Source organism: Molothrus ater, chromosome 16, assembly GCF_012460135.2.
Source record: "Molothrus ater isolate BHLD 08-10-18 breed brown headed cowbird chromosome 16, BPBGC_Mater_1.1, whole genome shotgun sequence".
Classification (NCBI taxonomy): domain Eukaryota; kingdom Metazoa; phylum Chordata; class Aves; order Passeriformes; family Icteridae; genus Molothrus; species Molothrus ater.
Genome location: NC_050493.2, coordinates 2,644,034 through 2,768,570, shown reverse-complemented (window position 1 = coordinate 2,768,570; position 124,537 = coordinate 2,644,034). Strand labels below are relative to the sequence as shown.

The window sequence follows — 124,537 nt, the reverse complement described above, 5'->3', positions numbered from 1 at the left end:
AGCACAGCAAGGGCTGATGGCAGCAGCAGGCACTGATAACCCAGCTGTGGGTGTAATTAATCAATTTTAGGAGTAAGGTATGAACTCGCAGACATTTGGCATCTCTGGACAAGAGGAAATTTCTGCATGGTGGGACAGGATTTGTTGTGGCTTCTGGGACAAGCTCAAGCCTCTGCATGCATGTGCAGCTTGCTCTTGCTCTGGACCATTCTCATGGGCTTTCCCAGCCCCATGGAAGCTGCATCCTCCCCTCTGGACTGCATCAGCTGCAGCTGAGTGCTGTGGGTTTCCTCCAGTGCATCATTTGGGTTCTTTTAGTTTTCTAGTGGGAAAAACGGGATTGAATGGGGCTTGGAGCAACCTGGTTTAGTGGATGGTGTCCCTGCCTTGGGACAGGGGGTGGAACAAGATGGTCTTTAAGGTCTCTTGCAGCTTGAACCACTCTCTGTGGTTCAGGGGCACAGGGGCCTTTCTCTCCATCCAGGAAGGTGTTTCTCACCCCATGTGGATTTCCCCCCTGTGGGTCTCACCCCATAAGACACACGGTGGCTCGAGGGGCACCCAATCCTCCTTTGGTCAATGTTTCCTTTGCCAGACATTCCCCAGGCAGGGCTGTGGAAGGCTCTGGATCCCTGCAGATCCCCAGGGGCTGCATCCAGCATCCCACAGGATGGGATGCTCCCACTCCAGGTGGAGCAGGGCAGGAGGGGGGAGCGCTCTCAGCCCAACCCTGGGCCCAGTGTGGATCCCAGGGCTCGCCCGCTCCGAGCCGTGACTCCTGCCCTCTCCCCCGGGCATCCATCCGTCTGTCTGTCTGTCTGTCTGTCTGGCACCGCGGTAATGACGGCGGGCTGGCGGCACGGCGGCATTCAGGGACTTGCCCAAGGTCCCGTGGGGAGCGACGGCCACACGGGAGGAGCGCCCGGCTGTGCTGCTCCTGCCCGGCCCTGCGGAAAAATGTGAAATGTGCGGCACCAGGGCCGGGAAAACACGGCAGAGCCACGGGGCCGTGTCCCCGGAGCGGTGACATCCCGGCGGTGACATCCCGGCGGGCAGGGGCAGCGATGGAGCTGCCGGTGACAGGAGCAGGGGCTGCTCTCCTCTCTCCGGGGGGATTTGGAGCTGCCGAACCCTTTCCGGAAGGGTTTTCCCGGTGCCTCCCCAAGCTGGGGCAGGTGAGTAACAGCTCCTGCTCTGCAGCTTGTTTACCTGGCGCTGGGGCTTCTTTTTGGAAGGCTGACTCACCGCAGCACCTTCCCCCTCTGCCACTGCGGCTCCCTGACAAAAACTTTCCATTTTCCCATTGTTTTAATTGCCCTCATTTAAGAAAACTCCTCCGGAAAAAAAAAACCGGCTATGGGTTGGAGAGACACGGCAGCCCCAGCCGGGCATTGCCACAGCGATGGGATGGGAGGGGATGATGGGGTGGGACAGCCACCCCATGGCACACCTTGGGGACCTCAGCGCCAGCACCTGGGGCACACAGGGGATGTGGCAGCGAGGTTCCAGCAGGCAGCGAGCGTGGCACACGGGCGGCTCGGCACGGCTGAATGCGGCCCGACAGGTTTGTGCAGGAGCCCGTCCCGTTCCGCTGGATTTTTGGAGAGGCTGGAGCCAGCCCCAGCGTCCCGCGGGGAGCTGCGGGCTCCGAGCACGGCGCCAGGTCACGGCCCCGGCCCACGGGGCAGGCACAGCCTGCAGGGACTGCTCTGTGCCCTCTGCCAGCTCCCTGATCCTGGAAACAGGGAAGGAACAGCCCCTTCCCTCCTGGAGGCTTCCTGCAGTCTGGGGGTCCATGTCCTGAGGAGGTGGAGAAGGGCTGGGGACCAAGAGGACACGTGGAGGTGTCCATGGGGCTGCAGAGGGGCTTTTGGATGGAAAAGGAAATGTTGGGCATCTGTAGGAGCTGTGGGATGCCAGGTCCTCAGGAAGCAATGCTGGAATAAACCAACACTGGGGATGGAAGCAGGGAGGGAGCAGAGCTGGTTGAGAAGATCATCCACCCCTCTCCACAGAGCAGAATTTCCACAGTCGTGTGCCAGGTGAACCCTGGACCCACCGTGAGGGCAGCAGGGTCTGTACATTCCAGAGGGGAAAATCCTCTCTTCCTGGGGTAGGGTCATGCTGCTTTTATAACATTAGGATCAAGGAAAAGGTGGGGAAAATCCTCCAAAAACAGTGAGGTGTGGGGGTCTGGTGTCACCCCCAGCCTGGGATCACCACGTGGGCTCAGAGGCACTGGGGTCACTGGTGCTCTGCTGTCCCATCCCAATCCGTGGCACACGGTGTGTGCTGCGAGTGGCCCTGGCAGGAGGGAGAGGGATGATTAAAGCTGCCTTTGATGAAGCAAAAATTAATAAACACGCAGGCAATTGTGCTGGGCTCTATTTACTGGGGATGACAGCGCGGAGCCGGCGTGGCGAGGCCGCCCAGGCCAGGTCCCACATCAAACACCAGGACAGCGCCAGGCGTGAGGGGACCAAGCCATCACCTCCTCTCTGACGGGTTTTTCCTGGCCCCAAAAATCCAGGAAGATCCACGTGCCTGTTCCTCATAGCAGGGCCCCATCCCACACCAGTCGGGAGCCCTGGGATGAGCAGGAGATGCTCTGTGCCATGCTGAGGTTTGACTGGGGGAGGGTGTGCCACTCTTGGGTGCATTTTGGAGGTGACATTTGGCACCTCTGCCCCGTCCCTCTGCGCCAGGGTCAGCGTTCCCAGCTCTCTCCTGAGCCAGTGATGCTCCACAGGCACTGAGGTTCCTTCCTTGGTGCTTCTGTGCAGAACCCAGGGGCAGAGCTGGGAGGCCAAGCCTGTGGCCTCACACTGGGTCCTTATCAGCCGGTCAGGAATATTTACCTGCCGGTTTCCACCGGATAAAAATTCACTGGACAAACAGGAGCTCCCAGCTGGCCCCAGGGCGGTGGCACAGCAGAGACGTGGCTGAGCTGGGATGTGCACCCCTGTCCCTGCTTCATCCCCGCTCTGTCCCCAGTGCTGCAGGTCACCGAGTGCCACAGGAGAGTGAGGGACATTGTCCCCACCTAATCTGAGTGCCCAAGAGTTGGTGACCCTCGTGTGCCAGGGCTGGGGACAAGGCCATGGATTGTCACCTCATGTCACCATGTGTCTCATGGCTGAGGATGGGCTGTGTGGGGAGGTCACTGTGCTCTATGGGGGCCACAGGACAATGCTCCTGCACGGGTCTGAGCCAAGCTGAGCTGGTCCAGGACAAACTGAGCTGAGCAAAGCCTAGCTGAGCTGAGCTGAGTTGAGCCATACTACACTGGATTGAGCTGAGCCGTGCTGAGACAGGCTGAAGAGAGCTGAGCTGGGACAAGCAGAGCCAAACAAAGCAGTGCCAGGCTAAGCCGAGCCGAGTCTATCTGTGCCAGGCTGAGCCAAGTCATGTTGAACTGACTCGGGCTGAAGGAAGTTGGGCCGGGCTGAGCAGAGCCGAGCTGAGCTAAGACACGCCCCCAAATTGTGCTGGGCTGAGCTAAGCCAGTCTGTGCAAGGCTGAGCCAAACCGAGCTGGGCCGATCCGATTCGAACCAAGCTGGGCTGAGCCGAGCCGGGCCGAACGCAGCCGGGCCAGGCCGAACGGAGCCGGGCCAATCTGGGCCGAGCGGAGCCGAACGCAGCCGATAGGAGCCGAGCGGAGCCGATGGGGGCCGATCCTGCCCCAGCTGTCAGCGCACCGCCCCTCCCCCTTTCCTCTTTTCCCATTGGCCAGCACGGCCATCCGTTAGGGGCGGAGGCGCGTTTCCATTGGCGGGCGGGCACGTCTGTCCGCGCCGCGGCCCCGCCCCTTTTTCCGCCTGGCTCCGCGGCGCTGGAAACTTTGCGGGCGGCGCAGTCGGGAGCGGCTCCCGCAGCGCCCGCACGCCCGGCCCCGGCCCCGCTCCCGCGCCGCACCGACCCCCGCGCCGCCCCTCACCGTCCCGCCCGGCCCGGCCCCGCACGGCGCGGGCAGCGCCGCCCCTCCGCGCTCCGCCGCCGTCGCCCGGCCATGCGCGCCCGCTGAGCCGCAGCAGAGGCGGCCGCCCTGCGCTGCGCTCCCTCTTTTGATTTTTTCCTGCCGTGTTCCTCGGGGTTCTGTGTCGGTTTTTGCGTTCGCGTGACGCCCCCCGCGGGCGCGGGGCGGCGGCGATGGGCGCGGCGGCGGGCGGGCGCTCCGCGGGGCGCTGAGCGGGCGCGCAGCGGGCGCGGGCCGCGCCATGGCCGCCAAGGACAATCCCTGCAGGAAGTTCCAGGCCAACATCTTCAACAAAAGCAAGTGCCAGAACTGCTTCAAGCCCCGCGAGTCCCACCTGCTCAACGACGAGGATCTCAACCAGGTGGGATCTTACCCCAAAACCCACTGTTTTCCCCCCAAAATCTACCGCGGCGTCCCGCCCCTAGGGCGCTCTGGGTCTCCGTGGGGTGTCCGCTGGCACCGTGAGTAGCATGGGGTCCCACAGGTACCTTGGGAGCCCCCTGGGTAGGTAGGTTAGGGTCCCATGGGTGTCCCGATGGATAGCATAGGGTCCCATGGACATCCTAGGGTCGCACGGATAGAACGGGGTACGGGGCGTGCCTGCTGTCCCCGTGGTTGGCACAGAATCCCATGGGATCCCCAGAGGATCTGCTTGCTAGACACTGATTGTAGGGTCCTGTGGGATCAGGTAAGGAGGGATGCTGTGGGGTCCCATGGATAGCACAGGGACCTACAGGTATCCCTGTATTCCATGGGGTGTTGTGGAACTCCAAGGGTGCTCCCATGTCCCACAGGGTATCTAGGAACCCCATGGATGTTTGCTGATCATACAGATACCCCACGGACCCACAGGTATCCATGGGTTCTGTGGGGTGTTCTGGAGCACTCTGGTCCCATAAAGTGTCCAGGAGTCCCATGGGGTGCCTGCTGACCCCATGGGTGGTGCGTGGTCCTGTGGGGTGCCTGCTGATCCCACGGATAGCACAGGGACTCACATGTATTGGTGGATCCCATGGGGTATCCAGGAGCCCCGTGGTTGCTCTCTGGTGCCATAGGGTATCCAGTGATTCCAGCGAGTGCCTGCTGGTCCCATGTGGTCCCTTGGGGTGTCTGCTGACCTCACAGACAGCACAGGGACTCACAGGTATTTGCGAAGCCCATGGGATGTCCAAGAGCTCTTTGGGTGTTCTCTGGTCTCATAGGGTGTTCAGAGATCCCATGGGATGCCTGCTGGCCCCCCAGATTCCCATGTGTCCCACGGAGCACCCACAGTGCCCACTGGTCCCTGAGGCCATGGCTCACCCCAGTGCCACCTCCTCTGGGACCTCACCCCCTGAGGCCATTTGGGGTGATCCCGTCCCCTCCTGGGTGCACGGCAGCAGGTGAGGGGTGTCCTGTGAGCTCCATCAGGCGATCCAGAAAGTCCTGGGAAAAACTCGGTTGGAAACAAAACGTCCCCTCCTGGACGTGCCGGACATGATCCCCCTGCCCTACAGCCCCCTGCTCTCCCGGGGACATGGGAAGGGGACCCCAGCCCCTTTCCGGAGAGGGCTGGGGGGCTGCCAGGGCTGGGCCTTCCTCATCTTCCTCCTCTTCCTCCCAGGCCTCATGCAGGCCCAAGCCCGGCGCTCCCATGGCAGGGGGTGTTTGGGGCATGGGGGGCGTTTTTGGGGTGTGGGGGCCCGTCCGTGGTGTTGGGGTGAGGGGAACAGGGCCGCCCTCCCTCCTCCCACACCTTTCTGGGCCAGGGCTGCCATCCCCGCTCCCGATCCTATTATGGCAATGAGATCAGACATATTGCTGCGCTCGCTGGGGGGGCGGCGGAGGGGGGGGGGGCATCGTGAAATCTGAGGGCTAATATGGAAAAAATGTAACTGGAAAAAAATGCCGTGGTGTGTGCGGGAAAGGGGCGGGCGGCGCGGAGCGTCGCGGCCGTGCCCAGACAAAGGAGCCGTCCCGGAGGGGGCTCGGGAAGAGCCCCCCGCTCCCGGCCGGCCCCTTCCCGCTGCCCGGGGATTGCGCTGCCTCCTGGTGCAAAGCTTATTTACTTTTGTCGGGGGGCTCAAAGCATCGCACGCACCTCTCTGGGGCCACCCACCTCTCTGGGGACGTGTTTCGGGCAGCCCCCCGTTGGCTTTGTTCCCGTCGGGGTGGTGGGTGGCCCTGGGGGGCCGCCCCGCGTCCGGTTCCCATGGGGTCGGGGTCAGCGCCGTGGCCGGATCCTGGCCGTGCGCGGGGGGCTCCGGTTGGGAAAACGGCGCAATCCCGCTCGGCTTCTCCCTTGCAGCTGGGGTGAAGTAATCCCGCTTCCCAGATAAGATGGTGGCTGTGGTAGTGTGTGATGCACGCACGCACCTCCCGCCCTGCCCGCAGCTCCCCGTGCCCAGCAGCCCCCCGAGCGCGGCCACCCCGGCGCTTCCCCGCCTTCCCTCCCGGTTTGTGCCCCGTTTCGCAGCCTGGCTGGATGTGGGGGTGTGCTCGTTCCGAAGCACACCCAGGAATAACGGTTCATTTAACAGCTCTGAATGTTTCTGCCTTTTTCACTCAAACGTTTCGGGTTGAGGGGTCCCACTCTGCAGCGTGGGGGCTCAGTGCCCAGCATGTCCTGTTCGCCCCGTGGACAAGGGACAGTGTTGGTGATTACCTAGAGTCAGGCTAGGAAAGTCTTTTGGAGTCATCTGACCTTTGTACTTGGCTTGGAGGAAAGGTGAAGGTACTTCACACTTACGCACTCGTGTCCCTTTTGGATTTTTATTAGATAAAAATACCTGCGTGCGTGTCAGGAGCTGCCCCCGCTGCTTCCCGGGATGCTGCAGGGCGCTGGAGCCGCTCGGGGCAGAGACCCAGAGTGTGTTTGCAAAGAGTCACAAATATTTAGTGGTAGTAGTGGATTTCCGTCGTACTCGGGAACCGGCTTAGGAATGGGGCTGGGAGGGGGGAAATCCAGCCCCAAACATCAGGATTAATGAGCTGGAGCTCTCTAATAATAATCAGACTTAGCACTTCCAACTTCAAAGGGCTGTGCGGACGCTAAGTCCCTAATCCCGGGAGCGCTGCGTTCACGAGTTGTTTTCGTGCGTGGCTGTGCTGCCGGACGGGGCTCGGCGTGATTTGGGGCAGCTTCTTGTGGTCCCACCACCTGTTGGAGACGTGTTGGTCCCCTCCCAGGGCTGCAGGTGGGAGGTGATGTGCCCTTGCCCCCCACAGTCTGTGTTTGACCTTCTGGGGTGCCCACACAGCATGGGAAAAACTGGGTCAGTCGGCGCAGCTGTTCTCCCTTGGGGAAAATCTGTTGCTGTGGGTAGTGGGCTGTCAGATCCCTTGATCCTGTGTGGTGGCAGGATCTGGCTGCTGGCAGGCATGGTGCTGTTGGTGGCTGTGTCGTGGCTGTGCCACCCACCTGTTGCCAGCTTGTCTTATGCTGCTCCTTTCCCATCCAGGCAGAAATTCCCTTTTTGTGGGAATTTCCACTTTCCTGGCAAGACATGCCCATGCTGGCACTGCACGGTCCCTCTGTAACCACCTGCAAACCTCATATGGAGCTCGACTTTCCAGAACCTGCCCCGGGAGAATGGATGGTTCCCAGGGTCCCCCTCCTGTCTCCAAGAGAGAGCCTGTCCAGTGGGACCCTTTTCCCAAGCAGCCTTTTGTCATGGGGGTGTCCCCATGGGGTCCCTGCTCTCCACACTGGCTGTTCCAGGCCAATCCATGTCTGCACACACATTTCCTTGGTCTGTGAGATGAAGCTCCCAACAACATGGGACAGGCTGGGAATTAACCTAAAAATTTTGCCTGGCCTGAATTGGAAGAAGAGCAGAGTGTAAAACAGTTGCTTTTAATTTTCTCCATGCATTTGCTCTCTCGGGGAGTGGGGACTGGCACAGATAGAGGAATTTGAGGACGTCTTTCCAGCTACCAGTGTCTTTTTTTTTCCCCTCTTTTTTTCTTTTTATTAGACATCATGGCATAGATGCCCAGAGGACCACCCAGTTAGAAAATAAAGCTCACAGACTTTTCCCACTGCCTCTTCCTGTGACACCCCTGCCCAGTGACAGGGGGTGGTTATTTCCATCCCTTCTCCATTGGACATTATCACTTTCCTACTGTTCTGGATGCTGAGCAGCTGGTGGCCAGCAGCCTTGAGGCTGGAGCGTGTCAGCATTGGGTCACAGGCTTGGCTTTGCTCTGGGACATTGCATCCATAGGGCTGGGATGCCCTGTGCTCCAGGGGTCTTGTCCTGGCTCCTTGCATTGTCCAAAGGGTGACAGGGTGAGGGATCATGTCCCGGCCACACTTTTCCCTCCAGCTCTGCTCCTTTTTGGGAGGAAAAGCCCCCATTTTCCTGGAAAGCAGCCCCCGTGCTTGCATTCCCTGCTCCCCGCTGCTTGTATCATGCTGCAAAAATCTGCCTCTACTTGACTGATTATTAGCACTGAACAGGGGGAGATTTCTCTGCAAATGTCAAATTTGCCTCTCTGGGTGGCTGTGGAGGTCAGGGACTTGGAGGGCACAGCCAAGGGGGCTCGAGGGGGGCAGTGACGTGCAGGCAGGGAGGGCAGCGGGCACTTGTTGGGAAGTTGTGTTGGATGCTGGTGTTGATTTGGGCTGCACTTGAACCTCTGTCTGGCCCAAGGGAAGGGACGTGGTGGCGCCTTTGGGTGCTGGAGAACCGTCCCCTTTGCTCACACTCACTTGCTGCTGGGTTTTTGCATGGCGCCTCACCTTATCTGCGCCGGCAGCCGACGGAGTGATAAATCCCCTCTCCAGCACTGTGGAGAGATGTTGTGGCTTCTCCCAGGCGCTGAGGCAGGCCAGTGGTGGGAAGTGGTTAGATATGCCTGCTGGCTGCCAGGCACACCGCCTTGGGGCTGCTCGAGAAGGAGCTGGAATTGCAAAGTCCATTCTGTCCCGCTTTGTTTTGTTGCTGTTTGGCCAATTCCCCGTGTTCTGCAGCCGTGCTCGGCCAGTTCTTGCTCTGACTGCCCCAGGCGATGGCAACGCTCGGACCCAAGCACAGCCCTGGGACCAGGGGTGTTTGCAGAAAGGGGCTGGCTGTTTGCATGAAGGGTAAATTCAACCTTTCCTCTTCCTGTTCCTCTGGTTGGTCAGTCACTCCCACTGCCCACACAGCAAAATGTTGTGGCAGCTCTGTCCTTTGGGATTTGTCAACACCTGGGTCAGTGGTAGCGTTGTGCCAGGAGGGCTCTGCCATGCACAGTGCCCACCAGCTGGTCCGTGGCAGTGGCACTTGGTGCTCCTTGTGCCCCAGTTCTAGTCTGTCCAGTCTGGTTTGGCCTTGTGCTGCATGTGGAGATGTGTTGGTGATGAAATCCTGGGATTTGCAGCTCTGGCAGTGGCCGACTCATGCCTGCCTTGTGCAAATGTGTTTTGGCAGAAGAGCAGGATATGAATGGAGAGGGGACTCTCCCCATCATCCAGGGTGGCCTCCAGGAGCTGCCCAGGTCTCGTCGTGGAAAAAGCTCTGTCTGGGCTGGACCCAGGGGCAGTTAGCAGCCACTTGGATGAGGAGCTGGGGGATGGGAGAGTGTTTTTGCTTCAGGAATGGTTGTGGATGCTCAGAGGCAGCACTGCAGCCTCCGCGCTGGGGTTTGGCGTCACCAGGTGACAGACAGCAGAGGGGAAATGTTGTAGAAGCAGGAAAACAGGGATGTAAGCAGCTTAACTACTGAGGCTGGGATTCATCCTGGCTCTGGGGATTGCTGCTGGAGCATGGATTTGCACAGCAGTGTTTGCAGAGCCTCCCGACAGCCGTGGTCACGGGTCTCTGGTGGGTCTCCATCTGCCATCCCCTGGGAGCGCATAGAATATCAAGTGATGCCTGTCTCAGTTCCTAGAAGCCATGCTGTGGGCAGGAATGCCTGCTTGGCTGTTGCATCCCATTCCCTCCCTGAACACCGTGTCACCTTCCCCATTCCTGCCCAGTGACGGCTGCTCCGACTCATCCATCAGCGATGTTCTCTTGGCTCCAAGGTGTGCAAAACTGAGAGCAGAGCGGAGCTGGAACGGCCCAGATTTCCTATTTTGAGGTTGCAACCACAGTATTTGTGGTGACTTTCTCCTTGAACTGTGCCAGAAACGGGTCCCTGCCTCTGGAGAGCTCTGAGTGGATCAGGAGACAGCACACAGGCAACGATGACCTTACTGTCCCCCCTCTCTGAGAGCTGTCACCCTGTTGTGCTCCCCTGGGCGTGGGAAGCAGCAGGCACTGCTGTCAGAGAGGCTCCTTTGGTGAATATATTGGGGCTGACCCATAAAGGTGATGGAACAAGTTCCACCTTGGATCCACCCCCAGCCTAGGTGGGTTGGGTACATCATTTTTTTGTGGGGCTGCTGGAAGCCCTGGCATCACTTCCCTGGTGCACAGGGCTCCCTGCTCCCAGTGCTGGAGGCAGAGCCTAGAGCTCCGATGCAGCAATCCATTTTTCTTCCCCTTCGCGCTCAGTTGCCAAGCCTGAACAAAACAAGCCCTGCCTCCACCCGAGACAGGCTGATTACGTCTGCCGGCAGCCTAAACAGATTATCCCTCCCGCCACGCGCTCCGAGCCAGGAGTCTCTCCCGGCAATGGATTCGGGCTTCCCTCAGAACATGTGGGGTGGGTGGGCACTGGCTGTGGGGGCATCCCAGCCCACCCAGGTGTGCAGCACCCCAGCAGGGATGGGGCTGCTCTGCCATGGGGTTGAGTCTGTGCCCTAAGAGGGGATGTGGGTGTTGGTACAGCTCTCCTGTTCCACCCTGTGCAGTGAACTCCTGCAGCACTGTGAGTCTGGTGCTGTGTGGCTCTGCTGGGTCCTGTCATGCCTGGCTGGTTTGTGTGGGGAGGGAAGAGCTGAAGGTACCATCAAAAACACAGGAGGTGTGAAAGCCTGTCCGACAGGCAGCTGGTTGGTGTCACAGCCCACCTCCAGCCCTGTGACTTGGTGCTCCATGGGCTGCCACGCTCCTGTGACCCATCCTGCCCTCTGGAAGCGGGTGCCCTGTGGCCCTGGGGCTGTGCAGGGGTTCCTGTATCAGCCTGGGCTTTGGGAACTGATGAGTGGCTCTGCACGTCCTTCAAGCCCAGTTCCCCATCTGCTGGGAATTGTGTTCCCAGTGCTGGTGGAGCTGGTTGGGGTGGTTTGTCCATGCCTGGGCAGCATCAGCACAGCAGCCTGACAGCTTTGTGTAAACCCAGCTGGGGCCGCTTCCTTCTCCGCTTCCTCCCACCCGCCGTGCTGCCGGCGCTGGGCTGGAGGCAGCGTCCTCCCCCTGGATGCACTGTAGGGCTGTGGGCCGAGGGGATGGAAGCAGTGGCTGGAACAGCGACCTGAGAGGCAGGTGAGGTGCTGGTGTGCCCCACAGCCCAGCTCCAGTGCCAGATCAAAGGTGGGATCCGATACCTGGGCACTCCCAGAGGTGTGACAGGAAGCGGAGCGGTGACGTGGGGGCGTTTCTGCCTGAGTCAGCCTCCAGCAGTCCCAGGGATGGAACTGGGCACTGTGGGGCTGCAAACCGGCCACACCTCTCACCTGATGGTGGGGTGAGTGTCACCCCACCCCAGCTCCATCCGCTCTCCACTCTGCTCTCCCCCAGCATTTTGTGGCTCACCCTCCGGCCAGGTACCTTCTGGAGAAAAGCAAAGCCACCCACCCAGTGCCTGAGCACCCTGTGTGGCTGCTACCTGTGGAGAAACTACGTGAAGCTGCCCTTTGGATATCACCGGAGCTGCCAGGAGGCAAGCAGGGCCCTGCGTGGTCAAAGGCATCCTGGGAACCCTGGGGTTGTTTCTAACACCATCCCTAAATGTGAAGTTGGACAAATCTCCTTGGAAGAAGGAATTTTTGCTCGCATGTCTTGCTCAGTGCTGGTTGTTGCATTTTCTTCCTCTTGAGGAGCTTTCCAGAGGAAGCCAAGCCAGTGGAAAGGACGTGTGATTCCAGCTCCATCCTGGTGCTCCAGCACCTTCCAGGATCTACCTCCCACATCGGGTTTATTTTAAACCTTGCTTCAGCACGGCCATTCCAATGCAGGTGTGATGAGCTTATTTCAGACACTTCGTGTGCTAATTCATATCCCTTTCATTTAGGCTTGTATCTCTCTGGGCATTGCTTGGTTTTAGCAGGAGCTTGTTTTGGTTTGGCTTTAAAAAGCCCTGCTGCGTGTTCATTTGTTGATGGGTGGAACCAGGCTGCCCACGCTGCCTGGCTCTAATTCATACCTTTCAGCTATTTTGGTTTCAATATCTGGAATTGGATGCTCCTGCCAAAATAAGTGTAGCCCACTGGTGGTTTTTTTATGATGCTGGTACAGAAATGACCGTGCTCTGTGTTAAGGGTGTATATTTCAGGTGCTTGGTGTTTATTTACAGACAGTTTGAGCTAAAATTGGAATGGCTGAAGGCAAATTAATGTCTGCTGGGGGGTGTGAGCCAGGCTGAGGTAGGGCAGGACTTCATGCCTGTAATACTGCGTTAGGGCTGCTTGCTGCTGGCCCTGGTGATAATGTCCCCTGTTGGTTTCACAGTTATTTTGTCCCTGGTGTGTCACTGGGACCTGCCTGCTGCTTGTCACACAGGCTGGATGCTGTGGGGTGCTCAGAGTGGCTGGGGTGGCTGCAGTGCTGTGGCTTGTGTCAGGGAGAGTTTTTCTCATGGGGCTTTGCTGGGTTGAGCGCTTGGTCTTGGCTGGGAGCTGCGCTGGGGCATAGAGGGGAAAACTGGGGGATGGAGGAGAGCTGAGCCCTGTCCGCAGCTCAGCTGTCTGCAGCATTGCCAGGGTGTGCCTGGCGTCATGATGCCAAGCGTTGGGGACATCAAGTGCTGTTGTCACTGTCATCCTCTTGTTCCTGCATGGCGGAGACCACTCCTAAGATCTTCGCAAGCCCCAGGTGCTCAGCACTCACCCCAAGTTCTCTCCCGGGAATTCGGGGTCCCCATTTCTTGTCACAGTGACCCATTGAAGGGTCTCTGACGGGTCATCAGTAGCGATTTGCAATTCTGCTTTCCCCCTATAAAACACAAGAGACATTTGGGATGTCTGGCTCTTCCCAGGCCACACGGGCGGCCGTGGCCACATCCCAGCAAGGCAGGGAGCGTTGGGATCCCCCGCTCCCTCTGGAGCCTTCCCATGGTGTGGGCACGGATGCGTCACGGGCGGCTCTGGGTGGGGGCGCGGGGCGGGGTGTGCCGGGGGAGTGGCAGAGCCTGGCTCACCTGCGGGGCGCTGCCAGCGTGGGCGGCACGGAGCTGGGCACGGAGCCGGGCACGGAGCTGGGCACGGAGCTGGGCACGGAGTGGTGCCGAGCGGCTGGAGGTGGCATGGGGGCCACGGGCGAGCAGGGCACCGGCATCCAGGTGAGCTGGGCAGGGGTGACGGGAGGCTCCGGGCCCTTTGCCAAACCCAGGGAGGGTGGTGGTGCACACAGGTGCCTTTCTGTGCCCCCAGTGGGGTCATGGGAACAGGTGTAGGGGTGCCCTGGGCCCCCATAACTCCCCCAAATTGGATCCCAATCCGAGCGCTTTGTTTTCATTGGTTTAAATCTCATTTAAAGGGGAAAGGAAGGAAGGTCTTCTCAAATCATGTTTACCCAGCTGCTGGGAGAGCAACACCTCGAGCTGGTATGTCATATTGTGGAGGGGATAAGAGATTTTGTTATTTCTTTTCACTTTATAAACAGTAAAAGGTCTCCTCCGGCGTGTTTCCAGTTTGCTTACTCAGTGCTTCATGCATTTGACAGTTTCTGGTGCATAGGCAGTTTCTTCTATTGTTTGCAGGGATTTTTCCAGAGGGGAAACTTTTTTTTAACATTACAAAACCACACAAACTGGCAGGAGGAATCTAGGGGAGGTACTGAATTGGAAACAGTTTTAAACTTTAAGGAACAGAAAAGAATGAAAGCAACAAGATTAATTGAATCAGTTAGAGAAGAGCTGGGAGTGTGTGTGTCCTTGTGACTTTTTGGCTGGGCCAGGATGGACGTGCGTGGATGTTCCATGGTGGAAAGCAGTGTTCCCAGACCCAGGGTCTCCTGAAGCTGGCTCTGCTCTGGATTTCCTCCCTCCTGGTCTCTCTTGGTATCTGTGGAGTCGCCTTGCTGGTGTGGCAATGTCTTGCTACTCTTGCAGCAGGATTTGGCCCCAGCCCTTGCCAGGTGTTGGCTCATCGTTTACAGCTTGACAAGGCAGCGGGAGCGGTGCCCGCAGGAGTTTGCGTGGGAGGACATGCCCGGTGCCCATCCCCATCCCACCGCCTGCCATGGCGTGGGTCAGCCTCACCCTGGCCACTTCTGCATCCAAGCCATCGGTGGAAAGAGCCTGGATGTTTTATTTTCCACTGACATACGGCAGTGCTGCAAGGTTCTTTCCGAGTATTCTTTCCCTTTCTCTTCCCGGCTGGCTGAATGAGCTGTTTTCCCTCCTCCTGGCTCTGACCTTCCTGTGTGCTCGCTGGGGGGAGCGGGCTGGCAGGGGCTGCCCTGCAGGGAAGCAGGAGTTGGATGTGCACAGCACGGGAAGCGGCTGGGAGCTGGAGAACTGCCAGCACTGGGTAGTTTTTCCTCTCTTAATTAACGAACGGAAAACATCGAGCTCTCCTTTGGAGTGTGTTTGTGCTTTGGAGTAGAGGCACGCTGCCGATGGCGACGGGAAGAGCCGCGCTGGGGATGGGCTGTGCCGCTCGGCAGCACCCGGGAGCTTGGTGCTCCGGGCACGGTGCCATGCAGGAGCAGCTGTGTTTGGAGTTTGTGCCTGGGGTTTTGCCTCCTCCCGAGTCCTCGTCTCAGTCCCATTGGCACACAGTGTGTGTCACACCACGGGTTGCCATCAGACACCACGTTCCCTGCACTGGGAAGGCTGAGTTTGCCTGCGTGCAGGAGGCTGAGCTCACACAGCTGCCTTCGTGCTGGGGCTGCTGCAGTTTCCCTGGTCCCTGACCATCGATTCCCTGTGGTGCTGATCTGTGTTGAGCCGTTTTCCGCTGTGAGTGAGTGTTCCTCTGCTGTTTCTTTGCAGGCCAAACCCATTTATGGTGGCTGGCTGCTGCTGGCCCCGGAAGGAACGGACTTTGACAACCCCGTCCATCGCTCCCGGGTAAGTGAAGCTGAGACATCCCCTGCCCATGACGTTGGTGGGGGTGGCAGGAGGGCATGTCCCTGCCCATGGGGGTGGCTGTGACCCTGGGAGTGCTGAAGGCACCTCCATGCTCCCATTCTCTTGTGCAAACCAGGAAGCTGGGAGATGTTTCTGGCGGCAAGGCTGGAATGCCTTCTCTGGGATGCAAGGTCTCCTGTGCTGGGCAGCAGCCTGGGGCACTGCAGGTGCGGGTCAGGCTCAGTCTGTGCAATTTTATTGCTTGTTGCTTTTGCTTTTTGATGTTTTGATGCTGCTCTGGTTTGTCTGACACGTGCCATGCTGCCAGGAAGGCGCTCAGGCCAGTGGGCTGTGGGCTGTGTCACTCTGAGTTGTGCTGTGAGCATCAGAAAAGCACCTAGTTTTCCTTTGGGGCTTGGAAACAACTACTTTCTTTTCTGCAGCTCATTGTGAGCATGCCCAGAGCTTTAGAGGGAGGCTGCATCCCATCCCCTAGTGTGGATATGCCGATGTCAGGTCCTGCAGCAAGGAAGGGGCTGAGTGGTGGTTCCCATTTGCTCTAACCTGCAGAGCTCTGAAGCCAAGTGCTGGCAGCAGGGACCTGCAGACAGAGCAGGACACACTCAGCTCCTTCCCAAAGGGCTTTTCTCATGCCTGGCAGAAACAGCAGCATCCTGTGGGGTTGGAGCATCCCCCACTTTCCTGTCCTGGGGGGTGTGAGGCTCAGAAGGATGTGGCCAGGCTGAGGTCCTTTCACTGCTGGCTTGTGACAAGGACTTCCAGCCTGTCCTGCTTGTCTTGCAGGGAGCTTGCTGCTGAGGCTGCCAGGATGGGGCTGTCTTGTGCGTGCGAGGGATGGCAATGGTCCGTGAACCCTCTCTCACGCAGCCAAAATGTTCTGGGAGCTGTTTGTAATAAAAAAATGGCTCCTGAATGAACAAGAATTGGGTTCTGAGTTCAGCCTGGGGTATATGGGTCGTTATTTGGAGTCACAGCTTGTCATAGGCTTGCTGGCCTGACATAAAGGGGACATGGGACCTGGCTCTCCCCAGAACCCAGGCTGCCTGCTAAGCTGGGGCTTGTGGAGGTCCACAAGGTCCTCCCTAGTTCTGCTTGTCCCTGAGCACCTTGGACTTTGCCTGAAGGGCTGAGAAAAGTGAGATAAGAATTGCTGCACTGGGGCTATGAATCCAGGACTTTTTTATTTCAGCCTGCTCAACCAGTTTTTGCTCTTGGCCGAAAACAACCTGGCACACATGAAAAAAAAAAAAAAGGCAGTTTTCCAGCCAGATCAGTTCTCCAATCTGATTTGCTGTGCAGCTGCAGAGGCAGCAGTGCCAGCGTGGTGCCAGGATTGCCTGGGCAGAGCCATGCCAGGAGTGCAGCCACCATCCAAACTGAGCTCATGTGCTGCTGGGGGACATGTGACATGACACCCTGTCACTCTCCAGCACTGGATGCTGGAATAGATGGTGCAGGATGAAGCTGAGGGCTCAGAACATTTAGTTTGGGGATCCTTCTGGTGTCCCCAGTATTTGTGGCATGAACCTGAGTTATGAGAGGTTTAGTTTGGATGTTAGGTAAAGGTTCTTCCCCCAGAGGGTGATCAGGCTCTGAACAGGCTCCCCAGGGAATGGTCAAAGTCCCGAGGCTGCCAGAGCTCAAGGCAGTGAGCATTGGGCAATGTGGGCTGATGCACACAGACCTTTGGCAGAGCCCTGCCAGCTGATGTGCAGCTCCAGTGCTCCCAGCAAGGCCCAGGGGCTGGTGGGCACTGCCATGACCCACCTCATGTCTTCTCTTGCAGAAATGGCAGCGTCGGTTCTTCATCCTCTACGAGCATGGGCTGCTGCGCTATGCCCTCGACGAGATGGTGAGTGCTGCCCGGCTCTGTCCAGGTTCTGGGGATCAGCTGGGTTATCTGCTGCCCTTGAAGTGCTCTGCCAAGCTGGAGGAGAGTTGTGCTCGCTGGGTTTGACTCTGTGCCAGGCTGGGTTTGTGTGGGAGCTCAGTGGTCACTCTGCAGAGGACGGGTGGGTGTTTCGGAGGCGCGTGAGTCCCTCCTGGCACAGGATTCCGCGGTTGCTGACAGATCCCACGATGACAGGAAGTGCTGGAGGGGGGTCCCCAAGGTTGTTCCCCCTCCTTTTTGCCCAGTTTCCCGGTGCCAGCTGGGTTTTGGTTGTGGTGAATCACCTTGGCAGTGTCTGAGAAGGAGGCCCTGCCTAGCGATGCCCGTGGAAAGTAGGTCAGCTGGAACGCCTTCCCACTGCCCACCCGCCCTGGAGCTGCAGCTTGTCACCAGCCCTGCTCCCAGCAGTAAAAGGGGATCAAAGGAAGGCAAACCCATTCACTGGGAGCTGCAGAGTGGGGCTGAAGAGCCCAGTAGGTCAGTCCCAGGAGCACCCAGGCCTGCTGATCTATCCTGCTGGCTACAGGAAGCTCACGGGAGGGTGCCCAAGGCTGAACAGGCTGGCGCAGTGGACACCCATGTGCTGGGATCTGCCATGGGCAGGAGGCTCAGGAAGCCAGCTGGAGAGAGCACACCTGTGGGACAGGGACACATGGGGACCTGTGTCTGTGGTGGGGAGGCTCCCTGCGAGGTCAGTGTGCCTTGGTCCTCCTCCAGTACCTCCTGTGAGGGCACCGTGGAATGAGGAGGCTCGGCGAGTGTGGCTCAGATTTCATGCTGTGTTTGTTTGTATTTTTACTTGGGGTTGGTCCAAGTGCCCTAAATAATTTAAATGACTTTGGTAGGAGCAGTGAAGGCTTTAATACATTTTCAGTGTCTGCAACCTGGCTCTGCACTGGGCTGCTTTTTCCTGTCCTACATTGACAGGAGGGTGCTTTGTGTCTGGGTGGAGTAGGGAGATTGCCCAGTCTGAGGGTAGAGGTGCAGAAATGCTGGGAAACACAACCTGGAATATTTTTTTGCTGTTTTGCATCCTGAGGAGGTTGAGCTCCCCCAGGTTCTGCCACATCTGGGCAGAAGCAGACAGGCAGTGCCCCAGCCCTGTGCCACAGGGGCCAGAGAGCACCCAGAGGACAGCAGGAGCATCCCACAGTTCTCCGGGCACCTGCTGGGCTTTTTCCCCTTGAGAAGGGAGAAAGTGGAAAAATACAGACAAAAAAGGGAAGGTACACATGTGCAGCTTGGGATGGTGTCCTGGGCAGTGTGACAGCTCTGTGCTGGCTCCTGGACTCACTGCCCCATGGCCACTTGTGGTGTGATGGATCCCAGGAGAGTCTGATGCAGCAGGAGACCTCCCAGGCAGTGACAGGCTGGGATTGAATGGCTCTGCTTGAACCTTTCAGACGTTAATTTTGTGGGTTTGGCAATTTCTGCTCTTATTAAAAGTGGAATTGGAGGAAGGAGTGAGCCTGGGAGGGGAGTCCTGGGCTGGTGATGCTGGTGGAGATGTTCCTGTGCCTGGCCAGGGAGGTTCTGCTCCTGGCTCCCAGCAGGTTGGAGAGCAGTGGGGTGTGGAGGGGCAGCTCAAAGCACAAGCCCAGGTTGAGGAGACCTCAGGGAGTCCCCAGAGATGTTGGTGCTGTGGTACTCAGAGGCTGTGGAATGGGGCAGCACTGGGCACAGGGAGCCTTTTGCCAAGGGATGGGTAAAGTTTGGTGTTGGATTGGAGCATTTGGGCATGGCAGATGGGAGAAGCAGGCCCCAGCTGTCCTGCTTGTCCTGTTCTCTCCTGAGACCTGCCCAGGGATATCCCAGAGCTGATCCTGAGTCCTGTGCTCCTGCTTGGCCACCTTCTTTCTCTGTGTCAGTCATTCTGTCTGTCCTTGCTCTGCCATAGTTCCAGTCTGAAAAGAAAATGAGTTCTGCATGATGGCTGCATTGGGGAGAATTTGCACAGGCTCTGGACCTTCACTGCCTCAGACCAGACTGAGCTGCCAGACTCTCTCCCTGGGGTCTCCCTTTCAGGCTGGGTGCAGTTGGTGGCACCCAGATCCAGCCTGGCCACTGGGAATGCCCAGGAGATCCCAGCCCCTTCTCCTCTGCAGGGACCATGCCAGCAGCTGTTCCCAGCTCTGCTGAGCCCTGCCTAAGCTGAGCCTGCTCAGACGTGCAGAAATTCCTGCCTCTCAGCTGTGGGTGGATGTGGAGGGTGTGTGATCACTTGGGGATGCCTTCCCATCCTGAACATCCACAATTGCACCCCGATGGTGGCTTGCTCCTACTGTTGGATAAACATTAATGCTGGGACTGATGATGTCAGGGCTGGTGCTTCTCTGCAGCAGCTGGAAGATGACAAAGCCACTCTTACTGAGGGAAAGCAGGAAAGGACAGGCTTGGGGTTGAGCTGCTGTGTTGTGAGTGTCCAAGGACAAGTTTCAGTTCTCCTGGTAGAGCAGCCTGTGGTCTCCAGTGCAACCACTGCCGTGGGAGAGCAGCCCGGCACTGCGGCGCTCTGGGAGGTTTTGGTTGGGATTTGGGAGCTGCCACAAGAATAGTGCAGGGCTCAGGGGCCAGAGCCAGCGAGTGGCAAGTGCAGAGCTTTTGCCTGCCTTTGTTTTGATTGCTGTGATCTATAATTAGCAGCCGAGGTCTCTATAAATAGAGCCAGCCTGCGTGGGAATGGAAAGGCAGGAGGGGTTTGTGGGGATGGAGAGCTCTGCCATGTCCCTCCCTGGGCCTGCAGGTGGGCCTGGGGCCTCAGCCTCTGCCTGGGGATGGATCCAGCCCCGTGCCTGGGGCAGGTCAGAGGAGTGGGTCTGGATCTCCAGGCCAGCTTCTTAATGCATCACTGCATATCCAAGCCAGGCCTTGTCTCTGTGCCTCAGTTTACCCCTGTGCTGCTTCTCTTGAGCTGGGATTTATACTAGGTTGGCATTTTGCATCCTCCCTGGGGATATTCTCGTGTCACATCAGGCTTCCTTTTGGTAGCTAAGACTATTAATTTAGAGGCTTTTTGCTTTGTGCATATGTTAGTTTGAAAACAGGACAAAATTGAGGCTTGTCTGGGAGCATCTCAAACTCACTGGTGCTGTGGATGAGAGGCAAGGTGAGGGCATCTTCTGATTGGGCTCTTTTAGTTTCTCTGCAGGGATTCAGGAGGAGCATTTCTGTGCATGAAATACCCATTTTGCAACAAGCTGACCTCAGTCTGTCTGGCACTTCCCAGCTTGATGAAATGTGTGAGCTCTATCTCTACCCTACCTGTTACTTGCTGGAGTCAAATTGCTTTGTGAAATTGGGAAGGGATCTAGAAGGATGCTTGAATCAGTAGTCAGCCACCTCAATACCAGAGTTTGCTGGGGTTGGATGGTTGTGTCCTCCATGGTGGTGTTGCAGACCCTTCCCAAACTCACAGCAGGGTGGTCCTGCTCCTACATCAGGAACTCAGATGGATCATAATGTCATTAACCTCAGAACAATGGAGCAGACATCTCTGCTCCAGCCTGTGATGGCAGGGAGGGAGGTCAGGAGGGAGCTGGGAGCTGATGGGACTGGGGTGAGCTGGAGAACGAGGCCAGCCTGGCATCTGGGAATGGTTAGGGAGCAGAGGGACCCCTGGGCTGGGTGTATAAATAGGAGAAGAGAGGCCAGCTCAGAGGTGGGAGGTCTGGCACTACACAGCAGGGCTGTGGGGTCACATCTGGAGACCTGCTTGGCCCCATTCCTGGCCACAGAAACCTAAGGAACTGATAAATGGGTAGAAAAGGAGAGTGTCGTAAGCATTGGTGGCAGCTGGAGGGGGATCAGAGGAAGGGATGCATGCTTGCTGGTGCTGTGATCCACAGACCTGTGTGATTATTGTTTCCTAATTCACCCCCCTCCAAACACCTCTTTATTTGGAGGAAAGGGGCATTTTAAATTGTCACTGTCAGCAGAGCTGTGCTGTGTTGATTTTCATTGTAGTTACCTCCTTTGTCATCTGTATTGTTTTAGGAAGCCAAGAGCCCGTGTGTGTGTGTTTCCCCCTCCTTTTTAGATCAAAGCAGTTTACTTCAGTTTTGGCACAGAATTGAAATTCATTGGCAGGGATTAAAAACAAACCTTAAACATCCTGGCCTCTCTGTCCTTACTTTTTCCACACATTTTGCCATTTAAGTGTTTCCAAGCTCTCCCTGCCCCCTCCTCCGTGGGAGCACCAGGCTTTACAAACCCCATTCCCCTCATCCCCAGTGGTTTCCCCCAATGGACACAATTTTGCCAGTGCCTCTGTTTGCCAGATCAAGACTTTCAGTTTCTGTTTAGCATAAAAAAGCTTTTGGCTTGAATCAAAGTATGTTTGAAATTTAAAGTAAGCAGAGACAGAAAGGCTGGGTGGGAGTGACTGTGTGAGGCTCAGACAGTGACAGGGACACCGCATCCCAGTTTTTTTCCTGGATGTTGTCAAGTCAGGGTGGATGATGATCTGTGAGGTTTTATGTGGGATATTTGGTGTGTATGTCATAGATGATGCAGGTAGCAATAAGGAAATGATGGGAAAATTGGGAAACAGAAATCCTTTCTCCTTCAGGGAAGCTGGGCAGGAAAGGGACACCAGGGAGAGGGGACATGCTTGTGACTGCTCTAGAGGAGCTGCAGAGAGAACACAAGTGCTGGTGACTCTGAACAGAGCTCAGAGATCTTTGAGGAATTTGTTGTGTTTAATTTTCAATACTGATTTGGGGGAAAAAAATCCATGAACCTACAGGGAGCCCTGGGAACTCATTCCCCAGGGCATTGCTGAAGTCAGGACCAAGCAGCCTCGAAGGGGGTGAGAGGAGGATACACAAGTCTTCATTTGTGGTTTTATATTAATGTCTGTCTTGATGCTGATGCAAGTGTCATTACTGGGGTTGGACATGGGGATCCCATAAGGATGGCTTTGGGGTGTTCATGTCTTGCCATTTCTCTCTGCTCCAAGTGTCTGGCCCCAGTTGCTGCAGGAGGTGGATTCTGCTGTCAGGACACCCGTGGGCTCCTCCAGGAATGGTTCCCTACATTTGCTAAACCCTCTTCTGGTTTGTGTCTTTTAGTTTGGGAAGGTAAAACTGCTGAGCTACAGAAGGAGAATTTGGGAGGGGGCTGAGGGAGCAGGAAGCTCTCCTCCAGGGATGGCTCCATCAGGAGTCCCTGGCAACTGACAATGGCCAGGGACATCATCAGGGCCCCAAAAGTGCCTGGGTTTATTGTGAGCTTTGGAGATCACTGCTGTCCACATCCAAGCCCCCCAAGAAGGACATTCCATGGCTGCAGACCCTCTCAGGAGAGGCCCCGGTGTGAAACAATCCGTGGTGGGAGGTTTGGGAGTTAACAGGCAGAAAGAGGATGAAAGTGGAGTTGAAAGCTGGATGCAGCCAGCGACCTCCTAACACAAGCTGCTGCTTTGATGACCTGGCCCAGGTGCTTCCTTCCTGGAAACAACACAGCTCCTATTGTCTTCTGCAGGGCGAGCCACAAAGCTGGAATTGCTCTTAGGCTGAGCAGCAAGGACAGGTTCAAGTGGCTCCATCCTTCTGCTTTTTCCCCACTCCTCGTCCCTCGGGACCTAGCAAAGACTTTTCTGTAGAAGACGTGTGCCAGAGCAGTGAGGGAAGTGAGCTGGAGTTTAGATTGCATTTCTCTTGTTTCTGGGGGGGCAGAGTGAAACAGGCACTTGCAGCAGCTGGAGTTCCTTTGTGACTCCCGGACCTGTGGCTTCCAGCCTGGCTGCAGGCTCTTGGTGAAGGAAAAATTGAATCTGCTGGAAAAGGTTAATGTGGGAATCAAGCTCTGATGGCATTTAGGAGGGAAGATGTCAGGGCTGGCAGTGAAATGGCACAGCTGAGGCTGAGCAGTTACCCTGGCATAGGCCCCCTGGTCCCCCCAGGCAGCAGAGGAAGGGGCAGAGGTGGGTGCCTGATCCCAACTCTTTCCAAGCCAGGCAGTGCTGGGCTCCCAAGCATCCCCCAGTCTCTGGGTGGCTGTGCCAGTGCACGTGTGAGCGACCAAACCACCCAAGGAACCAACAAAACTACAAGTTTTTTGCCCTGGTGTTGCTTGGTGCTGGGGAGGGGATGTGAAACGAGGTGCCTGCAGCCATGTGGTGGGGATGGGGTTGGGTTTAATTCTTTCCACTGTATCAGGTTGGTGAGGAAGGACCTGAAGGAGGCTGTGGTCTGCAGCCTGGGTGATGCTGGGTAACAGCATCCCTTTCCCTGCTCCTGGAAGCAGCAGCATCCCAGCAGCTGGCACATCCCTCTTCCCACTGAGCATCATGAGGTATCCTGGCATTGACTGGTGGGATTCAGTGCTGCAAACCCCTCAGTGACAGCTCAGAGAGGAGGACGAGGACATGAATGGAACAAGGCAACAAAGCTGCTCCAAAAATCAAAGCGCGTTCCCCCTTTTTTTTTTCCCCGGCAGAGATCCTGCATTCATTGATTGTTGACATGACATATGTGGGTTGGAGAAAGGCAGCGCAAGCTTCTGGCAGGGGAGGAAGGGGCTGGGGGGGGCCGGAGGGGTTCTGCAAGCCGAGATGCTGATTACCAGGGGCAGCAAATAGCTTGCAGCTGCCTCCGCTCAACACGCTCTTTGTGGCGCTTGCAGCCACTCTTTGGACGCAGCTATTTTTAATTTCCCCAAGCGCGCACAAAGCGAAGGGGGTGGGCGATGCCGCTGGCGTCCCCCCTTCCTGCCCCCGCTCCCACCCCTTTCCCAGCCAGCCCTGCGCTTCCCGGCTTCCTCCCACCCTCCGGGGAATGTGGGGAGCTGCACTCCCTCTTTTTTTTTTTTCGTTTTCTTTTTTTTTTTTTTTAATTTTTTTTTTTTTTTTTTTTTTTTTTTTTTTGGGTCCGTGTTAGGAGCCGGCCTTGGCTCCCCCCCCCTCCCTCCACCCTGCGGCAGTGTGTGCGGGGAGCTGGGAAAATGCAGAAATAAATAAATACACAATTAGGCAGGCGTCCAGCCGTGGAGGGGGGCGTGCTGCAAAAGGAGACTCCGGCCAAATTTTGGAATGCCTGAGAAAGCGGCTGGAGCCGTGGGCGAGTGCAGGGCTGTGGGCTCCCCACCAGAGCAGAGGTGGCTGTGACCCCCGAGGAGGAGGAGGAGGAGGAGGGTGGCAGCTCCCAGCCTTGCTCTTGGGGGGCTTCCCCCCACTGGCATCTCACTGAGTCCAGGACAAGGCGTGTTTGTGCTGGGGCGTGGTGAGAACGGGGGTCTCAGCGTGCTCTTGCCTCGGCTCAGGAGTGATTTTTCCACCAAAACCTGAGTTGTGCCCTCTGTTCAAGCAGCAGCACGGCTCGGGGTTAATAAATTACTTATTTTCAATCTTTGTTTCTCTGTTAGGTAAGCATTGGTGAATATGATATTTCTGCTTTATCCCGGGCATGAATTATTCATCAGGTTTGGAGGCTGTAAAAGGGACGTCAGGTTAAAACTTGCGTGGAGACAAGCTGAGGTCTTCAGTGAGGTTTTGTAAACAGCTTTTCTCAGGGTTACCAAGTGCAGGGGTTTTGCAGGAGTCTTCCCCCTTTTGTCTGTGCTGTTTTAAGGCATTTCTGGTGAAAAATGAAAATTTCCAGGCAGATTTGATTATTGGTCTTGCTCATTTACTTACCATGGGCTGCAAGATACAAAAGTAGAAAAAAAAAATCAGAACACTGTTTTTCCTTTACGGAGGACCAGGTAACAGCATGTGAACGTGCTCTTGGTGATATGTATTTTGTAAGATCTTTTTATTTTGTCCTGTTTCTTCAAAGCTACAGAGGAGGCTCTTCCCTGCAGTCACTGAAGTCTGACTGCAAGCAGGCAACGAGATAAAACAGCCAGACAGCTTTGCTGAAAGTTGAAATTACCATAGGTAAATCACATGTGCAGCAACTTCACTTACCCTTCACCTCCTTCCTGCAGGATCCCATCCAGGAGCTGGTTTGTGGGAGTGTGTTAACAGCCTTGTGCTCTGCTCCTGCAGGCAGCACAGCTCCTCCTGTGCTGCTGCATGTGGAGCTTGGGGTGCTCCAGGAGCTGGGGAAAGCAGGGAAGGTCCCACCTTGCATGGAGGTTTCTTCCCTTCTGTGTTTTCCTGGCGTGCACCCCCCAGCCATGCCACATCTCTGCTGCCATGGCAGATGCAGGGAGGAAATTCTTCCCTGTGAGGGTGGGGAGAGCCTGGCACAGGTTGCCCAGAGAAGCTGGGGCTGCTTCATCCCTGGAAATGTCCATGGCTGGGTTGGATGGGGCTTGGAACAACCTGGTCTGGTGGAAAGTGTCCCTGCCCATGGCAGGGGGCTGGAACTGGATGAACTTTAAGGTCCCTTCCAACTCAAACCATTCTGTGGCATGATCCTGGGGGTCTTGGCTCTTGCACCCCCCAGGCTTGGGTGCTGTGGCTCCAGGTGCTGTAGCTGTGGCTCTTCGTGATTTTATGGCCAAACAGAGCCCTGGGAAGCTGCAAGTGGGGCCGTGGGCTGCTGTTCCACTGTGACCCATGGCTGTCCCCACTCTCCTCCCTTCCCTTTGCTGTGGGAGGCTGGTCCTTGGGAAGAGGAGGCAGAGGGAACAGGCACGCAGCGTGGCTTTAGAAGTGTCCCAGCAGCATCCTGAGCTCATGCAGGATTTCCACCTGTTGTGATGGTGTGACTGGAGAGAAAGGTGGGGTTTTGGAGCACACCCAGCCTTGGCCCTTTCCTCCACATTTCATCAGCCCTGCTGCGATCGCATCGATAAAGGCACAGGGATCACCAGGGCGCTGGGGAGCTACTGGGATATAATTAGGGTTTTGGTTCACTTTCCTGGCTGCTTTCCCATTAGGGGAGGGACAGCAGGGATTATGGATGGAGCAGATGTGTGGAGGGAGGGGATGTTTGGCTTGCATGGGTGGTTAATGCCATATACAGGCCAGTGCTGGGGGGGGTGAAGTCTCTGTCATCCCAGGCATGGGGCATGGAGAAACCTTTTGTGCTCATCCCCCTCTGCTGGGATTGCACAGCTGCTCCCAAAGGAGGGGTTGGGAGCAGCACATGGCTGTGAATTCCCTCCTCTCCCTGTATTCCTCTACAGGAGCCAGATGTGAGCAGCAGGTTTAGGCTGCTACCCTGGGACAGTTCCAGCAGCCTTGTGTGTTAATAGTGAATTTTTCCTGGGCATTTAAAGCACTTCTTACCCCAGGTGCCACTTGCCTGTGAACCTGGTGGTGCCTGCCTGGCCAGGACAGCTCTTTGCTATCAGTGTTAGTGCCTCCACCACATTGTGCCTGTGGCAGCAAAGCCCAGCTCAAGCTGCTGCTGGGTGGTCTCCTTGCCCCACACAGTCATGTGTGTGCCTGTTGTGAGCTGTTCTCCTTGAACTGCCCAGAAGGCTCACATTTTGCACCATTTGGTGGGATGGCCAATGGTCAAAGTTTGAGAAACTCTCTCCAGCCATCACCGTGGCTTTTGGGAAGGTCTGCAGGGTCCAAGCTGGTCTGGAAGTTGCTGGAAGCAACGCAGAGTGGGTGTGGGTTTTCTGTAGAGTGTGGGGTGCAGGATGTAGCTGCTGCTTGCAAGCTCTTAGGCTTGGCCAACCCTCACACCTCCAGCTGCAGACCCCCAGGGCCCTGGGAGCCCGGCCTCCTGGTATTCCCAGCCCAGCAGGAAGCTCTGCAAAGCTCATAAGAACAGTGCTGGGGAATAATGAGATTTCCAGACTAATTTGGCCGGATTCAAGAACTTCCACTGAAGCATCTGCGCCCGTGGGAGTTGCCCAAGCCTCCGGTGGATCTGGTGCTGCTGATCCCCAGGGCTGTTGTCTCCTTCTCTGCAGTTGCTGAGTGCCAGTACAAGACCTGTATTGACAGTCCTGGGGATACCCCACCACAGTGGCTGCAGGGCCTGAATTTATCCAGAGCTCCAGCAATGGTTGTTGGAGGTGGCTCTTCATGGCTGTGATGCTGCTGATGGCTTGCTCTGTCCCTGTGTCTTTGCACTGATGCCTCTGTTTGGTTGTATTTGCAGGAGAGGTTGTGAGATGGCTGGGGAGGAGGAGATGCGTCCCTCCTTTCCCTCTAGGCTGGAAGGGAGATGGGTTTACTTAGTGGGAGGTACAGGGATTTGATTGATCTAATTTTCTGCTTTCCTTGGATGACAATTACCTTGGTCATGTTCCCTCACTCCCATGAGGCAGAAATCCAGTTCCAGCTGGAACTGGGGCTGGCCAACATGGGTAGAGGTCATCCTGCTTCAATCCAAGCTTTCCTCCTCCTGAGCTGTTCCCAAAACTGGCATCACTGTGTGTATGGCCATCTTGGTGTGTGGGTGACCTTAGGAAGCTGTGGCTGCTGGTGTTTGGTGAAGCCCCTTGCTGCTGTGGAGGCTGTGAGCACTGAGGTGGTGCTGAGCTCCTGCACATGTGTGCCTGGCACACGGTGCAAGGACCACCTGGGACTCGTCTCCTACACCGAGGGGGTGGAGGATAAAGTTGACAAGGCCAATTTGGAACAGTGCAATTTAAGATTCAAGTATCAAGATGCAAATGAAGCCCATTTTTCCTTCCCACCTCCAAACAACTGCAGTTCCCTCTCCAGGAAGCTCCTGTCGTGATCTCTGCACCAAGCTCTGGTCTGTCCGTGGTCTTGCTGGGTTTTTGCCATCGGGCTGATTACCATGACAACTTGCTGGAAGGCTGCAGATATTTGTTTCCCCCTTGGCTGTTGTGCCTGTGCATCTGGGAGCAGGGAAGATGCCACGCTGGCAGCTGGGAGCAGATGGGGTCGGATCTGTTATCACGTATTCCTCCTACCCCCCTCCTCGGAGGGGAGGAGGACATTTTGCATTTTAAATGCATCTAAATCCCATAGAGCAAGAGGAAAGAATGACTTTTGGGTTTGCAGGGCTGCAAGGTGGTGCCTTTGGCACTGCAGGAGTGGCAAATGCCTGTGCATTTCTGGGCTTCTGCTTTGGTCCCCAGAGAGTTGGGATAGGGCTTGAGTGGATGCTCCGAGCTCTTTGTACAACATTTGGCTTTTAGTTTGGTCCACAAACAGCCAGGATGGCAGCTCAGAGCAGCCTTTGGGTACCCCACCCTGGTGGGACCTTGCTGTCCTTCCCATCATGGTGCCAATGTCTTCTGCATCTCTCTCCCTCTTCCTCTCCAGTAGCCTTGGAAGTGCAGTGTGTGTATCCATGGTTGCAAGCTTCCCTGAAAGGCTCCTGGATTTGTCCATGCTGCTGAGGACCTAGAGGGTCAGACACCAGTGCTGAGGGAGGTTGAACCCACTCGGTGACCACCAGTGGGTTTGCTGACCCTCCCTGCCCAGCACGGCTGGTTGTGCCAGGACTGGACATGGCTGTTCCCACCACGCACAGACCCCTCAGAGGCTGTTCAGCAGGAAAGAGGTTAACAGGAAGGAGGCAGGCTAGGCTCTGGCTGCCAACTCCGACCCTGCTTTGGAGTGGGGAGCAGCTGGGAGCTGCAAGAGCAGTGCGAAAATAGCCTTATAAGGCCAAGAGAAGCTGGCTCCAGCCTCCGCACAGCCCGGGCCGGGCTCGCTCCGCTCCAGCACCCGCTGGCCGGATGGGTGCCCGTGGGGATGGGGCTACAAATGGGATGTGTGGCCCCAAAGCTGCTGCCTGGGCACTCCTGGGATGGGTGCTGGCCATGCCTGGCTGAGGTAGCACTGGGTGGGAGAGGAGCCCAGGGGTGCACACAGTCAGTTTGCAGGCAGCTCCCGGCCTCGCTCAGTGTTTAGACTCGCTGTCTGTGGACATAAACACCGACTCCGCTTAAAAGCAGCCCCTGGCTGAACTCTCCTGCCCAGCCCCTGCACTTCACCCCCTTCTCAAGCTGCTCCCCGAGGAAGAAAATTCCATCCCACTGGTAAAAGGGGAGCTGATGTTGTTTTATGTCCTGGTGGAGGCTCAGGAGGGCTCTTCAGGGAATGCAGGGACAGGTGTGTGTGGCACTTGCTAACCCATCCCACCTCTTTGGGCTGGGTGACCTGGGGCTATGGGGAATTCCTTCAGCAAAACAAATCCCAGGAGCTGGCTGTCAGCATCTGTGATGAGCAACCCAGGGTCAACAGTGGGGAAATCTGTGGTGGAGCTGGGGGAAGTGGCATTTGTGGCATTTGTCCATCTGAGGGACGTTCTGCATTGCTGGCTGCACACCAGGGCAAGTGTCCCATCCCCTTCTCGTGCTGGCACAGGTTTGTTGCCGGTACAGAGGCACCTTGGCAGGTGCCAAGGCCACATCTGCAGAGCACTGCTTGTGCCTCTATCTGTGAAAGAGGAGTTTGCAGCTGAGAAAGATGAGCTCAGGTGGCCAAGAAAAGATACCTGCCTCTTGCTTGGATGGCACAGGGAAAGCAGAGCTGCCATGAGGATATGGGAGCACAACTTTCTGCTGCCCTTCGATGGGTGACTCCTCTAGTCCAAGTCCATCCTTTTGCAGAGCCCACAGAGGTTGTTTTCAACCTCTTTGTCTAATTTAATAAATCCAGGATGCTCAGCCTGCCAGCTGATCTATAAGTGTAATAAATCTGCCCACCGCAGCGCTCCGGCCCCGTTGTGGCCCTGTCGAGAGCCTCGTGCCTGGTGGCAGGAAGCCCAAAAGGCTCATTAAAGCCCTGCTGCTGTGCCAGCCATCCTAGCCTGGCACCTGGGCAGCTCAGGGCAGGCTGAGCCAGCCCTGTGTGTGTGCACAGAACATCCCCAGGGTGGGATTTAGGAGGTCATGCCTCGCCTTGCATGGCTGAAAAGGGGTGACTCTACATCTGAAAAGGCATCTCTGCAGCTCCCTGAAAGGTGGTAGCCAAGTGTGGGTCAGTCTCTTCTCACAGATAACAGCTGGTACGACAAGAGGAACTAGCCTCAAGAGGAGGCTTAGGTGCTCCAGAGGAGTTTTAGGTTGGATATTTGGAAAAATTTCTGTAATGAAAGAGTGGTCGAGCATAGGAATAGGCTGCCCAGTGAAGTGGTAGAGTCACCATCCCTGTAAGTGTTCGAAGAACCCACAGATGTGGTGCTTAGGGACGTGGTTTAGTGGAGGACCTGGCATTGCCATGGGTTAATGGTTGGAGGTGTTTCTACAATTCTGTAACTTTTCAAGGAGTTGGTGCTTTCTTGATGGCCTCCAGGTGGAAATGGTGGATGTGGCTCTGGGTTAGGCTCCCTGTGCCATGCTGGTGCTGGGAGCTGCGTGTCCAAGCTCTGTCTGTGCCCTTGCCCAGCTGTGGTTGTCTCCATGTTGCCCTGATGTGCCTGTGACAATGTGACAGCAAAGTCTTGCTCCCTTCTGTTTGCATCCTGCCTGGAGCACTGTGATCAGCTGAGCCCAGGCACTGGGATGGGGGAAGCTTTAGCAGGCACAGGAGCTGCATCTGCAGAGCACAGGGGAGTGCTGTGAGTGAGCAGCACTCGGCAGCCACCTTCATGAATATTTTAGCTGGGAGAATTAACATTTGTCAAGACACATTTATGGAGGCAGCGTGGATGTCTCTTCCCCAGGCACTGCAGGCTCGCTGCTGCTCCAGGGCAGTGCTGGGAGCCAGGGCAGTGCTGCCAGATCCTGAGCCCAGAGTGGGACAGCAGAGCTGTGATCTCCCCTGGGACAGCCAGGCCCCGGTGCCAAGGCAACCAGCCCGCCATGCGAGATAGACAAATGGTTGTGGGTTTTTTGGTTTTTGTTTTTTTTTTCCTCTTCCCCTCCTGGTTCTTGGCAGAAAGTAAAATGTCCCTTTTGTTTGGTTTCCTCCTCCCCCCTGCCCCATCGCCTTTCTTTAAAGGTTGTGTTCCAGATTTCATCAACCCATGTTGTGTAATAGCCCTGGACAACGGGCTGGGCATTGGCCATGTCCCATGGAGGCCATGGCAGAGCCCCTCCTCAGGAGCCTGACCATGCGGTTACCTGCTCCAAAACATCCTGTCTACAGCTCCTGAGCAGAGCTCCCTTGTATTTTGTATCAAGCTGCTATGATCCCCATGTGTTAGAAATGACAGGGAAAGTCCTTGGAAAAAAAAATCAGAATTTTAAAAATCAACATAATCCTGTTTTTCTAGCTCATATAATCCTGGTTTTCTACCTCAGCCCTGCAATGCCTTATGGAAATGAGGGACTTTGCAGATAAACCCTTTTGATTTACAGCATCAGCTCCTGTACCTAGTAGCTCATCACCCACGAAGCATCCAGCACTGTGCAGCATGATGCAGTAATGCCCTGCTTGGGATTTCTTCCTTCAAGCTTCTGAGAGGTCCCCATTCTTTCTTTCACTCCTTTCCACTGCCCAAGGAGGGGCTGCTGCAGTTGCTGAGCTCTGCATCCTGGGAGCATCCATCCAAAGATCCCTGCACCTCATCCAGAGGCTGCTGATGTTGTTGATGTGGAGAGCCTGGCATGAGTCACAGCCTGGGCACCCAGGGGAGGGAGAGGAGGAGGAGGAGGAAGAGGAGGAGGAGAGTTCTCTATAGGCTTTGTGTGTTATGGAGAGGGACACTGTGAGCACGTGTGTGTGTCAATAGGGATCTGTCACTCCAGAGGGAAACAGCAACACAATTGTCTCTTGTCTCTGGTTCCTCTGCTGGTACTGGCAGCCTGGAGAGCTGGAGCTGCTCGTGTGATGCAAGTGCTCCTCTTCCTGTGCTGGTGAGGGACAGGCACTGCTCCAGTGACTGGGCTGGAGGCACCTGGTGGCACTGGTGGCCTCAAGGAGGGCTGGTGGTGGTGGCCTTAATGATGCTTCCAGAGAGGTACACCCTCGTGTGCTTCCACTCCTACCCTTAAATGACACACCCAGCCACCAGATCCAGTTCTGGGGTAGCTGTGGGCTCCATCCCATTGGCAGCAGCAATGGGAGAGAGCAAAGGCAGGACCAGTGCCTGGGGACAGGGCTGTCCCTCAGCTGGGGACTGGCAGCATTCAGGAGCTGAGGCTGAGCATCCACTCCTGCCTTGCCCAGACACGAAGCCACGCTGGGGTCTGATGCTGGGTTCAGCCTTGTATCAGAGCATCTGCTCTTCCAAGGGCTGGTTGAAATCCCAGCCCTGTTGTTTTGGTGTCTCTGCCATGCAACACTTCTCTGCTTCTGCATTTCTTTATTTATTTCCTTCCAACTGCTGGAGCCACACAGTCCTCACCTGACCAGGGAGCCAGCTTTGCTCATCCTTCTCCAAGGTTCCCCAGCCTTGAGAAACCCTCCAGCCCAGAAACAGCTGCTCAGAGGTGAAGAAGGGGTCCGAGCCATCCCCTTTTCCTTGGTGCAGTTTTTGTGTGTACACACACATTTCCACCAGGCTCCATTTGCATTTTGCTTCACTTCAAAGTGCCTGTGCTGCCTCCAAGGAAGGAAACAAATGGTGTAAAGGAATTTACATCCCAAGTGAGTGAGGCTGCTGGTCTGTCAGGTTTCATCTGCTGCTGAGGGGTGTGGGGTGCAGGGGAGCTGCAGTGGGATGGAGGGTTCATCCCCGGGGCCGCAGGTGCAAGAGGGTCACTCCCAGCTTTGTTCCCAGCTCTTTCCTGGTGTCCTGGCTCAGAGGTGCAGTGGTGGATGGAGACTCATGTGTCAGGCTGTGCAAGATGCCAGCATTCACCCTTCACAAGGAGGGCTGAGTGGCAAAACCACTTTGCAGGGCCAGCCCCCAAACCAGCTCCTCTGCTGCCGGCACCGCTTCGGTCAGGGCTGGGTGTGAGCAGCAGGAGCAGCCACCCTACACTGCCATGGCCTTGCAGGGTGTTGATTCTTCCTCTCCTCCTGTGCCAGCTCCCTGCCAAGTCCCTCTGGGGCCTTACAAGGCGTCAAGGGACTGAGTGACCCAAGATCCCCCTGTGGGGCTCCCTCCCTCCTCCTCACCCCCCTGTCTTTGTTGAATTCCCTGGTGCAAAACTGCTCTGGGAGGGGAAGGAGGTTGGACCTGGATCTTACAGTCCTGGAGGCCTTGGCTCTGCCAGAGGCCAGCAAGACAAAAACTTTTCTAAGACTCCACTTGGAACAGGAGAAAGTTTTTCCGTTGGGTTTTTATAGCTCCCGGAAAGCGGGGTTTTATTTTTGTTGTCTAAGACAAAAAAATCCTCTTAGGAGCTGACTACCCGTGGCAGTGCAGGGCAGGAGGCTGGGCATGCGCCCTGCTGGGAGTCTGGGCTGGGCTTTGCTCTCCCTCCATCCTGGGGGGGTCTCTGGATGCTGATTTCCACAAGGAGAAGAGGAGGGTTTGGTGTCCCTGATGTACAACTGGTCCAGTTCATGTACCCAGTGCTGCAGCACCTGTGATGGCTCCTTGCCACCCCTGGGCTGTCATAGGATGCTCCCACCCAGGGACACAGCTGCAGGGAAAAACCTTTTTCCTGGGGAAAGGGGCTATTTCCCACCACCCACAGATGGCTAAACTGGGAGCTCTGGGAGAATGATCTGAATTTTCTGGGTTTGTAGGCTGTGACCATTGAGCTCTCTCTGTCACCCTTTCTTTGCATGGCACAGGCTGCTTTTGGAGGGGTTTTGCTGGCAGGGGAGCTGGTTTCCATGGTAAAAACCTTAACAGCATCTGCCAGAAATCTGTCTCCTTGTTGGCCCGGCCATCTGGAGGGCACAAGGAGGCTTTGGCAGGGTGAAGAGTGTCCACAGGCTGCTTTAGGTCCTCTTTTGGTGCTGTTGGCAGCTCAGAGGGATCTCTCCATCAGTCATTTATGTCCCAGGTGCAGGTTTGCCCTGGGGTGCTGGAAGGACCCCAGTGTCACCGAGCCTGGTGGGGACAGGCAGGCTGGGGACAGGGGAGCCATGGAATGGCTCGGGGGGGAGGGCTGCAGGCACTGGGGACGGGTGGATACGCTGTAATCGGATGAGCCAGCGCTGCTCCAGATGGACCTGTCAGCTCTTGTCAGTGCTGACACCCCTCTGGATGTCCCTCAGTGTCCCCTTGGGCCACAGGGGCCACCACCTGTCCCACTTCACCAGGTCTCCTTGGAGCTATGGGGCTGAGAGGTGACACTGTTCAGAAAACCCACCAAGCAAGGTCCCTTCCATGCTGCAGCCCCTCCCTCCCTCCCTGGGAAACTCTGTGGGGTTTTTTTAATTTTAATGAAAAAAAACTGGTGCTTGTGTCTGTCTCTTTATCCCTGAGCCATCCTGTGCTGAGGACAGTGGGACCTTGGTGCTTTGCCACCCCTATCTCCAGGTGCCACCCCACCAGCCCAGATGGCTTGCAGCTGCAGAGCAAAGCCAGCCATTTGGTGCCCTTCCTCAGTGTCTGGGTGCCACAACAAGGCAGCCATCCTTCCCTGCATGTTTGGCATAGGAGAAGCACCTTAGTGGCAGCAGTGGACCAGGCTGGTCTGGCAGGAGTTGTACTGGTTGGTCTGTGTCCCTGAGATGTGTGGCACAGAGCTTTGCTGTGTCTGGTTACCTGTGGGCAAATCATCTTCATGTGTAGGATCCTGGTGTCCTCCAGGAGAGCTTTTAGGGCTCAGCTCTGCACTCCTGTGCTCTTCTCTCCTTAAAGTTGCTCCTTTCTCCTTTCCCTCGCAGCCAACCACCCTCCCCCAGGGCACCATCAACATGAACCAGTGCACGGACGTGGTGGACGGGGAGGGCCGGACAGGGCAGAAGTTCTCCTTGTGCATCCTGACACCGGAGAAGGAGCATTTCATCCGTGCTGAGAACAAGGAGATCATCAGTGGGTGAGTGCAGAGCTGGGGCTCAGCCACTCCCAGGCTCTTCCATTAGCCAGGAGGAAGAGGAAGGTGGGTAGGACCTATGGCTGTGCATACCCAGGCTGATCCTGGGTGCTGGGGTGACCCCACAGTGCTTTTAGGGATCCCATCCCATTTTAGGTATCCAGCCCACTGGTACAGGTCCTGTAATTCTGGGGCTGGCATGTCTGACCCCGAGTGCCATCCACCCTCTGGTCCTCATCCATCCCTGGGCAGATGTGGAATCCTGGGGTGAATGCTCCCCACCTCCCTGGTCCCAGGGAATCATCTCACCTCCAAGGGTGGTTAAAATGTCACAGGAATGCAGTGGCTCAGTGACACTGAAGATTAGACCACTAAAATGAGCAAATCAGGGTAAATTTCCCAACTCCAGGTGCTGGGTGGTGACCTAGAAACATCCTCTTCCATCACTCACATGGCAGCTGGGGTTGAAGCTGGTGCTGGTGAAGGTGCAGAGCCCTGGAGAGCCCAGCTGCCAGCAAACAGTGACAGTGTGGCTGTGCTGCTGCTCACCTGAGAGCCTTTCCCACATGGAGTGCCCAGAGCTCAGTGCCTCCCTCCCAGAATTTGACATTTGAAACTCCAGCAGGAAGTTGAAGGGATGAACACTTGCTCTTTCCCACTGTTCCCAAGGCACAGCATCTCCTGCCTCCCCCAGCCCTGGCAGCAGCAGAGTCAGCACTTTCTGCTGAGATTTCTATTTCCAAGCCTTATCTTCGGTCGAGACTCCCCTAGTTCTGTAAATACTTGTTGAAATAGACATCTTTCTACCAAGAATTTGTGATTTTGACCAGATGAGTGTTTTCATGCATTGAAATTTCCCTGCCCTACTGAGACAAGAGAGCACAGGTGGACCTTAGATTGACAAACCTGTCCTCGCAGCCCCATTCACAGCAATGTGCTGCAGTGGCTGTGGAGCCAGGATGCAGAGCCACGTGGGAATCACAGCACAGGGCAGTGAGCTCCTCTCCTCCCTGGCAGGAGCACTGACTGCCCCAAACCATGGCCAGCCCCATGGCCTGCTCTCTCCAGCCTCTCCCCACGCTCTGGTTCCCAGCTCAGCCTTTGTTGCTGGTCCTGCCAGCCGTGGGAGGGAGAGGCATTGCGGAGTGAGGTGGGGCTGATTTATTGCTCATCAGCCCAGCAATGGGTTTTGAAGCAGTGCTTTTGCTCCTGACTGCAGGCATTAATCATCCCCCAGCAGTCCTACTCTGGGGCTGAGCCAGGCTGGTTTTGTTTGCAGTTGCAGCACGACAGGAAGATTTCCCTGGCTGGGGGAGAATTGGTTTCACGTTCATTCTGTGCTTCTGGCGTTCATTGCTTCACCAAACCCCACCTGATGTTGTCATCTCTGAACACTTTACAGCAGCAGTGTGCAAAGCAGGGGGAGAAGGAAAGGGGAGCAGGGACATTTGAAGTGGGAATGTTTCCCAGTGGTGCAGGGATCCCTGTGGAGTTCTCAGAGATGCGGGGGCAGGTTGTCAGGCCACGGTGGGAGGACACAGGACTTCTCAATGCCGAGTTCATGCTGCTCTTCCTTGGACAAAAGCGCTTTGTCTGCAGTGTGCGGGTGTTGGCATGGCTCAAGGGACGGCCCTGCTGGAGGCTCTGTCCCTCTCCACTGTCTTTCAGGATCCTTGAATCCCTGCCCCATGTCAGCCTTGGCTGTGGCCTCACTGTTGCAGAGAGCAGGGTTTGAGCCAAAGCACCCTGGGGTCATCCCTCTTCTCCTGCCTTATTTTTCCCCCAGGAGCTGGTTGGGATGGTTTCTGGGTATTGTTCACCAAGCTGACCCTTGCCAGGTCAGCATCACTCCTGTCCCTGTGGCACAGACCTCACCTTCTGCTTCTCTGCCTGCAGGTGGCTGGAGATGCTCATCGTCTATCCCAGGACAAACAAGCAGAATCAGAAGAAGAAGAGGAAGGTAGAGCCCCCAACTCCCCAGGTAACCCAGGGACACCCACACACACTGTCACCCAGTCCCTTGCCTCCCTCTCAGGGCTGTGGCCTTGCTCTGGTCCTGGGGTAGATCCCCCCAAGCCATTGGGATCACCAACCCTCTGATGCTGCCTGTGTGGAGGGTGAGAGCTGGGCCAAAACCAGGACAGCAGATCGGTGTGAATTAATTCCTGGTCATCACTTCCAGGCTCACACACTCCTGCTTTCCTGGCTGCTCTGGGGCCACGTTCTGCCCCCTGTGTGCTGTTTTGTGGTGCCACCCCTGCACACAATCCTGGGAGTGGCCAGAAAGCCGCATGGTCCCCAAGGGGGACCAGGGAGAGGTGCTGTTCATGGGCCTTTTCCTCAGAAACAGGATGAAATTCCATCGGGCTCCAGTTACTCCCTTAGAGATGACCCCAGAGATAATGGGAATGAAAGGAAAATACGAAAGGCCAGGGCCAGGCTGGGAGCTCCGGGGGCCGGAGCTGGGCTCTCCAGGGACCCGCCAGTGGCTTCGTGCTCACTTTGACTATAAATGGTAAAAAGTGGGGCCGGCTCTGACTCACTCGTTCCTGCCTGGCTCCCACGTGGCTGGAATGGGGGACAGTCCCACAGATGGGGAACGTGACCCCAGGGCCACCCTCGTCCCTCGCCGGGGCTGAGAACAGCCGTGTCCCTGAGGCCGCCTGACCTCTGGCTGTGTGTCCCACCACCACAGGGGACTGGCTGGGAGGGCTCCTCCAGCCATGCTGGGGACCAAAACCAGCACCAGGGCTCCCCTGAGCCTTGGTCAGGGCTCCCCTGAGCCTTGGTTTTCATGTCCTCTTTGATGAAGTTCCAGGGATGGCCCTGGTACATGGATTGGTTTTGTACAGTGTTTGTTTGAATAAGTTTTCATCACTCCACTGGATGAAGATGTTCTGGGCGGTGGGAAAAATGTTAGTGGGGGGATGATCCTTTTTTGCACACCAAGCTGTAAGTCTGAGCCACCCCCTGCCAGGGTCTGGGGTCCTCACAGCCTGGACAACCCCATAAGTGCTGGCACTGGTGATGCTCCAGGGAAAATGCCTCCTCCCTTCATGTCATGAGTTGTCAATCCTCAGTTCCCCAGAAGTGGACTGTTGCATTTGGGGCACCCCAGGGAGTGGATGCAGCAGGGCAGGGATGCTCACCCTGGCCAGGGTGCACCACTAAACCCAGGCTGGCTTCAGGAGGGGGACGGGGGGGGAGACGACAAGAGGCGCAGAGCCAGAAAAACATCATTCTGGGTTACATTTCATCACCATGGCAACCTCTTGGAAACCGTACAGGATCTGAGCTCCTGAGCACCAAATAAGGGAAGCGGCTGTGGGAAGGATGCTGGCTCCCTGTGGGCAGATGGGCTCCCCAGGTGCTTGGGGATGGGGACCAGGGACCCTTGTGGCACACTGCCCTCTTGTCTTGGGACAGACCACTCTGTTTTGCTTGCTACCCTTCTTGCACTCTCTCCATCCCATGTCTTCCATCCCCATGGTGCTGGAAAAAGGCTCAAATTCACTTTGCAAAACCAACCTCCATGTGGGAACTGCTGCTGATGGATGCTGTGCTGTGTCAGGCACTTAGGAGCAGCCTGCAAAGGCAGAAGCAGCATCTTCCCTCTGTCTCCCACATCCTGCTGATGCAGGTGGCTGGTCCAGGGAAGGAAAGAGGATGCTGAGGAGAAAATGAGCACCAAATTCTCCTCTGTGAAATGGCCTCTCCTGAAGTTGGCTGCTGTTCAGCTTGCTCTCCGTGTGCTGGTTGAGAAAGCTTGCATTCTTCCTAAAGATGGCCACACACTAATCAGGCAGTAGATTATGTCTTAGAGCTGCTTAGGGAGGGGTGGGCACCTTTGTGATATAAAAAAAAAGAATTTTTTATTCTTGCTTTTTCTCACTCTCCATAGCTTTTGCTTGTCTGTGGTACAGCAGACCTTGGTTACAGCTGGATGCTCTTGGAGCATCAAGGTCATTTTCAACTCCCCCCATCATTTTGCATCATCCCTCTGCAAAATCACCAGGGTGGGAGCAATGCAGGGAATACCACTCCTGCTGCAGATTTTTTGGACAGGGAGCGTTAGGTGTTTTCACTTTGCTTTGCAAGCAGGTTGCAATTTTAGGGGGAAAAGAGCAGGTTTCTCTTGCAGCTTTTGCTGTGCTCCAGCACTGGGAGAGACTGGAATGCCTGTGCCTGCCTGCTGCCCGTGGGAACCTGAGGCAGGGTTTGGGGCTGAAATGTGGGATTTGAGGCTCTGCCCTGAGTTTGCACAGGGGTGTGGCAGGCTCAGGTAAGCAGAGCGTGCCCAGACACACCTCATGCAACCAGAGGCTGGTTTTGCTGATTTTGGTGCATCCTGCCTCTTGGAGTTGTTCATACCCATGAGCAGGAGAGAGTTAATGTCTCTGCTCCCTCACAGACTTCTTTTTGGCCCACATCTCTGCCTAATTAAATACATATCTACAAATAATTACATGGGGGTGTGTGTAAGAGATATATAAAGATATATATCCTGAGCTGGTGATTAGCTTTGGGCTTGGATCAATGAAGGAGAGTATAAGGGACCTTGGAGATTGGCCTGATCCTCTGCCTGAGCAGAGTCCCCTTGAGCAGGATGCCCGTGAACTCTGGATCGTTTACCTCCAACACTGCATTCCTTTAGTGTGAAATTTCCCAAGGGGATTTTTTTTTTTTTTAATTGAGGTTATTTGCTGCTTGACATGGCTGTGTGTGGAGCCAGGACACACTCCCTGAGAGATCCCTGGTGGCTCTGGCAAAGCCCTGCAAATGCCAATGGAGGTGCAGGGCTAAAACCCACCTCATGTGGGAGGAGGGGATAGAGAGGGTGCTCTTTGCAGCCCTTGTTCCCAGCTTTCAGTTGTTTGTTTGTGCACTCCTGTATTCCCTTCTGCTCCATGGAAAGGGAAGAAGCAGCTGGAGAACTTCCCACAATCCAAAGGGAAGTTAATTGTCATGGATTTATGGGTGGCTTTAAGAAAAATAATCTGTGAATGCAGAAGTTTAATATGACAACAGCCAAACATCTGCTAATGAACAAAGCCAAGGAAGGAGTTGGGAAAGCTGCTGCCCCTTCTGGGTCACATTCTGAACCTGGGCTGGCCGGGCTGTGGCCACCAAAGGGGCATCATCCATCATCTGATGGGCTCCAGAGCTCCTTGTTAGCAGAGAAGCACTGAAGATGATGGGGGAATGTTTTAAAAGGGCGTAAAGCACTGACACATGTCACTGTCCCATCCCTGTCCTGCTGTGACGTGTCATGGACAGCACCCAAGCTATGTGGAGCTCACACCTTGGGGCCAAGCCCTTGGGGACCCTGAGAGTGGAGCTGGGGCAAACTCTCTAACTTCCTGTGTCAACTGGTTTTTTTTAGGAGCCTGGTCCTGCTAAGATGGCTGTGACCAGCAGCAACATTCCCAGCGCTGAGAAGGTCCCTGCCACCAAGTCCACGCTCTGGCAGAAGAAATGAGGGGCAAAGACCAAGCAGATGGGGGCAGTGGTATTGGCCCAGCCCAGAGCCCCATGCAAGGCCAGGCTGGGGCTGCCAGCTCCATGAAGGACTCCGTGCTGGACAGCAAGGAAGGTGAGAGATGGAGATGGATGAGGTGTCTGTTGCCTTGCACCCATGGAGTTGTGGTTGCTGCCAGGCTGGGAAGGACAGGGATGGAAATGGATACAGAGCTGTAACTGCAGCTGCCCATTTCTTGGTTTGAAAGTTCAGATCTTTCATCTGTACAAACCTAGCCCAAGGGTTGGATCAGCATCCCCAGTTCCCTGCAACTATCCCACCATCTCCATGGGCATGAGGGCTGCTCAGGGTGGAAAAGCCAAGGGTGCAGGAGATAGCACCGCATGGGGCTGGTGCCCAGACCAACTCTGCTCTCACACCTGCCCCTGTCCTGGGTGGAATCAGGGTGTTTCTTTCTTAAAAGCAGAACTTGGACTTGAAACCAAGCAGGGTGACTTCTCTGTCCCTTAGAGGAGAGCTCCATGAACGGGGACCGGATAGACTGCGGGCGGAAGACGCGTGTCGAGAGCGGGTACTTCTCCTTGGAGAAGACCAAACAAGACTCGAAGCTGGAAGAGCAGCAACTGCCACCCCCACCAAGCCCACCCAGCCCCAGCACCCCGAACAACAGGTACAGTTATCCCAAATCGCCCTCACAGGAGCATGCCCAGCCCTTTCCTTCCCCAGGTATCCGATCAGGCGACCGAATGATTCACAGCTTCTCTCTGAACTCCTTGGACTCGAAGAGCAGTTGCCCCATGCACAAGGACTCCAACAGCAGAGATGTAGGAAGGGGAGCTGAGAAATCGGGGCGTCCCCTTTCTTTTAAAGCCAGCCGGCAGTACACCACCCTGGCCGACGTTCCCAAGGCCATTAGGATCAGTAATCGTGAGGCCTTCCAGGTGGAGAGGAAGCGGCTAGAGCGGAGAACCCGCGCTCGTAGCCCTGGCAGAGAAGAAGTGGCCCGGCTCTTTGGGAATGAGAGAAGGTAAGGGATGAGTGGCTTATCTCCTTGCATGCTTCCAGCAGCCCTGAGGTTGCGTTCCCAGCGCAGCCTGGATGGAGCAGGTGGAATTTGCTGGGTGGAGCCTCTTTGTTTTTCAGTGCTCCTGGGTTTAAGGGTGCCCGTCCACGCTTACCAGGTGGTGGGATGTCTTTAATACTGGTAATGGGGAGGTGTCACCCTGCCTGGCTGCTCTGGGGATGTAGAATGATTTGGGTTGGAAGGGACCTTAAAGTTCATCCAGTTCCACCCTGTGCCATGGGCAGGGGCACCTTCCACTATCCCGGGTTGCTCTAAGTCCCATCCAACCTGGCCTTGAATACTTCCAGAGATGTGGCAGCCACAGCTTCTCTGGGCAACCTGTGCTAGTGCCTCCCCACCATCACAGGGAAGAATTTCCTGCTAGTATTTAATGTAAAGCTGCCCTGGTGTTGGGTGGTGTTGGATGCCCACCCTGGCGGCACACGCTGGCAGCCGGCACCATTAATTAGGTTAGCTCTCCTAGTGGCGTTAGTGCCAGGTGCCTTACGCAACTGCCTAATGAGCTGAGAGAGGTTTCAAAATGTCACAGCATTAATCTGGGAGAGGAGGGAGAGGTGGGTGCAGTGCCAAGGCAGGGCTCAGCGGGCTGCAAAACAGCTTAGTGTGGAGGAGGACGGGGAGGGCGCCCGCAGCGCACGCCGGGTGCCCTCTGGGCGAGGCCAAGGATGGGCTCCACTCGCCCTGGGAGAGACACATTATGCAGTGAGGGCAGTGGAGCAAACTGGGAGACAGGCCCTGGGCGAGAGGGCTGCCTGCCAGTCTGATTTTGCTGCCCTGCTTCTCCTCCGGGCATGTTCTCTCTCGCACGGTTTCAGTAGGAGCTTCTCCTCTGCTCCTTCCCAGCCCCTCAAGCACTGTTTTCCAGACTGGCTTCCTAGAGCTGGGAGCAGGTCTGGGATGTGCAGCACAGCCTTGTGCTGGTGCCATCAGTCGGCAGGACGATCCCAAACCTGGCCCAGAATGTGTGCAGGGAGTGCTGGACTGGGAATAAACGAGGAAAGCTTGGGTTTGGCTTTGTCTGCCTTGGGAATTGGCTTTTCCCCAGGATGGAGGAGGAGGATACCACCTTGGCCATCCTGGCCAGGGACAGGGCTGAGAAAAGGCTGGTGGCTCTGGTTTTCAGGCTGAGCTGGTGCTGCCTGTGACATTGTGTCCCTGGTGCATTTGTTTGCACAGGATGCCCTGGCCAGTGCCTGTCCCCAGCCTGGCAGAGCAGTGTATTCCTCCACTGCCAAGAGTCCCTTGCTATGGGTGTCCTGCAGCACTGGGATCATCCTGCATGGAACTGAGGAGCAGAATTATAACAGATAACACGGCCTGGGAGAGGACATTGCTGCCAGAGTCTGTCCTTTTTTAATGTCAGCCCCACTCATTGCCTGCTGGTGTGTGCCTTTTCCCAGGGAAACTCTGTTTTTCCCAGCCTGGCTCGGGCTGTTAACAGTATTTTTGCTTTATCAGTATTGGCAGCAATTCCCCTGCATCAGCCCAGGGCTTTTATCAGAGCAGAACGGGTGCAGAGAGAGGAGCAGGAGCTGCACCAGGCACTGGGGTCTTGCTGCCCACGGGGCTGAACCTGGTCCAGCTTTTGGGAGGGGGGTGATGGCAGAGAGAAGGGGAAGGGGTCCCTACCTGCCAGAGGGTTTGGCCATGGATCACAGCCCACAGTGCTGGAGGAATGTGCCATGAGCAGGGATGGCTCAGTGGGTGTTCAGGGATGGGCACGTTTGTTTTCTCCTCTGGTAGCCTGGGAATTGGCCGTGTGGGTGGAGAGGCCCTGTGTCCTGGAGCTGGGACAGCCATGTTGGAGCTCAGTGGACTCAACAGGGCACACAGACACTGTCCAGTGTTGCACCAGAGAATTAACATTCCCCAGCACCCTACTCAGCTTGGCTTGGCTGCTTTTTAACTTGAGTTTACTTAGTCCCTGTGTCCCTCTCATTTTTCTCCTCCGAGCTCAGACTGTGCTGTTTGAGGCTGGGCAGATACAATAACTCATTTCCATGCTGTGGGGTTGGCTTTTCCCCCTGGTTTAACACCATTTGTAATAATCCTTCTCAGTAACCCACTAACATGTCTGGGAACACCTGTCCCATGCCAACCCTAAAGGCACCAGCCAAGCATCGTGCAGATCTGCCCTTCAGTGCAGCCAAATGAACTCACTCAGATTCTGTTGGTATTTTCAGCTCTTCCTCCCATTTTTTTGGTGTGTAAATCAGTGCAAGTGTCAGAGCTGTGGATGGAAAATAATTATTTCAGGTACCCAGTGTTGCATCCTGAGTGCCACACCTGCAGGCTTTGCTCCAGATAAAAACATTTGCCAAGGCTTCTCATCCTGCTTCCTTATCACAAGAAATATTACATGATTTAAGGCCAGGAATTTTCTGTGCTGACCACTTACACCTGACTCTGCCTCCATGCAGACGTCTGAGCTTGCAGCCACTCAGAACCAGGAAAGAGGAGATAATCTCCATGGTTTTGGCAGAGCAGCAGAGTGCGAGTTCCCTCTGCTGGCACGTGGCAGGACAGGGCTGCAGCACCCACCAGGATGTCACACTGGGCTGGGGGACAGGGATTGAGGCCAGAGAGGTGGAGCCATCTCCAGTCTCCCCTCTGAGACCCATCCCTAGGGCAGAAGGGCAGGGGCAGCTCTTTGGAAACCCCATGGATGAATCTGGAGGTGTTGCACACAAAAATCACAGCTGAAAAGAGCTGCAGGAATGTCTTTAGACAGCAGTCTCCATATCTCAGAGGGACTCTGCAGCTGCAGGGATAAATTCCTGCACATCTCAGGATTTCTGTTTGACAAACTTGGGGTTTTGTGCACAATTCCAGGGTGCAGCCTGTAAAACCACAGCTTTCCCAGTTGACCTGATGTTCTTCTCACACTGGCAAGAGTTCACTGTGGTGTCAGCCACATCTGCTGGAGGAGTGTGGTCAGGGGCTGAGGTGTATTTCTAGCATCAATTAACAGCAGAATTGCCTGAAATTGCTTAAAAGACTTTTCTTGCTCAAATTCCTTCTCTGGAGTTTCTTGAGGTGTAAAGCTCTGCTCTGAATTCTGCTTTTCCCTATACAGAGGAGCTCCTGCTCTCCCAAATACAGGTTTTTTTCCCTTGTAAAACTATCCTCATCATTCTGGTGGACCTCTTGGGAAATGCCTCTTTCTTTTCCTGACACTCACTATCTTTCTTGATGCTAAATAATGAATGAATCCAATAAAAATAAAGGCCTTTCTTCCAATCAAAGAAAATCACTTTAATGACAGCTCGTCCTGGTCTTTTGAGCTTTCCTTCCCACAGCACACCCCCTCCACTAACAGCTGAGATCTGCAGCCTGGGTTTAGTGGCCTGGAAAAGATTAACAGCCTGCATGGCCAAGGAATTCCTTGGGATGAGCTTTTGTAGTTGAAAAGCACTAAATGGCACCGCAGCTTTTAAAAAGCTTCTTCATACCTGTCCCAGCCTTGTTTTGTCCACCCAGAGCTGCTGTGCAGAGGGAGCAGCTCAATCCAACACGTGGGGAGGGGAGGAGAGCCCTTCCTTCCCCATCCCTCCAGGATCTCTGGCAGTAACCTCTCTGAAATGTTGATCTAATGGGAAAAAAAAAAAAAAAAAAAAGATTCTTTCCTGTAATCTGGATGATATTAACCCTTGGGGCTGTGATTTGGTTGCCGTGATTTATTTTTCTCCTCCTTTTTTCAATGATGAATGACTGGAATGATTTTGATTTTGTTTTGTATGTAGATGCAGATATATAATTTCCTCTTCTGTTCATTCATTTTCCAGCCTTGTTTTCTTCCAGGTCTTGTTGCTCTCCACCTTCTCCTGCTGTGTTGCTGTGTGACGTGTCCACCTTTACTTCGCCTGCTTCGCTACCATCTCATCTCAATCTCAAGCCGTAGAACAACCTGGTGGTGCAGCCCCTTTCATGAGAAATCAACCTGCTTTTGATTTTGTTTTTATGGGTTTTTTTTGGTTGGGTTTTTGTTCTTTTTTTTTTTTTTCCTCTTGATTTGTTTTTCTTCAGACCTTCACCTAATAGGGCACAGACAGTGTTAATTCATGGACCTTTTCCTCCCTCCTGAACTGAGACTCAGAGAAGGCTGGGCCAGTATAAAAAGGGTTAAAAGAATGTGACTCCAAAACAGTTCCCTGTCTGTCAGTGAACCCAGAACATGGATTTATGCTCCACAGCCTGGCCTGTGTCAGGCATCTCATGAGCAGAACATCCCAGGGAAATCGGGAGCTCTGTACGAGCCTGGGATCTACCCACTCCCAGTTTGCAAACTGGGAGGCAGCAGGGGCTGAACAGATGTCCCCTAAAAGCATCAAAGATCTTTAAATTTACAAAGCAACGTCTTCCCCACCAATTTTGTCCCTTCCTCTTTGGTTGTGTCCTGGCAGCCTGGCTCTGAGCAGCAGTGGGGGGCCCCAGCCCCTCAGGAGATGGGATGTGCTCAGACTGGTTGTCTCATTTATAGAATATTGGTTGAAAACTGAACATCTCATGGTATTTGAACCCTTAACCTGCTGTTCCTCTTTGTGGAAAGTGTTAAAAATGTTTTTATTTTGGATAACCTGTTATCCCTCATGTGGTTGCCATTGTGATTTTCATGCACATCAGAGGCTCATACAGAGCAAGCAGCCTCAAGTTTAGATGTGGCACATGTGGGTCCAAATTTTGTGTCAAGAAACCACCTGGACAGAGATTTTTGGGGAGGTTTGAAATGGAACTTTAAGCCTCACAGCTTGGAGCACAGCTGGCATGTGCTGGTGGTGGGTTATTGCTTTATATTCCCAGTTTGTGATTGAAGACCTGAGGCTGATACTTTCCTGAACGCCTGGAAATGCAAAAATGGACATGAGCAGGTTCTTTGGAAATTCCTCTCCTGTGGGTCAGCAAGCAGCTTCTCATGCTGAAACAGCACTTCTAATTCCACCTGTTTGCTTGTCCTTAAGAGAATCCCATTTGGGTTTGATCCAGGGTTGGCTCCTGCTCCATCCACATTTCTTCATAGTTCTCCATTCTCAGAGACATAAGTGCCATGGGCCACCAAGGCAGTGTCTGAGAGCCCAGGTCGTGCTCCCTGATGTTCAACTGGATTTTCAGCCCAGTTAAGAGGAGGGAAAGGCCCCAGGTTCTGCAGGGAGTTCCCTGCCATGGTACAGGGTGCTCCTTATCTCCTCAGGTCCTTTCAGCAGGTGCATCCTGTGAGCCAGAATCATGGACATCCCTTGTTCCATGCAGTCCTGTGGTTGTTCCCCGTGTGGGGCTGAGTTTTTAGAGGGTTCCTGTTGCAGTGAACAGACTGGGAGACCCAGAGCCACTCATTACCTCTGCACCCCAGCTTGGTGTGATGTGTCACGGGTCTGGGGTGCAATTGAGAACCCCAGTGCTAGAGAGTAGAGGCAAAGCTTAAGCCAAAGCTGCTCCATAATCCCCCAAAGGGTTGTAAAAGTCACAGATAAAAATTTTGTGAGGGGTTTCTAGTTGCTGAAGGAGCTGCTAGGTGCAGACCTGAATAATGTGAGGTTTTTCCCCACTTTGTGGGTAAAATGATGTCAGATCAGGGTTTTTACCCTGGATTTGGCCATGTCAGAGCTCACAGAGAAACAGTGACCGCAAGCCAGGTGTGCATGAACTCTGGGTCGAGCAATTCTGCGACCTTAAACCTGTGGGGTTGTACAGCTCCACCCAGTTGCTGCTCTTGTGTTTAAAGCATCTCTGGTTTCCCTTTTGTCCCTGTTTTGCAGGAGATCCCAGGTGATTGAGAAATTCGAGGCACTGGATATTGAGAATGCAGAGCACATGGAAACGAGCGCGCCGGGCGGCGCCGCCCTGTCCAGCGAGACGCGGCAGGGCAGGAGTGAGAAGAGGGTTTTCCCAAGGAAACGGGTAAGATCCTCAGCCAAGCAATCCTGGAAGATAAAACCTGGAGTTCTGCAGCCCAGGATATAGAGGGTTTAGCTGCAGGGCTTGTCCCTGGATGTGGATTTGGAGTACTGCAGGAGCTGAACCGCTGTGTGTGCTCAGTGTGTGCGACTTTTCCTGCTCTGCTCCCTTGGCCCAGGGAGATTGGAGTGGAAAATCAGGCTGTCTCTTCTTTCTTCATTATACAAAGGGAAACTTCAGATCTGGCATGGCAGGATACATCAGGATAGGGTGAAGTAACAAAAGAAACATGTTTGAGAGTCCCAGATTTGCTTGGGTATAATGAGAACAAATTAATGCCTGAAAGGACAAAAAATGTATTGCTAAGGAAATGACACTTGTTCTGAGCCTGAGATGCCCCTTAAATAAAGCAGATTTTTATGCCATGAGCCAAGAGAGCAGGACTCTGTCCTAGTTCCTGCACTGATCTGGGCTAATGCTGTTCACACAGGACTTCACTTGTGAAGGAGCAGCCGTGGGCTCCATCCTGGACGTGTCTGCGTCACCTCTGTCCCCACACCGCAGGGCAAAGTCACTGGACAGAAGGTCCACGGAGTCCTCTATGACGGTGAGCCACCAGGGGGGTGTCCCCTGCCTTGGGGAAGGACATGAGAGGCCCTTCCCAGCAGGTGCCACAAACACTGGACTGTTGCTGCTTTCCTCACAGCCAGCACATGGGGCATGGGATACACTCAGACTTGGAGCAGGTTCAGGGACCTGAATCAGGGGTGACCAATGCTGAAAGCCTCAGGGGCCCAGCTGGAAAAGTGCCAGACTTTTTGCCTGTTGCAGAAATTAAAACTGAGAGTCTTGTGAGGAACACTTTTCCTTAGACTACAGCAGCAGCTTGGGAAGCAGACCCTGCTCTGGTTATTTTCCCCTGGAATACCCCATTTCCTCCATGCTTTGTGTGATGTGTCAGGCACTCGTGCTGTAGGTAACCCTAGAAGTTCTGGGGTCACCTCACCTGGCCAGAGCCCCTCTTTGCCCCATGGTGTCCCCCAGCAGAGGCTGCATCAGGGCATTTCCAACTCAGCAGAGAGTCAGTCCAGTTTCTGGACTTGGACCAGCTGCTGTGTCATGACTGTGGTATTTTCATAGGACCACAGAATCCCAGAATGGTTTGGGATGGAAGGGACCTTAAAGATCATCTTGTTCCAGCTCCCCTGCCAGAGGCAGGGACACAGACCAGGCTCAGCAAACACATGTCCCAGTTTTCTAGTGCCATTTCCTTGATGTTTATGCAGTTGGAAGTGGGTGTGAGTGGGATGAAGGCTGCAAGGAAGGGCTGAACCTTCCCTCCTGAGCTTTCCTCCCTTTGCATATTTCAAATGCTCACCAGACCTGGAGGCACGCAGTACAGAATAAACACAAAGTACTCTCCTCTCCCTCACCACCCTTCTGTAGGGACAAAATAAATACACTTGCTAATCTCTCAAATAGATTACAGAGCTACTGTAAATACAAGTTGCATTTTTTGTGGATGGACAGCTTCTGTTCAAGGACTTATCAGAAAAATGCAGTAGCTTGGTGTTTCTGGAGCTTTTCCTGTAGACTTGTGCAGCCACAAGAGTGATTTTTAAATTCCTGGTGGGAATAAAAAGTCAAGAAGTGCATATGAAGTGGCAATGCACATTATCTAGTGAAGGGAAGAAAGTCATGCAGGTTTAGATTAGATATTAGGAAGGAATTCTTCCCTGTGAGGGTGGTGAAGCACTGGCACAGGTTACCCAGAGAAGCTGTGGCTGCCACATCTCTGGAAATGTTCAAGGCCAGGTTGGATGGGGTTTGGAGCAATCTGGGATAGTGGAAGGTGTCCCTGCCCATGGCAGGGGGTTGGAACTGGATGATTTTACTGTTCATTCCAACCCAAAATATTCTATAATGCAATACTTTACTCTCCCCTGTGTTTTTGTGGTGCAGGACTGGGTTCCCACCACCACAGGATCACTCAAGTATGGGATGTGCTGCCCCACAGGTTTGATTGAACAGGCTCCCAGACCCAATTTCCACTGCTGCCCTTGCTGTAGCCCATTTCAGATGCTGCAGCTGGATTTCACACACTGCTGTGTTTTCCTCTTCCACTCTGCAGCACGTGGAGCAGCTGGAGGAGCTCAGCCTCAGGGGAGTGAAAGCATTTCCACCACATCCTTCCCTGCACACAGGCAGGGCTGGGAGGAGGGGCTGGCAGCAGTTATCCCACGCTGTCCTGCTTGCTTTCTTCAGGAATTCAACATCCCCATGCACCCACGTTGGAGGGAAAAGCAGGTGTCATTTGGGTGGTGCAGGGCTCAGATTCCCTGTATTTCCAGCCTTGGGAACTCAGCCTGTTTTGAACCCTGCAGCCTTGCATCAATAGCACATCGTTTTTCTTTCATGATATATAATAGAGGGTGAAACTGCCTGAAGTCTTGCTAATTCCTTGTTTATCCTTTCTCTGCAATGCTGGTGTAGCAGTAGGAAATTGCAGGAGAAATGGTAGGAAGGGAACAGCCTGAATCAACTGAGCAGAGGTCTCCATTCCTCCTGGGAGCAAACATTTAGCCACCATGCAGTGTAATGATTCAGCTTGGGGTTGATGACCTTTAAAAGGCCCTTCCAACCCAAACTATTCTATGATTCTATGAATTTAACTGGGTTTTGTCTCTTTCATTGCTCTGCTGGGTTTTATCAACTCACTGCTGTTGCCTTCTGGGCACAGACATTTCTTCCCTCTCCTGATCCCTCTCTCCTTTCTTCCAGCCCGACCTGCTGAACTTCAAGAAGGGCTGGTTGACAAAGCAGTATGAGGATGGGCAGGTGAGTCAGGAGAAAGCTCTGCCCTTCATGACAGTGTTTGGTGCTGTGGTCAGTCCTGTTTCTGGCAGCTCACTCTAACATCCTGTGTTGGCTGCATATGGAGCACCTCTCGGTGCTGATGGAGCCCCAGTGTCCTGGGTAGATCAGTATTGGGCTTCTCTCGAAGGGGGAATTGCTGTTGCTCTGTCCTGGGAGGTTTCAAAGGTGGATATCATATTGTGGGTTTCTAGGGAGCCAGGGCAGCTTGGATGGCAGCACTGGTTTCATGTTCCTGTTCCCTATTTATTACTCTCGTCTCCCTTGCGACCCAGCGACCTCTTTTGTGTCAGAAATGAGGCTCAGGTAAAGTCTCCTGAGTGCCAGGGAAATGGCAATAAAAAAACAAATAAATAAATGGCTCTGAGGGAAGCAGCTGGTGCCACTTCCCTGCTGCCAGTTCCCAAAGGGATGCAGGATGTTCTGCCCTATTGGAGCCTTGGGATTGGGCACTGATGCCAGGACAGCGTGGATGGCCCTGGCTGTTTGCAAACCACCCCTTCCCTGCATCTCCTTCCCTCCTACTCAGCTCTCAGGGAAAATGAGGGCAGTTTGCCTGTGGCTGGGGCTGGCCCAGGCTCTGCTGTGGGTACCCCTGGGTCCAAGGACACATCCATAGACAGCCAAAGGGGAATTGGCAGCTGGAGCAAGTGCTTTATTGACTGAAAGCTGCCTTGGGTGAGCCTGTGCTGGAAGCATTCAGGAGGCAGATTTGTATAGAGCAAGGGCTAGGAATAGACTCCCAACTCAATTTCTAGGTACTGTAGATAAAATATGAATGTCTTAGTACTTTTTTTTGTGCTAAAAAGGCTTTAAGTGCAGTCCCTAAAAGCCTCATCTTGCAGTGGAGCTAATGGGGAGGCTGCCACTGCCCCGTGGCTCTCGTGGTGTCACTGTCACGTGCAGCATCTGGTGCTGTGTAGGGTGGCAGCAAACCATCACTGTCCCTTGCACTGCTGCCTGTTTGGGTTCCCCTTTCCCATGGAGTGGCCTTGATGAAGCCATGTGTGGAGCTGGCAGGGACAGGCATTGAGCTGCCTCTTGTAGGCCGGCTCTGATGGTTGACCTGTGACAAGCAGCTGTGATTGTGGTGGTAGGGAAGGAGCAGGATTGTAACTGCTCCATCTTTGTTGTTTCCTAGTGGAAGAAGCACTGGTTTGTGCTGACTGACCAGAGCCTGAGATACTACCGGGATTCAGTGGCAGAGGAGGTGAGTGTCTTCTGTCAGTGTTCAGCCCATTACAGGGCAGCTCCTGGTGCTCCCAGAAGGATCCTGGGCAGGTCACTGCCTCCCTCAGTGCCCCCATTCCCAGATGCCAAAGTCCTGGAAGCCCCTTCAGGGCTTTGTGCTTCTCAGGGGCCTGCTGTGCCTTCCTCCAAACCCACCATACTTTGGGGCTGCAAAGCTTTGTTGTTTATTTTACCTCTTCCCTCTGCAGGCAGCTGACCTGGATGGAGAAATCGATTTATCCACGTGCTATGATGTCACTGAGTACCCAGTTCAGCGGAATTACGGCTTCCAGATCCACGTAAGGGAAATGTGGGGAGGAGGAAGAGTCCAGCTGCAGGACAGCTGATGGGGATGCTTGTCCATGACAAGGGGAACATCTCCCCAGACACCCAAGAGAGGCCACTCAGCATCCCCCCACAGTGCTCCAGAGAGCTGTGCCTTGGGTTTGAGAGCCAGTTTTTTGACTGTCAGAAAAGGAAGGGGGAAAGTGAAGATTTTGTCACAGCCTTAGAGTCTCACCTATGGCAGAATCATCCTGATTGCTGGGAAATGCCAGTTCCCACTGGGAGTGTGCTGGGGGACAGAGGGGCTGGGTTTGACCTCTGTGTGGCCAGCAAGCAGTGCCCTAGCACTGGGGGCTTGGGAATGGGTGCAGGGTCGTCTTGGGGAGTTGGGAAGCTGCTGTGGTGGGTGCAATCACCTGCTCTGAGCTGTTCTTTCTCTCTCTGTAGACAAAGGAAGGGGAGTTCACCCTCTCTGCCATGACATCGGGCATCCGCCGCAACTGGATCCAGACCATCATGAAACACGTTCGCCCCACCACTGCTCCTGATGTAACAAGGTAAGGGGGGCTGTAGCAGCCCTTGCAGCTCTGTGGTTTGCTGTGCAGGAGTAACTCATCCCTCATCCCTTTTCTTTCCTCTTTCTGAGCCTGTCTGTTCCTGGAAGCTGCAGCTTTTTCTCACATCTCTCTGAGCTTAATTTGGATACGCGTTGTGGGGACGCTGATATGCCGAGTTATTCTTACACGTGCAGATTTCAAAGAGGGTTGAAAATGTGGTTTTAATTTGTGTGTAGGAATATGAAACACTGTTCCTATATCAAGGCTCCTCTGGATTCCCACCAGGTATTGTGAAACCACTTGGATTCAGTTGTGCTGGGTTCACCCTTTCCTCTGGCTACTGTTCAGCACGAGCTGCCCAGCCCCTCCATGGGTCACAGCAGCAGGAGCTCAGGGTTCAGTTTAGAAACCGTTTGGCTCTGATCTATTTTAAACTCCAGCCAGGAAATCATCTTCCCTCCTCTTCTGATCTTGCAGAAAGCTGCTGCAGCTTGTCCCCCTTAAGCTGTAGTAATGCTGGTGTCTCCTCCTGCGTCAGTGCCAGAGGAAGGGGACCTCCTGCATCACAGAGTACCTTCTGTGGGCGCTTCTGGCTGCGTGTTCAGGGTGTTTGGCCTCCTCACAGCTGTCTGTGCTGGCCACACTCATACAGGCCACTTCTTACAGGCTGTGTGGACACAGCTACACCACTAACTCCATCTCCTGTCCTTACTGTAGCTGCAGCCAGCAGGTTTTTGCCAGGTTTGTTCCTGTGTTGATGGAATGGCTCTTCTCACCCAGTGCTGTTGACCTGGAGGTGCTCGAGCTTCTCCTTCCCCATCCTGCTTAGCCCTCAGCCATTGTTTTCCCAGCCGTGCCCGAGCTCTGGTGGATATCACAGGGGTCTCATGGAAGCCGCCTTTCTCCTCACTCCTGTATATGTTTGATTTCCATGCAATCCCAGGAAAAACTTCTCTTTGAAACTATCCGTGCTGAAGCCCAGGTTGGAAAACTGTGTTCTCTCCTGTATTAACGTTCTGTGGTTTGTATATCTTGTGATTCACTGCATGCTCCTCCTTTTCTGCACCTCGGATGGAAAGTCCTGCAGTTTCCATTTATTTTTCTTTCTTTTCTTCCCCCCTTCCTTTTTTTTTTTTTTCCTTTAAATAAAAACCAGAGAGAAGGGAAGAAGCAACCTGGTCTTGACCCTTGATTTCCCCACACTGGTATCTTCCGATGTGACTAGATACGAAGATGAAGACCAAGGAAATTTGAGGGGACCTCTCTGCCTTTAAAGAGCCAGATGTATTTATGGTTGCTCACAGGTTACTGCAGCACGATAGCCCTGTGCTCACTGTCTGCACCTGCTCCAAGCCCACACAGAGTGGTTTCACTTGGCTTTCCCTCTGAGAGGGTCCAGGCGCAGGTCCCTGTTGGGCAGTAACTTGTTCCACTGCACAAACAGACTGTGAGCCAATCCTGAGCTGGGAAAAGGGAATGATGTGTGTGTGCTTCTGTGGTTTCCCACCCAGCTGGTGCCGTGGGTTAGTCACGTTGCTGGAGTCCTGCTCTGTGTGTGCAGCAGGGCTGTGTTCACTGGTGCCTGCCTGGCAGCCCTTTGCAGCAGTGTGGGGTATCCCAGCCCATCCCACCTGGCTTTGGGATGCCGTTGCATTCTGCACCAGGGAAGCAGAGGGTGAAGGGGGCTGCTGGAAGGACAAACTGCCCAAGGCTCAGCATGGAGGGGTGCTGGGTGTTGGCACAGTGGTGGGGTGTTGTGCTCAGTGTGTCAGGAGGGCAGCAGTGCTCACCCACCTCCAGGGATGGTCCCACACACTCCTGCAGCCCTCAGATGTGTCTCATTAACCTGCTGCCGTGGCTCCACCCAGCCAAACACTCCTTGTCTTGGTTTCTTGAGCCCTAATGATGGTTTACAGTGCTGCATGTGTCAGCGCCCGGCATGGGCAGCAGATGCTGCACTGCTCCCTGCCCTCAGCAGTGCCCTGCAATCTGCAGAGGCACTGCTAATTACAGTCTGCTAATGATGATGGGGCAAATAGAAGATACCCCCATGAACGAAAGTGGCTGCTTCAGAACTGGATCCATGTTGAGCTCCCAGCCCTTGTGAGGCTGGGTTCCCCAGTGCACCCCAGTCCCCTGCAACCTTTGTGCTCTTCTTGCCACAGCGTGCTCAGCTTGCAGCTTGCACCACTCCCAGCCCTATTAAAAAAAGCTTTATTATTTTAACCTATGAATACCATTGGAAGGCAAAGATCACCCCCTTCCTGTGTGATATGAATTAATTTCTCTGTGATGGAGGAGATGTGAAATGATTGAGCAGAATTAATAGCCGTGGGGCACTTGCAGGAGATGAAATGAGAAACTTTGGGTCAACCTCCTGAGTGTCTTCACTTCGTTCCCAGCAGCCATCCCTCTGCTCCCTGACCCACATCCCCTGCCCTTTGGAAAGCAGCAGAGGAGAAATGAGCTCTGGTGAGAGATGTCACCTCTAGAAATGCCAAGGTTCTTCCACGTGAGATTTAGAGCAACAAAATATCTGTGTCCCAGCACCATATGCAGGCCTCAGGACCCCAATTTCTTTCCTAACACTCCTCTCCATTTTAAGACTCATTCTCATCTCTGCTTTACTTTAAAATGCAGCTGTAATCACTAACTGACTCCAGATTGAGAGCCTGGCTTTGGAGTCGTGCAGTATCATGGGTGAGGAGCAGTGACATTTCATCGTCGTGCCTTCTGGGTTTATTTTATTAGCTGCAAGTGACAGCACAGAAGAAGGAATTATCTCTGAGCTGGTTTTAGCCTGTAACTGCCAGAGTCTCTCAAAACCCAGCTCTACTGAGCCTGTGGTTTGCTGCTGGATGACAGTGCATCGGAAGATACTAGCCCACACAGAGCCACGTCTTCTGCTCCATCCTTTGTTTTGGGCATATGCACATCCATGAGGTTCTTGGCTGGGGGCTGGGGTGTGTTTCTCAGGTGGGAGAAGCTGTGATGCTGCTGCTGCTGCTGCTGCTGTTGCTGCTGTTGCTGATCACAGTAGTCCCTGTGCATGTGGTCCCGTGGGTCAGAGTCTGTAGAGAAGGGCCCAGTGAGCTGCTTTCCAGATCTTGCACAAAGCTTGTTGAGTCCCTGCTGGAGGCTGGGGATGCTGTGGTTGTATTGGAAGGAGGGAGAGCCAGGAGTCAGCCTGAGCAGCAGGACTGTGCCTTAGGAGGCAACTTTTGGAGGTTTGGGTAGCAAAGAGAGTTCAGCAAGTGCCCACTACTCCCTTGGGACAGGCTTCCTCCACAGACTTAGCATACTGCTGTTTTCTGGTTTAATTTCGATCTGCATGTTACAGGGCTGGCATGTCCGTATTTAATAAGCTAATACTGCATTATGGATTATCTGTAGGTTAGAAATGGTATTGCCTTCCCCTATTAACTTTCCCTTGCTTGATGAGTATGTCTCCCCCCTCAACCCACCACCCTCTAACTCAGAACTAAAAATCATTCCTTGCTTGAGAAATTGGCATTTTCAGTGATTTCTGTGATGTGTTGAATAATGTGCTCTCCTTGCTGCACTCACCCCTGCCCATTGCAGGGAGCTGCCCAGTGCCAGGGGGGCTGCCCATGCTGCCTGTGGGGCTGGGTGCCCCAGGGAGGTCTGTGCCTTCAGTGCAGATAGTGGCACGGAGAAGTTATGGACCCATTAATACTTTTCCAAGCTGAAGGGGAACCTTAGCCTTGTTTCCCATGACTCTCAGAGCTGCTCTGTGCTTCTCCACCCCACAGCTCCGAAGCCAGCCTGGCTTTGGTGGGATTGGTGGCATCTTTCCCACAAGCACGTGACTATGGCCATGCCAGCTGGGGTGTGCATGGAGCCCCACAGCCTGGGAGCTGGAGGAGCTGTTGGAACCTCTGACAGCACAGTTTGGGGTCGCTGCCTCAGCCGTGGGTCGCTGCTTGCTCATGGTCACTGGCCCCAGTGTGGCTGCCGAGGAGGAACAAGGTTGGGATCAGCCACTCTCCGGGTGCCAGGTGTCCCAGGAGCAGCTGGGGCCGCTTGCACCAAGGCTTTGCACACCAGCACATCCTGGGCAAGGGCAGCACCAGCTCCTGCGCCCGAGGGGAGATGGAGGGGCAGGGGCACCCACGTGGCATTGGCTTGGGCTTCCAGCAGCCCTTTCCCACCCGGCTCTTGGAGGCATGCATGGCAGCGCCTGGCTGTCTCCAGCACCCACTGACGCTTTCCTTCACCCTCTCTCTGTCCTCACAGCTCGCTGCCGGAAGAGAAAAGCAAAACAGGCTCTTCCTTCGAGACCGGTCCAAAGCCGAGCGAGAAGCCGGATGCGGAACAAGCCGAGCTGGACACGGAGCAGAAGCGGAGCCGTGCCCGGGAGCGCCGACGAGAAGGACGCTCCAAGACCTTTGACTGGGCTGAATTCCGCCCCATCCAGCAGGCCCTGGTGCAGGAGCGTGCCAACGCTGCAGACTCCTCCAGCAGCAGCGGCTCGGCCGCCTTCCCCAGGGACGCCGGAGCTGCCGACGCTGACCCCGGGGAGCTGGAGCGGGAGCGGGCCCGGCGGCGCGAGGAGCGGCGCAAGCGCTTCGAGATGATCGATGCCGTGGACGGGGCAGGGTCAGAAGAGGCGCTGAGGATGGAGGTGGACAGGATCCTGCCTGTCCCTGCAGACATCAAACCACAGAACGTCCACGTGGAGATCGAGCAGCGCTGGCACCAGGTGGAGACCACCCCGCTGCGGGAGGAGAAGCAGATCCCCATCACGCCCCTGCACCTCGCCCACACCGAGGACCGGGAAGAGGGGCTGGCGAAGCAGCACCTGACCACGCTGCTGGAGAAGGAGGTAAAGGGGTGTTTAGGATGCAGGCTGCCTCCCAGAATGGCCTTCAGGCCACTGGGGTGACTGTAGGGAGCCTGATATAGGCTTAAAAATAGCTATAAATATTCCTCCTTCATAATAGCAACTAGTAGGGGTGCTATAGGTTCCTTGGGGAGCTGGCAGGGCACAGATCTGAATCTATTCGTGTTCAGCCCTGCCAGTAGCTTTCAAGTTTCCCACAGTTGCAGAAGGGGCTGTTCTTATGGCCTGGTAATTCCTTACCCTCCCAGCCCACATAGCCTGATTTGTGGTGGTTGTAGCCAGCCTGTCTCTGACAAAATGGGTACAAATTCCAGCTCCTAATCCTCTGTGCCTCTGCAGCTATAGACACTTGTGTCTGCATTTATAAACTGCCAGGAGCTGTAGCACACAACACAAAAGTTCCCTTTTTGTGGGGCCTACATCGAATAGTCTTAAGATTTTTGGAAAAGAATGGAGGAGACTCAACTCACTTGGAAGAGTTCTGTGCCCTGGATAACAAAGGTTGTTGTTAGCTGGGATTAAGGTGCATTAGTGGGAATGAAAGGGGTAACCTTTTCTTATGGAGTAACCAGGAATATCACCGAGCTGAACTGGGCTGGGATTTGCCAGGGTCGTGCCTGGCACAAGCTGGTGCCGTTCATCCTTTGCAGCAGTGAGCTTTACAAATTACACTATTGCATAAATAAGTTCTTTCAGAGGGGAGGGATTTTCCTGGCAAAATGAAATCCAGGTCCCAGAGCAGAGCAGAGCAGCGGTGCCATCAAAAGCTCCGTTAATTCTGCTCTGTGTCCCCTCGGGCCACTTGTTCGTTATGGCTGATCCCCTGCCCACTCCCTGGACGCTGTCTCTGTTCATGTCCCTTCAGCTGGAGCAGAAGCAGAAGGAGGCCCTGGAGCTCCTGGAGCAGAACCGGCACCTGCAGGATCAGCTGAAAGTGGCTCTGGGCCGGGAGCAGAGCGCCCGGGAGGGCTACGTGTTGCAGGTAGGAGAGCAGGGAGGAGATGGAGATCCATCTTCCCTGTGCCCCAGGGATCCCTGGTGGGCTTCCATCTTCGGTGTTCATGGGGACATCCTGGGTGACCACCACTGAGCTCCCGGAGATTTGACCTTCTTGCAAACGTGGCTATTTCTGTAGCACTACCAGAGTCATCTGCTTATGGAAACCTCTGATCTGGGATGGAGTAGAAGGTAGCATTACCTGTTAGCATTCCCAAGGGAAAGCAAAACAGAGCCAAACAGATGGGACTTCAGTGAAGTCCACCTCCGATGCATCCCATACTGTATTTGCCTTTGCAACAGCTGTTTCTCCCTTTCTGTGCCCCAGATTCTCCCCTCAGGCAGTGGGGTGCCCTCCAAGCTTTCCAAGCATCCTATAGCCCACCAGTTGTTCCTGGCTGGGGATTTTGTCTGCCCATTACACAGGCAAACACAGGACACTCAGATGTATCTCCTGGGCACATTCCCTGCAGCCAGAGTGGGATTTGCACTGGGATGACCTGTTATCTTGGATCACTTTGGTGGTTTCTGCTGTCACAAGATTGCTCAGCAAAGCCTTGAAATGAGTTTTGGAGGATCTGACAAAAGAAACAGGATGGTTTTTGGGAAAACCTTTCCTCCCCTCATCCAAACACAGGAGGTTTTTTTCCAGCCCTTCCTCTGGGAACATCCGTGCCTGGGGAGAGTTGTGGCACCTGCAGGGCAGCTCCTGGCTGCTCTCAGGGGTCTACAGTCCTGTTCTGTGCAGGGGCAGCATTTTGACCTGCTCAAATCTACTTGACCAAACTGGCTGTGGATCAAAGTGGCTGCGCGCTGCCGCACGCTGCACTCCCACGGCAGCAAAACCCAGTGTCAATGCCAAACCTTGCATCCTTATTTCTCACAGGAAAATTTTCCCTGAAGAAGTTGCACAGGCAGTGGAGCCAGCCCAGGGAGGGGGACATCTTGCCTTCCTTGCCCATGATCTCCCAGGAGGAGTAATTAATTCATTTCTGGAGTCTCCGAGCTGACAGTGCCTGCTTGGAGGAGTTCCATTTTCACTTGGCAGAGCTGGAGGAGTAACTAAGTCCCACTTCCCTGGGGTAGAGGTGTCTGACCTCCCTTTGCCTGGAGCCTGGAAAAATCAGGGACTGGGGATAAAAGCTGGATGCTGAATCCACCATCAGATTGAAGTTGGCCACAGTGCCTCGATACGAGGAGGGATGGTGAGGGGGACAGCCTGCAGAGAGGCTGAGCTGCAGAGAGAAGTGACCCAAACTTGGACCTGGAAGTTGGAGAGGGTTTTTGGAAAGGTTGGAGGTTTTTGCCTGCTCCAATCTAATTGTTCTGGGGATTTCCCTTGTGTTTCTTGGGAACCAGAGGGATTAAAGTCCTATTGTAGAAGGGAGTAACCCCACCAAACCCTGCTGGGGTGGAGAGATTGGAGCCACTGGGGGAATTCTGCAGCCAAACATCACAGCATTTTTTGGACAACCCCTCTGAATTTCATGCTGCCCACCCCATCATGCCTGATTTTGGGGAAGTTCCTGCATTGTCTATTAGGAGGGCTGATAGAGAAGCCTGACTGCTGCCAAGCCCATCCCTCCTGAGCTGCCCGGGAGGCACCAACCCCTCCTTGGCAGCCTGACCAGCCCCACAGGGACCCCCATGCACTGCCTGTTCCGTGAGGCAGTGCTGAGCCACCCCTCCAATGCATGTGCCATGCACTGAAGCCTCTCTGGCCTCGTGTAACCCCTCTCTTGCTCTGAGCTTCCTCGGGATGGGGCACCCTAACCTTAATCCCTACTAGGAGAAACACCAGGAGCTCCTGCTCCTGGCAGATGGGCTGGAGACATCACCTGCTCCGGCCACTGTGGGTGGGAGGGGGCACGTACTAACCTGTCCCAGACAGATATTCTTGCATGTTTTTGGTGTAAAGCATGAAATTTAACTTAACATAACTGAGTGTCACATCTGTGGGCTTTCCTTAATCAGCAACCAGAGTACAGCAAGGCAGGCCAAATTCCTAAGCTTAACGCTGTGCTTCTCTCACCTCTTCCTGTCTGTGTATTTTCTTTTTTAAGATACATAATTTCTGTCGCCTTTTGCATGACGCTTTCTGTGAGTTTTCTCTTTGCATGCTCCATTGCTTTGGTTTGAATCTCACAAAGGTTGGTTTCTTTCATTTTTACATTCTCATCACACCTTTTCCTTCCCTCCATTTGTCAGGCTTTTTATTTTGTCCTTTGTTGGTTTATTTTATTTTGCAGGTAGAGAAATTAGATCCTCCCTAGCCCTAAGCTTTAGCATAACAGCATCTCTCTAAAACCATGAGCAGCCACTCAGTCCTGTTTGGCCGGCACAGAAATGACATCGCCACCATGATGGCTGGCCCGTCACCCCATGTATGGGTGGAATGTGATGTCATTTGCTGTCACCTCACTTTCTGTTGTTGCTTTTGGTTGGTGGACTGTATTACCTGAACTGTGCACTTTTTGTTTCACAAACAAACAAACAAACTTGCTAAAAAAAAAGCAGTTCCTTTCTCCTCCACCTTGTTTCATCTCCTCCTCCTCATCATCCTTGGCATTTTTCTTTTGTCTGTCTGTCTCCGTTTTGCTGCTGGTGTTTCTTTTTCATTGTTTTTTTTATTCTGTTTGAGTTTGGGTTTATTATTTTTTTTCCATTTAGCCTGTTACTGTACAGCTGTTTTGATGTTGTGGTCAGTGTTTTCTGTTACTGGAAAGCAGTTGTCGCTCATTAAAAAAAAAAAAAAAGTTGGTCAAACAAACCAAATTGTGCCAAGAACAAATCATCCCAATTGGAGCAGTGAGTAGCAGCCAAGTCGCTGTGAGGAACTTTTCCATGGCCTGCCTGGCCAGAGGTGTGACACTCAGAAGGGAGAGCCAAGAGTGTTACTAATCTAGTATTTAATCAATTTTTTTAAGACCGAGGTGGCCGCCTCGCCATCAGGTGCCTGGCAGAGGCTTCACAAAGTCAACCAAGACCTCCAAAGCGAGCTGGAAGCCCAATGCCAGCGTCAAGAGGTGATCAATCAGCAGATTCAGTCGCTGAAGCGCAGCTACGCCGAGGCCAAGGACGTGATCCGGCACCACGAGGCCGAGATTCAGAGCCTGCAGGCGAGGCTCAGTAACGCGGCGGCCGAGCTCGCCATCAAGGAGCAGACCCTGGCCAAGCTCAAGAGCGACCTGAGGAGCGAGAAGGAGAAAGCCAAAGAGCAGCTGGAGGAGTGGCAGCACGGTGAGGCCGCGCTCAGCTCCCAGCTGAAGGCCAGCGAGCAGAAGCTGAAGAGCGCGGAGGCGCTGCTGCTGGAGAAGACGCAGGAGCTGCGGGACCTGGAGATGCAGCAGGCGCTGCAGCGGGACCACCAGAAGGAAGTGCAGCGGCTCCAGGACAGGATCGCAGACCTCAGCGGGCAGCTGAACGCCAGCGAGCAGGCACGGGTCCTCATGGAGGAGAAGCTGCAGAAGAACTATGAGGCTTTGCTGGAGAGCTGCGAGAGGGAGAAGCAGGTTTTGATACGGAGCCTGAAGGAGGTGGAGGACAAGGCCAATGAGTACGAGAATCAGCTGCAGAACAGCGAGCAGCAAATGGAGATTCTGCAGAAGGAGAAGCTGAGCGCCAAGTTCGAAGGCAGCGAGCTCGTCCACCAGCTGGAGGAGCAGCTGGCCATGAAGGAGGCCAGCATCCAAAAACTTGCTGAGCACATCAAGGAGCTCGAAAGGGAGAGAGATCAGATCAAGTGCCGGTTCCACGAGCTCATGAATCAGGTGGCTGAGTCGGATAATGAAGTTGCAAAGCTACAAGCAAAGTTGAAAATGGAAGAGACCAACTACCACAATCTGGAGCAGTCGTTTGAGGAGATGTCTGATCAGTTCCGGGGGGTGCAGGAGGTGCTGAAAGAGAAAGAAGAAGAGCTGAGACATGTTAAGGAAATGCACTTGAGAATTGTGGAGAAGAAAGATCAAGATCTCAGTGAGGCTTTGGTTAAAGTCGTTGCTTTAGATAGCAGTTTAGAGGAGGCTAAAGTAAAGCTAAAGGCCAAGGAGGAGGCTTTAAAGAAATTAGCTAGTGTGGGCACAAGTCCATGTGCTGAGGAGGCAGAAGACCTTGGCCCCAGTCTTGAGGTGGACGAAAGTCATCCATCCCAACTGGGGCAAACTCAGGATGTCCTCCCAGCTCTGACTTACGCACTGAAGGAGGAGGAGGATGAGGTTCTTGAGACCAGTCAGAGGCAAGTGGAGGAATTTGGCTCCCCATCTAAAGTTGTAGAGCTCCAGGACCAAGAGTTGGTTCAGAAAGCTTTAGCAAAGCCTGATGTAGGAATCATGGGGGCCAAGAGGCAAAGGATCCGTTTTTCAAGCATCCAGTGTCAAAAATACATCCATCCAGATGGATCAGAGAAAAACTGGACAAGCAGTACCTCTTCAGACACAAGCCAGGACAGATCTCTGTCTGAAGAAAGCATGTCCTCAGAGCCAGCTCTGGGTTACCCCTCATCAGGGACCAGTGATTCTGAGACTTATCTCTCCATCATCCATTCCCTGGAAACCAAACTGTACATTACAGAGGAGAAGCTCAAAGATGTGACGATGAAGCTTGAAAGCCAGCACGGTCATAACCAGGAGACGCTCATCGCCCTCCACCATCAGTGGGCCAGCACGGAGTCCCAGCTGCGGGAACAGCTTCAGACCAGCTTGTCCCAAGTCAATGCTTTGATCTCACAGCTGGAGAGCGAGAGGCAGGAAAAGTTCAAGCTCATAGAAAGTCACGTCAGCGAGCTGGGAGGTTTCCAGATGAAAAACGATCAAGCGCTGACTTGCTTAGAGAAGTGCAGGGAGCAGCTGAGATCCCTGCCCAAATCAGACAAGGATCAAGAGGGTGATTTGTTCCTTGTTACTCTGTCTAGCATGGAAACAACTTTATCAAATGCAATCCAAGCCTTGAGCGGAGCACCAGTCCCATCAGAGTATCAGCAGAGTGAAAGCCTCACCACGGAGAGCCCCGCTCCAGAAGGAGGGGATCTGGGAGAAGAGGAGCACATCTCCAAGGAGCAGCAAGCAGATGTGTTTGACACCGGCCAGCTGAGGTGGCTTTCTGAGAGGGTGGCATTTGAGGCCTCTCTCATCAACCAAATAGCAGAGTCTTTGAAAAACGCGAGCTCTGAGATAGCCCAGCTTCTGAGAGAGATCCAGGGAACGGCCGAGGTGGCTTTGTTGGAGCCAGCAAGTGTTTCTCATACAGCCAATGATTTGGCCAGCGTCCTGTCTAAAAAGCTGCTGCTGGAAGGGGAGTTTTGGAGCCAGGTGGAGGAGCTGAGAGCACACTTGGGCACTAGAGAAGGAGAAGCTGAGGGTAAAACAGAAACAAGTTTGGGCATTTCCCCATGTTTTCTCAGTGCTGTAGCAGATGCTACATTGATCAAGGCAGAACTTGGGTTTGTTGCAGAGAAAATGAGAGAATCTTTTCATCAGAGGTTAAAAGCAATTGAAGAAGAGCTCCATAATACCAAAACAGCTCTCCAGCAGCACAAATGCATGTTGGAGGAGATCATCAAAGCATACAGGACTCCTGAGTTTGATGGAGTTATGCACCAGATTTCTGAAGCACTTGAAATACAGAAAGATGCTTCGGAAAGAACCCAGATCTCTTGGGATGGGAGCCGTGTCCAAATGGTGCCGTGCCAGGAATTAGCCAAGGTGGAGGAGACTGGCAGTGCCCCAGACCGTAGTAGTGAAGCTCTTGTTTCCATTCAGGAAGATCTTGCCCAGCAGCTAAAGGACAAATCCAATGTTCTGAAGGAGATATCTGTTGCCTTACTCTCTCTGCCTCCCGAGGAGGCCGTGAGAGACTGTCAGAAGCTCCTGAAGATGTCCCAGAGTCTTTCCTACCATTCGTGCATGGGAGACCTGGAGCGGTATTCGTCTCTGTTAGTCCACGATGCCATTGTTCAGGCTCAGGTTTGTTATGCCGCTTGCAAAGTCCGGCTGGAGCACGAGAGGGAGATGAAATCCTACAAGGAGTCCCTGCAGAGCATGGATGCCCTGTGCCAGGAGCGCGTGAAGACGGTGTCTCTCCTGCGGGACGAGTACGAGGAGCTGCTCAGGAAGCAGCAGGGCGAGTACAGCGAGGTGATCGCCGTGCTGGAGAGGGAGAACGCCGACCTCAAGGCAAAGGTGTCCCAGCTGGACAACCAGCGCAGGCTCCTGGAGGAGGAAGGGCACGAGCACAGCAAGAGCTTGAGCGAGCTGCAGGGGCGGTACGAGGAGGAGATCCGAAACGTGATCGAGCAGCTCAACAGGACCGAGGATGCCCTGAAGGCCGAGAGGGTGGAGGGGCTCAACCAGCTGGACGCCGTTGTCCGCGACAAGCAGAACATGGAGCAGTATCACCTGGAGCAGATGCAAACGCTGGAGGAGAAGTTCCAGGCCAAGATCAAGGAGCTGCAGGTCATCCACGGCGAGGAGCTGCAGGCGCTGCAGGAGCACTACAGCCAGAACCTGCAGCGCCTGCAAGAGACCCTCGATGAGTACCAGAGGCAGCACCCGGAGGCGTCCCCCGCGGTGGGCCCGGGCTCTGGGGACGCCTGGGTGGCCGGAGAGGGGGGTGGCACCGGGCAGGACCCTGGCAGCGACCCGGACTCCATGCACGGCCTGAGGGAACGCATCCAGGAGCTGGAGGCCCAGATGAACGTCATGAGGGATGAGCTGGAGAACAAACATCTGGAGGGGAACGCTTCCACTTTGAGGGAAAAATACCAGAAAGACTTTGAAAACCTAAAGGTCTTGATATGTTTAACACTTACTGCCTTCTGCTGCTGAGAATGTGGGAGGGCACGTGCAGTCCCAGGGTCTTCAGCCATCCCCTGAAACAGCCAGCATGCTGAAACAAGCCCCAGGGTATTATCCAGGCCTCTGTAAAGCATGGTGTTTCCTTTTCCTCCATGCTAGAGTATTCTAAATGCATTGCTCAGGGCTTGGGAAGGTGGATTTCCGGAGGTGGTCTTTGTGTGGAGAGGGAGAGAGAGAGTTTCAAAGTAGCTTGATAACATCACACTCTCCTTCAACACGAAGACCTCAGTGTTTCTCCTACATTTTGTTTGTGACTTCCCTCTAAAAGCATTCCTCAGCTCTGTCTTTCCCAGTCTGATCAAATCTCCAATCTGTCTCTGCTGCCTTCAAAAATGCAGGATGAAATGGAAACTTGATGCTCTCAAAATGTATGTTCCTAGGGAAAGTAGCTGCAAACAGATGCCAAATTCTGTAGCAAAGCAGATCTCCACTGCAGGAGGCTGCAAGGACCATGCTGGTGTTGGACACAGTAATTCTGTACACAACAAAGAGTGCACAGTTACAGAACATCCAGGTGAGGTGCAGAGAAACCCACTGGCAATGAAATACCACTGTTCAAATTGCCCCACGAGTCAGGCTGGCTGTAAAACTGGTTTGAGATCATCCAGCATCTAAAAAAAAATGGGTTTGGTGGTTTGCTTTCCCTAGGAAAGCATTCTCAGTTCAGAAGTGAGTTTAGGGCTGTAGAGGACTCTGGCAGCACCAGGGGAGGCTGCCAGGTTGAACAGGAAGGCAAAAGGGCAGCGATGCAGAGGCTGTGCCAGTGAGGCTCTCACAGACCAGTTGCTCTTAAGAATCAGCAAAAATGTGGGAGAGCTTGCTTCCAGCCACAAGATCCAGCACACATTTGAGCTGGAGGTGAAGTGTGGCTCAGCTCCAGCCAAAAGCTGGTTTTAGCCTGGGAGAGCAGTAGTTTTGCTGAATCCCATTGGAATTAAGCAGTGCTGGTCAGAAAGCCAACCAAGCAATTGGAAGCCTGCCCAAACTGGAGGCTTGAATGTGCTTCATTCTTCTCTTAAGAACCTGATGGAGAATGTAATATTAGTAGCACAAACATAACTCCTCAACCTGGAGAAGAGAAGGCTCCAGGAAGACCTTGGAGACCTTTCCGGTGCTTAGAGGGGCTCCAAGAGAGCTGGAAGGGACTTTTGACAAAGGCATGAAGTGGCAAGACAAGGGGGAATGGCTTTTAGATGAAGGAAGGGTATGTTTACATTTATTATTAGGAAGAAATTATTCCCTGTGAGGGTGGTGAGGCCCTGGCGCAGGTGGCCCCAAGAAGCTGTGGCTGCCCCATCCCTGGAAGTGTCCAAGACCAGGTTCAAGGCTTGGAGCAACCTGGAATAGTGGAAGGTGTCCCTGACCATGGCAGGGGGTGGAACAGGATGGGCTTCAAGGTCCCTTCCAACCCAAACTATTCTGTGATTCTATGAGATAGTGATTTGTACACGTGGATTTATGGCAATGCATTTACAATACATTAAATAGTGAATCTACAGCCAGACCTATGGTAGAGTATGCACCTTTTTCTTCCAAAATTCGAGGTGTTTCAGGAGTTGGACTTGATGATCCTTGTGGATCCCTTCCAACTCAGCATATTCTATGATTCTGGGTGTAATGAAGAATCCTGCAGGGCTGCTCTGTGCCACAGCCAAGTCCAGGCAGGTTCTGGCACTGAGTTAGGAGTCTAAAAAAACAAATAAACAAACAAGGCTGGGAAAGTGAAGAATGCTTCAGGATTAAAAATTAAATGTGAGGGAAAAACCCATCAAAGCTAAAAATTGGAAATGAGGATTAGGTGTAGGTAACAGAGCATTAGCCAAGAAGGTGATGCTGAGGGATGTATGTTAGTGAGGGTCAGTGGTGTTGGACTGTCATGAGCACTTTTGCCACTGGGTGAGTGAATTTGTCCCCCTAAAATTTCCCATGGGGTCCCAGAGGTGACAGTTCTCACTTTGCATGGAAAACACTGGTGTTAGTCAAAGGGAGCTCAGCTGAAATAGGGAATAAAGCCAGCCTGTGTCATTAAGGGGTAAAGCCCTGTACAGTGCTTGGCATCAGGTTTTGTCCCAAGCTGCCTGATGGGGCTCAGCACCTTGTCCCCAGTGTGTGCCCCTTCTTCCCTCGTGGCTTGGGCCTGCCTGTGGCTTTGCTGCTCCTGTCCGTGTCCTGCAGCCGTGTGTCCATCCAGGATCTGATATGCTTAGGCTGGCAGCTGAGCTGGGAACAGAAGGACCAGGCAGGAATTCAGGACCTCACCCCTGGTGAATCCCGACTCCCCAAATTGCTCCTCCTGTGTCCTGGCTCGAGTTCTTTCCTAGTAATTCAATTAGCAAGTAATTTTCCCTGCAGCATTTATAGCAATACTTGGTTGGGAATTAAGATCCTGTTGCTGTCACGTCATCTTCCCTACACCCAGAGGTTGAAAAAAACAGGCATTGAAAAGAGCAGAAGGGGCACAGAAGGGTTTTTTTGATTGTTTTTTTCCATATATTTGCATTCCCCAACTGGGTGTGCCCCTGTGCATCCTTTTCCCTGGAGCTGTCAGGGGTCAAGCGACTGCAGAGCAAGCCCTGACCTTTGCGAGGTCCATCGTGCTCCTTGGCTGGGGGAGCAGAAGATCCCTGCTGGACCTGAGGAGCTGAGCTGTGGCTCCTGGTGGGCTCCCCACCGCCGTGGCACCGACCCTGTGCTCCTGGGCCAACCCTTTCCCCTCCTCCCTTTGCAGGCAACATGTGAGAGGGGCTTTGCAGCCATGGAGGAGACGCACCAGAAGAAGATCGAGGACCTGCAGCGGCAGCACCAGCGGGAGCTGGAGAAGCTGCGGGAGGAGAAGGATCGCCTGCTGGCAGAGGAAACGGCTGCCACCATCTCAGGTACCAGGGGGACCCCATGGTGGGGCAGGACAGTGGTGGTGGGGACACGGGAGTGGTGTTGGCTGCACTGAGGAGCAGGGCAGGGATGGGGTGAGGGCTGGGTGGGCTGCACAGGGAGATGGGAATGGGCTTGTGGGAAAGATGTTTTAGGTGGAGGTTCACCTCCTGGTCATCCAGGTTTGGTGCTCATCTCCTGGTCTTTCTCCAGGCTTGGTACCCCTGTCTTTGGTTGTTAGACAGTCTGATCTGTTTTGTATTCCAGTTCTGAAAGGCATTAATGATTCCTGTGTTAAATTATTGCCAATTCCACACTGAATTAATTCTTCAGTGCCCCAGGGAATGTTGAAACACTGGAGTTCAGGGGCTCTACATTAGGAGTCCCACAGTCCAGGAAACAATGTGTGAAGGGGACAATCATTTGGACTCTGTTCAAAAGCAGGATTTGCAGAAGCCCCTTCGCAGCTGGGGCACAGACTGAAAGGGCCATGAAGCAGTGGGAGATTTGCAGGGATGTTTTGTTCCTTTAAGAAATGAACAAAAACCCAGCTGTGGTTGGGGGTGCTGGGTGCTAACCCTGTGCTGCCCCTCGCAGCCATCGAAGCCATGAAGAACGCGCACCGGGAGGAGCTGGAGCGGGAGCTGGAGAAGTCCCAGCGCTCCCAGATCAGCAGTGTCAACGCCGACATCGAGGCCCTCCGAAGGCAGTACCTGTAAGGCCATCCCTGTCCTCTGTCACCATCTGGCAGGGAGATCATGTGTGGGGGGCCCTCCTCTCCCATTTGATTCTGGCGATGAGTTTGGGGTTATTTCAGGGGCTTCTGCATCCATCAGAGCCTCCTGGTTGCCCGTGATCTTTCAGGCTTCAGGTCAATGTCTGCACATTATACAAAACAGCTCCTTTATGGTCCCCAGAAGTAGCAGATGGGCAGCCAGTGCTGCTTTTCACACAGCTGCAGCAGCAGGGTTGTTCAAAAAGTGAGGAGAAAGCTCTGAGTTTTCCATGGCAAGGCTGTCCTCCCGTGGGAGCTGAGCAGGGCTGCCTGTCAGCCTTATCAACCTTGATACGTCTATATAAGTTGGGGAGGTGTGCAAATATACCTGGTCCTGAGTGCCCAGAGCAAACTTAGAATACTGGAATGGTTTGGGTTGGAAGGGACTTAGAGCTTATCTCATTCCAGTCCCTTGCCATGGGCAGGCACATCTTCCACTATCCCAGGTTGCCCCAAGCGCCATCCAACCTGGCCTTGGACACTTCCAGGGATCCAGGGGCAGCCACAGCTTCTCTGGGCAACCTCTGCCAGGGCTTCCCGACCCTCACAAGGAAGAGCTTGGCATTGGTAGATTTTGGTAGATCTCAGCTCAATTTTTGGAAACCTGAGAAAGTTCTGCCACTTAATCTCTGAGAGGATGACATCCTGTCCCTTTTGGTGCCCAAACACGGCTCTGCCAGGAAAGGGAAGAGTTGACTTGCTCTGGGCTTGAGTTTTTTCCCCAAAGGGAATATGCAATCCTCATCCTTGGTGCTTAGCTCCCTGTTGGGTTGTCCTGGGATGCTGAAGGAAGAATGGGGATGTGTGTGTGTGTGTGGAGGGCACTACCCCCATGTGTGTTGTGCAGGGAGGAGCTGCAGTCGGTGCAGCGGGAGCTGGAGGTGCTTTCGGAGCAGTATTCCCAGAAGTGTTTGGAGAACGCGCACCTGGCGCAGGCGCTGGAGGCTGAGAGGCAGGCCCTCCGCCAGTGCCAGCGGGAGAACCAGGAGCTCAACGCCCACAACCAGGTGAGGCTCCCTGCCCTGCTGACCCTGAGCTCCGTGCTGAGCTGTGGCCCTGCTCCCCCTTCCCACAAGGGCTCTCCTCCTCTCCCCAGGAGCTGAATAACCGCCTGGCTGCGGAGATCACGCGACTGCGGACCCTGCTGACCGGGGAGGGCGGGGGAGAGGCTGCTGGGTCGCCTCTCACGCAGGGCAAGGACGCCTACGAGCTGGAGGTGAGCTCTGCAGACAGGCACGTGGGTGGGCACAAGTGCTGTGTACCCCAGGACACAGCCTGGGAGAGAGTCACAGCTGGCAGGTGTCACAGCCATCTGTCCCCAGTCGGCTCTCGTGGCTGGTCAGCACTGTTATCATGAGCTGTATGAGGCCAGGAGATTCTGGGGTCCTGATCTCCTCACCATGTTGAGCCAGACACTCACTCTTCTTCTGCAGCCCCTGCTTGTCCCTGGGATGCAATCCATGCAGAGCAGTGGGGGACAGAAACTGGGGTGTGCAGGGCATCAGCATCAGCACTGCAAGCTTGGGCGAGTTCCCCAGAGGAGTTTTCTTGTGAGAAGCAGAAGATGGATGGACCAGAGGCTTTGTGGTGCTGGCATGGGGCTGAGTCTCCAGCCCTTGGTTTGGCTGCTCTGGGTACAGAAGGTGTCACACTGTCTGCTTGGGTGCAAAGATTCTGGTTTCTGTTCCCACAGGTCCTGCTGCGGGTGAAAGAATCCGAAATCCAGTACCTGAAGCAGGAGATCAGCTCCCTCAAAGATGAGCTGCAGACAGCACTGAGGGTAATGCCAGGGGTGGTTCTGCAAATCCTCTTACTGTGCTCTGCTCCTGAGTGTCTGTGCTTAGATTTCAGCCCATTTACACCTAGATTTGAAACCATATTTAATTTTTCTCCTGAATGTAATTCAATACCCATTTTGATGTCATCAGTAAAGCACTCCATGTATCAACTTAAGGCTTACCCCACAAAGGAGACAGTGTGGGAAAACATCCCTTTCAGCCTGATTTCCCCATTTACTGTCACATCAGATCAGATTTAACTGGCACAAACAAACAGTGTTAGAGATCTGCCCAGCCTCACAGCAGTGGAACTGGTTTGCTCTGGACAAACCAAAGCCATTTCTGGGAATTCTACTTGAATTCTGTGTCTTGGCTAAAATGAAAAGCCACTAAAGCCCTGTAGCTGAGGGGCTGCAGGCACGGGCAGCACTGTGTGCTGGCCCTTGGCTCTCAGCTCTCTGCCTGTCTCCGTTCCCTGTTGGAAGCAGCTCCGAGGGCGTGAGCTGCCCTGGCCGAGCCTCTCTCCCGTTGCCGGCTCTTCTTCCATCAGCATTTGCCAAGCTCCTCTTGAGTGCATCCACAAACCCCTGGGCTCCAGCTGTCTGTCTGGCTCCATGGGGTTGTTCTTGTTCCCTTGCCAGGATAAGAAATACGCCAGCGACAAGTACAAAGACATCTACACGGAGCTGAGCATCGTGAAGGCCAAGGCAGACTGTGATATCAGCAGGTTGAAAGAGCAGCTGAAAGCAGCCACAGAAGCTCAGGGAGAGAAATCCCCTGTGAACACCACTGTATCGGGATATGGTCAGTCCTCCTCCAGCAGCTCCAAGCAGTCCTGGGTGTCCCGAGCTAACAGGGAATCCTGGAGTACAAACCCTTGTGCAGGAATGGGTCTGAGTGTAGGACTTGGCCTTCCAGCCCAAAGCTGATGGGCTTTGAAAGCCTTCTGGGGTTTTGCATCAGGAAAACCTCGTGATGCAGGGATGCCCAAAAGCCCCCTCTGCCCTTGGGGCAGCACTAAGAGTTGGGCTCATCGGGGCACTGTCCTGGGCTGGGAGGGCAGAGCCTCAGCCCTGTCCTTGCAGGAAGGCAGTAGGCACCAGGCTAATCCCACTTCTTTTGCTTCTTCCCAGATATTATGAAATCAAAAAGCAACCCTGATTTCTTGAAGAAAGACAGATCCAGTGTTAGCCGGCAACTAAGGAATATCAGGTCAAAGGTGAGCTCAGATGTCCTGCCCAGTGGGATGGCAGTGAGGAATGCCCAGCATTTCTCTTTGATGGGGATCCCAAATGGGAAGAAATGGGCAGGGGAACAAAATTAAGAATTTCCCAGCCACTAGTGCTAGCCTGGATGGTTTTTTACTGCAAAAGGACTGACTGTGCAGCCAGGCAGGGCCCATTCCCCTACTCCAGACCTTGCTCAGATGGAGGCACAAAGCTGCTCCCTGGTTGGGAAAAAGGCTGATGTTCTCCTTGTTCCTTGGTCTTTCACAGGAGGACTATTCCAGGATCTGCTCCTTCTTTTCAGTTGAAATATAGGTGGAAATGTGCACGTCATTCTAGTTGTAGTGTTCATCACTGCAAGATTTTTTGTCTTTATGTGTATCAGCAATGTCTGGGTCCTGGGCATATTTAACACACACTTTGTTTGTGTGTTAACATGGTGCAGATGGCCCTGTGCTTCTGTGATCCTTCTGTGCTTGCTGTTGATCCCAAAGCCCAGTGATGCTGTGCCAAGCTCTCCTTGGCAGCCAGTTCCATCATATGGGACTGGAGATAAGGAAGGGCAAATAATGCTGATCAGGAGTCAGCATTAAACATAGGGCAGTTGGGAGGAAGCTCAGCATGAGCAAACCTGCTTTGCCTCTCACCTGGTGTCTCTTGCTGATGTTTGAAGTGGTTGAGCCCTTGTAGGGCAGGCAAAATGCTTTGAGCTTGGTGCCCACGTGGGGAAACACTTGGAGCTCTACGAGCAGCAGCTCCTCAGCTCGGGGTGTCTGCACTGCACCCAGTGAACAGAGAGGGACTTCTGCACATTTTGGGGCAGCCCAGACCTGCTGGGCCACTCTGATGCTGGGTTTCCCTTCACCACTTCAACCCAGATCACTTTCTGTGTGATCCCCCTGCGTGTTACTTGGTGGGGAAGGAGCGGAGAAGAAGCAGGGGCAGTGCCAGGGCATCGCTGCGGGACGGGGGGGCTGGGGCTGCACCAGCGCAAATTCATGTGGGATTTATGAGCTTCTTCTTTTGTTTTTTGTTCTTTTTTTTGTTTTGTTTTATTTTGCTTTTTTCCTTCAACAGTCCGTTATTGAGCAGGTCTCATGGGATAACTGAAATGAACCCGAGTCCAGGTTCCCTGCCACGTAGGTAAACACACGGCACCCTGCCCACGGCCCAACCTCTGCATGCACTGCTCACACCTCCGTGCCAAACTAGAGCCCTCCTTCTCTCAATGACTGACTGACAGGTTTAGTCACTGCTAATTCTTCTCCTGGGTGAAGGCGAAGGGGAGGGGAGAAGCCAGTGTACCCAAGATCTGTGTGGAACAAAGTCTCTCTGCCTCTTCCCTGGGGGATGTGGCTTTTTGTCTTCCTGCTCTTCCCACCCTCACCAACACAGCTCATCGTCACAGAGAGGATTTGGACATGGTGGAGCACGTTTTCTGTTTACTGTGTTGGGAGTGTGGGACACTGAGTGTGCATGCCTGAGTGACTTTGCATGCCTCAGACTAAACTCCAGCACTGTCCAGGTCTCATAGGAAAACACCTGTTTTGCTGTTAGCCAGGTGCAGGAATAGTCTGGGATGCCTTTAAGTATACTTCCCATAACAGCCTGGAGCATGGAAAATGGTCTCAGCCACCTCAGCTGCAGAGGGAATGTCCTGGACTGCTCTGATTTCCTTTACCCACAGTTGCTGCTTTTTCAGGTTGATCCATGCCTGAGCAAGAGTTTTCCTTGCCCAGTAACTTTCTCCTCCTGCTCTCCATCCCTGAGCCTCCAAGGCTTCCAAGCTCATCCAGCAAAAGGAGGGAGCTGATAAGAGACGAGGCTGATTCTAATGAGCCAGATATCTCCATTAGCTGGAGTAATAGTGAATTTCCTGGCCATGGCAAGGACTGAGGTGGGAGCACCTGCAGAGGCAGATAGGAGAGGGGAGCTCCCAGCACGGTGGGTGGAGAGCCCCAGGAAGTCTGTGGAAGATTCCTTTATCACAGATATCATCCTACATTAGTCTCACTTCATCAGGCTCTCCTCATCAGCAACTGAAATGGTTGTGGGACTGCCTGGGGGCTGAATTTGCTGGAATTTGTGCCATCAGGCAGAACAGGCTGATGACTCCTGGTGTCTCTTTCCATCCACTGAGAAATCAGATGTGAGAACTGGAATGCATGAGCTGCTCCCATTTAAGGAGGCCCAAAGTAAACTTCCTTTAGGAAGTGTGTGCTCAGAGACTCTCATCCCAGGAGACTCTGCTGCCCCTTGGAAAGAGAGCACACAGCATTTGGAAATTCAGTCCAATTTAGTGCTTTCATTTCCATGCTGCCTGGCAAAGCCCTTCTGTGTTCGTGGGCCTGTGGGAGGAAAAACATTTCCAGAAATACAGTAACCATGGGAATCTGCACAGCCTTGGGGCAAGTTTATCATGGAGTCCTGCCTTGATAAATACACAGGAAGGAAAATGCAGCCCAAAAGTCCAACCTGCTGCTGTGGCAGAACAGTCCCACAGCCAGGGAAGGGAGGTGGCTGCCTGATAGTAGGATCATGGAATCACAGAGTGGTTTGGGTTGGAAGGGATGAAAAACCATCCAGGGTTCCAACCCCCTGCCATGGGCAGGGATACCTTCCACTGTCCCAGGTTGTTCCAGGCCCCATCCAGCCTGGTTTTGGACACTTGCAGGCATCCAGGGGCAGCCACAGCTTCTCTGGACAACCTGTGCCAGGGCCTGCCCACCCTCACAGGGAAGAATTTCTTCCCTATATCCCATCTAACCCTGCTCTCTGGCTATGGGAAGCCATTCCCCCTTGTCCTGTCACTCCAGGCTCTCTCCAAAGTGCCTCTCCAGCTCTCCTGGAGCCCCTTTGGGCTCTGGAAGGGGCCCCAAGGTCACCTTGAGCCTTCTTTTCTCCAGGCCAGACAATCCCAGTTCCCTCAGAATTTCCTCCTAGGAGCTGATTTCCATCCCTCCAGTCTGTGCCTTTGAAGGTACCAAGGCTTGGTCTGTGAAGTGAATAATGTTCAGCTGCAGCATGAATTCCTTGCAAGTTCCAAGGCCTGGGCTGGCAGGCAGAGCTGTGGGGCTGGGACAGGCAGTGGGGCACAGAGGGGCAGAGCCCTGGCTATGGGGGCTCTTTTAGGGATAGGAGGTGGCTGTGCCTCCTCATCTACAGGGACAGCTCACCACCTAATGCTGTGCTCTCCTCAATCTCTCGTGCCACAGGTTTGGGGCTGCAGGAAGGAGGGTGCTGGCATTAGGCTGGTGCATCCCCTCAGACTGGATTCAATTTAAAGCTGTCCTACAGGAGTCAGGCAATTTGTTTCTGCGTTTCTGCCCCTCTCAGTACTGTGCTACTGAGTCCTCATGTGTAGCTGATGGATTTTACAATTCCAAATGCCAGGGGGCTGCTGGCCAGCTGAGAGTTGTGCCTTGAAATCTGGATGCTGCATCTGAATTGGATCAGCCATCAGAGCCTGCCAGGCCTGAGCAGCATTTAGGAGTCCTCTTTCTAACTGTGGGCTGTCCCAGGGTGGGATGAGAGAAGGGGTGGGATGGTCACTGGCAGCACACAGCAGTTTCCAGGGTTTCCTGAGCAAATCCTGCACGGAGTGGAGCCAGGACTGTCCCCATGGTGCTGTATGGTGGGGCAGGCAGGGATGGACCAGCCTGCAGGTCCTGCTCAGCATCCTGGGGCTTCAGCACAGCAGATCCCAGCTGGCCTGCCTGGGGCTCCCCTGCTGGAATTGCCCCATCCAGCGCTGCCCTGTGAGCTCCAGGGGTGTCCTGGTTTAGGGCAAATTTGGGAGAGAACCTCCAAAGGGGCTCCTCTAGAAAGCAGATTCAAGTGGCCTCTCCCCCAACCAGTTTGGGAAAATATTTCTGCATGCTTCTTCTTCCCCCCCTTCACTCTCAGAACCAGTCTGTAAGGTGCAAAACTTATTTCTGGGCTAACCAGACGAGTGGGGACACAAGCACCATAAAGTCACCCCAGCACAGGGGGTCGTTCCCCAGTCAGCTAATCCTGCTTGCAGCATGATGTGCCTCTCATTGCTTCTGGTCCGTCGCCTGGTTCATCTGCAATCTCACCCTGTCTCCAGGCAGTAGCTGCCCTCCATAACCGTGTGTTCTCCCTCAGCATGTCCCACTAATCCTCGCCCAGGAGCCCATTCCTGCTGCCACGGCTGGGCCTGAGCGCCGCCCCCGCCCCAACTCCGCTCTCTGTCTTTTGTCTCTGCCAGAGTCTGAAGGAAGGCCTGACTGTGCAAGAACGCCTGAAGCTTTTTGAATCCAGGGACTTGAAGAAAGACTAGTTCTCCCCGCTCCGCTTGACCACGCGCACCTCCCAGCTTGAGGCAGCACAGCACCAGCACCGTTTGTCTCTGTTCCTTACGATGTCCTCGCTGTCGTTGTCCTGACGCCCCGACGGGACCCGGCGCCGCGGTGGCGGTGCCTCCCCTCGCCTCCCCAGCTCCTTTCCCTGCTTGTGAGATGCTCCAGAGACTCTGAGAGGGAGAGGAAGGGATTGGAGTGGGGTTTTCCCCCCCGCCCTCTCTTCGGCGCTTTGTAGGAGAATCCTTTCTTTACTGTAAACCATTACACTAAGTGTCAGTATTAAGGCTCAGCAGCCTGTTAATAAGCTATAGCTCTGTCGGGAAGAGCGAGCAGGGCCTGGGTGGTGTCAGCCACACCGAGCTCTTACTGCTGTCTAGAGACCCCGTGCTCAGAGCACACCAGGAGCCTGATCCAGCCATTGATCTCCACTGCATTACTTGCACCTACAAGGGGGGGAAGCTGTCGGGGAGCGCGAGTCCGTGCCGGCGCCCGCAGCCTGGAGGTACCACACTGACATCTCGCTGGACAAGGATGCAAGAAGTGATTCTCCTGCCCCGTGACTGTGCCGTGTCCTGAATGTAGGTGCCACCGAAGCCTGGCAAGCTTGGGTGGCTGCCCAGGTGGTTGTGGATGGGGAGCTGCAGCTACTGAAGTGCACCATCGAGTTGGCCCCGCCGGCGCGTCCTCGCTCCCGTCTCGCTGGTGGCCGGAGTTGGTGTTCAGGGGCCGAGCTGTAAGATCACTTTCTTGCCTCTATTAGATCAAGCCCAGCACTCTCTTTTTTTTTTTTTTTCCTTTTATTTTTCCTTTTTTTTTTTTTTTTTCTTTTTTTTTTTTTTTGCTGTTACTCCCTTCCTCTCATCGAATCCCGTGTATCCCAGGGTCTGTGCGCATGTGAAACTCCCTTTTCCTAGTCAAAGGAAAGTAGAGTAGAAAGTAGAGCCAATATTGACTGAAAATGCACAGTGCTCAATGCATATAATGCTCCTTTTTTACCAGCTTCTTGAATTCAACTCTTCTTGTCAGCAGGGCAGCTCCTATTTTAATTCTTTAATCTTTTCCTGAAATAAAGATCTCAAAACCAGTATGTGCTTCAGACCTTCTCAGTCCTAATAGCTTCTGTATTTAAAACATACAATTTAGCACCATGAGGCAGATAAATGCATACAAACCAGGGGATGAGGAGCTGGTAGCACTAGATGGTCACAGCCAGCTGAGCAGAGGCTTCCTAGAAGAAGCTTGTGCTGCTTTGCAGATGTGGAGCTTCATCCCTGGATAAATCTCAAGATGCCACCTGGAAGGTCACCAGGGCGGAAGGAGACTCTGGCACATTGGCTTCCCAGCCTGGTTGGGTGCTGAGTGACCTCTTCAGGCTGGGATGTGGAAGATATGTTGGCCTTCACCCGGAGCAGAGCTTCCTCTTGTTCTTCAGGCACGCAGCCAAGGTTGAGGCCAGCAGCTCCTGGTGCTTCCCTGCTGGTTTTGGGTCTGGTGCTTGGTACAGGTGCAGCTCTCAGAGCCCCACGGGGCTGGTGAAGCCCCCCCCAGTCCTGCCAGGCTGGACCACGGCAGCTGCCAGAGTCACCTTCATCCTCCTGGGAGCAGAATCTCTTTTTTCCAGCAGCACCCTCAGCAGGACACGGTGTCACTGGACCACGGTGGGAGTCAGGCTCTTGTCCAGCTTGTGTGGCCTTGCTATGGCCAAGTGTCCAGCTTGGCACCTCACAGCAGGACTGGGCAGCTGATCCTGCCCAGAGGAGCCCTGGTTGTCCCCAGGCAGGATGGCAGCACCTTGCAGGGGACACAGCAGCTGCTCTGCTGGGATGCTCTGTGTGCATGGAGGTCCTGGAGGTGGGAGCAGGGCAGGAAAGGTGCTCATCCTGTTGGACACAAAGCCTTTCCCTCGCCAGCAGTGCCCTCAGGTGTGTGCATGGGCAGCCTCTGCATCCGAGCTCACCACAGCACTTCCATGATCTGGAGAGCCTGGGGGCCTTCCTGCTGTCACCCACCTGGATCACCTCTGGCTGCTCTGCTGTCCGTGGTGAGCTCTGATCTCCTGGCAGAGGCTGTGGGAGGCAGCAAGGATTTGGGATGGCACATGGGCCTTGTCCTTGTCACTGCTCTTCCCTTGCAGGGTGTCACTGGCTCTAGGAGAACCCTCCTCCTCCTCCTCCTCCTCTTCTCTTTAGACTTAGGGTGGCATTTTGTCCTTTTTAGCCAACCAAGCAGAACATCCTGGTCTCCTTCTTGCCATGTGGACCCTGCCCTTTCTTAGATTCCCCAGCAAATCCTGCTCATGTGCTCCAGCTTGTAGGAGCAGACATTTTCCATGGGCTCCTCTGGAAAAGTAAATGGAGAGTCTTGGTCAGCTGTACAGACAGGGCTGAGCAGTGGCCTTGGCATCATCAGGATCAGCTGCACCCTCTGGGGCAGTGCTTGGGAAGGATGTCTGGGGTGTGTTTAGGGTGGGAGCTGTGAATTCTGGGGGTCACTGAGAGGAAGAGGAGGAAGGAAGGTCCCTTATGCAGCCGAATGTTCTGAACCCCTGCTGAGGGTCCTGGGCTTGCTCTGGCGAGTCTGAGCATCTCTCCAAGGCAAGGGGCAGCACTTCACCTGCCTTTTCTGTAAAGAAAAAGAACCTGCAGCACCAATAAACAGCCCCAGACTGAAATGTTCCTGCTGTAGAGCCCAGTACTTGAAAATAAAGGGAGAAGTCCTTTTACTCATAGCAGTGATACTCAGTCACCCTCCTGCCTCTTCGTGCTCCAGGCTTCATCCATCTTTTGGGATTATCAGTGGCTATTTAAATTAGAAAGTGTGTGGGCAAGCTGCTGCATTCTGCATCACTCCTCACTATTGATAGCACCAAAAAGGGAGGTTTAGGAAAACTCAAGTGCAGCAAAGGCACAGGTCTTGGAGCCTTGTTGGCTCCAAGTAATCTATTTTTCCTGAGTAAAATTTTCCTCCCATTTGCACCATCACCCCTGATCCAGACAGAATCCTTCTTTAAATGTCACCTTTTCTTTGCCCATGTATTAAAAAAAGAAGCAAATTGTGTTCATTTGTTCCAAAAATAGAACAGCTTAGAATTGGTGCTGGCTTACAAACCAGAAAATTCCCTTTTTTTGGTAGAACTAGGCTGCAGTAAAAGTGCTCACATTTTGTACCTGCTCTATTTGATGGTACTTCCACAAGACCTTTGCATATTTGTCCTGGCTTGGACACTCAGTTTGATGTGGACACTCAAGCTTGCCTTTGCTCTGTATTTTTTCAGGTAAAAAAAAAAAAAAAAGCTTTCTTATTCTTCTTTTTTAAAAACAAAAGTAATTTAATACCTGTATAGTATTCCAAGCAGTGCAGTGTAAATATTTATTCCTCAGCAGTTTGCAGAGGGTTCTCTTTTGTGACTGAGTTGTGGTTTGATTTTTAAGTCTTGTTTTAGCGCAGAGGCCCCTGAGTGGGTTGGGAGAGGAGGAACGAGTGTAACATGTCCAACCCACCCCACCTGCCCTGATAAACTGCTTTTTTTGGTGTTTGAGGACTGTTATAAAAACCTTTTCAAACCTTTTCTGCTGATCTATGCCTTTTGCTTTGAAGGGACCTGTCTGAAGATTGTGTACAGCCTGTTTGACCACTGTAACTTTCTTTGCTATAAATTTGGGGTGTTTTTTTCCCACTCAGAGGACTCAATAATCTTGTGTTTGATAGCAGCATCAACGCTGTGCATGTGCAAATTGTGCCCTGTTTTTACAGAGAGCAGCCACAGCCCCCCTGCACACACACCCATCCCACAGCAGCCTGGCCACGAGCTGAACTCACTGTGTAACTTCCAGCTGGTGGAACTACAACAAGAAGAGCCAAGGCACTGCTGCAGAACCTCAGTGTGAGGCTGCTGAGGAAACAGAGGGTGTGGGTTTTAATAGAGAAACCTGACAAGTTGGTACCAGCTGAACTAACCCAGCTGGCTCTGAACTCGTGAATAATGGGTGCAATTAGCATTATTTTCTTCATGCTTTCTTCACCCTGTGTGCAGGACAAGAGTGCTCACTGTTTGTTCTCACCTAGAGAAAGCAAAGCATGTAAAGTACTGGAGACTGTGGTAAGTAGGAACCAGGAATCCTCCAGCTTGGCCCGTGTCCCCCTTCCTGGAGTTCTGGATGACTTGAGAGTTTAAAGAACCATTTGGAAGGATGGAGGTTTGGGGGAAGGAAGCTCTGTGAGGCTCAGGGTGGTGTCAGATGTGGCAGTTCAGGTGTTAAGGGCCGGTTTTCCTCCAGTGGCCTCGGAACAGCTCGGCCTTGGCTCTGTCCGGGCAGAGCTTCCCCCCACTGACAGCAGTGGGGACTGGTTCTGGGTCTCATCTGTGCCCTGTGTCTGGGGACAGCCCGGGCCCTGTGAGCACTGGGGGTGGAGGATTCATGTCCCAGGGCTGTTTCTGTGATGATGTGACAGAGCAGCCGTCCCTCAGCTCCAGCTGTGCCCTGGGGCGGCGCTGGGATGCTGCAGCCTCAGCATCGTCTTTTCCCCTGCAAAGGGGAAGGGTGTGGAAGGCTCCTGTTCCTCCACGTGTGTGAATTCCTGTCTCCTTCCCTTCTCCCTTCCACTCCCAGTTTATTCTCCAGTGCTTTTGTAAGAGCCACCATTCCTGATCAACTGCTCGCTGTAATAGAAACGTCACCTTTTCTCACTGTATTTATTCCTTACAAACCTTGTATGACATGCTAGGCTCCCCTGGATGTAGCTGATCATTTTTACTTTGTAAATATAATTACCTAACTTTACATTAACTATATGGTAATAAACTATTTTTGCACCACCCTTTGCATGCCATGTGTGACAGGTTTATTTCTAAAAAGAAGAAAGAACAGGGCAGAGGTCAGAGCAGGAAAAGGGAGATGGTTTTTATAGTCGCACTTCACATAGGAAATGCAACAGGCACCATTTTAATATAATAATATTATTATATTAAATATAATATTATTATATTTAATATAATAATTAATATTATTATATTAAAATGTATCATATAATATATTATAATATATTATACATTAGCAATAATATATTTACTAAGTAGTTTAAATCTAGTGCTGCTGAACGGGATTTATTGGAGAATGACCTTCCCTAGGTGCTTCCATACAGGTAACATAATTTTCTTTCCCCCAGGAAAGCTTTTTCAGAACCAATCTAAAATCTGGGGATGTCCATGGATCATAATAAGGATCTACAGGAATTGGAATGAAAAAGTCAGATGAGGCTGTTGATGTTTTCAGTGAAAATGGTTTATTTAACAGTGCCAATCACAGCACTACTGGAAACAAAAATGGCAACAGAATATAAAAACCTCTTTTCATTTTGAGAGATATTAAGGCACTTTCTATTCAGTATAAAACAATTCTTACATAGACACTATTTTAAGTTTGAAATTCTTAGGTTTTTACATCATCTTTGTTCCACACTGAGCTGTGGGGACAGAGATGTCACCTCCCTCCCCTTGCTGTCCCCAGGCTGGTGCTGCCAGCCGAGGGCACAGACCATGACAGGTGTCCCAACACCTGAAAGAACCGAGGGGGCTTTCCAGAGCCCACCTGAAGTGCTGACCCAACTCCAGCCGTGTCTGCTCTCCAGATAAACCCTGATCCCAAAGAACCATTTCTCTCATTTCCTTCCAGAGCTCCCTACGCTTCCTTGCTGAAAGAGAAGCTGTTTACATCTTTTACACCAGAGCTCTGCCAGCCTTTAACCAAAAGAAACATGTACACAATCAAAACTTAAAAATTGTTGCTATTTCCCACGAATTTCCTTTTACCAACTTTCAACAATTAATGCCAACAAGAAATGTAACCGAGGCACTTAATCTATAGAAACTCTTAACTCCGCTGTAGCCCTCTTATCTCTTCCTTCCTTTTCACTGTAGAGGAGCCCTTGGGCTACAATTCCATTTGGAATTGGCTACAATTCCATTCCATATCCCAAGTTGAAAAATGTTCCCTTTACCACTGAAAGACAAGCTCAGCACTGTAGGAACACACCTACTCTGCACCAGGGCACAGGAACAAGACTGCCCAAAGTTTTAATGCCTACGGATGCAGCTCTGTCACTGTCACCCTCACAACCAAACAGCTGTGTCATTCCCTCTAGCACGGGAATGACCCACAGCAAGGGATCTGTGGCATCTTAGGGCAGAGAACACTTCTCTGGAGATATTTACCAAAGTTACACCCAGATGGACAAAACAATGATGTCTATACATAATAATAATAATAATAAACTCTGTGGGTGTTGCCATGCTCCACTAGCCCTGTGAGGCAGCTCTATCATTTACTGCCTTTCAGAAAAAAACCTGTAATTGGCAGGATTGTACTCTTCCCAAATCCTTTCAAACTCCTCCTGGAAAGCCTTCACGTACTCGGCGTCCTCCACCACCAGCACATTCTCGCGGTTGCTCTGGATGGCCTGGGTGGTCCAGTTGAGGGAGCCTGTGATGAGCATCCTGCGGTCCACGATGGCGAACTTGTGGTGCATGTAGCCGCTGTGCTGGTCGTGGCGCACCTGGATCCCTGCAGAGACACAGACACAGACACACAGACAGACACACAGACACACACAGGGCCTGTCAGACACAGCTCGGGGCTCACCGGGCCCGCAGTGGGGCAGGGCCGGCCCCGGAGCGGGGCTCGCCCCGGTCCCGCCGCGCTCACCCGCGTGGCGCAGGCGGCCGATCTGGGAGCCGTGCAGCCCCATGTACTGCGCGTCCGTCACCAGGCGGACGCGGACGCCGCGGCGGTGCAGGAGATGCACGGCTCGGGCGAGCTGCGGGCAGGAGAAGGAGAAGAGGCAGAGGTCGAGCGAGCGGCGGGCGGAGAGGAGGCGGCGCACCAAGCGGCTCAGGGCGGTGTCGCCGCTGGGCAGCGGGCACGGACAGGGCCGGGCGGGCGCCCCGGGCTCGGCCGCCTCGGCCAGCAGCGCCTCGATGCAGCAGGGCCGCGAGGGGAAGAACAGCACCTCCCGCACGGGCCGGGCCCGCCGCCAGGCCGCCACCGCCAGCGCCACCGCGGTCACCGCCGCCGCCGCCAGCGCCCCCGCCGCCCTCATGGCCCGGCCCGGCCCGGCCCGGCCCGCGCAGCCGCGGCGGAGGCGGGAGCGGCCCGCGGGGAGGAGCGGCCGCCACACGGGGCTGGGCCGGGCTCCCAAATCCCGGCAGCAGCGACCCTGCCCCGGGCCCCGGACCCTTCCCCGAACACCGACCCTTCCCCAGGTACCGGAACCCTGACAGCGAACCCGTCACCGCACCCCGAGCCCGTGCAGCGGATGCTGCCAACACGCAGCACATCCTCACATCCTTTAACCACGGAATGGTTTGGGTGGAAGGGATCTCAGAGATATCCAGTTCCAAGCCCGTGCCATGGGCAGCGACACCTTCGGCTATTCCTTCCCAATATCCCGTCCAACCCCGCCCTCTGGCAGTGGGAAGCCATTCCCTGTGTCCTGTCCCTCCAGGCCCCCATCCAAAGTCCCTCTCCAGCTCTCCTGGAGCCCCTTTAGGCTCTGGAAGGGACTCTGAGGCCTCCCTGGGTGTTTTCCAGGTGAACACCCCCAGCTGTCCCAGCCTGTCCCAGAGCAGAGGGGCTTTAATCCTTGGAGCATCTTTGTGGCCTCCTCTGGACTCGCTGCAGTAGCTCCACACCCTTGTGATGTCGTGAAGCCCAGAGCTGGAGGCAGCTCTGCAGGTGGAGTCTCATGAGGGTGGAATAGAGGGGGACCATCAGCTGCTGGACCCTGCCCGGCAGAGGGGACAGGGGTGGCAGAACTGGTACCAGAAGGGTTTGTCTGTAACTGCAGGCAGCAGTGACCCAGCACTGGCTCCATCACACGGCAGCTGCAGCACTCACCGCTCCCACCTCGCTCCCAGCTACACGCGGTTCAGCCAGGCAGAAATCACAGTGGAATAAAGAATTATCCTGCCTCGATCAGTTTGTCTCTGAGGCGTATCGTTTGGAGGGAAGGAGGGTGCTGAAAGATGTCTGCAGACATGATTTTTTTGTTAATTAAGTTGTGCACATTCCAGCTCTCACTGACGGCAAAGGGAGCACCCGCGGCCTCACCTGCGAGCTGCAGGAACCTGCCCAGGCAATCGTTTGGTAATCCCACGTACAGATGTGTTCTGGCAGGCAAGCACAGCTGGGTGTAGCTTCACTGACTTGGCAGCTCTTCCCCCTTCTTTCCTGTGGGCATTTTTAGTGGTTTCCTTGCCCTGGCTCAAAACCGAGTCTGCTTGTCCGTGACAGCCCATCAGGTCAGGATGGAAAGGGATCAACGTCCTGCACAACTCACCAGGAGCAAGGGAGAAGCAGCAGCCTCGGGCTCGACCTTGTGACCAACCCTTTTACTGTTTTGGAAGGAAGCACTAGGTTAGGTTTTGATGCTGGATTTCTTGGGAGAGCTGTTTTTTTAAAAGACAAATCCAGTTCAGCAATCAAGAAGGTCTCAATGTCAAATGATGTCTCAGCTGCTCTGTTACACAGCTCTGGACTGGACCAGAATAATTTTAAAATAAAGATTACTAGGTCAGTCTACAAGAAACTAATACAAAAATAAGAGGAAAAGATCAGTATTAAATTCTCTACATTAGATCTAGGCTAAGGATGTAGGACTTTTGTGGATCAGCTGCTGCTTTCCCCCACCACAATACAAACACACACTGAAAATAAACACAAAACCAGGCTTTCTTCATTTTACAAAAATAGCTCTTATGAGATTTAATGCCTGTCTCCATTTTACAGATGTTCCAGACAAAAATCAACCTCCATATTTTATATATAAGAACAGAATTTGTGACAAGCTGGAACATCCTCTCTGAGCTTGAATGAGTGTAGAAGGTCACCTGGATAAAACCTGCCTTTAGCTTGTTCAAAACATCTGTGGTAATGTCAAGTGTTCCCAATAATGATCCAGAAAAACAAAAAGAAAAGACATAAACCCCAGACTTCACAACAGAAACAGAGATTCCTTACAGAACAGCTAAGGAATATCTGGTTAGGTAATTAAAAAATGCACCAATGTTTTCAGGAACTATTAAGCAAAAATGGCTACTATAGAGTTATATAAGGGAGCACCTACAGGTTGAATCTCTTCTGCTTTATTAGGAAGCTAAAAAAGACAGAAGAGAACCTTATCCTGGCAAGGTTATCTTCATTACCTGGAAGTTCTGCAACCACAGGCAAATCAAGGCAAGTGTTTTCCCCTCTGAGAGGCAAGCAGGCTGCATTTTGAGACTTCTTATTTTACAATTTGCCCTCCCAGACAAGATTTCCAAAGCAAATGCTAAAACCGTCTCAAGTTAAGATTATAAATAAATAAAGAGGAGTGACAGGACTCCCATGGGATATCCTGACTTATGCTACAGCAGAAAATAGTCTCTTAAATCTGAGCACAAAGTGGTTTGAAATAATTTACATGTGATCCATACCCTGTGACGTGCCTCTTATTTTTGGTTCTTGTTCTCTCAGGCATTGAGGAGATTTATGTGGGATTTCAGTGAGATTACCCATATGCACTCCCAGGAGTTCTGGATGTTGTCACAGGCCTGCCAAGCAACCTAAAGGTGAGGCCTGCTGCCACACCATGATGCTTAATGAGGACAGGATGGGATTTTAATTAATTTAGCTGATTCTTTGAGCATTGCTGTGTTTTAGTCTTGAGTGTGCACGTCTAGATTGAGAGCTGAGTTCCTGGGGAGACAGCAGCACTGTGGATTAGCACTTATTAGTCCAGTCTCACAGCAAGTAGAAAAGACTCAAGTCACTCTTCAAGTTGGTTTGAGGACCAGGAGAATAGTGATGAAGCCTCACTATCCACCTAAAGCACAAGCTGCAGGCTCAGCAGAGGTAACCAGGGGTCCCTGCCCTTCTCTGAAGGCAGCAGGGGAGTTGGGCACCTTTAATTCCGGCACTCTGAGGACGTCGGGCTGCGAACTGTTGACATCAGGTGGGACTTGTAGGTCTTGCTCAGGCCGGTCATCCAGAACTTGAGAAGTTTGACATTGTCCTCCTCTGCAGCTCCCAGAATGCTCAGCAGTTTTTGGGTATCCTCCTTGGGTCTGCTGTCCACTTTAGTGAACTTAAAGAGGACTTTCACTTTACTGCAGGAACAAGAGATTCCTGTCATTATCAAATGGACTCACATGCCATCAAACAGGGAACAAAGAGGAGCTGGAGCTTCTCCTGGCACCTACTGCAACTAAATGTTAATAAAAACTTCAAACCAGTGTTTCATTGAAACTATTCTCATGCTTTGATAGAGAAGGGTGATTATTTAAGGAGATGACTCATTTTCAGTAATAACGGGCATATTTCTAGTTTGGTTTTTTCATTCTAGCAGAAAGCAGAACAATTAATTGTGACAACTGGGAGACACATCCAGCGCCCTTCTGCCTTCAGGTAAATTCACAAAGTCATGATGTTCCATGAATTATTCACATGACTGACTGGTCTTCCTTTACAGCTACCTGCACCTCTGAAATGCAGAGCCTGAAGGCAGAACCCAGGCATGTGTTTGGGTGTCAGCTGTGCTGGGCCATGGCCACACTGACAGGCACAGAGGGATCTGCAGGTTTAATCCTCCTAACCTGGGTGAGGCAGGCAGGTGTTGTCATGCAGGTAACCTACAGATGTGTGAACTGAAGCATAAAGGTCAAGAACTGCTGAAAGCCAAAAAGAGAGTTAGGACTAGAGTAGGAAATTCTTGACTCCTGACTTAATTTGTTCCTGTAAATCCAACTGAACTGCAGCAGAAGTCACCTGACTGAAGTGTGTCCTGCACTCTGCTGTTGCTGCTCCAGGAGCAGTGCCAAAGCTGCTCCTCTGAAAGCAAGGGAGCTGTACTTACTTCATCCACTCCTCCTTCAGGCAAACAAGGCACTGATCCACAACATCCACAGAGAGGTTCTGGTTGGTCAGGGCAGCTTCGATCTTGTTCAAGATTGTTGGGCCAACTGCAGGATCAGAAAAAGGGGGAAGGGTGAGAAAGAGGACACACAAGCTAAAGGTTACTGCTTACACCTTTATGACTAATAATTGTTAACTATATCCCCCAGTAGCCTGCTGGGATTTCATTTCCATGGAAGAGCAGCTAAAGGTCATCTTATTAGAAAAACATCTGAGCTAAGAAGCAACATGGAGTTTAGTGAAGGACCCTGGGACATCCAAACAGGTTCAGGGGTCTTTGTTTTTTCTTCAGACCCACTTTTAAACTCCTGCTTAGCCTTGGTTGTGCCTTTATCAAAAGATCATTAAAAACACAAGGTTATGAAAAGACCTTCATGCTCCTTTGTACAATATACAAACATACATATAAAAATATAAACCCTCAACTTATACTTGATTCAATGTTCTTGTTAAGGGCAGTTCCAGGATGCCTAGTGAAAAAATAAACCAGCAACTAACCCAAGGCATTCCTGGACCACTTTTTGGAATCCCTAGGAGACTTTTTTCCCAGCAGTCCATGGCCTAGTAAGTTTGATGCTGTGGTGGAGAAAAGACCTTGCAGTGACTATTTTTGTGCAGAAGTTTCTGGACATGCCACTGACTGGATGGAAAATAAACTGGTGTATTTATACATGTGGGATCAACAACAGGAAGAGCACTGTGCAGAGAGCAGCAAGTCTCTGCTTTGCATCTCTGTCTTCAGGGACCAAGAGGAAGGATGAGCCATGTGCTGTGTCTTTTGAGACACTCAGTGAGGCAAATTCATCTAAATTAAGACTTCCCAGAAAAGACAAGACTGATGGACCTGACTCAAATCACCTCTAGGTGCAAGGGTTCAACTGCTGGAAGGAAGTAGGTAAAATTAAATAGAAAAGTCAGGGTATTTCTCTATCAGTGATATTTGACTACCAAGTGGTACATGGAAAATCAGTGATGTCATGGTCCTTACAAGTTAGTCTTACTCAAAATAAACACACAAGTATCTCAGGATTGAAAGTGTTCACTGTGGGTTACAGAATTTCCCTACAATTTTTCTTATACCTATGTTACAGAATTCATTTCTCATTTATGAAAATTAACAGGCAAAATGCTGATCTGGTAGAGCAAATCTTTTATAACTGAACAAACTGTGGTGAACCTCACCTCAAGCAGCTAAACCCCAGCTGAATACTGACCTGACTTCTACCCAAACCTCCTTCAGGGCCAGTTAAAGATCAAGATGCTCTTTTAATCTCAGTGACAGAGGCTCTTTCTGCTTCCATCACCCACCTCGATCTGCTGCCACGGGGCTCCCACTGGTGACAAGGAACTCGTACTTGTTGAGGGACTGCTCATCATCAAACAGGGTTGGGTAGAGGCTGGAGCGGGTGGCAGCACGGACTTCCACGAGGACTGCAAACTCTGCAGCAACAAGAGCCCAAAAGAGCATGAGCTGTGCTAGCCCAGATTCTAAAACACAGCTACAGACCCTGCTTGGCCTAGAGAAGGTGTCACATCTTTCAGTCACTGAGCAGGCAAAGACATGGGGAAACCAAAACGAAGTGGTTCAGGCTTTATTTCATGCAGCCAATACTTATTAAAAAAAAAAAAAAAAGTAGTGTTCTTTAACATGACTAGGGAGAGGAGAGGGTTCTGCAAGAGGTTCTTACCAGATGCCAGGATGTGGGGAGGGATCTGGACGTGTGGGCTCAGGCCCAGGAAGTTGCAGCGATAGGCCTCCTCATACTGCTCGCTGTAGGGGATGATGCGCACACACCCGATGGGCAGCATCGTCTGCGGGGGGAACCAGCCAAGAGAAACTCTGGAATTCAACAACCAACTACAATTCCCTCCCTGACCCCCAGGGCTAAACCTGGAGCTCAGCTTCCAGGCTAAGACATGGAGCACTGCTTAGGCAGATGCTCCTCATCTGGGCAATCAAAGCAACCCATTCAGCTTGAGAGCCCCTGCAGTTGCTGAGGACAAGCAAGATATCCAGAGGTTGAGGGGATTCTGTTTTGTGCATGTTTTTTGGGGTTTTTTTTGGTTGCTGTTTTTTCAAAACCACATAATTTAGAACACACTCTACACAAGATCACATGTTGGGGCAGATCATTATAAAGGCTGGAGTACTAAAGAAATACATTTAAAATATGCAGCCAAGAAACAAAGGAAAAGGTTTCTACCCGTAGGACATCAAAGGCAGACTGGACAAGATCCATATCCTGAGCTTTCCAGATGACCTGGTTCCCCATCAGAACATGCCAAGCCAGCATTCGGAATGCTGATGCCCCAAGAACCTGGGGAAAAAAAAACCCAAACCATTCTGCACTGGTTATAAACATGAGTGGAATGTCAAGTTTGCCCTGTTAAAAACATGAGTGACAGGCAGGAAAATGGCTAGACCTGAACAGCAGGAATGGACATGGAAATTTAGCACATGAACCTTGGACACATGAACCTTCCCCCTCAGCCAGGTCACAGGAAGCACAGGAGAAAAGTAAGAACCATACAGAGTAATTTTTTTCTATTTGTAAATTATTTTTCCCTCTGAAACACTTTTTTAAAAAGCAAATATTACTTGGCTTTGCAGGAGCTGCAGAACCTCTGTATTAAATTACTGTCACCGCTCTTGGGAAGAAGAAAAGTGCAGAGTTTGAGAGAAATCATCTGACCCCACCCCACATGACTGATGATCACCAGAGGCCCACGTGAGGAAGGGAGCGTGCCCAGAGATGCAATTCACATCATGTTCCTGGCTGGGCAGGCACTGTGCTGAACCACAGCACCAGGGAATGTGCAGATTGCAGGAAATAAACGTATCTTTAAAAAAAAATAAACGTTATCAGGAGAAAAGAGCTTGTGAACTCTGCAGCCTTTGTTACCTGTCTCATGTGCCTGAGAGAGCGGAACACAGACAACCTTCTGTGAGCCACGTTCCAGCTGTTGCAATCTGGCACCAGAGAGGTTTCAGGGGAGCTTTTGGACAGCTCCTGCCCTTCCACAACATCTGGCTGGGAAGAAGGCTTCTCTTCTTCCTCAGAACCGTCCCAGCCTTCTGACTCTTCTTTCAGATCTAAAAAAAAAAAAAACAGAGGGGAAGATTGGTCATAAAAATTGCTCCTCTCTAGGAATGGAAAGTGGAAAGTGCTCACATGCTGCAGCCATGTGATTTTGGGTGTATGTGGGAAGAGAGAGCTCAGAACACAGTAACTGAAAGTACTGGCAGCAGCACAGACACACTTAAGTGTTAATTCAGATAAAAAATAACTACTCAAGGGTCAAGAAGGAATTTTCATTTTCTACAGAACTGAAGTCACATTTTTTGATTAGTTATGTTCTCTATTCTTATTTTAAAGGTTATGGACAAAGCTTTTCTAGATTCTAGTCTACATGGTTAATAAAATAGTTCAACACAGGGAAAAAAACCCAAATAAACTTTACTTTTAGAAAGTTTGTAGAAAAAGAAGCAAGAAATCCATATGTTGTGACTGCACATCCTTCTGGCTGTAAAGATTCACTGGGAGGGCCAGCCCAGCCACAGAGAACAATAATCTTGATGATGCAACTCTGCTGCTCAAGTGACAAACACCACATGCAGAGAGCCTTTGAGGTGCCTGGATTTCACATTCCTGTCAGAGCCATCTCCAGATGGGAGAGACTACCAGGACGGTGAAGCTGATGAGCAATGGCTGTGCTTAAGATGCTGATCAAAGGATTCAGTGTTTCATCATTCAAAGCATTCTCAGAAGGTTTTTGCAGCTCTGGAAACCTCTGTCTCACCTGCAAGTTTTTCCATCTGAACGAGGGTGTCTTCTGTGGGTGCTCCCTCCAGAAGCTTCTCGGTAAGCCGGCTACCACAAGCCTTCAGCAGCCTGGAGACATTGAAAGGAAGAGAAGCAGAGTCATGCAGCTTGCCAGGTGCAACAATCCAGTAAGAAACTTGATGTCATGATGTCAAACAAAACAGCCAAGCACTGACCACTTTGTGCTACCTTCCAGCTCATCCCTGTGCTTTCCTCAGTGTGGGACTATCAGCCCATCTTACAATCCCTGCCACACAAAGTCACCCAGACCCCAGCATTCTGAATTTCTTTGTGCAGCATGCTTATCCCCCACCCAAATCACATGCCAGTGTTGCAACCCTCCCTGTGGCATCTTTCCAGGGAAGTTTATTGAGCCAGTCAGGCATTGGAGCAACTGGACTCTCCCAGAGCCCCATGGCTGCATCTCCCACGCTGCTGATCCAGCACAGGGGCACTGCCAGGTGAACCACCATGGTCTGTCACCTGTGAATTCCAGCTGCAACACACTGGGGGCAGGAGCATCTTTTATTCCTTCCTTCCACACTGCAAAACCTTTCCATCTGCATAGCCATGGCTTCCATTAGTATTACCTCACAGTAAAAAGACATTTTTTTGTCCTAAAGACATCAGTGTTGGCTCCTTCCAATTCAGATGCTACTTAGCAAAGTCTGAGTATTACCTCAAAAAAAAAAAAAAAACAAACACCCAAACACTCAAATCCCATTCCCACTGTTTCAGGCAGTATCCTCCTGAGGAGGGAGCTGCCCAGGCTGAGCCCAGCAGTGCATTACCAAGCGAAGGAGGTGTGCAGGCAGGCCCAGAGGTTCTCGTCGTTGGTCAGGGAGGTCAGGGAGCGCGCGGCGTTGCCGTTGCGCTGGTGCAGGAAGGGGGTGAAGGCCGTGTTCATGCGCTGGGCACGCTGGGGGCACCCAAACTGCTCTGCTTCAAACACCTGCACACACAGCAGGAACAGCTCACACACTCAAAGAGGTTCAGTGTTTGCAAAACTCAGGCAAAAAAAACCCCAAAAATAGCAAGTGAAAAGGGTGTGTCACACACGCTCGTCCAGTCATGGGCAAACAGAGAGAAAGAAGGGACATCTTATTCTTAGATGGACTGAAACTATCATTAAGTAACACTTGTGCTCCAAAATCATTGTCCTTCCCAGATTTACTTAATTACATTTGTAACAAAGCTGCTGTCTACAAGGCCTGTGAAAAGCACTGAGTGTTTCAACTTCCTGTTGCTTCTCTCCTACATCCCCAGACACTGAATCCTGGAATGGTTTGGGTTGGGAAGATCAACTTGTTCCAAACTCCCTGCCACAGGCACCTGCCACCTTCCATGAGATCAGGATGCTCCAAGCCCTGTCCAACCTGGCCATGAACACTTCCAGGGATGGGCATAAACATCCCTGGAGCCTTGTGTCAATCTTCATGACCTCCCTGAGCCTTGTGTCAATCTTCATGACCACCCTGTCATGAGCTGGATCAGCTTTTTTACTCAGCTGTCAATCAGGGATCATGATGCTGCACTGACACTGAGTCACAGGGACTGACCCACCTTCAGTGCTTTGCCCTGGAGCTCATCAATGATGCCTCTGATTTTTCCCAGCAAGAAAGGCCAGGAGTTGATGAGGTAAATCCGGTCCATCATGATGGTGATGATGCTGTACCAGCGCTGGAAACCTCGGGCCAGGCTGTCTTTGATAAAGAAGGTGTGGCTGAACACAAAACCATGCTGCTCATCTCCAAAAAAAATAGGGCCTTCACGTCCTGGGCAGACCTGAAGGGAAGGGACACACACCAAAGTTATTAAACACATCACAGAGTAACCAACTAAACAGCTCCCTGCACTTTGACACCCACTTGGTGAATAAATGAAGCCTTTTTACAATACTATCCCAAAAGTGTGGTCAAAGCCTTCCAGAGATATTCTACAAACACTCCAAATCCTTTAATTTAACTGTATTTTAAGAATTCAGCCCCATTCAACTACAATACTGAGTATCCAGAAGGAATTTTGCTGATCCTGACACACAAATGTTCATTAATCTGTGAGGTTTTTCCTTCATGTCTATTAGAGGATGAATATTAATGGTCTATAAAGGGTACTCAACACCACATTCAGAGGTTTTTACAAAAAACAAGTTATCTTACAATGACAAATAATAAGCACAAGGAAAAAAGCAAGGAGGGCATATTTTTAGCCTCACAAGGTGAGAAGGAACTCTTGAGGTCATCAAACATCAAGCTAAAAAATACCACCAATCCTGCAATAAACAGACTTCTGTGTCTTTCCCCCTGGCTCCCTCCATGTTTCAGTCTGCACAGAGCAGGCAGGAGCAGCAATGGAACATCTTGGGTTTGAAGCATTTCCTGTGCCCCGAGGCAGGTACCTCACAGCTGAGGCTGCGCACGCAGGCCTGGCGCACGATGCTGAACAGCTGGGGGTGGTTTGGGTGCTGGTGGCTGACGTACTTGATGGAGGTCTCCTTGTCGTGGCTGACATACCCTGGGTGTCCTCCTGCAAGAGAGCGGCAGCCCTGAAGGCAGAAAAGCAAATCCAGCCATAAATGAGCGTGCAGGTACCTCGGGTTTCCAAAGAGCTCTGACTGTTCCCTCCAAAACACCATAAAATGTTATTTACACACACGGACAGGAACACAAAGACTCAGAAGACAAGGAAGGTGAGTCAGGGTCAGGATTTGAACTCAGCTCCTCACACAAAACTCTGATATACTTTCTCTGATCTTATGCTCATTTTCCACTATTTAATTCCACTGTGAACTTGGTGCTGGTAAAGTTCAGTTACAGCAGCTGTGAAACCAACTGGCCAAGCAAAACTGGCCACAACTGAAGGGAAAGTAAATAACAGATATATCAGAGGAAGTACTGATAAGAAGAATGAGAATCATAGAATGGTTTGGGTTGGAAGGGACCTTAAAGATCACCTCATTCCACCCCCGGCCATGGGCAGTGACAACTTCCACTACCCCAGGTGGCTCCAAGCCCCATCCAACCTGGCCTTGGACACTTCTAGGGATGGGGCAGCCACAGCTTCTCTGTGCCAGGGCCTCACCACGCTGACAGGGAACAATTTCTTTAGTATATCTAACCTAAATTTCCTCTCTTTCAGTTTCAACACACTACTCCTTGTCCTGTCACTGCAGTTCCCAATGAAGAGTCCCCCCCTGGATTCCCTGCAGGCCCCTTCAGACACTGGAAGGTTGCTGTACAATCTTCTCTTCTCCAGGCTGAACAGCCCTGAATGACTAAGAATATGTATTTTTCCTATTGTTTTAATTGTGTTTGCATTTTTTTTTTGCTTCCTAACCAATACTGCTCTTAAAATTACTATTAATAAACTATCTGACCTAATCTAACAAAGGATGAGGAAAGCATTTCAAAGACAAGAGAATCACAGATCACAGAGTTCAAAGAGACCTCAAGGTCCTGTCAAGGTGTATGTGTTCAACACCTCCTTCATCCTCTTGTCATGGATCATTAGGATTAGAGTTACGGCTAGCTTGCAGTTTATGAGGACTTGGAGACCTTCTGGCACTGACACATACAAAAACCAGTGCTGTTCAAATTTTTATTTGTCTCTAAACAACTCAATTTACATCAGAGAATCCCAGAGCCCTTTAGCCAAGCCAAGGACACCGATTTCCCCACTTGCCTCACACATGTCAGATTTCTTTGGCCCTGGGCTGCTGGAGTCGGCGCTGGCGCCTTCGGCCGGGCTGTGCGAGCGGATCCTGCTGCTCATCTGAATCCCCCCTTCCTCCTCCTCGGCCTGCTCGTTCTGCCCGGAGATGTCCCCGCTGCCGGCGCCCTGCGGGAGCGGCGAGTGCAGCACCTCGGTGCAGAACAGGGTGCGAGGGCCGTGCAGCTCACAGAAATGGCACAGGGCCACGATGGCGTTCATAGTGAGGGCTCAGCGCAGCCGCCAGGCCTCCTGCAGCAGGGACAGAGACACGGTCAGCACAGGGAGACCACGGGATCTCACTGCTGCCAGTGCGGCTCTGCATCACACCACGAGCAGCTGGACTTAAGCTCAGCCTGAGACTGAGACCATCGAGTCCAACCTGTGACCAATCCCCACCCTGTCACCCAGACCAGAGCACTCAGTGCCATGTCCAGTCTTTCCTTAAACACCTCCAGGGATGGTGACTGCAACACCTCCCTGGGAATTCCACTGATCCAGGACCAATCTTCTGTTTGCTGATGGGATGGCCTTGAACAACCCAGCCTGCCATGCCCAGATGCTGGACACTGATCCAGGACACCTCAGGCCCCACGGGGGGAATGGGGCTGGACCAATCCCTCATGCCCAGATACCTCCAGTATCACAGGAACAGGTTCAGGGAATCTCAGAATGGTTTGGGTTGGAAGCAACCTTGAAAATCATCCAATACAACCCCCTGCCACTGACAGGGACACCTTCCACCAGACCAGGTTGCTTCAAGCCCCATCCAGCCTGGAGCTGGACACTTCCAGGGATCCAGGGGCAGCCACAGCTTCTCTGGACAACCTGTGCTAGGGCCCCACCACCCTCACAGGCCAAATTTCTTCCCAACATCCTATCTAACCCTGCTGTCAATTTGAAGCTGTTCCCCCCCTCTCCTGTCACTCCAGACCCCTGTAGATATCCTTTAACATCTTTCCTGTAAGTTCTATTTAAGTACTAGAAGGCCACAATTAGGTCACCCCGAAGCCTTCTCCTTTCTAGATGAACAATCCCAATTATTCCAGCCTTTCCTCAAAGGACAGGTTCTCTTCCCCCCGATCAGCTTGGTGGCCTCCTCTGGATCAAGGCTGAGCTCGCAAAGAGCAGCCCCCCGTGCCCGGAGCCTCAGGCCGGAACGGGCCGGCCCTGCTGAGCGCCCACGGACCCGAACGCCTCAGGCCCTGCCGGACCCGGGCCGGCCTGTCCCGCCGGGTCCAGTGTCCGGTTCCCCGTGCCCCGTCACCCCCGGCCCGGCCCCGGTTCCCGTGCCCGGAGCCCCTGCTCACCGCGGCTCCCCCGGCCCGTCCCGTGTCCGCGGGCGCCTGACACCAACTGACCCACAGGCCGTACCACCCCCACCGCCAGCTGGGGGGGGACAGGCATAGACAGCTCCCTGCCCGCGCGCCCGCCGCCGCTGCGGAGAAGGGAGAAAATGGAGAACAACGCAAAAAAGAGAGAGATGAGAAACCCGTTCGTACCGCGGGACTGAGCTGGCCGTCCCGCCGCTCTCCCGGGGAGCCACCACCCCCCGGTTGCCGCAGTGGCTCGGCCCAGGGCCGCCCTGTCCACAGGGGCCGGGCGGAGCCATTACCTCAAAGGAGGTGGGGTGTGAGGAGGTCTGGAAGACGCATCCTCCCCTCCCGCGCTACACCTGCCCAGCTGTCACATCGCAGAGCGGAGCAGAGGTCTCCGATCACGGGGGACACGAGAAGGGACGAGCGACAGCCAGCGACCCGCATGTGCCACACGGGGAGCGGGCCGCGCTCCCCCGCGGGGTGGTACGGACCGTGCTGTGGGTCACGTGATCCGCGGGCTCTGGGAGGGGAGCCGGGGTGGCCGCGGGCGGAGCCCCCGAAGGAACCGGGACCGGAACGGGGCTCGGGGTCGGGTCCGGGACAGGGACCGGGACGGGGTTGCAGTATGCCGCGTTAACGAGCTTCGCCATCAGCTGCCGCAGAGCCCCTTCCCGGGACTTGCCCTGGCCTCAGGGCGGTGCCGTGTTCCCCGCAGGCTCGGCGCGATTTCTTCATCGGAGACTCAGCACCCACCGTCTGTGTTAATTCCTTAAAGTGCTTAGAATGTAAGATTATGGCAGATGAAGGTTTCGAAATATTGTCGTTTAACGATTTATAAAGCGGCTCCGTGGAAGTGTTTGCGCACGTACAGCCCGGGAAGGGCAGGGGAGCAAACGCCCAAGTTAAACCTGTTCAGGCTCTTCATTTCCATTAAACTACTCCTGTTTCTCTTCAGGGTATCAAGTTTAAGTATTAAAGGATTATTTACCTCCAAGAATCTATGACGGAAAGCTAAACCAAGATCCACATGAACTGTTAGGCTTCAAAATAATAAAGTACCAGATTCCTCCCTGCTCCTTGGAGTTGCCCCTTAAAGAGCTTTAAATACCTGAATCTGAACAAAAGTAGTAAGTTTTCAAGTAGATAACAGCATAGATTATTCAACTGAGTAAAATTTGTACTTTAATCCCAAGAAAGAGCAGCTATTGGTGATACCACTACAAGACACACCTCTGGATCCAAGCACAGCCACACATGGACTAATAATTATGTCTCTGATTAAAACAATAGGCAGATGATCAGCAAGATGGATTATTACAGAAACACCGAGCTCAGGGATTCAGACATGAATCCCAGAATGGTTTGGGTTTGAAGGACCTTATGGACCACCCCATTCCCAGCCCCTGCTGTGGGCAGGGACATCTTCACTGGACCAGGTTGCTCAGAGTAAAAGTGTTCCATCCAAAATCCCAAAGCCTATCTCAGACAAGAACCTGCAGCAGCACTTCCCAAGAAAGACACTCAAGAAAGATTATTTCTACTTGGAGTTGCTCAGCAGAGCTCTGAGAAGCCACCAGCAAGGCTTGAACACCTCTGGAGCAGAGGGCACTGCCACACACAGCAGGCAACCAGCAGCCAAAATCACCTCCTGAAAAGCAACCAGAACAAGAGATCCCCCCAGAAAAACTAAGGAAACCCCAAATACAAAAGACCTACAATCTCATTTAAGACAAACTAAGAAGGACTGGTTTGTTATCTTTATTTTCCAATAGCACATTTAAACAAGTTGTCAGGACTAAGCTCTCCACAGGGAGAACATTTCCTAGGTTATACAGATGGCCTGTGACAACACAAACACGGGGCTGTGGCTGTGCTGTGGGACACTCGGGGGAGCTGAGGAGGAGGAGGAGGCAGCTGGGGTTACACCATGGAGTGATGGTCACACACTGGGGCTCCTCAGTGGCACAAAACCAGCAGTGGGGGCTGGACACAAACAGCTTCAACCATTCCTTCTTAGAAACATTTCAAACTCTCACTGTGACTGGCCTAGAGACCCCTCCTGTGGCTAGGAACTGCAGCTGCACATCTAACACTGCCTTCAGAAGTGCATTTTGTGTCTTTGCTAATTAAAATGCATCAAAATCAAAGTCACATATCAAAGCATGCACTCAGTATTCCCTGGACACATCTTGTGACCGTGCAGCTTGGGAAGGAACAGCCACAGGACCTCTGAGAGCCCAAGCTGGGAGCAGCACAGCACGCGGTGTTCCTAGATTTCAGCAAAAGTCCTTCCCTGCAGTAAATGCAAATTAAAACCAAAAAGCCCAAGTGTTCTCGAAGCCTCTCAGCTGACCACAGCCCAGGCAATTAGTTCCAAGACTTGGCAGGAGCTGCTTCATTAAAAATCTGACTTAATTTCAGTGCTATCTCAAGACGTGCAGATGCCAGGCCATGTGTCTTTATCAAAGTAGGACTTAAAAGCCCTTCCCTGGAGCACTTTTGGTGAATGCTTTATCTACTGATTCTACAGGTGGGACCTGACTTCGAATTTCTAACAGAATTCAGACATTAACAGCACAACTATCCACGCCAGAAAAGGAACCTCAGCAGTTCTCTAAAAGCATTTGCCCTCTTAAAAATCAGATATGTAATGGAATATATCACTTTTAACTATTACACAGCTATTTTTGTCATCCTTTTGATGTGAGCATGGATTTGTTTTATCTACTTTGGGCAAGATAAGAGAAAAATCTAGAGCTATTCACCAGCTGCATAGATTAGTTTGCTTCTATTTCCACAGCTGGAAAACCATCCTGCAGGTAAATCCATGCTCACTAATAGGAACTAGTAAAAATGGACATTCTTGTTTTGTTTCTGACTCCATGACAGCATCCTGAATACCTTCTCCCCTGGCAAGGGAGCCACTGGCAAGGAGAGTTGAGCCAGGCACATTTCTGGATGGGTGGGGTTTGGGGTCAGTGTTTGCAGTCCCTTCTGTGAGTGCCACATGTGGCTGTGACAAACACCCTGTTTTGGGCTCGAGCCACAGCATCACTAATTACTCATTAACACTTCCATGGGACCAGAGGGGAAAATGGCCAATGTTCAGCATTAAAATCACTGCGGGATTAATTAGGATAAAAACCTTCAAAATCATAGATCTCTTCTAGTTAACTCACAAGACTTGTGAGTTATGATAAGCCCCAAGATTTTGCTTAAAGATCAGATATAAAAGTTGTCCCAATGGAATTCTCTCAGGCAGGAAGTGATGAGCTGCTCACACTGTGGACCTCCACTGTGTTCAATACTAAACTGCTGTTTTGTACTTTTAAAAACATCCTTCACCACCAACCACAACCTGGGACACCTCTCTTCACCACAAAGCAGCACCCTGCTGCCACAGAGGCTCTGCTAAACTGGTGACACCGGTTTTAAGTGAAAATCCCAACACTTCTGTATCGGCACTGGAAGCACAAATGGAATATTTTCAAGCACAGGTGACCTCAATACATACAAACTTCACACAGCAAGAGCCAGAAATGCTCAGCTCCCACCTGGCAAAAAGCTGGCAGGGTAGCAGGAGCAAGCAGCTCCTGGTCAGGTGGTTCAGTAGGAAGCAGTGGCTGCTGAGCTTCTCATTTTCTGACTTGATGACAGGTTTATTTCTGCCTGACAGGAAGATGTTTGAACAGTGAGAATCTTCAGATACACAAGAACGACAGAAGATTAAACAACCCGTTGATTTAAGGGGCGAAGCACTTTAAAGAATCCAATAACAAAGTTTAAAATAGTAAATTAAAAACCAGGTACCATTCCAACACATTATATCTGAATAAAATCCTGCATTTTGAGAGCTGTATAGAATTCTATTTATGTTCCATGCAGAAATACCGGTTTCCACCAAAGAAACTATCAGCCTGTTGAATACCTTCATGCCAGTTGCACAGGAACAAACATTTAAATTTCTTTCAGTGTAAACAACTTCCTATCTAGAATCCTCCAGAACACCAACGTTTTCCAAATACCCTTTTGTTTAGGTCTAGTAAGTTTCATCTAAGAGCAAATAATATTAGCAGATATTTTGCAACAGAAACTTAAAATCATAAACAGCTGTCATGTATGTTTTCCATATAGGATTCCTACTGTGCAGCAAACTTCCTTACAAGGACATGTTGATAGCCTCATCCTTTTGGGAAGAACAGTTCTTATTTCCTCATTTAACAGACAGCACCAGCTACATTGGGCATATGTAAATTCCCTACATTATGATTTGCTTGAACTCCACCCCTCTGCCCTTACCACACATATGATAAATCAGCACTTTGAGCCAACTTTAAATACAGAATAATGAACCAATAATTATCTTGTCAGTGAACCAACACTAGTTTGTATTCTTCCCTGAATAACACTTTCTTTTGCAGAAGAGAAGGACTGCTACAGAAACACAGCAACATTCAAACCCTTTAAAACAAAAGGTAGATTATTTAATGCATTAACAATGTTAATCTGAAGATAAATAAATCCACAACAGACTTTCAAGTTTCTTTTGAGATTTCCTTTTTCTTTGCAGAGAATATTTCTGATATTATACAGTACTGAGAGGGTGTTCTTTTGTTTTCTTAATGTCCAGGTGAAAAGCAAAGCTCAGTTCTCTCTGCTCTCTTTGTGGAACTCCTCAATGCCCTGCTCCAGGCGTGATTCTTTCATAAGCTTTTACTTGAAAGCGGAGTGGTGAGCAACATTAATTTCAAGAATAACTGGATGGTTTGGTCCCTGAGTCATCTTCTTGAGAGCCCATACTCTGAAAGGGAGAGAGTTAGTTCTGTTCAGAAACAGGTCTGCAGGCTTGACAATGACAGTTCTTTCAAGTGAACAGGCAGGAAAATAAAGTGCCTATGAAATAACATGCACTTAATTTTCTGGTTGAAATCACTGCAGGATTAATTAGGGAAAAGCACCTTCAAAATTAATAAATTATCTTTACGATATGTCATGATGTTTATGCACATATTATTAATAATGTGTAATGACAACACTGTAAATGCTGACATTCAGTACAACACACTCACTGCACTGAATGAATCTCTTACAAGACATTAAATCCATTACCTTCTGCACAAACTGAGGGTTCACAGTGATCTCTTGATCCATGGCTTTCAGTCGTTCATCAAGCTCTATACATTTCAGCATCTTAAAAATATTTATGAAATTGATTACTGTGTCTAGCTTGTACCTGATCTTCAATAAATTTCATGGCTGTGCCATGTAGAACTAATAACTTTTGCCACCACCAAAGTTCCACATCAAAATGTTCTCATCCCTCACTTCCAAACAGAAGTGTCAGACCATTTTTTATTCCCTTCTTTGATCCATGTCCCCCTCACAGCCCTTTTTAAGGCCATTGATAGAGAGTCCCCTGAGGCTCAACCACCTTCACCTACAGGCAGGTTATTGAGAGCCAATGGAAGCGATCCTTCAAGTTTAAAACTCTAAAAACAATCTTTCCAATCCATTCAAGGATCTCCCCATCACCAACAGCAAGCAGTCAGTCTCCTGAAACAGCTCAAGCTGTGCAGGACAAAACAGGGAACACACTGACAGAAAGTATTAATCTAAAACCGATGAAAATACTGTGAAATACTCAAATAGTGATTTACAGTCCTCACTCTCTATATCTAAGTTACCACACTGGCTTCTGCCAGCAGCTCTCTGATTACATACTAAGGCTCTTTGGTAAGAATTCCAAAAGCAGTAAAAGATTTACCTCCTGATCAATGTTATGAAGCATAGCTGGATTGTTATATTTTTCAGGATTATCATGGAAACAGACCATACCATCTTTCTGATTAATACTTGCAAAGATTTCACCATCTTCTATCTGAAATGACAGAGGGTTTAATGGAAGTTATCACAAAGAACAGAATTTCAGGTAACTCTCTGTGGAATTGTTTTTAACTTGGTTGTTTTTATTTCCCACAGCTTCCCAAAACCACGATTCATGCCTTATCTTACATGGAGAACAGCTTTTTAGATTTTTTGAGAACAGTCTCAACACCACAGCAGACTGCCAGCATTTCCTCCACCCTGCTCAGGATGTGTGCTGCCAACCCAAACACTAATTTTGGGGTAGCTTACCCAAGTCAGAGGCCTTACCATGTGGAGGACGTATTTTTCTGCTTCTTGGGGCCCCGACAGCTGCACTCGACTTGCCATGTCTTGTAATGACAATGTTAAAAACGTCTGAAATGTACAAAGTTTTACAGTGTTAAAACTGGATGTTGAGGATTTTATTGTTGAAGCTTCGTGGCCTATGTAACCTGGCTGTGGAAGTCTGATGGGAAGGAACAAGTGGAACACACAATTACTGAAGGGCTCATGAGAGTGAGTCAGTTCTTTCTCCAGACATTAATTTGTTATACTGAGCACCTACGGAGTCATTACTGATTCCTGCAATTTCATCCTACACCAGACAGTCCTGACCATGTCCAACCTCCTTCTCTCACCTTTTTACACAAAAAAGGTGACTCTCCACCCCTTGAATTTCCTTCAAGAGATGCATATATAAAGGTCCTTATGAGATTTTTTTTTTTACTGCAGCAAATATCATTTGAGCTTGCAAAAAAACTGCTTTCCCCAATCACCTTTCAGTATTAATCTGATCTCTCAGCTGAAGGAGCAAATCACTTCAGTGCTTCTGGTTTTCATTTTATTTCAGACATTTCCAATCTGTCCAATTCACTCACTCCTTTCTAATGAAGTGGCCTGTAAAGTTCAGTTTTCCTATTTTTTGAATAGGGATGAAGGTCACTGGGTTGCAGCGCTCACTTTTTTGATTATCTACGAAAACCTCACGGGCAAAGCCCCCTGACAAACAGATTGAATCACCTTTTAAATAATGCATAAGCAGCCAACTGATTTGTTTTCCTATACAGGGCATTCTCCTTTGTTTCAGACACAAATCTCAGTTTAAGTAATTTCTCTGCCACATTACTATGTTATCATTTAGCTCTAAATTGAATATATTTCAGAAATACACTCTCAGAAGAAAACTGCTCAGTTTCTCTTACCTTGGTTAGCCTCTGAATATTCTTTTTGTAGAGAGATGACAAGCATTGCTTAACCAGCCCCATATTGTTATCTCTTGTGAAAGTTTCACTGTGTTTGTTCACCAGATTTCGAAGCTCCGAGGGTTTATTGGTTGAATAAACTTGTGCTAATTCATGGTAAGCATTGCTAAGAGGCTGCAATTAGAAAAATGAGAACCCTCCTTGAAGAACACAGTGCTCACCCAGCCTCACAAAACCTATTCAGTGCTCCAACATTAGAAGCCATGCAGGCATTGAAGTAAATTGAAGTAGCTTGGGCATTTCTCATAAAAAAACCAGTGTGCCCATACGTGGCTTTACAGCAGTGACAGACCCCATACACTAAAATCTGTATTACTGCAGTGTCACATTTAATAAGCATCATTCCATGACCTTTGTGTGACAGTTTTACTTACAGCAGTGTGAAAAAAACTCTCTCAACTGACCAGCTGAGTTTGAGGTAAGTATTGCCCGTTCTGTCCTCTAAGACATCCATCCCTGACCACATCGGGTCACAGCATCGACAGCAGAGACTCAGAGGGTGAAACCAGTTCACTAAACCACCTTAAAATGTTTTCAGCTTGTTTATTAATCTCTGAAGTTAGAAGAATTTTGGAACTCTCTAGAATCTTGGTTACAAATCAACAAACTGTTTACAAGTGTGTTACTTAGGATCAGAACTCTCTCAGTAGCAGTTTTGTCTCCCACCCTACACCCCCTAATCTGAATGCTTACAGACTCCAAACTCGCAGTTTTTTCAGAAGCTTTTATTCTTTAAAAAGCTGGTTTGGGAGTAAACTGTTTAGCAATTTGTGCTTCAATCAGATGAAGTTACAGGTGAAATCTTTTCCTAATGACACTGGAGCTTGAAAGCCAATTGAAATCTGAGTATTTTTTAAATTTTAACATAAAAAGCTATAAAGAGAAGTTCAGTATCAGTGAAAGGAATATTGATTAGTACTATTCAACCCTGAAGTTTTGTCAGATTTTAAAAACATGTATCACTGACATCACACAATCACAGGATGATTGCATGGTTTGGGTTGGAAGGAATCTTCAAGTTAATTTCACTCCAAACCCCTGCCATGGACAGGGACACCTTCCACTGTTACACATTTACAAATTCAGATTTGTTGATCTATTATTTAGATGCATTTGCAATACTTACCTTAATGAATCTACCAACTATCTGGGAAGTGTATTTTGGTAACTGCTGAACTTTACCAAGTAGTATCAAAGAAACTAGGATATACTTTTTATATGATTCCAACATAATATGACTGACTGCCATGGCTGGAGTAGTTATTGCCTAAGCAAGAGAGAAAGAAATGGAACAGAAATTTAGTCTGCTTACTGGTAGATCCTGGTAGTTACTGCATGAACAAAAAACTCAATTTCAAGCTGTATGTAGAAAAGACACAGTGACATATGAAATTCTCCTTGAGCGCTGAAGCTTAACTAACTTCTGTCAAAATTAATTATCCAGACATATGCAAAAGAAAGGAAATTTCATACAAGCTACTCAAAACATATCACATTCCAGTGGTGCCTGTCTTAAAATAGACCTGCTCAGATAGAATCAAAACTTCCTTCTTTGGAATATATCTAAAGTTGCACCAGAAATCATCTGTAGCTACCTGTGAACCTGGATTTACACAGACCCTCAAAGAGGTTTTATAAAGCTGTTACATTATCAGAGGTCTGCAGAATAGGGAAAAGGGATTTTAGATCATTATGATACTGGAACTACTCAAGAGCTGACCCTCATTAAATGCTGCACCAATTTGTTTTGCACATTTCACAGCATTTCTCTCATAGCCAAGATTTTCCCAGTTTTACTATTTTTGTTTCCTTCCCAGATAAAGCAAAACCAGCAAATATTATAACAGCATTGAAGAAGTCTAACTCCTCTCATAAGAGTAGCAAAGGCCTTAGCAAAACCACTGGACTATTTTTTTAAGGACACACAACTATGTGTCAGCCCATGACCTGTTTCTGTGCTGCACTTTCAAGCAGGCAGCTGAAAAATATTTATAGTGAGATAAATTTAGCATCACTCTTTGAGGTGCACAGCTTTATGGTGCAATAAGGCTGTGAGAGACTTTCTTAAAGGAAAACACCTCCATGGACAGTCTGCTTGTGCCAGTTCAAAGGTGCTATGTTTTCTCAGCACTGTTACCCATCTACTTTTGCCTTTCCAGACATCACACTTCAGACTTATCATTTCAAGTTACCTGTTCATAAAAGTAGAGTGCTCTTTCAAAGTTCTTTAGCCCAGTGTATATCATCCCACCATAGTAGTAGTAACATAAAAAGTGCTTCGCATCATATGCCCCATTCTCTTTACAAATATCCATCATGTCCACATCTAGATACGGGAGGGCAGGTTTAAAGCATTTTGCTAACAAACAGAGCTACAAGAAAATAAATCAAGTTTTCATAAATTAGCCATTTCCATTCAAGTTTCCATGAGAAGGAATTGAAACTAAATTAATTAGTACTACTGCATAAATATCACTCTCCCATGAGTTAAAAACCGGGGTATGTCAGTAGTGGAGTAACACAAGTTGAAAATCTTTAACACAGATTATGAACTGTTATGAAATTATCTGACTCCTAAAGAAATTAAACTCTAACAAAGCTGTTTGAAACTCCACGACTGCCAGACTACTGTGCTGGCAGCACTAAATGTTGCTCTGAACATTCCTGTCCAACCCTGAATCCCAGGAGGCAAGAATGAGACAGAAATACAAATCCAGGCCAAAGGCACTGAGACAAACATGACTTTTGTCTTGAGCAGACTTGAGCAGACAGTAGCTGGATATTACACTGATACCACCCAAGATAAGTTCAGTGTGACTTTCAGCCCACAGAGAAGGGATGCCAAAGGAATTTCTGAAGTCATCAGCAAAATCAAAGATCTGAGGACATGCACTGAACATTTTAAATTATTAATTAATATGTATATCAGATATGGATTTTGTTTCAGTATATCATATTATTTAATGATGGAAAAAAAACAAACCAAACAAAAATTCAGTTGAAAATCCATTCTTACACTACAATATGCAAACATGCATTTCCTTGCAATTTTATAGGTATTTTATAAGCTTTTATTCTCACAAAAAGCCCTTCTGATGCCCTTACCTGGCAGAGATCTGCGTGTATTGAGGTCAGCTGGTTTGTGTTCATCTGCATCTTGTCTATGGCTTGTCTGAGAATGCTAATTCCTCGCAGGGGCTGTCAGAAATTACATCTCTTTCAGATAATTTCTCATAGATGGCAGCACATTGGATCTTATGTTGACACTTACAAATGAAAAATAACACTAATTGACAGGTTCCATTAAGTAATAGTTAACTTGAGGTTCCTTTTTTGTAGGATTTCGCAGTCTCTTGGAAAATAAAATTAACCTTGGCTATACAATTTCTCTGGATAAAGTCCTCAATTCTGCTCCACAAAGCCAATCTCAGCAGGAAAACAGTAATCTGTATCAATAAAAAACCCTCCTTGATTCCATGACTCCATCCAAACTCCCAACAAATACTAAAGACAAGGTTCTCACTTCACTTCACTTGGAAGCAGAGATCAGATCTGGTCTGTCTCAGGCTAGACTTCACCAAAGGGGCCTGGAAAAGTCAGGATTTTAGCAACAAAATCACTGGTCAAGTATTTCTTAATCAAGTTTCCTGCATATTTTAAGGCACTTCATTAAGAACATTATGTAACACCAGTGAGAATAACACTGAAACTAAAACCACTGACTCACCAGTGCTAATAACCCTTGCAGCTCCCTCCTCTACCCATGCATTGTCTGAAGAACATTCTTGGTACTACAGATCTCCTATTTTGTGAGGGAGAACATGTTTTTAGGTGACTTTTCTCCCCACAAAATTATCTTCCTTGGGTTTTCCTTAGAGAAATCTTAGAATTTTGAGTCTGGTTTATTACCTTTCAGTAAACTTACTAACTAAAGAGCTGCACAGAAATACTTGATGTGAAGTTAGTGGCAAATCTTTATGGAGTAAGAGGCTGGTAACACCCTCTTGAAGCCTTGGGTATGGAGTAACTTATTTGTACTAGATGAAACTTGCTCACCTGTTTTCTCTCCACAAGGGCATTTGTTAACTGGTGGCACAGGCCAGCAACTAAACACAGTAAAAAACAAACAAGAAAAACACCTCAGTGAAAAATCAGTATTGCCAAACTATCCAAAAAAACATCAAGTCTGAAATTAGGCTTAACTTACAAGTGTCTGTTGCATATCTAATGTGTTCTCCATTGCAAGTGCTGATAAAAAGCTGCACCTGTGAGAATAACGTTTCGAAGTCAGGGATGCTGGGCATAGAAAACTTCACAAACCTGAAACAAAGAAACAAAAGGTTTTTCATTTATTGCTTGGAGGTTCATAAAAAGATTCATTTTCATTGCTAAGTCTCTGCATGTAGGTGCTTCCAAACAAATCCAAAGTGCTTATGAGACAGGGCATAGGATTTCCCCAGTAGCTGCACAATAACATCTGAAAACACCTTTTTATGCACAACATAATTCTCAGTTTAGTGCAAACTACAATGGCAAAGATCATTTTCAGTATTATCAGTATTTTGTTTTGAAAGAGTAGCAGAACAAGTGCTAGAATTCTGATCTTTCCCTTAAAAGAGAATTTTACAATAGCAGTGAAACCTGCAGATAGTTCACCTAAAGTCAGACACAGCCAGTTTGAACTTCAGGACTAAATATCTTTACCTTAATTCAGCACCCCCAAAGCAACTCAATTTTATCTTAAACTGCAGACAGCAGCAAGAGCCTCAGTGCTGTCTAAAGACAAACAGCCAAGACCCATGATAAAAGCCTGTTTTTTACTGGAATAAAACATCTCGCTCCATGCTTACAGCTCAGTGAAAATATGCCCTGAAATAAAGTTTGAAAAGCTCATTCTATATATTTTTGCTGAACACATATGGAAAAACACCTATCATGGAATCCTAGAATGGTTTGGGTTGGAAGGGACCTCAAAGCCCATCCAGCTCCAATCCAGGCCATGGGCAGGGACACAATCCCAGGGTGCTCCAAGCCCTGTCCAAGCTGCCCTTGGACACTCTCAGGGATGGGGCAGCCACAGCTTCTCCAAGAACTTGTGCCAGGACAAAAGGCTTTGCCTGTCTGACAGTTCAGCCCATTGCCTGAAGTTTTAGCATTTAATCAAAAGCAAGCAACACTTACAAGACAGCAAGAACACCTAGTGAGTGTTCCTGTACATCCAGGGCACCGAGCACTGTATCCAGATGGGAAAGATTTTTTGCTAGCAGCTCTCCACTTTTATTGATCAGTTCACAAAGCTGGGTCATTTGCCCTGAAAAATAAAAAGCATTGTTGTCAAAGCCTAATTAGAGAACATTCACCCATTCCCACACCTCTTTATAATCTGCTTCCTCATGTAACAGCAGGAAATAATAGATTCACCCCAAGTTTTAATTTTCTTTAATAAAACAGGCATTAATTTTCTACCCACCACATTTTTTTTAATATAAAACAAACACCAGAGCTTGTTCCTTGCTGGTCCTCAAGCACTACCCAACTTTCAGGTCTGCTCATAAGCATTTTTTTGAAGTAGACATTAAAGTTACAATTAAGTACCTACAGCAAAAATATTTAAAAACCTGTCCTTAAATTTACTTTGTAAAATTAAAACTACAATGTTATATGAAAAGTGACTACTTTGAATGAGGAAGGCATGGCAAGCCCCAAAACCTTTATAAAGAAAGCAGATTCATTCCCATGAACTGCTTTCAAACTCTTCCTCCCTGCAATTTACTGAATGAATTAAAACTATGTCCTTCTGAAGCAGAGTATTGTTTCAAAGCAGAGCATTGTTTCAATGTTCAATCCTTGCAGATTAGAGAGAAAAAACAGACGTTCTCTCACCCTTAACAAAAGTCTCCATAAAATGAGGAATAGTGCCTCCATTCAGAGAGATTTACACTACCCTCAGCTCTCTGGCCTTTTCCTTTGAGAGAGGAAAGGCAGGGAAATTCTAGCAATGAAATGTTAGTTTTGGAGTGCCAGAGGGATCAAAAATTCCAAATGGGGGACCAGAGCCCAGAAACGCCTCCTAAACCATTCTCCTCCCTATGGCATTTTGAAAAGGCATAAGCATGGGAAGGAATGGGGCTTGTAAATCTGTCTGTGCTGTGGTCATGGTGCTCAGGCACTGCAAAACCCTAATTCTGGTGTCCTCCTTGTTCCAGAAATCCACCCCTTCTACAGTTCTATCACTTAGCATTCCCTTAAAACCCCAACACAAAACAAACCCCAAACAGACTCTGAGCAAACTGTTCTAGTGGAAGGTGCCCCTGTCCATGGCAAGGGTTGAAAAGAAATGGCCTTTAAGGTTTCTTCAAGCCAAACCATTCTGGGATTCTGTGATCTATCCCTCTACCCACACGTACACTGAACAATTTACAGTCCAAGCAGAAATTCCAGCACCAGGCCCAACTAAATGTCCCTTCCTGTCACCTCCCAGGTGGCCAAATGACAGTCAGGAAGTACACACATTGCTCCTGAGTGCTCTCATCAGGCTGCTGGCTCTGGATTGACTTTCACAGAATCCCAGAATGGTTTGGGTTGGAAGGAACTTCAAAGATATCTCATCCCAAACCTCAGCCATGGGCAGGGACACCTCCCACTGTCCCAGGTGGCTCCAAGCCCTGTCCAACCTGGCCTTAGGCACTTCCAGGGATCCACAGCTTCTCTGGGAATTCTGTGCCAGGGCCTGCCCACCCTCATAGGGAAGGATTCTTTCCTAATATCCAATCTAACCCTGTTCTCTCGTAACTATGAAGCTATTCCCCCTTTCCTGTCCCTCTAGTCCCTTATAAATAATCTCTCCTCATCTTTCCTGTAGCTCCCTCCAGATCCTGGAAGGTCACAATTAGGCCACCTCAGAGCCTCCTCTTTTCTCCAGGCTGAACAATCCAGATTCTCACAGCCTCTCCTCAAAGCTCCATCCCTCCAACGATCTTGGTGGCCTCATCTGGACTTGCTCCAACAAATCCATGTCCTTACTGTGCTGGGGACTTTCTCACAGAGAGCATCTCCCTGGCTCATCCCTAATGGGAGAACTTCCACAAGGCCAACCAGAGCCTTCTGCATCCCCAAAACTCTGTGACAGAAACTTCTCCAGATCAACTACAGAACAAAGATCCATCTTCCATCGGGTTTGTACCCACACCCCGCAGATATAAATTGTCTCTAAAGTAGAAACACTTTGTATTTATTAAGTGGAACCAGAGTAAGAGAAAGCTGGAGCTCAACCCAAGAACTGCAAGAGATAAAACCTGGGGCCATGGTGGGAAACATCAATTTTTGATCAGATCTGGGAGAAAACATCCCAGGCAGAGACCAGTCAGAACACATTTCACAGAGCATCAACAGAGAGGGAAAGTTCAAGAACCAGGAAACGCTGCGCCCACACACAGTAAAATTAGGAATTTGGCAGTGAAAGGGAGAATTCTAAGCGTGATTATTAAAACCCTCTGTGGACACGTGGGTACAGTCTCAGATCTGTCACACAGTTCCGTGGTGGGGCGGGACTCTCTGGCCACGCTCTGCTTTGCAAACGCAGAGCACGGACACTGGGACAATTCAGAAATTTATTTTAAACTGCACTCATCACAACCTGCCCGTTCCTGAGGGAGGTGACAGGCTGGGCCGCACAATCCCATTTAAAGTCCTAGCGATAGTCGCTCCTCCCCCTATTTTAAAGGCTCGGATTTTGGCAGGATCGCCGGTGCGGGCTCCGCTACCGAAACCACCCCTGGGAGACCCACGGAGCTCCGTGAGAGCCCCGCCGGTCCCCCGTGCCCTGTCACACCTCCGGGAACCCTTCGGGGCTGCCCCGAACTGACCCCGGCCCGGGCCCCGCCGCGCTGGGGGTGCAGCGCCCCGGACCCGCGCCTGAGGGAGCGCCGTGCGAGCGGCCAGGCCCCGGCCCGCCGCCCCGCCACCCGCGCGGTTTGACGAGCTCCTTCGCTCTTCGCCGTCCTCCCTCGGCCCCGCGGGCCCGCCCCGTCCTCCCGGTGGCCCCGGCGGGCCCCGTCCCCCTCACCCTGGGCCGAGAGCTGCCGGACGCTGTTGACGAACTGCTCCAGGGCCGACGCCATCTTGGCGGCTCGCGCCGCGGCCGCGCGCGCCGGAGGGGCGGGGCGGGGGGAGCGGCGCGCGCCGGGAGCCGCCGCCCGCCGCCCGCCAATCAGGGGCCGCCGCGGGGGCCGCGAGACGCCCGCCGCCCGCGCGCCGCTTCCGCCGCCTCTCGCGAGAAGCGCGGTCGCTATGGCAACCGCCGAGCCCGCGTCAGGCGCGCGGGAGGGGCCGTGACTCAGCAGCGCCGGAGGGGGGGGGCGGTGGTGACGTCACGGCGCGTCAGCACTCCGCGACACGAGGCCTTGCGCGACAGCTGCGACATCGGCGACATTGGGGCCTCGCGACATGAGGGCCTTTGCGATAGGAGACCCCTGCGACACCGGGCCCTCCGTGACACCGGGCCCTCCATGACACCGAGCCACCCGTGACACCGGGCTCTCCCCGACACCGGGCCCTCCCCGACACGGGTGGCCGGTCCCTTCCGCTGTCCGAATGGCCGCGCTGCACCAGCAGAGGTTTAATCCCTTTTGTCCCCTCTGGCGGGGCCTCATTGCGTGGAATGTGTGCTCTGGTGTCAGGGAATGGGATGTAAATCCCTCAGGTTAATACGTGTTCTGTATTTTCCATCTCTCCGGAGCTGCAGCAGCGTGTACCAGAGCTGTTGCAGGCAGGGAATGTGTCGGTCGTTCGGTATCCATGAAGGTGATGGAAGCCTGAGTGGAGATCACAGAATTGTGAAATATCCAGAGCTGGAAGTGACCATCCAGTCCGACTCCTGGCCCTGCACAGGACAAGCCCGAAATCCTACCCTGTGCCTGAGAGCGTTCTCCAAATGCTCCTTGAGCTGTCAGGCTCCGTGCCCTGACCACTGCCCTGGGGAGCCATAAATTTGCATGCATTCCCTCCCTGCTTAGTCAGGAAAACCCAGCTGTGTTGAAATCCCGTTCCTCGCAGGAAGCAAACCGCCTGCGGTGCAAGTGAAAGCAAAACACAGACCTGAACTTGACACATTCCCCTCCCAGCCTCAGCTGAGATCACCATCGTGTCCAGCCAGTTCTTCCTCCCTTCCTTCCTTCCTTCCTTCCTTCCTTCCTTCCTTCCTTCCTTCCTTCCTGCCTTCCTGACCGTGACCTTCCCTAGGTCACCCGATCCCAACAGCAGTTTGCCCTCTCTATGGACCAAGGACAATACATTCCACTTGAAAACATTCTGGACTTGAAAAATTAAGTATTTTAGAATCTTATTATTGCTGTCGAGCAGAAACTTTTATTTCCCAGCTCAGTGGTTGCCTAAACCTGTCATTACCACTTGGAGAACTCCCTCTTCTCCATCAGCTTTAACCCCCAAAATGTTTTTTTGAACAGATCTTTGGTGTCTGATCAGAACACCGAGCCCTTCTTGGTACCGTGCGTGCTTCTTTGGGCTCCAGGGATCGGCTTTTAAGGGTTCCTGTCACACGGCTGTCAAAGAACTGTCAGAAACGAGTGCGTTTCATGCAGAAAATCACCATTTTAACGTGTGTCCCCAGATGTACCCACCACCTCTGCAGGCAGACACGGGCATGGGGAGGGAGTGGGTATCTCAAAGACTGACAGCGAGGGAAACTGAGGCAGGGAGGGGAAGAGCAGCGGTGCCGGGGCAGCCTTAAGGCAGGCGGGCGGCGGAGCTGCTGCGCTGTCGCAGGGCGCTTGTGCCGCTTTAAGGCGGTGCCGGCGCTCCGGGCTCGGCAGGCACCGGGAAGAGGAACTGGGCTTTGCACTGCCGGGTCGGGGCGAGCTCCGCTGTCCCCGCTGCCCTCCCGCCGCCGCTCCGCGCTCGCTGCCGGGGAGGGATGGGGCGGGCACGGGGAAGACGCGCTGGGGGCCAGGACGGGTCCCTGCATCCCCCCCGGCTGCCCCTCCGCTCCCCCGTGCACCCCCCGGCCGCTCCTTCCTCCTGCTGCAAAGGGATGCGCTCGGCAGGGCTGCCCGCTGCCTCGGTGCCTGCTTGAAATAGAGGCACCCCCTTTGCTTGGAGAGCCCCCCAGCCCTGCTCTGAGCCCCCTATCCCTTGTCCCGAGCCCCCCATCTGCTTCTGGGAGGCCCCATCGCCTGCTCCAAGACCCATCCCCTTCCTCAAGCTCCTCAGTTCCTTTCTCAACCCCCTATCCCCTTCCTCGAGCCCCCTTCCCCTGCTCCAAGCTCCATTCCCTTCCTCAAGCTCCCCAGTCCCTTCCTCAAGCCCCTTTGCCCTTCCCTGAGCCCCCTTCCCCTGCTCCAAGCTCCATTCCCTTCCCTGAACCCCCTTACTCTGAGCCGCCATCCCCTTGTTCAAGTCCCCCATCCCTTTCCTTGAGCCCCCATTCCTTGCCCCAAACCCCCATCCCCTGCCCTGGCCCTGCTTCCCTGATCCTCCCATTCCCTCCCCTGAGTCCCCTGCCCCAAACCCCCCAGATCCCCCCTCCCCAAATTCCTCTCCAGGATGATTTTGCTGAGCTGTTTCCTGCACCTGCGGCCCCGGCGGGGCTGCGGCGCCTTGGCCGGGCTGGGCCGGAGGCTGGGCCCCTCAGCTGGATCCCGCCGGGCCCTGCGGGTGCTGGTGGACATGGACGGGGTGCTGGCCGACTTCGAGGGAGGCTTCCTGAAGAAATTCAGGGCCAGGTACCCCGACAAGCCCTACATTGCCCTGGAGGACCGGAGGGGCTTCTGGGTGTCGGAGCAGTACGGGCGCCTGGGACCCGAGCTGAGTGTGAGTTGTGCTTCCCCCGCGTGGGCTTGTCCTCCTCAGGGACCCTCTGAGCCCCAGGTCATGGGAACAGTGCTGTTCCTTGTGGGGGCCACCAAAAAGCTCCCACAGAAATACAGGAGGGCATCCAGTAGTGGGTTTCTCCCCATAAATCCATTTTTCTTCGTGCACGTCTGTGTCTTTCTTAGAATCCTAGAATGCGTTGGGTTGATAAGGACCTTAAAGAGCATCTTGTTCCAACCTCCTGTCATGGGAAGGGGCATCTTCCACTAGACCAGGCTGATATGATGGTCTGGTGGGCTTTTTCTCTGCATGCCTGGATGGAGACAGATGCAAGGAAAGGGGGTATTTCAGAACATCTGTCTTGAAATACCCCAGATTGTATAGCTGGGTTTTTCTAGCTCTGATTTGGATTGCTACCATTCCTAGATGGATTATTTAGCTCCTCAAGAGCAATGTGAGGGGTGGGATGCAGAAGAGCGATTCAGAACAAACCAAGCAATTGTTGCTTCATTTGAAGGCTTACTTAAGGTTAAAACAACCCAAGCCCTCCCATGCCAGAAATTATTATATTCAGTTTAATAATTAAAGCTTAAAAGCAGAAGCTCTTTCAATGTTGTAATTTAGCATTCAGCAACAGGCTGACTGCTGTAGAGAGTTGGTTTCTGCCTCTACAAATTTCCCATCCCAGTGGATGTCTGTGGTCTCATCCATGGGTTACAGCTGCACTGGCTGAAATGTGTTAGGGTAAATAAAAGTGTTCCTGTTGTTAGGAGTATGATGGTTACAGGGAAAGGAGTGGGAATAAGGTCCAGGGCTCTCCCATGGGCAAAGTCCTAAACAGCTTGATGAGCTGAAGGAATAAAGTGTCCTTCCTAGCTGGGAGTGGTGAGAGGGAAGTGCAGGATATCATTTGTGCAGTAAAGCAGCTGCTCTAACCCCTGTTTGGCAGGGGTAACACATGATAACAATTTTTTTCTTCCTTGATCCTAACTACTTTGGATGTGTTAAATGAAGTGAGCTCATCTTGTGTCTGCTGTGATCATGTAAAACCACCAAAACCTTGGGCTGAACAAGTAGCAAAACCTGCACTGTCTGACCTCAGGGCAGTCCTGGTTTTCCCCATGGTTTCAGGGCAGGGCTGAAGTGAGTAGGAGCTGCTAGAGACACGTGGGCCATTCCAGTCTCTGGGACCAGAAAATAGGAGCCAAAGAGTTCAAGGAGCTGCAGGTCCCAGCTCTGAAAGAAAGGGAGGGAGATCACTTGCAATGCAGCAAGCACACAGACCTGGAGGGATGGAGAGCCCTGGACAGGCAGGGAAATTCCTTATGGGGCTGAGGGTCTGTCCTGGCCCATGGTGGGATTCCCAGCCTGGGGGATTTTTCCATCTGCTGGTCAGCATGCTGGTCACGGTGCCACAAGGATTTTTTCTGGCTCTGGGAGTGGAGTGGGTCTTTTCCTCAAGCTGAGCATAGTTCTCCCCTCGTCAAGCTTGATTGCAGAATGCTTTTTGACATAATTGGAAGCGGGATAGCTGTGGAAGTGCTGCTGTAAGAGAACACTTCAGTGCAGTTTGAAGTGCTCTGCTGCACGAGACTGTGTTTCTCTGGGGTCTCTCGTGCAACTACAGACAATATCTTAAAAATAAAATCCCATTACTGCTCAGTCTGAGGCAGAGCAACTGGAGTTTGAAGGTTTGCATGGCCTCCTGGCAAACTTTCAGGCTGGCTGGTTTTGCCATGGAGCCTGGAGGCATTTCTGCATCTGCAGCTCCTCAGCTGCACCACAGCACTGGGGCTTGGCTACTTCTGCTTCTTCCCAGCTCTCCTCCCTGACGAGACAGTGTTTGTGCAAAATAATAGCTTTCCTTGGCACCTGGCAAGCTGCTAACCTGTTTGAGGCAGTGCAGGGGCTGCTGTTCCTTAGAGCTGTGCTGGACCCATGGCAGGCAGCCCCTGGACTCTGCCCTCACCCCAAGGTTTTGCTCCCTGTGGTCTCCTCTCTGTTCTCCCTGTGCCATACCAGTGCACCCAGGCTGCTGTCCTGGATGTTGTGTTTCAAATCCTTGCCTGGAGATGCTCTATTTGCCTGCTAGACCTTGTCCAGGCTTCCCTGAGGAGGAGCATCTGCATTCATCCTGACATGTGGTTCCTCCTGTAATGTTCCTGCTCCTGGGAGAGCAGCCTGGCTGCTATTTTAAGTGATCTCATGGAGACAAATAGGCCAGACTGCACCTGTGCCTGAACAGCACCATGGTAGAGCAGGGCCACCAGGCCATGTCAGCTGGATCCACGTGGATCTGTCCCTTGGATGGGTTTGGTTTGGATCTGGATAATCTCTGGTGTTTGGCCTTACAGTAAGGTGCAGCTCCCTCTGTGTGTGGGGCTGCAGAGGCAAAACCAACCCTGTTTTTTTGTTCCATCTCCAATCTGAATTGTATGGGGTGGGTGCAGGGGGGTGGGTGGGGAGCAGAGGCACCCACAGAGGCAGGGGAGGTGAGCAGGAGGGACTGGAGCTGGTGCTCCCACTGTTCTCCCTGTCCCCTCCTCTGTCCTAGCAAAGGGTGAGGAGGATGCATATGCAGGAAAAATTGCAAGAAGTGCAGTAACTGCTTGCTTTCCCCTCACAGGAAAAAGCCATCAGCATCTGGGAATCCAAGAACTTCTTCATCGAGCTAGACCCACTCCCTGGGGCTGTGGAAGCTGTGAAGCAAATGGCAAATTTGGCAGAGTGAGTATGAACCTGTCTGTGGGGATGGACAGAGGAGCAGCTGTGTCTTCACTTCCACCTCTTGGCAGAAGTGCTGATACAACAACAGCATTAAAAATAAATATCTCCCAGCCATCAGGGAAGGGAGGGGAGAGAGGGCTTTGACTCCTGGAGCAGTCACCTAGAAGATCAGCCATGTGCAGCCTCTTCCCTTCAGCTCTCTGCTCCAGCAAAGGTTGTGAAAAGGGGAATACAATTGTGCTGTGGGATTCTGGGAGATGGGGGATTAATGTGTTAAATCTGTTTGATCTGTGTGTGGTGGGGGTTGGCTTGGGGCTGCTGCCTGCTCTGGCCCAGAATGACACTCTGGCCCTGTTTTTCTCCTTGTGGCAGCACTGATGTGTTCATCTGCACGAGCCCAATCAAGAAGTACCGGTACTGCCCTTATGAGAAGGTGAGTGAGCCCAAATCCCAGCTCCCCCTCCCATCCACACTGCCCAGTGAAAGGTGTCTGACCCCTGCATGCCTCTGGCTGTAAAATTTACCTGTTCCATCCATTTGCATGCAACGAGGTTCTTGGTCTTAGTCTTTCATCATGACATCAAAAGCTGCTTGGCTTTCAAAGAACTTTTACTCCAGCAGCATCCAAATCCATCCCATTAATGAACGTAATTAAGAGAGATATCCTCCCTGTGTGGGGGCCAGGGCTGCTTCCACTCCACCCCCTGCCCCATCCATCAGCCCTCCCTGAGCTCACCAGCCATCTCTTGCCTTCCAGTATGCCTGGGTGGAGAAGCACTTTGGCCCAGAATTTCTTGAGCAGATTGTTTTGACACGAGATAAGACGGTGGTTTCTGCTGATCTGCTTATAGATGACAGACCTGATATAACAGGTAAGGGGTGAGGGTGAAGCACTGACTGGAGGCAGCCAGGGATGGGTCTTGGTCTTTCTGTGCTGTTTGGCTTTTGTAACTTTGAGGTCTTCATGTTGGAGTAAAGTCAACTTCAGTGTCCCACGGAGTTGTCCAGAGCACTGACCTTCCTTCCCTTGCAGGGGCAGAGCAGAACCCCAGCTGGGAGCACGTGCTCTTCACTGCCTGCCACAACAAGCACCTGCAGCTGAAGCCCCCCAGCCGCCGGCTGCACTCCTGGGCTGATGACTGGAAGGCCATTCTGGACAGCAAACGCCTCCCACCCGGCCAGGCCACCTAAACACCAGCCTCCAGGGCCACCTGGGGCTGCAGCCACCTGCCTGTGTCCCTGTGGAGTCCTGCTGAAGGCCACAACCACGGATGGACAGACAGACAGAGGCTGTCCCTGCTGCACAGAGGGAGAGGAGGGTGAGCTGAAGCGCCACAGTCACCTGGACTTGAAAAACAGACCCCAGCCCAGCCCAGCCCAGGATTGTGCCTGTGGACCTGACAGCCTGGCTGAGGGGGCATTGCCCTCTGTGCTGCATCTGCACCCCCACAGGGCCAGCCTGGTGTTCCTGATGGACAAGGTCACCCTCAGGGTGTCACTGCCCTTGCCTGGGGCCCTGCATGGCACAGACCAGCTCTGCACCTCCCCTCCACGGCATGGTCAGGGATCATGTGTGTGTTTTATTTAGCTCTTGTTTAGCAAGGTTTCATCCCAAGGGGCTGCCTCAGGAGATCTTTCCCCCTGGCAGTGCCTGGGTCTGGGGAGAGGGGTGGCTGGAAGGGCAGGGAGAGCAGGCAGGGGCTGTCCAGGCTCCCTGCACTGGGAATTGTCACAAGCACATCCATGGATGCTCTCTGCAGTTCTCACGTACTGCAATGGAAGATGTTGGGGGATGTTGCTGTTAAAGACTGGGGAGCTGTGCAGGTTTCAGCCAGGGTAGAGTTAATTTTCTTCACAGAAAATAGAGCCCCATACAAGCTGCTGTGAAAAAAATTAACTCTACCCTGGCCAAAAGCAGCACAGGAGCCCGTGAGAGGTGCCCAGGGTGGTTTGTTCTGCAGCTCCACCATGTCCCAGCTCTGGATGTCTGGGGACAGAGTGTGCTGCCAGCCCCACTCCCCTGGCTCTCAGGCCCCTGCAGAGGTGTTCAGTGCCTGGCTGGTGCAAAGGGGTCACAGCTGGACCAGCCCCCTCTGCCAGGGGACAGTGCAGGGGCTGCTGAGCTCCGGGAGCAGCCAGCTCTGCTGGGAAGCTGCAGTTGGCCCCCAAAAAGGGAGGGTTTAGACCAAGGGGCAGCTCCAAGAGGGTTGGTTTTGGCATAGCTGTGCCCACAGCCTCTTCCTCCCTTGTTTGTCTCATTTTTGCTTCTCTGAGCCTGCAGCAGTCCGGCCTTGAACTTCAGCCACCTGTCTGGCAGGAGAAAGCTGCTGCTGCTGCTGCTGCTGGCCTCAGAGAGACATCCCAGCTGCTGGGAGAGCCTGGCATCCCCTCCCTGCCTGTGGCACTGCCACAGGGCAGCCACAGCCTGGCTGTCCCCAGCGGGAGTTGCTGCTGAGCCACCCCAGGCAGAGCCCCAGGGATGAGCTGGGTGTGTCACTGCTGACACCACAGAGGCCATTGGCCCCCACTGCTGTGTGTCCCCACGCTGTCCAGGATCCCACTGCCCTCCTGGCCCAAGGACTTGCTGGCTGCAGCAGTAAAATTCCCCCACTTGGACACTTAACCCCCCAGGCAGAGGTGGTGGCCAGGGCTTGGCTGGGATTTGCCACCCTGCACCCCGTGCTCACACCTTTGCTTTGCCTCTCTGCTCTCCTGTGGACCCCCATCAACGAAAGGACATGAACTTGAAGCTACATAACCAACAAATAATGTAATTCAGCAGTGGCAGCCAGACCCCTCCTGTACCCAGGAGCTGGAGGGGTTCTGGAGTTGGTGCTTTGGAACCTGTGCCTTCCCTGGGTGCTGCAGGGCCAGGGATGGGGCCTCTCTTCACTTAGGGCTTGCCCTGTTTAGAAAGTCAGCATGGTTGGCCCAGGGCAGTAGGATTTACATACCACAAGCATCTTTTTTTCTTTCTTTTTTTTTTTTTTTCATTTTTCTTTCCTGTTTAAACCACTGTGTGCTTCTCTGGGAGGTGGGTTTGGTTTGGAGGGGTCTATTTAGGATGTGCAGCCCCCTGGCCAAGAGCTGGCTGGGGGGTTTGCAGGCTGGGAACTGGGACAGTGTGGGAGCACCATGGGCAGCTGCTGCAGCTGCTGAACATCAGGAACCCCCTGGCTCCACCAGCCCTCCACCAGCTGTTGGCCCCTCTGTGCAGCCAGGGTGACCTCATGGGGTCCAAGCTGGTTTTCTTCTGATGGTACCCTGTAAATATGAGCTGCCCAAGATCCCCAGAGCCTTCTCCCTGCTTATTGAGCCAAAATGAGCTGGCACATCTCTCCAGCAGCCGCCCAAACCTCTCATCTTCCCCCGAGGCTGGGGCTGACCCGAGGGATGTGGCTCTCTGGGGCCAGCAGGACTTTTCCCCGTGGTGAGATGTGATGCCAGAGATAAATACACCACACCAAATATACTTGAAAGCAGAGCTGGAGTTTCTCATGCCTGAGGCTCCAGCTCCATGCACAGAGATCCTGAGCTGGTAGCTGCACTGTTTGCTCCCACACTCGGGACCTGGAGGTGACTCCATCGCTGATGGATCGGCTCGTTCGTCCTTCGAGCCTGTCTGTGTCCAGCTGAGATACACAGAGCTTTTCTTTTTGAATGTACATCTATAAACCTGAGGCAAATGAGGAGCACTGCAATAAACACTGGGTTGTTTGGCATCCAGCTGCCTGGAAATGGAGTTTGGGGTTTGCAGTTTCCCAGCCGTGGCTCTGTGTGGGGATGGGCAGGTTTGGGAATGTCCCCTTGTCCAGAAACCTGGAACCAGCCCTGCTGCCCTGGCAGTGCCATCACCCTGTTAGACACAGTCCCTGTGGGCAGAAATAAAGCCAAGGGGTGGTTTGGAGTAGAGTTCATCTTCCTAAAGATCTTTTCTAATAAATAAAGGTGTGAAGTGTGTGTCCTGTTGGGCCACAGAGCAGAAGCTACAAAAGGGGCTGGGACTGCCATGGGCTACCTCTCCCTGGGATTTTATGCCTTATCCATCACTGCTGGCTGCTCCACATCCACACACTCCTGTGAGGTGTCTGTGGACTCCCCTCCCTGCTATGGGGCTGTGCCATGAGAATCCCCTGTGCCTGACCAGAACCTGCACACTGTGAGCAGTGCCATGGCCCAGCTGGACACACGGGACCAGAGCCAGGGAAGGAGGACTGTGGGATCATCCCAGCAGGGCTGGGAAAATCAGAATTACAGGGCAGAACCTGATTGTGTGCTCCTTGGACTGGGCTGGCTCCAGGATGGGACACAAGGGGTTACCAGGGTCACACCTGTAGTCCTGCTGGAGCTGGGACACCAAGGGACTCCTGGCCAGCATGGGGACAAGGTGATTCAGCTGCCAGCTCAAACAGAACTGGGTGTACACCTCCCCAGGATGCTGCTGTGGGGCCCATAGAGCTGTTCCAGGGCTGGTTTAGCAACAAGCATCTCTCTGCCCTTCCAGCTGCTTTTTGGGGCTTCTGGCAGCCAGTGTTGGGCCACAGCTCCTCCTCCATCCCCCCTGCCCTGGCCTTCACTGGAGGCCTCAGCTCCCCAGAGGAGACCCCGTCCTTCCCTGGCCCAGGGATAGGGGGCAGGGGGTTTGACATCAGCTCTGCCTGAGCTGGGGCTGCTGGATGGTGGCACTGGGACCAGTGTCATGTTTCCAGTACAAGATGGGGCAAGTTGGAAGGGCTGCATCCTGATGGAGCATGATGAACTTCTGGTCTGCAGCTGTGTCTGTTCTTCCACGCTCTCCTACGTGGCTTTTTTTCCCTTGGAAAGCCTCAGGTTGCAGATATCACATAAATTCCAGGTGATAAGCAGTTTCCAAAGCAGGCAGAGGCAGAGAGGAGGGGTAAGGAGGTGGTACAGAGGGCACAGGGCAGTGCTCAAGGTGCTGGTGGGAGCCTTTGCACCGTTCCCATGGGCAGGAGCTGCTGGACAAATGTGCAAACACTCACCCCCCTCAGGGGATTCCCACTTGAGGGCATCCCACTTGTCCCCAGCCCGAGCTGGCCCAAGGCAGCAGGTCCTGGCAGGGTGGGAACAAGCGATGCTCGCCCCAGGTCCTGGAAGCAGTCGCCAGTGGGTGCTCATTAGCTCTGGTGCTCATTAGCTCTGGTGCTCATTAGCTCGTGCTCATGTTGGCCACTGCCCAAATACCTCGGAGCAGTGTGAAATCCCAGCGGAGGGGAGAGCCAGGAACGCAGGGGCAGCCGGGGCCAGCCCTGACGCAAGGGCAGCGGGTGGTGTGGGACAAAGCCAGGGCAGGGACGGGGCTGGAGGGAGGATGAGTCACCCAAATACGCAGGAGGGGAAGGAGAGGAGGAAGCGATGGAGCAGCTGGAGGCAGCTGGATGGGCTTTGCTCTGCCGCCGTGCCCAGTTTCAGGAGAAGAGCGGGATGGTGCCCCAGGCTCACTGCTGGGACCAGGTTTGGAGCCCGGCGGTGCCAAGGCAGTGCGGGCAGGGCATCCGTGTGGATGGGATGTGGATGGAAGAGGAATATCCACTAGAGGGGACTGTGTGATCGCGTGTGGAGCTGCCAGCCTGCGCTCAGCGCCGTGTGCCATCCCTCCCTCCTCCAGCCCTCCCGGTTATCCCAGCCCAGGCTCCAGGGCGCCCCTCCCGCTGGAGGCACCGATTACCGGCACTGGGTGATGCTCCAGGGCTACCGAGGGGCAGCCACAGCCGCCAGGAAAATCAGAGAATCATGGAATGGTTTGGGCTGGGAGGGATCTTAAAAACCATCTCATTGCAACCCATGGGCAGGGACACCTTCCACTAGCCCAGGTTGCTCCAAGTGCCATCCAGCCTGGGGAAATGTTCTGGGGTGGTCTCCATCAGCTGCTGAGCCTCCTCCCAGCCACTGCTCTCTCTCCAGCTGGATGGGGCAGAGAATGGGATGGGCAAAAACATGAATGACTTGTGGGTTAGAAGATGAGCTAGGCACCTATAGGGTCCATATAGAAAATATCCTTGGAAAAATCACAGGCTGAAGCCCCCTGACAGCCCAGGGCATCCCTCCTGTCCCTGCTCAGCTCTGGCCCTGCTTCCCCCTGGGACCCCACAGCTCTCCCAGGGCTGAGATTGCTTATCCTGCCCCAAAAGCCTGAAATCCCCCAAGGGGCTGGAACACGACTTTGCCTTTTCCTTCACTCTGAAGCCAGAGGCTGTTTTGGGGAGCAGAGTGGGGGCAGATCTGCCAGTGGGGAGGACAGGGAGACTGGGGTGGTTCCTGGTGGGTTTTGCTGGCCCTTCCACCCTCCCCCAGCACCATGATATTATTTCCCTCCAGGTTGGATTAATGGGATTTGCTTCTCAATTTGTGCACAGGGACTTGAGTAATGCACTCCCCAGAGAGAAATCAACTTCCCTTGCCCCAGCAGTGCTGGGGAGGCCAGACCAGAGCCCACATGATAGGCTGCACTGGCTTTCTCCTGTCCTTCAAGGCTCCCACACACATTAAGCCCGTCCTCCTGGCAAAAATCTTGCAAAATGTTTATTTGTGACTATGTTAACAAACATGCCTGGGGAACATGTTGTATTCAGACGTGAGCATGCCACCTTCTCCCTGCCTCCCTGGGGCCAGGCCTGTGGGCAGTGAGGGGCCAGGGCTCAGAGCTGCCAAAATCCAGCTGACGCTGCACTCGGAGCACCACCGGGACCGAGCACGAGGCCACCAACCACCAAACCTGCCAGCAACATCCCACCAGTGCCTTTTTCCTGGAGCTTCCCAGCTCATGGCTTTTTCCTGGAGGTCCCCAGCTCATGGATGCAGCTGGGGGAAGGGTCTGACCTTGTAGAACCCTGGTGTCCTGCAGCCAGAGGGACGTGGACACGAGGGCTCCAGGGATCCTGTCCAGCTCTGTAAACACCCGTCATAGGGGAGGGCACTGCTGTCAGGCCACACCGTGGGCAGAGACCTCACTGGAGCTGAGCTTGCACACCCCACACCACCCTGAGCTCATCCCTGTCCCTCACCTGTCCACTCCTCCTCAGCTGCTGGGTGCCAGCAATGATCCTGGGATGGAGAAGGTGCCCTGGAGAAACGGTGCTGCTCCTCTCCCAGAACACACACACCCTCAACACACACTATTTTAAACTCTAACTTGCCAGATTTGGGGTGAACTTGTGTCTGGGTTCAATACTCCATGCACCTGAATCTGCTTTCAGCATCTCCAGGTAACCAGGGCTGGAGCTGGGTTGGTTTTCCTGAGATCCAGGGGAGGGAGATGAACAGTAATTATTGAAGGGCTGTAGTTCAGCATTTGAGGGTCTATGGAGCTATAATCAAGCCTGTGAGCCCCTGTGTGCCCATGGAATTTTTCCATCAGGCCATCCCAGTGGGAGCCTCAGCTGGGCAGCACCTGTGCTGCCCTCACATCCCTCTGGTGAGTCACCCAACAGCTTCTGGGGATGGCTTCAAAACACCAGAGAGCTCAGGGAAACTCCCAAAAGTGCTGGGAGATGCACTGGCAGCAGCTGTGGAGGCTGGGAGTTGGCTTCTGTTTAGTAAAAGTGAGGCAAGAGGGCCCTGTTGTGAGTGCCAGGGGATGTGTGAGGATGAGGAGCAGCTCCTGCTGCATGGGCTGAGCCCTTCCCAGGAGAAGGGATGGGAAGGGCAGGGACTTGGTGCTGCAAAGCACCTGAACACCACACTGCTGCCACCCAGGCAGGGCTCAGTGCTGTCGCCAGGGCTGGAGCTGGATGGTGTTTGAGCTTCCAACCCAGACCATTTTGTGATCCCACTGCTGAAGGCTCCATCCAGGTGTGGGCAGCAGCCAGACCCAGCTCTCAGCCAGCTCCCCACCTCAGTGGGACTGGGATGGATCCCTGGTGCCTGTGTTACCCTTTCTGTGCCCACCTGCACGAGGCTTTTGGCCAGCTGGGAACCCCCTGGCTCAATGCCCCAGCCCTGCTTCCTTCCCCTCCCAGTCACAGCCATGCCAGGTAAGGACTCCAAGAGCCCTGAGGAACAATCTCTGAACCTTTCCAGGTGTTACCACCCCTCCTCTTGCAGGCATCTCCTTTGCTCCCAGTTCAGACCCTCTGACTCTCACAGCCTCTGGAAAAGCAAACTCATGCCTTGGGTGCCTGTTTTAGAACAGATTTTCCTTTTCCAGTCTAGCAGAGCGGTCTCACTGCTGTGCTTCCTGCTCATGCATCTTGTCCACATCCTCTTTTATCCCAGGGAAAACGCTCCTGGGTGGCTCTGGGGACAGGCACTGGTGCCAGTGGCAGCCTCAGCCACCCTCAGAGCACAGGGGATGTTTTGGGACTGATTCCCTGCCCTAGGGC

The 124,537-nt window shown here is 52.4% G+C and overlaps 5 protein-coding genes across 7 annotated transcripts; 2 read left to right on the top strand and 3 right to left on the bottom strand.

Moving 5' to 3' along the window:
• Positions 1 to 3,889: 3,889 nt before the first annotated feature.
• MPRIP (myosin phosphatase Rho interacting protein) lies at positions 3,890 to 76,504 on the top strand. Its single transcript, XM_036392390.2, is given in 25 exon segments — positions 3,890 to 4,339; positions 14,986 to 15,063; positions 16,871 to 16,936; positions 34,482 to 34,633; positions 36,527 to 36,611; positions 40,014 to 40,095; positions 40,098 to 40,223; positions 40,620 to 41,136; positions 46,947 to 47,088; positions 47,576 to 47,692; positions 49,867 to 49,923; positions 51,101 to 51,169; positions 51,399 to 51,488; positions 51,922 to 52,031; positions 56,289 to 56,877; positions 57,761 to 57,877; positions 60,819 to 64,673; positions 67,471 to 67,618; positions 68,211 to 68,328; positions 69,236 to 69,395; positions 69,485 to 69,604; positions 70,082 to 70,168; positions 70,808 to 70,970; positions 71,300 to 71,385; positions 75,624 to 76,504. Coding segments are annotated over 25 exon segments (7,326 nt in total). The 5' UTR covers positions 3,890 to 4,219; the 3' UTR covers positions 75,696 to 76,504.
• A 4,473-nt stretch (positions 76,505 to 80,977) lies between these two features.
• PLD6 (phospholipase D family member 6) lies at positions 80,978 to 82,812 on the bottom strand. Its single transcript, XM_036392576.2, has 2 exons — positions 82,419 to 82,812; positions 80,978 to 82,277 (listed from the first exon to the last, which is right to left on the bottom strand). The coding sequence occupies exons 1-2, from the start codon at positions 82,810 to 82,812 to the stop codon at positions 82,039 to 82,041; spliced, it is 633 nt and encodes a 210-aa protein (XP_036248469.2). The 3' UTR covers positions 80,978 to 82,038.
• Positions 82,813 to 84,442: 1,630 nt separating this feature from the next.
• On the bottom strand, positions 84,443 to 95,926 carry FLCN (folliculin). 3 transcript variants are annotated; one of them, XM_036392670.2, is made up of 12 exons: positions 95,811 to 95,926; positions 94,169 to 94,447; positions 92,886 to 93,032; positions 92,051 to 92,272; positions 91,279 to 91,439; positions 90,465 to 90,556; positions 89,567 to 89,757; positions 88,868 to 88,981; positions 88,352 to 88,475; positions 87,972 to 88,103; positions 86,605 to 86,710; positions 84,443 to 85,858 (listed from the first exon to the last, which is right to left on the bottom strand). In XM_036392670.2, the coding sequence occupies exons 2-12, from the start codon at positions 94,415 to 94,417 to the stop codon at positions 85,657 to 85,659; spliced, it is 1,740 nt and encodes a 579-aa protein (XP_036248563.1). In that variant the 5' UTR covers positions 94,418 to 94,447; positions 95,811 to 95,926; the 3' UTR covers positions 84,443 to 85,656. The 3 variants fall into 3 exon arrangements, with proteins under 3 accessions (XP_036248563.1, XP_036248562.1, XP_036248561.1); XM_036392669.2 differs by lacking the exon at positions 95,811 to 95,926 and adding an exon at positions 95,698 to 95,770; XM_036392668.2 differs by lacking the exon at positions 95,811 to 95,926 and adding an exon at positions 95,506 to 95,635.
• A 3,220-nt stretch (positions 95,927 to 99,146) lies between these two features.
• COPS3 (COP9 signalosome subunit 3) lies at positions 99,147 to 110,779 on the bottom strand. Its single transcript, XM_036392319.2, has 12 exons — positions 110,707 to 110,779; positions 107,823 to 107,952; positions 106,849 to 106,961; positions 106,698 to 106,747; positions 105,747 to 105,839; positions 104,834 to 105,013; positions 103,768 to 103,908; positions 102,582 to 102,755; positions 101,668 to 101,754; positions 101,279 to 101,392; positions 100,624 to 100,704; positions 99,147 to 100,315 (listed from the first exon to the last, which is right to left on the bottom strand). Exons 1-12 carry the CDS (start codon positions 110,759 to 110,761, stop codon positions 100,262 to 100,264), a joined length of 1,272 nt encoding a protein of 423 aa, XP_036248212.1. The 5' UTR covers positions 110,762 to 110,779; the 3' UTR covers positions 99,147 to 100,261.
• A 1,646-nt stretch (positions 110,780 to 112,425) lies between these two features.
• Positions 112,426 to 119,917, top strand: NT5M (5',3'-nucleotidase, mitochondrial). Its single transcript, XM_036392754.2, has 5 exons — positions 112,426 to 113,468; positions 116,095 to 116,195; positions 116,568 to 116,628; positions 116,953 to 117,067; positions 117,229 to 119,917. The coding sequence occupies exons 1-5, from the start codon at positions 113,202 to 113,204 to the stop codon at positions 117,384 to 117,386; spliced, it is 702 nt and encodes a 233-aa protein (XP_036248647.1). The 5' UTR covers positions 112,426 to 113,201; the 3' UTR covers positions 117,387 to 119,917.
• The last annotated feature ends 4,620 nt before the right edge of the window (positions 119,918 to 124,537 follow it).

Excerpts from the sequence above, each read along its gene's own strand:
- NT5M (XM_036392754.2), top strand. The coding sequence starts at position 113,202 with ATGATTTTGCTGAGCTGTTTCCTGCACCTGCGGCCCCGGCGGGGCTGC. Across the intron at positions 113,469-116,094 it reads GCCTGGGACCCGAGCTGAGT|GAAAAAGCCATCAGCATCTG; the intron begins GTGAGTTGTGCT and ends TTCCCCTCACAG. Across the intron at positions 116,629-116,952 it reads GGTACTGCCCTTATGAGAAG|TATGCCTGGGTGGAGAAGCA; the intron begins GTGAGTGAGCCC and ends CTTGCCTTCCAG.
- FLCN (XM_036392670.2), bottom strand. The coding sequence starts at position 94,417 with ATGAACGCCATCGTGGCCCTGTGCCATTTCTGTGAGCTGCACGGCCCT. Across the intron at positions 92,273-92,885 it reads TGCGCAGCCTCAGCTGTGAG|GTCTGCCCAGGACGTGAAGG; the intron begins GTACCTGCCTCG and ends CCTTCCCTTCAG. Across the intron at positions 88,104-88,351 it reads TCCCCACATCCTGGCATCTG|AGTTTGCAGTCCTCGTGGAA; the intron begins GTAAGAACCTCT and ends TTGTTGCTGCAG.
- PLD6 (XM_036392576.2), bottom strand. The coding sequence starts at position 82,812 with ATGAGGGCGGCGGGGGCGCTGGCGGCGGCGGCGGTGACCGCGGTGGCG. Across the intron at positions 82,278-82,418 it reads CGGCCGCCTGCGCCACGCGG|GGATCCAGGTGCGCCACGAC; the intron begins GTGAGCGCGGCG and ends GTGTCTCTGCAG.
- COPS3 (XM_036392319.2), bottom strand. The coding sequence starts at position 110,761 with ATGGCGTCGGCCCTGGAGCAGTTCGTCAACAGCGTCCGGCAGCTCTCG. Across the intron at positions 105,014-105,746 it reads TACACGCAGATCTCTGCCAG|CTCTGTTTGTTAGCAAAATG; the intron begins GTAAGGGCATCA and ends ATTTTCTTGTAG. Across the intron at positions 100,316-100,623 it reads ACCCTCAGTTTGTGCAGAAG|AGTATGGGCTCTCAAGAAGA; the intron begins GTAATGGATTTA and ends TCTCCCTTTCAG.